At 41.8% G+C, this 110,000-nt stretch overlaps 5 protein-coding genes and 1 long non-coding RNA gene across 6 annotated transcripts; 5 read left to right on the top strand and 1 right to left on the bottom strand.

The window, feature by feature from the left end:
• Positions 1-8,532: 8,532 nt before the first annotated feature.
• On the bottom strand, positions 8,533-11,018 carry LOC306938251. Its single transcript, XR_013791696.1, has 4 exons — positions 10,847-11,018; positions 10,523-10,687; positions 9,864-9,955; positions 8,533-9,111 (listed from the first exon to the last, which is right to left on the bottom strand). It is a non-coding gene; the product is annotated as an uncharacterized lncRNA (long non-coding RNA).
• Positions 11,019-24,041: 13,023 nt separating this feature from the next.
• Positions 24,042-35,193, top strand: ilf2 (interleukin enhancer binding factor 2). Its single transcript, XM_079522664.1, has 15 exons — positions 24,042-24,182; positions 25,236-25,295; positions 26,720-26,762; positions 27,370-27,474; positions 27,810-27,887; positions 28,652-28,754; positions 29,255-29,320; positions 29,564-29,680; positions 31,620-31,698; positions 31,901-31,988; positions 32,635-32,696; positions 33,240-33,354; positions 33,529-33,619; positions 34,434-34,596; positions 34,944-35,193. The coding sequence occupies exons 1-14, from the start codon at positions 24,178-24,180 to the stop codon at positions 34,583-34,585; spliced, it is 1,164 nt and encodes a 387-aa protein (XP_079378790.1). The 5' UTR covers positions 24,042-24,177; the 3' UTR covers positions 34,586-34,596; positions 34,944-35,193.
• Positions 35,194-38,945: 3,752 nt separating this feature from the next.
• Positions 38,946-45,891, top strand: s100v2 (S100 calcium binding protein V2). Its single transcript, XM_079522666.1, has 3 exons — positions 38,946-39,057; positions 41,384-41,515; positions 44,665-45,891. Exons 1-3 carry the CDS (start codon positions 39,049-39,051, stop codon positions 44,833-44,835), a joined length of 312 nt encoding a protein of 103 aa, XP_079378792.1. The 5' UTR covers positions 38,946-39,048; the 3' UTR covers positions 44,836-45,891.
• Positions 45,892-51,476: 5,585 nt separating this feature from the next.
• Positions 51,477-64,547, top strand: thap7 (THAP domain containing 7). Its single transcript, XM_079522668.1, has 8 exons — positions 51,477-51,599; positions 52,960-53,039; positions 53,988-54,125; positions 54,572-54,652; positions 60,191-60,369; positions 60,712-60,875; positions 61,939-62,128; positions 63,009-64,547. The coding sequence occupies exons 2-8, from the start codon at positions 52,960-52,962 to the stop codon at positions 64,007-64,009; spliced, it is 1,833 nt and encodes a 610-aa protein (XP_079378794.1). The 5' UTR covers positions 51,477-51,599; the 3' UTR covers positions 64,010-64,547.
• A 758-nt stretch (positions 64,548-65,305) lies between these two features.
• On the top strand, positions 65,306-79,401 carry cfap58 (cilia and flagella associated protein 58; the record flags this gene model as incomplete). Its single annotated transcript, XM_079522001.1, has 18 exons — positions 65,306-65,311; positions 66,328-66,603; positions 67,434-67,585; positions 68,150-68,306; positions 69,228-69,422; positions 69,513-69,650; positions 70,001-70,160; positions 70,521-70,603; positions 71,900-72,091; positions 72,757-72,918; positions 73,357-73,503; positions 75,031-75,171; positions 75,882-76,105; positions 76,882-76,993; positions 77,522-77,626; positions 77,928-78,047; positions 78,691-78,815; positions 79,273-79,401. The coding sequence occupies 18 exons, from the start codon at positions 65,306-65,308 to the stop codon at positions 79,382-79,384; spliced, it is 2,607 nt and encodes an 868-aa protein (XP_079378127.1). The 3' UTR covers positions 79,385-79,401.
• Positions 79,402-82,900: 3,499 nt separating this feature from the next.
• On the top strand, positions 82,901-89,336 carry pex11b (peroxisomal biogenesis factor 11 beta). The gene is made up of 5 exons (XM_079521898.1): positions 82,901-83,239; positions 84,398-84,513; positions 85,606-85,807; positions 86,974-87,204; positions 88,135-89,336. The coding sequence occupies exons 1-5, from the start codon at positions 83,184-83,186 to the stop codon at positions 88,337-88,339; spliced, it is 810 nt and encodes a 269-aa protein (XP_079378024.1). The 5' UTR covers positions 82,901-83,183; the 3' UTR covers positions 88,340-89,336.
• The last annotated feature ends 20,664 nt before the right edge of the window (positions 89,337-110,000 follow it).

Raw genomic sequence — 110,000 nt, 5'->3', positions numbered from 1 at the left:
TTTACCTTATACTTACTGTGTAAAAATGAAACTAATAAAACTGCTTTTCATTCATGTGATTAAAATGATAAAACAATATATAGATAAGATTTCACCCTGCTATCAGTTCAGAGTGATACAGAGAGAGGTGGGAGGTCAGGAGACTCAGGACACCACATCATGAAACTGAAAGTGTTTGTTAACTTTTATGAAGTAATAACAGGTAGACACAGCAATGCTGCTGAAGACCTTTCTGTCTGCCGTTAGTTGAGTTTTATTGGAATTTATTCTGCACTGTAATTGTATTCCCCCCTTATTTAGTATTTTAATATATGTTTTTTTATTTTCTTATGTTTTAAACATACATACAGCAGATTTGGATTCAGCAGACCTTAATACCCCTAGAAAACATGTATGTAAAAAATTAACACGATTTGCCTTCGGGGTTCATATTTTTGGGAAACGGACCCAGTCTATATAGCCTTCCTCCGACAGCAGAGGAAACCATGCCAGGAACAAACCTGCTCATTGGGAGCAGAAAGCATGAGTGTCCTCCTCAATGGCACTTAAAATCAGCTCCACCTTCACCAGCTGCAACATTAAAGTGATGAATTACAATACAATAATATGATTGTGAAATGCTATTTAGTATTTTGTATTATTTTGATATCCATTGTGGTTTTGACACCTTTACACTGTGGCTATGTGGAGTATTTGATGTTACCAGAGATATAAATAGGGTGCATTTTGCATCCCAAAACGCAGTTTATAGTTAAAGGACGCAATAAAACAACGACCTCTGCATCTACGGGATGCACTACTGTACTGTTTTTTATTCTAGTTTATTTTGCTAGCTTTAGTTATAATAATCATTTCTTCTTCTGTTTTCTACATGAATATAACCACATTATAACCATGGAACCATGGAATGGGAGTTAAATGCTGCAATTTGTAAAAAGGGCAAAATATGACTCCTAACGTGGTTGAAGTGGGACTCATAAAATGTCCCTGGCACTCATTTCTAAAAGACCATCCCTGGATCCTGGGACTCATTTCTAAAAGACCATCCCTGCATCCTGGGACTCATTTCTAAAAGACCATCCCTGCATCCTGGGACTCATTACATTGAAAACCTATTTACAGCACTGTGTTACCATCCATATAAATCACTGATATGATACAAATTCAGTACAATATGATGGGGGTCATGAGATTGTACTTTTCATTGTATGTTTTACATTTATTTCATTAAACAATGTGTATATGGGACTTTTTTATATATATAATCCTCTGGTCTTTACTTTTGTATGGTCAGTGGGAAATGTTTTATTCTGCTTCTGGTCAGACTGACTGACTGACTGACTGACTGATTGACTGACTGGCTGGCTGGCTGGCTGGCTGGCTGGCTGACTGACTGGCTGGCTGGCTGGCTGGCTGGCTGGCTGGCTGGCTGGGGGGCTGACTGACTGACTGACTGACTGACTGACTGACTGAATGAATGTTATTTTAGGGAAATGCAGAATGTTTGCTACCGTTATGATTCATACATGAATGTTTGCTTTTAAGAACCCATCCACCCACATGTACAGATGTACAGGATGTGGATGATGTGCAGTTGATCACGCCTCATTGTCTCCACCAGGCCGAAGGCATGGGGTATGTGTGTGTGCGTGTGCGTGTGCACGTGCGCGTGCGTGCGTGTGTGCGCACGCGTGTGTGATACACTATGTCAAAGTGAAAAAAGTCAATGTTAATATAGATGTTGTGCTGAAAAAGGATACCAAACATTGTTATAAGCAACCTTTTTAATGTCAAAGGCAAAATCTGTAGCATGCAAAAACGGCCAAGACACCTTGATTTTATTAATTTATTGAACAATAACAGCAGTTTAACCACTTAAAACCTACACCATACTTTGACTGGAGTCCCCAGGACTATATAAGCCAGCCTCCCCACCAAATCTTATCACCAAAGATTTCAGATCAAGTTCATAACCCTTGCTCCGGAATATGGGACGCTCATTGTAGCCCAACTGTTGACACTTTGAAAAGAAAAGATAAATAATACAGGGATTATAATTATATGCACACACTCAATATATTTAAACACACACCTACAGTATACGTGTGTGTTTGTCCGTGCATGTGTGCAACTGTGCACACACAACACACGTACGCACGCACAACACACGCACGCACGCACGCACGCACGCACGCACACACACACACACACACACACACACACACATACACACAAACACATACATATCACATACAGTAGCCTAAATTCTCTTTTGTAAATATACAACATTTTCTCTTACTTTCAGTAAATGTCAGATTAAGCTTCAACTGGGTGTCTCTGGGGGCATTGCCGAGGAATATACTTTTGACAATGAAGCTGTTGATGAACATTGTGTCAAACATAACGGTGGCATTCGCTATGACACCAACTGATGCGGACCTGTGGATAATGGCAATATTAGAACAAGGGCAAAGCAAACAACCTGGGTGACTGAACTGTAAAATAGATCATATTTCCAACATGTACCAGTTTTCTTGATTATTCTTAAAAGCATTGCTATGGTGTGTTCAAGTAGTACTATACAGTACCTGAAGGTCATGTACGCAACTCCACCATAGACGTCATGTGTTGGACATACCGGAAAGCCGCCTTCCTCAATCGTCTGACAATCGTACACTTTGTCAAGCTGCAAAATAGAACAAAATGTTATTCACTTTCACATCGCAGAAGTTGGTTGGACATACCATCACATTATGACAACCGTACACATTGTCAAGCTGCAAAATTAACTGTTATTCAGTTTTCCCCTCTGCGAAGGGAGGGACTTTCGCCCTATAGGCAACTTTTAGCAACGGACCGCAACGGAGGGGCACCATCTCAAGCGAACTTGAGCGAGACACCACAGAGCGTGTTGACGTTTCAAACGTTGCGAAGTTCGCTTGAGCCGACTCAGCCCCGTTCGAGTTGCTACCCGATAGGCAGAAAATAGTAAATCCTTGTCCCCCCCTACCCTCGTCTCACCCCGTCTCACCCAATCACAATAAGCCACGGTGCTCCTTCCAGCCCTCCCTTCATGGGGCAGAAAACGGGGTTGTGTTTGGAGAGCAGTGTGTGTTTAGACCTCGGACAGAGCAGGAGCACTAACAGAAAACGAAGCAGTTTACCGGTCTCGTGTAGACATCGTACATAATTAACATAACCGCAATGTAGACGCAGTAAAGTTTTATATCGTTCACAAACTTAGGCAGGGGACAGCCCGCGACGTCCTCGTGTAGCAAGGGCATGAGAGGACTTAGTTTATTTCCCAGAGAGGGACAGAGACTTTTAGTTGCTTTTTTCATTAACTGTTTTTGGTTTAACACTATAGAACACTAAACCCGGGTGATTTTCACCTGGACAATTATGTTTATTTTCATAATGTTGCTGAGGTGGGTGGGACCTTGGGTACCTTCAGGATGCTCAGTGACATCATAGAAGTTTGTTTCCCTGCCCACATCCCTGTTTTTTTCTAGGTTTTTGGGTGAATTGCCATGTATTGTTGTACTTTAATATATTTTGATGAGAAATATTTGTCATGGAATTTATTATATCAGCTAAAATATACCAGAGTTTAGTGATGGTGATTTGATTCTATTAATAATCTTAATAAATGCCCTGGCCACTTTTGAAGATCCTGTGTTTGTGTAGGCCTATGTCATTACACCCGGCTCACTCACACAGCCCGAGCCTGTTACAGTATTTATTTATTTATTAGATAATAATAGATTTTACACTGTTCTTGTTTAACTGAAAAGAGTGAGACAAGCCTCTCGCAAGGCAAAGTTTAGACATCTCGCTCACTCATTCAGTGCATGTGTAGCGCTCTGGACAAATCACACCACCACTATCAAAACTGTCTTTCACAGTAAAATAGCTTTAATTTATACTATACTATACAACAGTATGACTGTATCGTGGCAAAAAAAAGCAAAAAAACTAAAGGGACCTTACCAGTTCATTGACTTCCTGGTACAGCTTCTTATAGTATGCTGAGGAGGGGTTCATCAGGGAGCAGTTGTAGTCCATGTTGGTAATTTGCGTGGGAATGTAGAAATACATGGCTGAGCTGGAATGGGCTGGCAATGCTGGTAAACCGTAACACCCTAAGATAGATAGATAGATAGATAGATAGATAGATAGATAGATAGATAGATAGATAGATAGATAGATAGATAGATAGATAGATAGATAGATAGATAGAAAGTATGGTGAGGCATTACTAAACCTTATCTTCATATATATTCCACATAATGCTCATTGTAGCGAGTAGACATTTATGTCTAGTTCATGAACCTGCCCATGAGTGCCCACCAATGATAACATTGATTGATCAAAGCTCATCGCAACTACAGCCTTTCCTGGAAAATGAATATGCTGAAATGGAAGCCATTGTTCTTGCAATAACAAAAAGCTGTTTGAAATGATCAAACCTGCCTACCGATGATCACTTGTAGGCACTGGCCAGGTTTCTGAACTGTCCACATCCTTTCTCTGAGACACAGAGTAAGTAGACAGAAGTAGTTCCATCTTATAATGCGCATTTAGTGAGGACCAATTATATGAAGATGCGTGAAACATTTTAGACCTAATTATGCTTCATTTTGTGGCCTTTATTTTTATATATTTTATGGAGGAACAGACAGTAGGCTGACAGGAAATGGGGAGAGAGATGGGGGGGAAGACATGCAGTAAAGGCCGTCGGGATCGGGAGTCGAACCCGCGGCACACTGCCAGACTGGATTACCAGCCAAGGTGCCTGGACCACTGAGCCATGGCCCAGGCCTAATTATGCTTCATTTTGACCCAAAACTGAACATGGCGGTTAAAGAAAATTGAGGCAATTAAATACCCTTCAAGCTCTTTTAAAAGAAAATTATATTATTCAAGCCATAGAAATATATCTCTGTATCCATCTATTTACTATTTCACAATGTATTTTCAAGGGTATTAGCTTAATTCATCTTCTCAAGCAAACCATCCATCAAGTTCCTAATGAGTTGCTAGTTTACATGCCAAAAAACAAATGATATGCACAATCGTCTTACCTGAAAAAACAGAAATCACGTGCACGTCTGTGACGGTGCCATGTTGATGAGAGGTGTGCAGAATCACACTGGGCTGACTAGTGATCGCATTACTGTTATCCATGTAGCTGCACCATGGGCAGGTCCTATAAATTAAAATCACACCTCTGTTTTACTAATTTAAGATTAACTGATTAGAACGTTTTTACATTTTTAAGTAAACAATGCAAATGCATTATGACCTAGTCTGTAGAAAAAGTACAGCAAGACAAGCCAACTTTAAAAAGGTAGAAATTTAACCATAATGATAACTTTTTAATCATTATTATTTTGTGTTCTGTGTACTGTATGTATACTATCTGTGGGAAATCCATTCAATCAATCAATCAACCAACCAATCAACCAGTCAGTCAGTCAGTCAGTCAGTCAGTCAGTCATTCATTCATTCATTCATTCATTCACTAACTCCAGCCATTATACTGAAACCCAAGGTTTAATAATAATAATAATAAACTTTATTTGTATAGCACCTTTCATGACATGAAATGCATGCAGCTCAAAGTGCTTTACAGAGCAATGGAGGGAAAAAAAGAAAAGAAAAGCAGGGCATAAAACATTAAAATAATAGCAGTAATGCAATACAGTGAGGACATGAATAACAAGGAATTTAAAAGATCAATTAAAAGCAAGAGTGTAGAAGTAGGTCTTGAGCTGCGCTTTAAAAATGTCTACAGAGGCTGCCTGTCGAAGGTACAGTGGAAGTTTGTTCCATGCTGTCGGCCCGTAAAAGCAGAAATCTGCTTTAGTTTCCATTTCGTTAGGCACAGCGAGCATGCAGTGAAGCTAAAACTGGAGTAATATGTTCTCTCGTCTTAGTTTTAGTTAAAACTCTGGCTGCCGCATTTTGGACAAGTTGTAATCTGTCAGTTGTTTTCTTTGGCAATCCAGAAAAAAAGTGCATTGCAGTAATCAACCCGAGAAAAAACGTAGATCAGCGTTTTTGCATAGTCCAATGACAAATAGGCTCTGATTTGTGCAATATTTCTAAGATGAAAAAAGGCAATCTTGGTAACATGATTAATGTGTGAATTAAAATGCAATTCAGAATCAATAATGACCCCCAAGTTCTTTACTGTACTGTTACTTTCTACAGTCGGGTTGCCAAGTCTGCTTATTATTATGATAGCGATAAGGTAGTCTCGCGTAGCCAGACAACTATTCCACAAATCCGAGTAATCCGTTTGTCATTTCCGTTCACAAAAATATATTTTTCAACATATTGTTGACAATCCACATACCATACCACAGGCTGGGTTGACTTCCCACATTAAACTACTGCCAAAAAAGCCAAATCCTAAAGAACACAATGATTATAAACCAATAGCACTCACATCTGTTATCATGAAAGCTCTGGAAAAAAACATGGTTCATCATCTCAACAATGCCATATTTAACTCACAGGATCCATTTAAATTTGCTTACAAGCAGGGTCGAAGTACAGAGGATGCAGTTGTCACATTGGTTGACCTCATCACCAAAAATCTTGACAAACCAAAATCCTATATGCTAGAGGACTTTTCCTAGATTTTTCTTCTGCATTCAATACAATACAGCCGGACTAAAATGGTTCAGTTACACATGAATCCTTTTGTTATTCGGTTTTATCTTAAGTTCCTCACTGAAATAATTCAGTATGTAACGGTAAATAAGACAATCTCCTCTCCCATCAGGACTAGAGTTGGTGCACCCCAAGGATGCATTAGCTCACCTGTACTGTTTACTCTTTACACGGCAGACTGTAACACCTGCGAGTCAAATCAGTTTCTTCTGAAATATTCAGATGATTCTACGCTAATAGCTCTGATGACTGACAGTGATGCCCCGAAACAGTACCAGTGTAGCGTTGACCGGCTTGTAGAATGGTGTGACAAAAATAATCTGATTATCAACACTAAGAAAACTGAGGAAATTATATTTGGTCCTGCTCCCGGTGATAAAACACCACCGGTGACAAGTGTACTCTCTGCTGCCCCATCTGGCGGAGTCAGGTTAATTGAACAAGTCCCATCTTACAAATAGCTGGGGGTGCATGATAGACGCCACCTTATCATGGTCATCTCATATTGACTAGGATACAGCAGTGTATGTACTCCCTACGCCTTAGATCGTTTGGTGCTAGCAGTCAGATCTTGTCTCTTTTCTATACATCTGTCGTTCAAACTGTGATGTTGTACTGTAGCACGGCCTGGTTTAACAGCCTATCAATGGTATATAAGAACAAACTGTATAGCCAAATTAAGATCTGCGCTAAAATTGTTGGTAGGCCAGTTGAGGTTGTGTTACGTTCCTTTAAAGAGGCCCAGACCAAGAGCATGCGACTTGCGAAGAGTATCTCCTCTGACCCCTTACATGTTTTAAATGATGAATATCAACTGTTGCCCTCCATGAAGCGGTTTAGAGTCCCTACATTTAAGAAAAACAGACTAAATAACTCATTTGTACATCAGTCTGTCTTGCTTCTAAACCAAAATCGCTAAACCAGTGGATATGTTCTCGTTCCTGATTGTTTCTGTGATTTTTGTCCTGTAATGTCTACTATTTTGTAATGGTAACGTCTATGTCTTGTCTGTTTCTTGAACGGTGACGTCATGGACGCAAAAAAAATTTCAGTGCAAGCTGACAATAAAGTTGTATCGTATCGTAGGCCTACATATCTTTAGAGCTTATTTTTTCATTTCCATTTCTGTTAAGCAGCAGATGTTTTTGATTTGTATTAGGATATATTGTAAAGACGAAACGGAAGTGGGGAGGAGGCTTCACTTCTGCATTATATTTTACTCATGATCAGAGCTTCCGTACTCCAGACTGGTCTGCAATCCCCATCCAGGCCAACCTAAAAAGCTCCCCCACACCTCTGATCAAAATGATGCTGTATTCTTGTAATGATATTTGGTTACACCTTGTATTGTGCACTGGCCCTTCAACAGTCCCTGGTGTGTCCATTCCATTCTCTGACACATAATAGCTTTCTGTCTTAGAGGAGCGATTAATAACTTCAGATAACACTCTGGACAATAGTGTTGAGTTATTGAACGCTATTGTATTACGTAGCACAGTAGCACTGGCTCATTCATGATTTATCTTTGTCATTTACATTCTGATAAACCATTGTTTTATATCAAGAACTCAAGCCACAATAAAGCGCTCATTGAAAGACTTACGTGTGCATTGCTGAACAGTGCCGCTTGCTCAGTATTCTCGCACGATAATGGACTTTGGACAATGGTGGCTTGGACTTTGTTAAATGCCACTGTGAATACTATTAAGTAAAGGTGTGACTAATTTTCATTTTCCATTATACTTATGAACAGTTTATTGGCTTCTGGTGACAATATTATAACAAGAAAAGACAAACCTACCTCCATCCTTGCTGGTTTAGCAGAGACATACAGAAACATTAAATCACTAATAAATACATGCGTAAACTTTCAATGTACATGACAAGTAAAATAGCAAAGAACAATATGGGCACTGTAAATGGTACAACTCAACTAATGAAGATACAGATAGCAGCAGCAATACACATCAATATACACATCAGAATGAATGTGAGCCTCTTCACAACTTACTGTAAACTCTACAGTACTTTTATATTATTATATTTCATTGTATGTTTCATTGGATTCACTAGCCTCTTAAATATGTACATTAATTCATTACATATCAACTAGCATACATGGATAATGTATTCATGTTTAAATTTCACCTTAATAGATACATGTACAATAAGACATACTGCATTGAACAATAGCATCAATTTCACCACTTAAACCCTATACTTCACTGACTGGTGTTCCCCAGGGCTCTATACTAGAACCACTAGTATTTCTTGGACGAAAACATCTACAACCCACAGCGTCTTGCAAAATGTTCTCCAGAATAGAGACTCTAGCATTGGTGTGGTTAAACTATACTAATACATGTACTAGTGCAGGTCTTTGACTGTTGATTGGAGCTCGATCTTCTTTACTGTTGTTCAGATGGTCACCTGGAAAAATAAATCCATATTGTTACATGCTGCTTAGCTTACTGTAGAATAGATACAATATAGAAGACTCTCTATCCACCAACGACTTATACCCCATAGCCCATACTTTCTTGAGCGGAGTCCCTCCAAGTCCCTCAAATAGCAGATCGACAAGAATATGCAACAAATATTTTCTACGATTTTTTCCCCTCCAGAATTCGGATCCTGGGGTTAATTAAGTGCACCAAGGCTTATGGAAATAAAAATTCCCTCAAGGCGTTTGTGATATATTGCACTCAGGATGACAGTACAGACGCACAAACAGATGGATGGACAATTGGACTCACGACCAACAGATTAAACACAAAAATATGAAGAACATATTGCCTCCACCCACGGCTGTGTTAATTATGACTCAAAGTTGCTGTGCTGAAATGCCTAAATCAGTGGTTCTCAAACATTATTGGCTCAAGGCACCCTTTGTAAATAACCTTTTCATACACCCTTAAATTACATTGTTACTTTATAACACCATGCATTAATGTCATATTACGGCACGTAAATATGTAAATCTTTCCCCCTAAGACAGGGAGAAAATCCGTGTCCATTGAAAGATCTTGAAAGGTAAAAACCCCAAAAGGGGTTCCCGTCCTAAATGGATTCTGAAGTGACATTGATAAATTCAAAGATATTATCAAAGTAATTCTGTGGCACCCCTGAAGTTGTGTAACGCCATCCACTTTGAGAACCATTGGCCTAAATAATGATCTTACCTGCTGCTGTTGTTGTTGTGGCCCCCGCTGACGGCTCCATCTCAGGGGTTGACTGCATAGAAACCTGATCTGTTCCTCTTGGGAGCGTCACCCTGTTTGCAGAAGAGTCACACCTCAAACTGTGAGATCGTTCATCCTCAGAACTAGTACGCAGTGGTGTGAAGTAACTAAGTACATTTGCTAAGTACAATTATAATTATAAGTACAATTTTGAGGTATTAGTAGTTTACTTGAGTATTTCCAATTTCCACTCGTTTTTACTTCTACTCCACTACATCTCAGACAAATATTGTACTTTTCTCCACTACTACATTTATTCGAAAAATGTATTCAGGCCTACTACTAGTTACTTTTAGATTTTGATTATTATTACGAAACATACAGTAACCCACTTCAGCCCTGCTATATACACAGTACATTTTAGCCATTTGAAAATAGCCGATCTACAAACTCTTCTCCAAAATGACTACTTTTACTTTTAGTAGTTTAAGTACCAAAAGTATTTCTATAAGTATGCATTTCTATAATGCAGCATTTCTATAATGCAGTATTGATACTTTTACTTAAGTGAAATACTCGATTACTTTTTCCACCTCTGCTAGTACGTAGTACAATGGGATTTATATATATATTTATAGGCATAACTTTGCCATTCTTACGATGATGGGCGTCTGTCCTGGCGATGGCGTTTCTCTCTTTGGCGCCGGCGAGCGGGGGTAGTATTCTGGCAGTGAGTCCTGGGGAGGCTCTTTCATCTTGTTATAGTTAGAATCATCAGTGTTATCCATATCATCGCCTGTCCTCACGCAGCACCAGCGAACCACCTGATTATGTAAAGAAGGTAAGGAGATTCTGTGTTGTGAAACTGCGCAAATTAAACGCACCAAGAGCAGGTGCACTGAATTACATCCACTGTCCATGACCAAATGAGATCACAGGATAACGGCCAACACAGCATTATTGCAGCTTCCATGGCCACTTACCAAAGAAACCACCCTACCCTCGACTTCCCTATTTAAGAACTTTGTCTTAACAGTTGGCCTTAGTGCCACTAGAGCGGACGTAGAACACGCACATCAACAGGCTGGGTGCTGGGCTAAAGAAACTTCATTAGGTATTGGATGGAGCCCGCACACCATGGGTATAAGCAAGACGTTCTTTATTGAAAATTCTGACAACGTTTCGATCTATTTGATCTTCATCAGGTCATGTGAACATACACAAAAGTTTGTACTTTTATATTCAGGGAGTGCCCCCCATTAACCAATCAGAACACCACATTTTGGTGCCCCTCCCATCACTACAGGTGTGACACGTCACCCCTGAGTGAGTGGGTGGGGACCCAGACATTGATGTAAAAATAAACTGTTCAGACACTTTAGTGCACCAATTAAAAACAATTTAAAACCATTTTAAAAAACATACATGTATATTTATACTCATTTCACCAATACATCAAATAAAGATCTCACAAATCCTACTAGGTCTGTGGGCTTTTACATTTCCAATGTTTTTCCTTGTGTGTGAAACAAGAAAATGATGAAGAACAATCATGATAAACAACAAAGGAAACTACGGCAAAAAAATGCAACAACATATGTACCAGGTTGGATTTGTTCAACGCAGGAGGCCACCTTTTAAAGCTTAGAAAAATATATTTTTTAGAAAAATATATTTTAGAACCATATTTTTACTTTTTAAATTAAAAGTCAGTTGGAGAATTAGAGCTTCACTCCAAGCAAACCAAAAATAGTTTTCTACAGAAAGTGTCTAATTTCATCTTCCTGGTTTAAGCCCCTCGGCATCATGGTTTGAAGAGTATGAATGTGGTAAGGTTATCAATGTTACCTTAGTGCCACTAAAAATATTCACTAGTCCTCGGCTTGACATTACTCTATGCAGCCTTGTCCTGTAGATGCGGTGGGTGTGTCAGTCTCTAATCTTCCTCATTGCAAAACAGATCTCATTCATTGTTGACTCGCCCCTATGCTGTTGTATATAACACGCCTACATTGTTGTTGATTCCATACCTGACGAAGACCCACAATGGTCGAAACGTTATATTTTCTTCTCTGCAAATAAAGTGCTTGGGAGCTCAAGATCAGTGTGCGGACTGCCTTTCTTTTTCACTTAACCAATAAACTCAAGAGAGGCTGCGATAATAAAACACAACAATGCAAGCACATACACATGATACTTAGTTATGACACAAAACACACAACAACATTAGCACAGATATGCTTGTAATACCAGAGCAATTAAGCTTGCCTAGGCTAGGGCACACAATGTGTTAAGTCTCACATGCACACCCACGCACGCACGCACGCACGCACGCACGCACGCACACACGCACACACACACACACAAACACATACACATACACATACACATACACATACACACACCGTCTTTTGACTACTGAATCTCTACACGCACATTTGTCAAATGGTTTATACAGGTTATTTGTATGCCAGCTGTGCTATAGGCCCTATAGCACAGTGGCATACAAAAAAGCAGTTATTTGGGGCAGTTGAGGTGCCCTTACAAATAACTGCTTTTTTGTCACGTAGTAAAATGTTTAAATTTATTTTGGTATACATTTAAGTCAAATAATCAAAGCCAGTGTGTTTGATAACTTACCATCATGATGAATATGATGATGAGTAGCAACAGTATGGCAGCAGCTAGCACCAGCAGAGCAATGCCCCATCCGGGTACCCAGTCTGAATGCTCACTGCTTCCACCGTGTGGAGTGACGGGGGTTTCAGTTAGTCTGTCGTGGTGAGCATCTGTTGTTGTTGGCTGTCCAATGGGCTGGTCCTTTGTGGGCCTTCCTCCTCCGCTGGTTGTGGGAATGGTGATACTAACATGTCTGTTTGAACTTGGCTTGGTGGTTTCAGTTAGTCTGTCGTGGTGAGCATCTGTTGTTGTTGGCTGTCCAATGGGCTGGTCCTTTGTGGGCCTTCCTCCTCCGCTGGTTGTGGGAATGGTGATACTACCATTTCTGTTTGAACTTGGCTTGGTGGTTGAAACCAATGTCACGTCACCAAACCAGCCGTTTCTTGTGTTGGAGGAAGACATTGGCACTGTAGAGGCAGTGTTTGTGGTGATTGTAGTCGTAGGGTCAGCAGTTGTGGTCAGAGTAGATGTGGTAATGGTGGATGTAGACTCTGGGGTTGTGGTTGTAGTTTTAGTTTCTCGGGTGGTAGTTGTAGTTTCAGGGGTTGGGGTTGGAGTTGTAGGGTCTGTGGTTGTAGCTGTAGTTTCAGGGGTTGGGGTTGGAGTTGTAGGGTCTGTGGTTGTATCTGTAGTTTCAGGGGTTGCGGTTGGGGTTGTAGGGTCTGTGGTTGTAGCTGTAGTTTTAGGGGTTGGGGTTGTAGGGTCTGTGGTTGTAGCTGTAGTTTCAGGGGTTGGGGTTGTAGGGTCTGTGGTTGTATCTGTAGTTTCAGGGGTTGGGGTTGTAGGGTCTGTGGTTGTATCTGTAGTTTCAGGGCTTGCGGTTGGGGTTGTAGGGTCTGTGGTTGTAGCTGTAGTTTCAGGGGTTGGGGTTGTAGGGTCTGTGGTTGTATCTGTAGTTTCAGGGGTTGCGTTTGGGGTTTTAGGGTCTGTGGTTGTAGCTGTAGTTTCAGGGGTTGCGGTTGGGGTTGTAGGGTCTGTGGTTGTAGCTGTAGTTTCAGGGGTTGGGGTTGTAGGGTCTGTGGTTGTATCTGTAGTTTCAGGGGTTGGGGTTGTAGGGTCTGTGGTTGTATCTGTAGTTTCAGGGGTTGCGGTTGGAGTTGTAGGGTCAGTGGTTGTAGCTGTAGTTTCAGGGGTTGCGGTTGGGTTTGTAGGGTCAGTGGTTGTATCTGTAGTTTCAGGGGTTGGGGTTGGAGTTGTAGGGTCAGTGGTTGTAGCCGTAGTTTCAGGGGTTGGGGTTGGAGTTGTAGGGTCAGTGGTTGTAGCCGTAGTTTCAGGGGTTGGGGTTGGAGTTGTAGGGTCAGTGGTTGTAGCCGTAGTTTCAGGGGTTGGGGTTGGAGTTGTAGGGTCAGTGGTTGTAGCTGTAGTTTCAGGGGTTGCGGTTGGGGTTGTAGGGTCTGGGGTTTGAGTTGTAGGGTCTAAGGAGACATGTTTTGGATTGGAGGAAGATACTGAAACTTGAGTTGGAGTTGTTATTGCGGGGGTTGTGGTTGGAGTTGTTGGGTCTGTGGTTGTAGTTGTAGTTTTTGTGGTTATAGTTGTAGGGGTTGTAGTTGTAGTTTTTGTGGTTATAGTTGTAGGGGTTGGAGTTATATCTTCGCTGGTTGTAGTTGAAGGGGTTGTGGTTGTAGTTTCTATGGTTGTAGTTGTAGGTGTAGGGGTGGTAGTTGTAGTTTCTGTGGTTGTGGTTGTAGTTGTAGTTTCTGTGGTTGTGGTTGTAGTTTCCGTGGTTGTAGGGGTTGTGGTTGTAGTAGTTGAGCTTGTAGTTGTAGTCGTTGTAGAAGTTGTGGGTATGACGGTAGTTGTAGGAACTGTATGTTGTAATGATACAGAGATTATAATTATATGTACACACTCAATATATTAAAACACATACATACATACATACATACATACATACATACATACATACATACATACATACATACATACATACACTTGGACTTTATAAGGTATGCCATCTGGTGGCTAATGAACCAAACAAAGTCTCAGAAGTTGAAACAGTTTTTAAGGACCCACTTTTAGGCTAGTGCAACAGAGCATGCTTTTGCCTTTTTTAAACCTTAACCATTTTAACCAAATACATACATACGCACGCACGCACGCACGCACGCACGCACGCACGCACGCACGCACGCACGCACGCGCACACACACACACACACACACACACACACACACACACACACACACACACACACACACACACACACACACACACACACACACACACAACATACATACATACATACATACATACATACATACATACATACATACATACATACATACATACATACATACATACATACATACATACATACATACATACACTTGGACTTTATAAGGTATGCCATCTGGTGGCTAATGAACCAAACAAAGTCTCAGAAGTTGAAACAGTTTTTAAGGACCCACTTTTAGGCTAGTGCAACAGAGCATGCTTTTGCCTTTTTTAAACCTTACCCATTTCTGTGGTTGTGGTTGTAGTTTCCGTGGTTGTAGGGGTTGTGGTTGTAGTAGTTGAGCTTGTAGTTGTAGTCGTTGTATAAGTTGTGGGTATGACGGTAGTTGTAGGAACTGTTTGTTGTGGTGGTGCAGCTTTGAAAATAAAATAAAAATGATACAGAGATTATAATTATGTACACACTCAATATATTAAAACACATACATACATACATACATACATACATACATACATACATACATACATACATACATACATACATACATACATACATACATACATACATACATACATACATACACTTGGACTTTATAAGGTATGCCATCTGGTGGCTAATGAACCAAACAAAGTCTCAGAAGTTGAAACAGTTTTTAAGGACCCATTTTTAGGCTAGTGCAACAGAGCATGCTTTTGCCTTTTTTAAACCTTACCCATTTTAACCAAATACATACATACGCACGCACGCACGCACGCACGCACGCACGCACGCACGCACGCACGCACGCACGCACGCACGCACACACACACACACACACACACACACACACACACACACACACACACACACATACATACATACATACATACATACATACATACATACATACATACATACATACATACATACATACATACATACAATACATACATACGGTATACTATACATAAATACTCTTTTGTAAATGTAGTTAATGTACAACATTTTCTCTTACATTTGTTAGTATATGTCTCATTAATCTTCAGCAGGGGGTATCTGGCGTAATTGCGAAGGAATATATTTTTCACAATGATGCTGTTGATGAACATTGTGTCAAACATAACGGTGGCATTCGCTATGACACCAACTGATGCAGACCTGTGGATAATGGCAATATTAGAACAAGGGCAAAGCAAACAACCTGGTGACTGAACTGTAACATATTTTCATCATGTACTAGTTTTCTTGATTATTCTTAAAAGTATTGGTATGGTGTGTTGAAGAAGAACAGTACCTGAAGGTCGTGCATACAATTCCACCATATGACTTAGAAGTTGGGCATACCGGCAGACCGTCAGTCTGATTCATCTCCGTACAATCGTACACGCTGTCGAGCTGCAAAATATAACACAATGTTTGAAAACATATACAGTATAAGTCTTAATCAGATTCCAACAGATGTGCGTAATCTGCTGGTTGCTGATTTTCTGCCATGCATTTCTAAATGCATGGCAAAGTTGGGCTAGTATAGTGTTCCTCCCCGCCCCTTTTCCCTATGCAGAAGCAGACTTCAACATAACTATTATTGTTAACAAAATCTTAAACTAGCAGCTGTAGACATGAAATGAATCAAGATTGAGCAACTGCATGGCCTATTTTTCACCTAAAATGTATAGATTGTTCACAGACAAGATGGGTCGAGAGTGTGTCTATTTCCCCTCTCCGCCTGTCAGCTCTCCGGACGGGTTATGTTAACTGCCTTTCTCGAAAATACAACTCCACGATGAATGTAGCAAATAAGATATCACTATATTAGATAATAATTTGATTTCTTGTTGAACTCAGTTATGTGTAGCGCAGAATATCCATAGCACAATACACAAAATATTGAAAAACACGTTGTGGACATGATCCCTTACGGGTCTCAAGCCATTTCATTCCAAGGACCCGCAAATTCACATGCATTTAGCCACAGACCCCCATCTGAAAATGTTTTGTTCCAGGGACCCCCTTACAAGATGTGTGTTGTAAAATGTTATTTTCTAAATGCTATTTTCAAATAGCCGATGTATATGGGGTTAAAGCTGCACTATGTATAACTTTCCTATTCAAGCCGGGATTTGAACATGGTTTCGTGCGCAAGTGCTGACATTTTTACCATTGATCTAATAGAGCCTGCCTGCTTGCTCAGGGGATAAGTTGAATATTGACCATGAGGTCAAAATTCATGTCAGATCCTGTGTCTATGTGAGACATGACCTTTGACATGATCTAAACGTCTCAATAGAAGAGCAGGGAGACAAAACCTAAACCTACCAACCTTGGACAATATTACATTTAATTCATAAAACAAAGTAGAGTAGAGTAAAGTAGTGCCGCTTTAAAGTGGTTGCTATTAACTAATTTTGCTGGGGACCCCCTGGAACCCTCTCAAGGACCCCTGGGGGTGCCCGGACCCCACTTTGAGAACCACTGCCTTACACAGTACTTAAGGGTTACAAATGGAGTTAACCAATTAAGCCCTATTTTATATACTTATTTATTTTTCATACAACGGCCAATCTCACATGTCTGCCTTGATCTACTACTTTTGCTATTATGCTATTTTTATTTCTTGTGTTTTTGTGGTGGAAAAATATTGTATACCTTTGACAATAAATGTCCACCCATATCCCTAGTTTGGTTCCCAAATCAGGTTGTAACCGGTAACACTCAGGAGTGTATGGTATCATGGTTACTGTTAGGGACCTCACCAGTTCATTGACTTCTCCCTTCAGTTTCCGAAAGTCTGTTGAAGAGGAATCCAACAGGGAGCTGTTGTAGACCCTGTTTTCAATCTGCATGGGGATGTAGAAATCTACCTTGTATTCCATGTAACCCACTGGCAACCCTGTGGAGGGGGGGATATAGAGAGATTGTGTTGGTTGAGTTGATTGATTAGTGTTTGTTTGTTTGTTTGTTTGTTTGTTTGTTTGTTTGTTTGTTTGTTTGTTTGATTGATTGATTGATTGATTATTAAAATAGGGTTTGTGTACAACACCACTTATGCAAATCAGCCACCGACAGCTAAAAATAAAATACATGTAATAACTGTCAACCTTTATTTGCAAAGCACCCAAATGCTTCGCATCCGCAATGCATTGTGAGCTTGTTCCATTGTTGTATGACACCTCAAACTGAACCTATTGACCTTATGCACACGGCTGCCATCGTGCCAGCAACGTGCTAACTAGGTGCAATTTCCCATAGACATATAAAGCCTCTTCCGGCTCTGGGCCGTCTGTATCTCAACAGAAGGCAACATGGAGGCAACGGTAGGCGATGGCGATGCGTGATTGCATTGGCAAGCTTTCCCGAGGGTCCTTGCAAAGCATATAGCGGAAGCAAAACGGAAGAACGGTAGGCCAATCACGTTCAGGTTCAGGTTTATTTGTCATATAGCCTATATTGTATAAAATACAATGAAATTATTTTTGCTCCGAGCACTCTCAGTCTTACAGACAGAAATACACCAGTGTATACAGGACAAAAAACAAACAACTATAGTGCAAAAGAGAGAACACAAAAACGAAAGCAGTGCAAAGTAAAGTGCATTACAGATCAAGGTCAGCTGTTCAGCAGCCTGACTGCCTGGGGGAAGAAACTGAGACGAGTGGTACGAGATTTGATGCTCTGGTAGCGTTTTTTGGAAGGGAGTAGTTGGAACAGTGTATGGGCGGAGTGGCTGGTGTCTTTAATGATGTTGTGGGCTTTCCTCATCTACACCACAGCGTGTGGTGTAGATGTTGTGGAGACTAGGCAGTGCTGTGTCTATGATTTTAGCTGCTGTTTTAAAGGTCCTCTGCAGCCTGTTGCAATCCTGAGCAGTCATGTTGCCGTACCACACTATGATGCAGCCAGTTAAGACACTTTCAATTATGCAACGATAAAAGTCCCTTTGTACTTAAGCCAATTTTTTAAAGAGGCACGTGACTTCAAGATTCCGCTTGACTTCCTCCTCACAGGTCGCTCCAACGAACTGCAGCGACCAATGAGGCATCTATAGTTTTTTTATATCTATGCAATTTCCCATTGCAGGCCGATTCATCCAAAAAACTCACCAACATTGCAGCTGTCTGAAAAGCTTGAATTATCCTCTTTCTATCTGCAAAGTGTTTGTTTCTTAACAATCCACCGTAGACATATTATGAGCTACTTCCTGTCCTGTCCTGGCCCGGACGGTTAGCTCAACCCAGAGTGTAGAGTAGGAGAGTAGCAACACGCTTTGATCTCACCGCAAAGCGGGTGCCTATATGGGCTATAGTTCCAAACATTGCTCCTATGGCTGGAACTATCCCATTGAGATAGAATGAGGTTCAAGGTTCAAGGTCTTTATTAGTGTCCCAGAAGGGCAATTAGGTTTACAGCAAAGTAGTGGTTTAAAACAAACAAAAACAAAAATACAAACAAAACAAACAGTACAGGACAACAACAGACATGAGACACCATAGCATAAACAGAGGTCTGGGCGCATAGGCTATAGTGCAAGTATAGAATCAAAGATTAAAACAAATTTGAAAAGGCTACATTCATAAAAAGTGCTAGGATATAAAGTGCCGGCATAAAGTGCTTGTTTCAACACCGTCATCATCAGCAACATATCATCATCACTTACATGTTACTGGCAGCGTTGACTGCACGAATCAAGGTAGGGACAAAGGAGTGCTTATATCTGTTATTTTTGACAACGGGGGCACCCAGACGACGGCCCGATGGCAACAGCCTGTACTCTGACTCGAGTGGGTGGGCATTATCCTGCCGAATGGCCCTGGCCTTCATGAGCAGCTGTCTATTGTAGAAAGGATCGAGGCTCTCCAACTGGATGCCAGTAATTTTGGAGGCAGTTTTCACAATACTTCTAAGATAATTTGTATCTTTAATGGCGAGGTTACCATACCAACAGATGATAGAGAAGGAGATAACAGAATGTACATAGGCACTGTAAAACAGTTTCATCAGGTCTCTGTCGACATTAAATCTGGCTAATTTCCTTAGGCAGAAAAGGCGTTGCTGGCCCTTCTTACACAGCATGTCAGTGTTTACATCAAATTTCAATTTGCTGTCAATAATCGTGCCCAGGTATTTATAACTGGGTACGATTTCCACTGGCTGGCCACAGATATCAGTGTTCTGGGTGGGATGGGGACCACGTCTGAAGTCAATACAGAGCTCTTTTGTTTTTGAGATGTTTAATTCAAGGAACGCATCATTGCAGCAGGACAAGAAGTCCTCTGTGTCCTCCTGATCCCGACGGCCTTTACTGCATGTCACCCCCCCATCTCTCTCCCCATTTCCTGTCAGCCTACTCCCTATCCCTGTGGCGAAAGCAAGTATTCCCTCTACACCAAATGTCTTTGGCATCTACAAGCTCACAATGCGTCACGTTGCGACATGTGACTACTATTAATCCAGAGCGAATTACAGTAGCCTAAGCATTGTTTACAGGTTTAGAACAACACAATACATCAAAGTATATAAATATTAAATAGTCATCAAGAATCAAGAATATCTGTAAGTGAAGCACAGCTAGACTTTGTTCACTGAATTTGCTGAATTCAAGTCAAATAATGGTGGCACACACACTAATAGCAGAAATAGCTACAAATACAATTGTGGTGGTGTCTGTTTGCTAGGATTGCGCTTACGAGCACTCCACTTAATTGCCTCCCAATTTGCCCCAGGCTATAGTACTCTGCCTTGGGTCTAGGGCGGCTTATTATCCCGCCCTCATATGTCTTCACATATTGTACATGTAGGCCTACAGTAAATATTAAACTTAATATTTTCTTTTTAATTCCTATTTTAATCTTTAGCTTATATATTTTAAATATTGTTTTAAAGGGTATGCTATTGACACGCTGTATTTCTATTTATTATATTCCACTGCGCTAAGTTTGATTTGATGACTTTGATTTGATGATTCAGGACTCTTGAAAGAGATCCTAATAAAGTCAAAGTCAAAACCGTTACAATTTATCATTGTGAACCTATACTAAGTATGTGCGTCTCCAACTGCTGTCTATGTATTTATTTTCAGGAGTATTAGCTTACTGTATCTGTTCAAACAAACCATCCAATGCCAGAAACCCTGTTACAAAACAAATAAGAATTTGCACCATTGTCTTACCTGAAAGAAACAAAAGCAATAAGCATGTGAGCCTGCACGTCTGTTGCAGTGATGGTGCCATGTTGATGAGAGGTGTGCAGAATCACTGGGCTAAATACAGCTCCTTGACAGATGTAGGTTTATATGTGATGTTATTGGACTAGTTTATCCTTGAGGAAATCGCATAGCATTCCATCTCAAGGGTTTTATGCATGGCACCATGGGCAGGTCCTATAATAAATCACACCTCTGTTTTATTAACTTGTGATTCACTGATTAGAAAGGCATATTTGATTAATGTGCAGCCTGCTGTATTTACTTTGGTTTTAAAAGTTTGTGAGTAAACGTCAATGCATCTGTAATAAAAGTAGTACGTCCGGACAAGCCTACGCAGTCAAATCAGGAGTATTTACTCAACTCATGTGTAAACATTGATAATGATCCATTTTTAGATTTGTACACAAAACAAATGTTTACTGTGTAAACGAGTTTAGGAGACACTACTCAGTTAGATACAGAGATGGAGATCTCTGTATCTGTCTGTCCCTTTTGTGCCCATATATTCAATTCAATTCAATTCAATTTTATTAAAGTGTCAAATCACAACAAGTTGTCTCAAGACACTTTACAACCAACAAAGATCCACCCAGAGCAAGCAATATTGCGACAATGGTAACGAAAAACTCCCCTTTAGGAAGAAACGTCAGGCAGAACCCGACTCTAGGGTGGGAAGCCATCTGCCTCGACCGTGTCGGGGGAGAGGGGTGGGGGGGGGGGGGGGGTAGAGGGGGAATAGGAAGAAAGAATAGAAGAGAGATAGGGTGGGTTCCATGGAGGGGCCTGGTCCACATCTGGTCCAGGTCGTGCACTGTGAGGCCGGGTCCACGGTCACACTTCTGGTGGGCTCCATGAAGTGGCCTGGTCCACGGTCACACTCGGCAGTCAATTGGGGGTTAACATATATGAAGATCACTGATGTCATTGAGTGACGTAGAGTCTGTGGGGGCCGGGGGGCCAGGGCCCCCATGAGGAATTGGACCAGGGATCTCGGCCCCCATAAGGAATTGGACCTGAATATATATATTCACCTCGGTTCGTCCCGTTTTTACCGCACCAGGTCGTGCCGCGCCCGTTCATTGTCTTGCATTGACTTTGTATGTAATCGCGCCGCTCTAACCATCCAAGTCACCTTAACACCTCACTGTCCGTTGCCTGTCCCTTGTACACATACAGATCAGGCATTGAAATGCTAATCTGGGTGCTTGTTTTCACCTGCCAGGTAGGTAAGGGTATGCATGCATATCTCTGGTCCATAGCTCTATGAAACGCATTAGAGCTATGGACCAGAGCTAGCATGCATACAGTAGGCCTACTGTACTCTGCTTAGGCTACTTGTTCACAATATGAAACCACCACCAGCAAGAACACCCTGGCTGGCAACAGCGATGCCAGCCTGCCGTTGAAACCTTCCGCTGTCCCAGCGACAGTTCTACAGAACCTGCCGAGGCGGACAGGACTAGCCTGCAATCATGGCATTTAAACTCTTCTGTTTATAATCTAAACACTGTGACACGTTTAAAAAGTGTTACAAATAAGTGTTTAGAACCTAAACGCTTGGGTTTAGTGTGAAACGAAAAAATGCCCCATGACGATTATAAAAACATTTCATCTCTGATAAATGCCCATTTTGAAGTTTGAAGTCGGCCCTACAGGGCCAGGCCCTACAGGAGCCCTCAGACAAGGTTTATTCGACTATGCATGCACCTCATGGTACCACAGCATATTAAATTGAACACCCTTAAAACAAGACTCCAGACATCCCAAAACAACTGGTCGTGCTACTATACTTGGCCTAACTCCCAGGCCAGAACCCACTCACCCCCGCTCATTTTGATAGGTTGGAATGGTTTAGGTTTAGGTTTAGGTTTACGTCCCACTGGGAGGAGACCCCGGGGCAGACCAAGGCTCAGTTGGAGGAAATACATCGACTCACTGGCCTTGGAACGTCTCGGAATCCCCCAGGAGGAAGTCACTAATGTTGCTCTGGAGAGGGAAGTCTGGAGCACTCTGGTGGAGCTGTTGCCCCCGCGACCCGACTACGGATAAGCGGTTGAAGATGGATGGATGGATGGATGGATGGAATGGTTTAGGGTTGACACTACACTATACAGCAACTTGCAATGGGCCTGGTCTTCAAGATACGGTAACTGGATAACTCACCCCTTTTCCAACTCAGAGTCAGAAGTGCGAACATCTCACCCCGAAAGTCCCGACAACTCAGCGGTCATGTCGCCCAGGGTGAGATGTCTCTACTTTCGGGGTGAGTTATGTTATCCACTATACTAGCTCAAAAATGAGGAGAGGTCCAGGTAATAGGTCCAGGACGGCTGTTAACTGTTTTACTAAAATAATCTTAATTGACCTGGCAAGGAGAAGACTAGACTGAAGTGATTAATGTCTCAAGCTATTATGGGACATATTCATCCCCATTATAGCCCACATTTGGTGTGCTATTAAATGATGGGTCGATTATTTAGTGTGAATTATGTGTGATTTGCCTGATACCCTCTTCCTATGTAGGTCTGGTTGGTAACGTTGGTTATGTTCTTATTTGTTCCCTTAATGCCTAGTTTTACTGTCTTCCATGGTCCTAAACGACAAGTGCACATAGTTCTGTGTTTTGTCAAAAGATATATAAAAACTATAGTATAGCCTACAAAACGTCTTATTGCGCAAAACGGACTTTATTCTGCGGTCCTTTTTTCCCTCCTGTGGACAATTTGAATATTACAAGTGAGGTGCTTGCATGCATTTGATTGATGCCTATTAAAAGGGTTATAGGGTCATGTATTTTATAGGCCTATGTAGGCTACGCATTGCATTGCAATGCCTTTTTGGATACATTGTAATACATTGATTTCCATGTATTTTGGTGATACCTGCAAATTCAAATCTAAGCCTTAATTTAAAATCCACTACCGGAAGTACATTTTGTGCTGAATCTAAACAGATTACAGATCAGAACAAGGAAAATCTAAAATGTAAATAATAATAATAATAATAATAATAATAATAATAATAATAATAATAATAATAATAATAATAATAATAATAATAATAATAATAATAATAATGGGGATGATGAAGTTTAAGAAAAACATTTTCCACTTTATTTTGAAGTCCACTGGCGGAAGTGTTTATGTTGTCGTCGTAGACGCTACTACTCTCTAGCTCACCCACTGCTCAGACCAGAAATCGTTGCAGCCCGGCGTTGAGCGCTGAAGAATTTCTCCGTTGTTTCTGTGTTTCCAGTCACCAAAACGTCGTACGCAATGAGGTGACTATGATACTTTACATGTGTATTTATATAAACGTCAATAACATGGACACGAGGACGGGACGTAGTTTATATGTAGTAATAATAAGCAGCTAGCTGTTGGCTAAACCGCGCGTGCACCGTGAGATGGAAGAGGAGGCCTTGCGAACGCAGCTTAGCCAACGTGCTAACGCTGCTAGCTCAGCCGAATGGATGAATGGGGATGGATTTATTTTGCAAAGAAATGTCTTGATCACTTATTATTCTATTTTTAAAACATTTTCGTAGTAGCAAATAAGCTCACAACGCGTCGTGGGCTTGATGGTCGGGGTATTTTCACAAGCAACCATAAGCACGAGAGAATGAATGGGTTCAAATGGGGGTGGTGTGTGGCAACAAAGCAGCCGAGCTAACGCTAGTGGACAGACGGGCGATGCTATATCGAATCGATATATCGGGGTATTTGGTCAACATTTTATATTTTCCCTAGCCCCAAAAGTCCCGCTCCTACACTTGGTGTCTAATATTTAGGAATTGGGAGTAGGACCCACAATGCTCACAGCACAAAGAATGCTGTGCTTTTAATGCACATACTAGGTTCATGTTTTTTCTTAGTATCGTGGCCATACTTTATATATATTTTTTGTTAACTTAACATGTTATTGCTGCTACAATGTTGAGAAAGAGAACCAAAAAATTGGAAAATGACTTGTATACTCCCAATCTATGTAAGATACATTTTTGATTGAATACTTTATTCATTAACAGTTTGGAGGAAAAAAAACCCCAAAACAAGCCTAGGGCTTATTTCCATTGAGGTCCTGTGTGTTAGATTCATCAAGACATTTAAAAACATACAATATATATACAATAGTTTGATTATTTTCTTAATTCAGTTGAATACCTTTTCGATTAATTGAATAACTGAATCTTTTTTATATAATCAATAAATCGATTAATTTCATTAACCACTGAAGTATTTCATGCAAGGCCTCTATTGTTGTTATACATTACATTCTGATTCAAGTGTTTCCATCTTTCAAGTTGCTAAATCATGTATTTTTGTCTCCACAGAGGCGATCGGGGCCGGGGAAGGGGAGGTCGCTTCGGCTCCCGTGGAGGACTCGTACAGGGGTAAATGACCAATGTTGTTACATTGCATCCCTTCATTGTTAACACTCCGATTGCCCGGGGTTATTTCATCCATTGCGCCCAGCGATTTATAGCAGCGGAGCACTTTTCCCGACAGACCGGGTGTTATCCCGGATGTGGATGTAGCAGCTAAATGTAGCCAAAACACTCTAGAGCCGATCGACAACAACGGAAGGTTTTATTAATTCTATCGCGACTAGTGACTGGACCGCGGTGGGCCGTCTAACACAGGATCTTTTCTTAGAATTGGACGGGATGATTTAGATCGCAAGTTTTTTTTTCTTTTTCAATTTCCTTTTCATTGAATTTTAATCAACATGCATGTAAACAACTATGACAATTGACAATACATACAGAAACAAAACAAGACAATATACATACATACAATACACACAAGGGGAGATATCTGCCTCTCTTCTCTATTGATGATCATAATACATATAAAGTACCTCAAACGGGTGCATCTGCTTCTACAGGTTAAACAGATTTAACTGAATTTAAACAAAGTCAGGTCTTATGGTAGAGACGAGTAATCCATCTAAACCAGTTATCTGTGAAGACTTCAACTTGACCTCTAAAGCTGAATGTAATTCTCTCCGTAGATCGCGAGTTATTATTAATACTTTCAGCGCCATTGCCGTCGATTAAAGTCAATTGAAGCCTAATTTTGATACTGACGCTTAACGCCATTGCCGACGGCCTCCGGCAATTGCGCTTTTATGGCGCGTTCGATTGCTCGAGCCATAATGCTACTCACGTTAGCCGGTTAGCTAGCTGTGTTGTTAGCACAGCACTGGATCGCCCATCTTAGATCGTCGTCGCCATAATAATCCATTCTATCCATTTCTTTCAATCGCCTGTATCTCCTATTCCTTGTCCCAGATGGCATTTTGGTCAAAACAGCGTTTCTTTGACGGCACAGATATGACGATCTGGAGCTCTGCAGAGCTCCGGTCTGGCTTCAGATGGTAAACAAGGCCTGTCCGCTCCGTGTTGCTTCCAAGGTTATGACTACTGCTCATGGACCGGAAATGGCGGCTTTTCAAAATAAGAGCTCAAATTAAAAAAATGCTGGCGTGAATTAGATCCTAATTTTTCAATAAATGATAGCGGCCTAAGTGTTAAGATTGTCGTTCTCGTCGGCTAAACAGGGGGAGAACATTTTCGATGACGTACCACTGTTGCGCAACATCGAGTATTGCGCAACAGGCCCTCCTAGGCTGTGGAGCGATGTGATCGGTTTTCATATCAATAAACGATAAAACTTCATCCTGGGCTCTGTGTGTTACTAATAGAAAGGACGGTGAACTTCGTCCTGTGCGTTTGGGGTGTTAACTAATATATGGCATAATTTGGAATTTATGGAATTCATGCAACTTGTATATCTTTATCCTATTCGTTTTTAGGTACCGTCCCTTTGTGCCACACATCCCGTTTGATTTTTATGTGGTGAGTAAAGGAGTATGCTTTGAGTGAACATCTATGATCATGTTTCTTTCAGAGTCAAAGTTCATCCTTATGAAAAGAGCTGGTGATGTATTATAGGAATGATGATTGAAAACAATCTGAAGTCAGGAATCAAGATCGTTTTCTTTTCTGAAGCCCTTTGCGGCTTGTGGTGTTTTCAGGGATTTTGTGGAATTCAATGACACAATTTTCACTGAATTGCCCCAGAATTTGTACACTAGGGTTCATGTAGTAGAAATTAGATGGATGATGCTGAAATCAACATCATTGAATTACCGTATTTCTTGAGTGGTTTTGTAACTTGCAAAGATCTCATATGATTGACGAATACATTAAAAGCCTATAAATAATATTAATATGCTTTTAATCTATTCACCAATGCTATATTAGGGGCCTACAGCTAGATAACAAGATTATTAGCCATAGTCATGCGTTGCATTTGTTTAATGCATTTTTCTATCCTGTTAAACAGGATTGGCTGACAAATATATATGCCTCTGGTAGAATACATACATGTCTTTCGTACTATAAAAAGTTTGTTAAAATGTAGAACTGCGTTGTGCTAACCCTATGTGCTTGTTGTGTCCAGTGTGAGATGGCCTTTCCCAGAGTGAAGCCTGCGCCTGATGAGACAGCGTTCAGTGAATGTTTGCTGAAGAGAAACCAAGACCTGAGCCCCACGTCAACTGAGCAGGTGACCCTACACACACCCCTATCAAACTAATTGATCAATTAACTTAATGAAACAATTGATTTATAATGGCTGGCATAAGTGAAAGGTTTCAAAATGTGTCAAGATGTTAAATGCCCAATCAACAAGCTCACAACACGTGAGCTTGTAGATGGGCTCAAATATCTTTGCATGCCACCATTGTGTGGCAAAGTATAAAATAACACGGGAGTGGTTAAATAGAATGCAAATGCAAAAAGAGTGGTTGTTTCCGATGTTCTTTTGCCTCAGGAACTTGACCTGCATGTCCAAGCACTGCTGCTTTAACTCTTTGTCTTGCTTGTCTTCTCTTTGTTTAGTCTTCCATTTTGTCCCTGGTCACAAAGATCAACAACGTCATTGACAACCTTATTGTTGCTCCTGGCACCTTTGAAGTGGTGAGTCTTTATTTTTAACCCATTCTGGACGGGAACCCATTTTGGTGTTTTAAACATTATGTTATAATTTAGCTATTGAAAAATAGCAGATCTACAAGCTCCACCGGGTGGCGCGCTACGAGCTTGTAGGTCTGCTATTTTTGAAAAATTGTGAAAATATTTATTTCAGAAAACTGGAGGATTTAGATTTTTTTTAAATTGAGGTCAGGCCTAAATGGGTTAAGATGCCATTTTTAACATGTCAAACATTAATGCAAGCGATGTAGCCTATACTGTAACTACATTGAGTATAGGATGCAGAATACTATAATTACTAGAATCTATGCTGAATGTAATGATTGTTCCTAAAGTTAGACTAAGAAGTGTTTTTTGTCATTTTAAACATGGATCAAAATATCTTCTAAGATGAGGAATATTGAGATCGGATGCATTATTGCATATTCCAAAATGACTTATTCTTAAAATACATAAGACTACTAGCGAGTATTGGTAGTGTTGGTAAATGACCACATTCAATGTCACACTCAGGGTGGTGTAAACTCATATTTTATGCGTGTTATAGGTGGAAACTTTCAAGTTCAACAAATAAAGTATAAATCTTCAAAAACGGCACAAATAGTAGTTCTATTCTACAAGTTGCTATTTGTCATATAGCGAAGTACTATATACGGCATAACCGCATACATATATCACCTTGCCTGGAGAGCAAAATGTATGAATGTTTCTTGTTGCATTGTTCACAATACTCTGCTTCCCCCCCATAGCAAATTGAAGAGGTGCGTCAGGTGGGATCTTATAAGAAAGGCACCATGACACAAGGACACAATGTTGCCGACCTCGTGGTCATCCTCAAGATCCTTCCCACCCGTAAGTCAACACAGAGGGTGATGTTTTCATTTTGAAGATGCAGATAATCTATCATCTGCAGCTACATTTAAAGCATTCTGCCTTCCTTTTTCGTGCAATCTCTAATCCCCTATCCGTATATTAATTTGGAGTATGTTAGCCCATTTAGGACGGGAAGCCCTTTAGGGGTTTTTACCTTTCAAGACTGGAACCCTTTTGGGGTAGTTATGTACAGTGTATAGCATTTTTCTTTTCTTTTTATATATATATATATATATAATTTTTGAATATATATTACGTTTTCAGAACTGGCATTTTTAGAATCTGGTAATAGGTTAATACAATATATAGTACATACATCTGGCATTTATTATTATTAATTATTATTATTATAATATGTGGTCAAGTAGGACACCTACTGGTTGACGAGAGGTATTGAAGTTCCAGATTGCAGCTTTTATCACGCACGCTCTCAGGCGTTTTTGAATGTCACATCTCTGATGTATTTTGTCTCATAACAGTGGAGGCAGTCGCTGCGCTTGGCAATAAGGTAGTGGAGACCCTTCGCACACAGGACCCCGCTGAAGGTGAGTTCTGATTCTGTGTTATTTTAGTCCATGTGTCCAGAACCCAGAATTAACTAAAAACATGAAGTTAAAGGAATTCTCCATATTGCCATGTGTAGTTTAAAGTAATTGATAAATAGACTCTCTTTACTCTGGTTTAGAACAATAACTAAACTTGTGTGTGTGGCGGGGGACACACAAAATATTGTCAGTCAGATTTTTCTTCTTCTTCCCATAATCCCCTTTTCTTCCTGTCATTGTCAGTGCTGTCCATGTTGACCAATGAGACGGGCTTTGAAATAAGCTCGGCTGATGCCACGGTCAAGATTCTCATCACCACTGTACCCCCAAATCTGCGCAAGCTGGACCCTGAGCTGCACTGTATGTATCGACACGCATAAACTCATTCACACACAATAGTACTCGCATAGTGGGGTTGGAAAATATGGATTCTTAGATTAATTAATCAATTCACAAATGTCAAATTGATTATTCAGTTGACAGTGACACATCTTCCATTTGTTCTTATATAAGTAAATTAGAGCTGGGACTCGATTAAAATTTTTAATCTAATTAATCAGAGGCTTTGTAGTTAATTAATCTCGATTAATCGCATTTTAATCGCATATCATTATTTGACCCGAGAACAGTGAGAAAGCTATTTTTTCAAATGGATTTTGGTATACTAGTGAATCAATGAATAGTGACTACAGGATACCACTAATTTTCAACATTTTACTGTCATTAATATACCTTAGAGCTGTTAATAATAATAAATAATAAAAAGGTCACCCCATTCTGTGTTGCCTAGAACTGGAGGTCTGAAAAAAAATCAGTGACAGTAACAAGTACATCTCAGTGACATCACAAAGCTGTACTTCATATTGTTACTGTTTTTTGTCAGACCTCCAGTTCTAGGCAACACAAAATGAGGTGACTTTTTATTATTTCCAGTTTTCCACACAACTCCATAGAAAAATGTTGAAAATGAGTGGTATTCCCCTTTAAGCAATACAACTTTTTTTTCAACAGACAAACAAGTGCAGCAAGTGCCTATATAAAGTGTCTATGAATAAATACTCAAATGTGCTTTGCATGGTGGGGCATTATTAGGGGGGAAACACTTAGACAAAGGAATAAAATAAAAAACGGTGGAATGAACTAGCTGGGGAATGCATTTCACATGGGGTTGGGGCAGAACATTGTCTGACCACGGACTTTCACACTTGCTGCTTCAGTATGTTTCGCATCGAGGACAGCTTGACAGCTTCGTGCTGTGGTGAAATCTCTGCGAGCCTCTGCAAGCCTCTACTCAGTGCGAGACATGCTAAGCTGAAGCAGCTAGCATGGAGCTAACATTGGTCATATGGCTTATGGATCCTTTACATTGCACACAACCATGCTGCTATCCACGCGTCCATCCGATAGCTTTTAAATCTAAATGCCCCATCCACGGAGCAAAAGCGATATAAGCGGCTTCTTCATTCGATTCGTTTCTCGTTTGGGTGGTGTTGTTGTCTGACGGAGCTGTAGTGTAGAGTGAAAATGGACTGCTGCTGCGAGGGGGGGGGGGGCTGCTCCTCCCCCTGCAAGCAGTGCAAGGCATGCAGGGGGGGGGGGCTGCTCCTCCCCCTGCAAGCAATGCAAGGCATGCAGAGCCTATTCAGTACTAGAAATGCGCCCAGTGAGAAACGTTCCCCCGTGAAAAAAAAGGTGCGATTAAATGCGTTAATTTTTTTAACGCGTTAATTTTTCTGTAGTTAATTAATCTCAATTAACGCGTTAAAGTCCCGGCCCTAAAGTAAATTCATGTGTTTTCATTATGGATCATTAGAAAGCACTTTGTTTATTAGTCACACACTGAGGTGGAAATAAATCATGTATTTGCATTGCGATGCATCTGTAATTGGATCGTAATCAGATTGTAGAGTGTAATATTTCACATGGTGATTACAAAATACAAGCCTAAAATTACTGTGAATGCAGATCCGCTAGTTTGAGCCGATGTTATGTAAACAAAATGCAGGTCACACAATCCCAACTTTTCTTTTATATATTTTTCCTTTATCTAATGTAATTCTGTGCACTACACTTCCTCTGCCAACCTGTGGAGAGCAACGGACTGACCTCATGCTTCCTTCTATGCATGAGTAGTCCAAGCCGCTTCTTTTCACCTGGCGGGGAGTTTAGCTTTTCTTTCTTTCATCTTTATTGTCTGCAATAAAATCCCTCTGTGCAGTGCATATTTCTGCATACGACAAAATAACATGTTTAGAGGTGAACTCAATTCAGTACTTTGACTCTGGATGTTTGTCTACAGTGGATATCAAGGTGCTGCAGAGTGCCTTGGCTGCCATCCGTCATGCCCGTTGGTTTGAGGAGAACGCCTCTCAGTCCACGTAAGAAATCCCCTTCAGCTCTTACTTATTCCAACCTGGCATCCCTGTACTGGGACATTAGAGAGACATTTTAATAAAAAGTCAATGTTTTGAAAATGGTGAATAGAGCAGAATGAACTGTGTGGAGGTGGCTGGGGGAAGCACTTTACTAGGAAGAGAATGGCCTGTCAGATTTGTACTGAACCACTTTCTTTTCCTTCAGGGTCAAAGTGCTGATCCGTCTGTTGAAGGACCTCAGACAACGTTTCCCTGGGTTTGAACCCATGACCCCCTGGATCTTGGACCTGCTGGTGAGGCCACAGACACCGTGCTAATGATAAAACATGAGGCTTTTAACCATTTAAAACGTAGTGTCCCCATTCTGTCCAAAAGTAGACCATCTCCATCTGCCATCACAAGCTTGTAGATCAGCTGTTTTTGGCAAATTGATTTAGCGTAGAGCAAAGTGGTTATTTCCTAAGAAGTTGGGGTTTGTATCTATTTGTATGTAATTTGTACAATGGTCATGGGAGAAAGGTTATGTACAGTATTAAATATATGAAATTTGACATGAATAAAATTACTAATTTAGATGATCAGTATGTTACATTGCTCATTGCTACAAAAGTAGCTAGGATACCAGGTAATCCGTCTAAACAACAAGCAAACGGTATGTCTAGAATCTAGGTGAATAAGATAACATGAACAAAATTGACATTGGCATTATTTGCTCTGGTTTGCCAGCTTATGGATATTTGTTTAATATGCAGTAATTGAGCAAACCATGCCTGTATCGTTCTGACTTTTGGAGATGAAACTCGTTGATCCATAGGGATGGAAACATGACTTGCATGCATTGATCTCATTGGGTTGTGTACCTGGCAGTGAGCTATCATCCAGGTACCAGAACTAAAAAGTTGCATTCCAGTAACCATGCTTCCCTTTCTCCTCTCACAGGGTCATTCAGCAGTCATGAACAACCCTTCCAGGCAGCCGCTGTCCCTAAACGTGGCTTATAGGTTCGTAACCGCTAGTATGTGCTTGTACAGTTAACGCTAGGCCTGTCACAATTATTACGTCATCGTCTAATTGCAATTATTTAGCATGATTGTCAATCGTTTCGATCATGTTGAAAAATGTTGCATTTTCAAATTGCAGATCTACAAGCTTGCAGTGTAGATCTGTGTTGTAAGCTTGTAGATCAGCTATTTGTATTTGAAAGTATAAAATTATGAGTGTCATTTATTTGTATATTTCAGTTATTTGTCATATCTGCTCTGTGCAATTTGATTATGAAGCCTAAAAAGGCAAAAGGAAATTTGTAATGTTCAATGCCCAAAACAAAAGTTAATTGCAATTATTTGTATGACAATTCATCATCAACTTTAATTTTGCAATCATGACAGCCGTAATTTACACTTAATTCATTCTTCTGGAAGATTATTTGGAATTTCGAATGATAGATTAACTTTAGGTCAAGCTAGGTTAAAATTACCTTTCCTCTGTGGTCACCGTGACCACAGTCTTCTTAACTTTGGTCTCCTGTTTGGTTGCTTTTCTAGACGTTGCCTCCAGATGCTCGCTGCTGGACTCTTCCTGCCCGGATCAGTGGGCATCACAGACCCCTGTGAGAGTGGAAACCACAGAGTGCACACTGTCATGACTCTGGAACAGCAGGTACATCTGCTTGTCACCATCTGCCCTCCACATTATTTCATGGGATCTCTGTCCTCATGGGGTTCAAGTCGGGTTTACTAGAACAGGGCATGACTGTATTTGACAAATATTGTTCTTGTGTAGTGTTGTTGTTCTTTTATAACTGACTGACTTATCATTATTTATTTTATCCAGGACATGGTGTGTTTCACAGCCCAGACTCTGGTGAGGGTTCTGTCTCATGGAGGCTACAGGAAAATCCTAGGCCTGGAAGGAGACGCCAGCTGTAAGTTGATTTCCTTTACTAAATGCATGCACGCTTTCACTGTCATAACACTTTGAGTGCCACCTTGTGGCCAAAAGTCGTAGCACTTGGGTGCCACCGGATACAGGCAGATCTTATTATGATGCACTTTTTTTTGCTAGCTTAAATGCATGTAGCATTAGTGCTAGCAAGCTAATGCAATGTCCATCTTTCTTTAGAAACGTTAATGTTCTAATCGCGATGCACTGTAAAATCAGAAATGACCTCTGATCTGATAAACACCATGGACAGTGCCGTAGTTTCAGAGAAAACGGCGTCTAAAGAGCGTGGCTAAAACAGAAGCTAATGGATGTGCACATGCATAAACAGTGCGGGCGGGGCCCTGGAAACCGGGCCTGGTGATTCCAAAGACGGAAAACAACGAGGCCTTCTTATATCAATGTAAAACGCCGTAGAACGAGTATACTCGTCCTGAGCACAAATCGTTTTTATTTGATAGGAAGCATCAAATGTATTAAACATATACTATACTTCGTCGACAAATTTATTATGCGAGAAGAGACAATCTACAAGCTCACACTGCATGGTATTGCAACGTGTGTGTGCTTGTAAGTCTGCTATAAATCATCCTGATTGATTTGAAGTTGTATCGCTCAGCACTACTACACATAGAAGATTGTACCACGCCTTCTCTGAGCTTGAAAATTAGCAAAGGGGAAATAAAGAAAAGTATTTTGTAGGCAAATCCTGCCTATTTAATTTGCATTATTCATGATCTGAAAATATACGGTACGGCGTGTTATTAATGGATGATATTTTGGCCTGTGCGTGTCAGACCTGGCATCTGAGATGTCCACATGGGACGGAGTGATCGTCACGCCGTCAGAGAAGGCGTACGAGAAGCCCCCGGAGAGGAAGGAAGAGGATGAGGAGGTGGTGGAGGAAGGAGGTGACGGAGAAGACGAGAGCATGGAGACCCAGGAGTGACAAACTTTAAGGTAGGAACGTCAAGCCTCATTTATACTTGATTTATATAGTCACGGTTGGGCAGAAACCTTGTATCTTTTGTAAATCAATGCCATAATGTTATACATACTTTGGTGGGTGACCGTTTTGTGCTCAAATAGATCTACACACACTGATGTGGTGTGAGCTTGTAGATCCGCTATATTGCATGACATGCTATTGTGAGTGCTTCAATATAGTTTTCGCTCCTGTATAAATTGTATATAGCTTCCCCACGTTTGGTCCTGGTGTAACTTAAAGCATGATTCTTGGGAGTAATTCTGAGGTGTTTGATAAATACAGGCACTGATCAGTTTGTATTTCTCATCTTTCATTCTAGTTCACCACAAGAAGTTTTTCTTTTTTTCTTTTCTTTTCTTTTTTGGAAGTGTCCCTTGTCCCAGGCTGAAGCAACTGTCACAGGCCTCGACCAAACTGCACCAACATGTTCAACTCATCTTTGATTTCTCCCTCAATGTCCTTAGAAACAAATTAGATATTCATGTCATTGTTCAGTGTTGTTTTTTTATGGGTTGTTGTACTTTGTAAAAGCAATGACTAAATTAAAGTTTTGTTTTTTTATTATTTTAGTCGGTCTCTCTAGTTATTTTATTGTATGTATGTATGTGTTTCAAAAGTGCTTCATAGATTATCAAAGATAATCACTTCTCGCAGACAAAGCTGAATTGTGCTTCTCCACAGACCTGTCAAAGATGACCTGAGGGGTCAGGATGGTTCATGTAACATTGCACAAGGTCAGACCTAAACCATTACATTTTTCACAAACCAAAGATCTAAGATGAGATGGAGTGATATGGTCAACCTTCTTGGTATTGGCAAGTACTCGAGCAGCAGCGTAATCAACTGCAGGCGTCTGATCGATTTTTAAGGAGACCATGATTACAGTAGTCATGTGTACAGTACTTATGATGACAAAATGAAAGGACCAAATCAACTATTCTATTTAGGTGATAAAACGACTATAATGTGCAGGACAGACTAACTGACAGCCAAGATATGTAAATATGTTGCATTGACGCAACAAGCAGTTGCATCAACGATTTTAACTAATTTTAGTTAATCTTCCGTTCATTGTAGAGCCGTTGAGCTCCAGTGTGATTGTTTGTGATTGGGTTACTTTGAACATGTGAATCATGGTCTTTGGGGATTGATAAAGTGAGCGGACTTCTGAGCTGCCGTATGAATAATTATCTCTTCATGGCTTTACTTAACAAACACTTACAAAGTCGAGGGATCCTAGTAAATGTGTCATGATGACCTTTAACCATTATCTATGGCAGTAAGAGGTCTGCTTAAGCACTATTTTATACTTTGTAGTGGATACAAGCTGTTGATGCTTGTATCCACTACATCCGCAAGCTCGCATGATGTGCTTGCGCTGTGACTGAGGACCACTTCACCACTTTTCAACCTATTTTCATATAATGGGTCCTCACTAATGATCATGATAAAATGGCACAATTTGTTTTCTACTCGGTCTGTGTCTCATAGGAGGTCTGTGGACAGTTCAGAAACCTGTCCACTAGTGACATCGTTAGGCAGATTTATCTTTTACAAAAATGTTTTATCGTGAGAACGATGGCTTCCATTTTTGTATTTTCTGAACTGCCCACAAGGCTTTTGTGAAATGATGCATGCCATAGAGGCGTTGAGCCAAATGCCGATGAGGCCATATATTCAAATGTGAAAATATTTGACAAAGATTTGGAGATGCTTGTTTTATCTGAGTCATCACTTCACTGCCTGGGAACTCTGATCCTACATACTTACCAGCTTTCTTCCCACCTATAATGTGGTGCTTTAGACACTCATGCACGCACACACACACATTGTGCAGCAGGTTTGAACAAGTATTGTCATTCCTAAGTAAATGATGAAGGGTTGAAATGAGAACTCAGACTGCTGGGATCTTTTCTGTGTTTCAGTTAAACTGTAGTTCTTAGTAAACTCTTCATGCACAAACTAGGCTTTTGTAGAAGTTTTGTACTTGTAAAAAGGTTAGACCTTATGGGTCCATTTGGACAATGGGTTTTAGTACATAGGGGTGAGAGATTTTGATAAATGCACTATAGGTCACATGTATTGAATTAAAATGATTATATTAAAAAATAATTTGTTATTTTGGCTCAAACCGTTTTCAAATGGTTCCACCTAACAACCTGTACACTGGAAGCACTGAAAATGATTGAGAAGACGAGTTGACACATCATTTAAAACTATTGATTATTAAAGTGGAGGAACAAGGAACAGTATAGTGTGTAGATAATAACATTGATTAGAGGCACATTTGAACAATATGAATAATAGTGTAGTGTAGATGGAACCAAGGTCAAGCTGTCTATTGTTTCATCCTATGTATGTAGGTCTATATACAAGGCATTTTGTTTTGTTAGGTTCCTTACAGCAGCAAAAATACCAAAAAACAACCTTGCGACAATGACATGTCGTGTAACTCTCATATCCGATCCCACACAATTGATTTGATCCTGCTGGGTGTGGTCTCTCCCTGTCTGTGTCTGTGTCTGTGGGGGTTCTGGCACACCCTTTTGTTGGACACTATTCATCCTAATGACACATGAAGCCTGCAATCCACTACTTGTTAATATATTAGTATAGATAGTATATATAATATACTATCTACTCTGTATGGTAACTAGCCTACAATACTGTATGCATAACTATTCTGTATGTGTGGTTGTTTATTTTAATACAATACAACTAGTACACATGCAGTGTCTGGTAGGTCGGACACATTGATAGTAGTACTGCCTGAAGCACATAAGCAAGTAGGCCTAATGATTGCCTCTTCTTGAGCCACCAATACCAGAACAAAACAAAAAAAATGCATAACTTGTGTTGCTGGCATCTAGGCTGTGGGTCGTTGGATGAGCAATATAAATGTGGTCTCAAATCTTACCTGGGTGAGGTATTGAAGACACAAATTGCATATTGCACCATTAATACATAATCTCACCTCTGGGTCTCAACTTGTTTTACTCTCAGGGTTGAGTCCGTTTAACCCTCCTAGGTGGTGTTTGTGTGTGTGTGTACGTGTGCGCGCATGTTTTATTTACTTTCTTTTTTATAATAGAACATATTTGTTTGATTTTTATCTGCCAACATTGTTATATAAAACTGTTTAAATATTGCTAGTATATATTTTTATTGACGTAGCCTATTGATTTCATTTATACATTGTATTGACATTGGGGGACACATTTTGACAGGAAAAAAGAAATGTTAGACGACCAAAATAGACGTAGACCCTAACCCTATGCATTATTAGGCTTTATTTGAAATGGTGATGTGAGGTTGATGGGGGCTACCTTATATACTGCTTATAGGCTATCTGGGGATGGGTCACCTTACCTTTCTAACCTGCCCCAGGGAGCGTGTCTGTATGTTGAAAACTCAAAACAAGACTGTATGGAATGTGGTTGTTCCTGTTCAGTGTTCACGTTCACCTTATATCTACACCTCCATCTCATTGAATTAGAATATTGTGTAAAAGTTCATTTTTCCCCCCTAATATAATTCAAAAAGTGAAACTTTCATATATTCTCAGTACATTGTGCATACAGTGAAGTATTAGTTAAGCACAGTAATACCATGGTCAGTACACCAATTAGTAGTTTTGGCACTGTGGGCAGGTGCCAAATCAAGCTGGAAATGAAAATTAACATCTCCATGAAGCTTGTCAACATACTGAAGCACAATGTACTTCACTTTATGCACACGGAAGAAAATGAACTTCTACACAATATTCTAATGTAATTCATTGAGATGGAGCTGTAGGCTACTCTGTCTGTCTGTATGTCTGTCTGTCTGTCTCTCTCTGTCTGCCCTGATAGTAGGCCTAATGTGAAACTAACAAAATAAACTTCCGTGACGTGTGGTCTTGTTTTTCCTTCGTGCACTTTCCCCAATTGTGTAAGCTTCACATTGTTTTATTACAGCCACTCCTGCCTGGTTTTTATATTAATATTCGCCATCATCAGCACAGGAGGTGTTTAACGTCTACTACAGTATAATGAGAGCGTCCTATAAACTTACAGGGAGTTATTGTGTAAAATAAAGGAGTTCCAAGCATTTGTGTTAAAATGTTTCCCAGATGTGGAGGTCGGAGATGCCGAGTGGATTTCTTGCAGCTTTCCCATGGAACGCTCCCAAAAGAGAACAGATCTACAAGCTATCAACGCACCGCGAAATGAGGCGTTGATTGCATGCAGATCTGTTCTTTTTTGCAAACGACACCGTGGTACGGCGGAGCACAAAACTTTAGAGGGAGGATTTTTGGGATCCTTGCCAGACCAGTGTGTGAGTCACAAAACTATGGTAGGGCCGAGGAGAGAAAGAGTTACTGTTTAACAAACGTTGGAGAAAGAAGAATTGATCCATTTGTAACGGCAAAACTCATCAGCAACATGGCACAGGTGAGCGCAACTTTTCACTATAATCTTTTACTTTTAAATATATATAAAATATAGGCCTATTCCCAATTATTTACTGTAAAGATCACTCTTATAGAATGTGTAGACGTGGGCGTTATGAGTGTTACAGAATACACTACAGTCATTTCTAACCTTTCCCTCTTATTTTCTTTATTTCCCCCTCAATCTTTTCATTTTTACGCGTGGTTTTCACCGCGAGAGGAACTTGGAACATTTACTTAACTTTATAGTTATAGATGTCTATTTTTATTTTTGTGCAACGTTATTTATGGCAGATTCTCGATTTCCCTTCAAACTTCTTTTTTCACAACGCGTAGGTACACTGGGTGACACAGTAATCCAGACAAGGACCTATACAGAGTAGGCTACAGACGGGTCATAATTTTATTTTAGACAAATAAGGGACGCTAAGCAGGAGGAGAATGACATTAGCCAACTAGACAGGACACTTTTATGACAAGACGTGAGAGACTGTTGTGTTGAGTAACTTGAGTTGTTGTGTCACTGCTGGGAGTGGGAGTCTGTGGGACAGACTGTCTGGACAGGAGGGAGGGGGGAGGGACACGGGGATCAAGTCCTGTGACGCTCACACAGGTGACATATAACTGTAGACATACAGTAGGCTATCTGTAGGCCAGGGTATTGTCTTGTGACTCAACAGTTTTAGTTTCAACTTTCAAGGTGTCCGGATTTGTCTCAGTGGAACCCAATCTGAACATGTCTATTGTTATACATTTTGGTCTGACTCCTGTCATTTGGACGGTCCACAATTCCTCAACTATCTATGCAGCCTGTAGGCCAAAAATCTCGACATTCTTGTACATTATCTAGGCTACTTGAACATGTGATTATGGTGAAGATTAGCTAGCAATCATTTGGCATGACCCTGGACAAATGCAAGAGAACTGGACACTTTTGCAAAGTGGAACGGAGGAGATGGAACAAAGTGGGCCCTGTGCAAATCTGTTTTAAGCATTACATTGAATAATTGTATGAAGTAGGCCTAGTATAGGCTAACTTTACATCAGAGCTGGTGTTTTGTTTTTGTACAAAGTAGGATTTATGTGAAGCCTATTTGCTAATAATACACTTCAACATAGGTTAGGTTCTTTTAACCATCAGGTGACTTTATTCCCATGTGTTACACTAAATATCTTCACCAATAGGGCGCCGATCTATAAGCTCACAACTCATCGCAATGTGACTCATTGAATGAGTTTTGCACTGAATGTGAATTGAGTTTTGGGTAAAGAACTTTGAATCAACTGTCCTACTGTTGAAAGAACATAAACTGATTTACCTTTCAACCTGCCTATCTGGTATTGTTCCGGAGATTAGAGAAACACCTTGAATTTGTTTTTAAAATGTGGGTGAATCGGTTAGCCAAGCTGTGAGTCAACCATGACTTGAACATCGGAGCCGGTGGTTGCAGATATGTGGAAACATTCAAACTATGTGCTTTAAGCCAAAACGGATGTGACTCGAGAGCAAAGAAATGCTGCTCACTGGGACATAATGAAAACACAATGTGGGGTGACTGGTACAAAGGTCAGTTTAACTGTAAGGGATGGACACTTTCAGGTCATCCTAGTATTATCACTGTCTCTATGGGTCCACTTGACACTCTCAGGGTTTTGTGCTTGAGCAGGACGCACAGGAAAAGGATACCAATTCAATCCTTTTGGATTTGAATGATTCCGGTTCATTAACGATTCTCTCTTAACGTACAATTCCTTAACGGTTCCCTTTAAAGATTCTTATTTCTTTAAATCCTGCACAAAGATGTTTAGACAGATGGATAGATCTATTGATTCCACGAGGGAAATTAATTTGTCATAGCAGCACCGCAGTATGAAACACAGGACAAATACAGAGAGATTATATGTACGATCTAAATTTAAAGAATAACAAAATACGAAATAAGAGGGAGTAAATGGGTACTAACATACAGGGATTAGAAGTAAGGTACCAAAATCCAAAGAGGAGATTCAGGGTCTTACTTGTCCCTCTGTATAGTGTCTACACATAACCAGTTGACCACAACATATTTCTTCTTTTTTCAAATACCAGTCTACAAGCTCACAACACTTAGCCAGATATTAATACTTTTCTTTTTCTTTCTTCTTTTAAATTATTAATTTCGGTATATTATGACGAGCCCAAATTTTAAACACCTGGGATAAAGTGGTTAAAATGAAGAAGCTGCTGAAATGATTGTGTTGTAGTTGGTGGTCACTGTGAATTAGAGTGCTGTCTAAATGACTAAAATGTGAGCATAACCCTTCTCTCCCCTGGTCCAATCCCACAGTGCTCTGACCTGGAGAACGCCATCAAAACATTGGTCACACAGTTCCATTCTGCTGCCGGTGACAACAGTCCCACGCTGAAGACGGATGAGTTCAAAGGGCTTCTGTCCTCTCAGCTGCCCAACCTGACAAAGGTAGTGTACTTAACATGTATATCGTTTCTGTCGGGCAGAAACCTCTTATCTCCATATTTTAAGTTGTTGTGTTTTTTTATTATAAATTAACGCCCTACTTGATCATACTGCAACTACAACGTCACACAAAAGCATCAAAAGTAGAACAGCACAGCTTTGTGTGTCTGTCTGTCCGTTTGTCCGTGACGTCATGTTGTAAACATCATCAGACGTCATCATTGTGATGAAAGGCACCGCTCACTTACATCTTTAAGTTCACAAAAGTGTGTTTTTTTAGAGTCTCTAGCCCCCCTACAGCTTTTGTCAATATTTGCCATTGACAATGAAAGGAGAAATTAGGTCAAATGTCCGCCGAATATGACGTAAATCTTGTCCCCACACGTCTCATATTTGCCATTGACAATGAAAGGAGAAATTAGGTCAAATGTCCGCCAAATATGACGTAAATCTTGTCCCCACCTGTCTCATATTTGCCATTGACAATGGAAGGAGAAATTAGGTCAAATGTCCGCCAAATATGACGTAATTCTTGTCCCCACACGTCTCATATTTTCCTTTGACAATGAAAGGAGAAATTAGGTCAAATGTCCACCAAATATGATGTAAATTTGTGGCAACAGAAACATTAAATGCCATTGACAATTGATGTACGATGACAAGAGCGCCCCTCACTTCTTCACACGGGTGTGTTTTTTTGAGTGGTGTAAACCACTCCTACAACTGGCTTTGTTAGTGCAGAAAAAATGAGCATGGTTGCTATGTTCACCCTGTTCACCCGGGTGTGATTTCATTACGTCAGACATGATTTTTTGAGTGGTGTAAACCACTCCTACAACTGGCTTTGTTAGTCTGTGCAGAAAAAATGAGCATGGTTGCTATGTTCACCCTGTTCACCCGGGTGTGATTTCATTACGTCAGACATGATTTCATTACGTCAGACAGGCTATATTACACCACTCAGTTCACACGGGTGTGATTTTTTATATATATCCTGAAAGTAACAGTTTGGGACATATGAGATGTCCACCCGACAGATACGAGTACATACAGTATGATGCTCAATTATTGTGACAGATAATTGTCTGTGACTAGCTAATGCCAGTCAGGAAAAACAAAAAACAAACAAATTGATGGTGGAATTATGGCCATGAAAAGCAAGATAACAGACTACAGCAATTTTCCTCTTCATGGCAACATTCATATTTCCTGGTAAGTGCTGTCAATGGCGATGTGCGTTCTCAAGCGCATTTCCAGCTCGTGCCACGGTGCGATTCTCTTGTGAGAAACGCACAGAAAATTGCTGATCTACCAGCTCACAACGAGTGCAGCTAAGTATAATAAGGTTTTGAGTCACTTCCACATTCTGAAACCTCCGTCAAAGTTGAATTGCCTTGCCAAATAGGGTACAGCCACATTGGTCACGACTGAATCTGACTATTCTGACTCAGTACACTGCCTCTGAACAATTCCATTGTTGTATGTCAGCCGGGTGCCCCCAGCGGGCTGGACCCATTTCAATTGAAGTGGGTGAAACATAAGGCCATCTCTGCTTCTAGCTGCCACATATTATCAAAACTGCAATTCTTGCAATACATATGGCGCAGATGACAAAGCTCATTTTTAAAAATGTTGCTAGTTAGTATTAGCCTGGGCAAGAACTATTGCTTAAAGGAGTCTATCCAAAAGTACAGGACTACAGGAAGTTCCAGTAAGGCGGGACATCATTTCTGGTTATACATTTTCAGCAGCAGTTTTTTCCAGGCTTCATCTCCTCATGAGATGGAGATGAAACTGGGAACGATGTTACTTTGCATAGACATGAAGTAGTACGGTACATTTTGAATGCAATGGCTGTCACCAGGGCTGCGGGAAGGTATTTACAATAGCAGGTGCTCAACGTTTAGGAAGGGGTGCGCACTGCACACGTGTGCAAAATGCGCGTGCATGTGCCTATTTTCACGTGGAAAAGTGGCTTTTACTTTCCCTCTCCACACGCAAGTTATATGAACAAACTGACACAGGCAATTAACTAGGATAAGTCGCCGATACTGTGATACAGCATATTTATTAGGCCTAGTAATAGAAATCTGTCTTGAACATATAAATAAAATGAATGCAGAATCGCCACGCAGGCTATGGCACAGAAACCCATAGGGAAAGAAATGACACACAGTGTATGTATGGCAAGGCGCCGATTATCAAAATATTAATTATAAAAGCCTATATATTGTTATTATTATTATGTGTATGTCACTGATCACAGAGCCAGGACACGTTCCTTGAATCTTTGTACCTTCCCCATACTAGCGTCGACTCCTCACCCCACCCAAACAAAAAGCATACACCGCCAGAAACATGCACAGACCCACCAGACTGCATGAATGACTCTCTCTCTCTCTCTCTCTCTCTCTCTGCATGCACAAACACAACCACACCCTTGTGTAAAATGGGCCTGTTTGAGCAGTTTTCTACATGTCACTGCTGGTTAACATTCTGACAAACTCACGTTAAAGGTGCAATCTGGGACTTATTTATTTTATAAATTATACCGTATAAAGAAAAGAAAGGGAAATAACAAAGACCAGGGTCTAAATGTTGTATTAGAAGAGTTGGGATACCACCTCTAAGCCCTGCAGACGACGTACTAATTATATTCAACAGTATAAACATGATACTACCATACACATTGGTTAACACAATCCCTGTGTGTGGCTTCAGTGTAGGCAGCGGTGGATCCGTGAATAGAGTTGTTTTCGTCCGCGCGATGTAAGAACAGCGAATAATAACCTTCCAAACCAAAGGAGTAATAAGAGTGCGTGCACGTCGGATCCGTGTGTAGGCTGTCTAACACGTTTGAGTAAAAATAATATATATATATATATATATATATTAATTACTGGATTAAATGACATTAAAGAAAGACAGATTTTTATGTTCTGGAACTTCTGGCACAGATGGAATCCCACGTTCTTGGCATCCATTTGGTTAAAATAACATGCTGTTCTAAGGCTTTTCCATAATCTACAAACTCACAAATCGCCAAATTGCGACTTGTACACTTGTAGATTCGCATTTCATCATAATCATATATGAGAAAGTATAAATCAGGGTTTAAGTTGTTTATGTTTTCTCTCTGATTGTTCCTATAGGGTGCCGGCTCGGAGCAAGGCCTGACAGATATACTTCAGAAGATGGGCGTGTCTGATGGCGAGGGAATCTCCTTCAAGCATTTCTGGGATTTGATCCAGTCTCTAGCCATCGGCCAGCACGGTCTGCTTAGTGCGGAGAAGGTTTCCACATGCACCTGCATAATGATGTGAGGAACACCACACCGTCGAGCACAGAGACGAGGCCAACTCCCCAACTATTACAAAACACACTACGATGCACTTTGAGAGTGCTCTATTCCTTCGGTTTACTGACAAACACATTTAACCACTTGAACCCCAGCTTTAGAGGGCGGCCATAGCTAAATGGGTAGAGAACCTGGGAAGCAGGAGGTCTCCGGTTTGATTCCCTGCCACAGCAATGTGCAGTGGTGTCTCTGAACAAGACTCTTAACTTCTAGCTCCCCCCCCCCCCCCCCCCTGCGCTCAAGTCTGACCACTTGGGCAGCATTCAGCTGGGTGAAGCTGAAAAACAAAATGTCCCAGTGGGATCAAGTACTGTAGGTCTAATTATTAGTTTGCCAAACAAAGCAGATCTACCAGCTTACAATGCTTTGCACGAGAATACCAATACAAGTACAGTTGCGATCCCGGTCCGTTTTATTAAGTATAGATGGTTCAAGTGCTTAAATGAGATCAATTTGCTTAAATATCTGTTTGGATTTAATATGATTTAACAGGTAATGCTGCAATCCTTAACGTTCGAACGCGGGTCCCCCAAGCGAACACGAATGTCCAAATGCCAGTTCAGCTATAAGGGTAAGCCTGTTTGAGCAGAAGATGAATTGCAGGTTGACCTTAATGCAATACCACTTGTCAACCAGTAGGTGTCCTTCCTCACCACAGGATGTTATAGAAGAGCAGCTAAATGTATTAGTTATGAGTTATGGATTGCAGCTCCAATTTGTCTTATTGTATGGTAGCTACATTAACGCTATTATATGCAGTTTACAGTATCTTTTATTTACATTTTGTAAAAAATTCCTGAAAGCGGCTAAAACATGTCACAGACTTGTAAAACGTTTGGGACAGTAACTATTTGATTTAATATGTATGAGAATACCACTATACTAGTATCTGCATTAGATTGCTTTATCATCATTATTTTTGCCAGTGCCCCCCCCCTGCAGTTACTATATTTATATTTTATAATTCTCTGTATTCTGGCCTATGCAAATGCAATAAATAATAGAAATGTGTTTTTCCGAATTCAGTTTGGTGGTCTATGATTTATCCTCTACCCTACGACAGTTATTGTAAAAACTGTATTTCATAAGAAACAGTAGCCTACTTTGTGTACCTTTACCATGCAAATGTTTTGCGGTCTGTTATCAAACTGCGCTTATCAGTGTGAGCGCATTTCCATTCTTCTAGTCATGACTGTCATGTCAGTGATTTGCATAGTGTGCTCCCTGCTTGGGAGTTAAACCAGAGGATAAAAGAACAGACCAATACCAGTTCAATGTAATGTTTTTTTTTTCAACCACTTTCAACCTGTGGTCCCTATTTCAGGCATATCATTCTACTAGCCCACAGTCTGTTGGTGAAAACCATAATTTTATCAGTTGCGAGGATTTAAACCGTAAACATAATGATTAATGACAAAAAGATGAATTATGTTATGTTCATTGTGACTGTGAGGTATATTTTAACCAGGAGAGTGCGTTCTCTCCACCGCATAAAGACTCAAAATACTTAGGCAAAAATAGGGTTCTGAAGCAGCAGACAGATGAAGAGGCGCAGGCAGGCAGAGAGATGTTCTCAGAGGTCGCTTTTATTTGCAGAGTACAGAATACAGCAGAGGACAAGTAGGAGCCTGGCTGACCACCGTGGTGGCCAGCCCAACTGAACACCATCCTTACATTGAGTCAGAATATATAGGTACATGCACAAAGGCTGAGGGACAGGCACAGTTATTTAGGGCACCTCCTTGAAGGGACACCCGCATGATTGACACATTAACCTGCAGCTTTAGTTGGAAATAGCCCCTATGCTATCTTAATGATAGATCAACATTGGCCAGGTTCATCCTGGAAGGCCTGCTGAGACCCTAGCCTAGGTGTCATGACATATGTTTAAGAAGATGGTCAACAACTGAAATCATCTATAGAAAGAACATGAAGCTTGCACTTAACTTAGACTGTCCCATAAATGTGAAATAATAAATATGAAATGTAAAGCTCATAAGATAAATTCCAGCAATTAAGCAGTTAATCAAGACAGTAGTTAAGTAATTAGTCAAGTAATTATCATCATAATAATTCATCTTCTGATTCATTAAAGAATAAATCTGAGAATGAATGGAAACTAAAATTGTGCCCTCATATTAAAGCTCACACATTTGGAGAAATGGACCAAGTGAACTCGGACATCCCAGAGTCCTTCTGGCCCAAAGTATAGTTAAGAGTCAAATTGCAGACAAAATCAAGACCAAAACAATCAACATGTGGTCTTGAGACAGGACTCAAGAAGAGGCCAGTCTGGAGTACGTACTACAGCCCTAACAACATGGTCAGTTGTAAGACTGACCAAGGGAGAAGGTGCACCCTCGTTTAAGCCTCTTCCCCTCAACTGTACCTCGAAAGTACTCAAGATAAGAAGAGAACACGTACTTATTCATGACCTTGACCCTACCGAAGATGTCCAGCTCTGTCTGCAGGTCATGGTCAATGCCACCCATCATTGTCTTGGACTTGGCGTAGAGGGCGTCTTCCTTGGCCACTATTTGATCCAACCAGGCCACTTTGTCTGATTGCACCTCCTCTGCACTGTCCACCGTGCATCCGTAGAATCCTCGCCTGTTGCGTTGGGGCCAGGGGTCCTCCGCCATCATGGGATGGTCGTCTCCCACGAAGGCTGAGCAGATGGAGCTATCCGTGCCTCTGGAGCGGCCCACTTCGCATGCGATGACGCTCATGAGGAAGAGGGAGAAGGTGCGGAAGTTGCGCACGGATGCTGTAAACACCGCCGCCATGAAGTAGTGACCCCAGCGTTCACAGTTATAAGCGCATTGCCGCAGCTGGAACGTCTGCCGGCAGAAGTCGTTGAACTTCGATGCCTTCAGGCCCTGTCTCAGGTCGGCGAGGGAGGTCATGTTCTTCTGGTCTTGGAAGTTGTCGAGGAAATGCTCAACGGCATCATCAGGGCTCATGAACTTCCCGGCCAGAAAGACAGAGAGGGTTTTCTTTTGCACCTTATAAATGCTGTCGTTCAAAACGTAGTACAGGTCAGAATCACTTTCCTCTCTCGCGTTGTACCGGATCTCCACAAGTAGATCTTGAATGCTAGTGAGATGTTTGAACGTTACTTTCTCCTGTGGCTCTAAGAGCCAAATGGGCTGTTTCTGGTGATCTTCTGGAGCATATTCAGGAGCTCGCCTGTGTTCGCTCTGCTCAAAGAACAAGCTCCAGGTGAGCCCCTCCAGACAGTCCATGGATGGATACTTTTTGCGCAGGTCAGCGGGTACAAACATCTGAGGGTGTGTCGGCCATTCCAATGTATTATAGTACAATGTTTTTCCTTGGTATCCCGGAACCGCTTGTCCTCTACGACAGGGTCCCACCATTGTTAACAGGTTGCCCCGTCTACTAAGTTCCGCAGTGACTCGACTGCAGCTGTCATTGTACTTCCAGACGCCGTCATCCTTTGTCAGGATCTCACCGTCGCTCCTGACAGAGATCGTTGAATTGTACAGGTGCAGCCTCGTGTGCACGTCGAATGATCTGAGGGTCTGCAGCAGGTGCATCGCAAAACTGATCTCTTTTCCTAGATCGCAACCGATGAGCCTCACAGAGTCTAGACGCCCATATTCGCTATTTATGGCCAACACGGCCGTGGCGAGGTCCTCCGGTACGTAACCGCCTAGCTTACACGTTCCATCGGCGCCACTGCTTCCGTGACCAACCAATAAGACGTGCCTATGTCTATTTGGATGGGAGATGGCCCCAGTGAGAACATGCAGTGCCCCCTTGTGGTATGTTAGTAAAGTTGATAAACCAGGATGCCTTTCAAAGAGGGATGTGGCCGCCTCGATCACCACACTGTCCTTCTCCATGATCACTATGCAATGATGGTCATGTGTAGGTGGAACCACACACAGCGTCACATTTTGATTGGAGGACGCAATGCTTCCCTTAGAAGATGATCTGTCAAGATGGTTGAATCTATAAAATTGTGAAGGATTTAGAATGAATAAATTGCATGATTAGCACAGAAATGCGCTGACACTGAAATGAGGTAAATAATTGATTTTTTTTCTCCTGTTCACTAGCTGGAGAGACAGGGAGACTCCTGCTACTGAACAAACACTCTAAGCAACTACTTCTATGAGAATATAAAGCTATTTTACACATATTTTAACAAAAATATCACTTTAATACCCTACTACCTTTAAGCCTGACTTAATTATCGTGAGATGTGCTCCAAAAATTGCTGACCTTCAACAAGCTCACAACTCATTGCGAGCTTGTAGATTAGCTATTTTTTAGCTGAATAGGCCTATATGTTGCAATGGCTATAAAAGTCAGTCAACACATAAATGGTATGATTTGCACAGAAAAGTATTGCCACTGAAATGAGTTATGCCAAAAGTATAATTTGTCATATACTGTAGGATGGAGTGTGATTTGGGCATGAATGAGAATTATTTTGGACTCTCACATTTAAATAAATTAACACTGAGCAAGCAGCTACTTTAATTTTCATGTAATTTGGATAGAATTATTAATTGTGTTGGGCAACTAGATTACACAAATACACAACAACAGGACCTGTTGCTTTCCACTGGATCAGGGGTACAAAAAACAGCATCACCAGAATCCCATCGGGTTGGAAGAATGTCACCCTCTGGTGGACTGATTTCAGGATGTGGCCTGTACATGTACAGAAGTAAGTCACAGGGGACAATATCAGACAGAATGGTGATGAATTTGATGATCACTTATAATGATCAGATTGAATATGTCCCTTGAGCTTTGTTAAATGGGATGCTGCTGACATAGGCTACTTTTTGTTTTCAATTATATCATACAAGCAAAACAACAGTGCAACAGCAGATATCTCACCAATGTCCTATGTCCAGATTCTGGGTACCGGTACTCCAACCTAGAATTAGAAACATTGTGAATGTTCAGTACACAATCTACCACACATCTAGTTAATTTTTTTTTTTTTTTTTTTCATTTTTTTTTTTTTTTTTGAACACAGAATACAGAAACCTATCATCAGCCATGTATAACCTGGAACTTAAACACACACCATACACATTGGCACATATGCCACTTTGAATATCAAATGTATACCCATGTACAGTAGCACACCTTTTATGACCTATGGCTTTTTGTGAACTGTTAATATTCAATCGATCAATCAATCAATCAATCAATCAATCAATCAATCAATCATGTTGCTGCTAGTGCTACTATTGTTGCTAAGGAGACCAACCAAACAAGATAGGCCTACATCTCTTATTTTTCACTTATATCCTCTTCTTTTTGGGAACAAACTAAGATTATAATTAGGCCTATAGCGTCCAGCATAGCTATGATGACAATGTCCACACAGTTGCCCTCTGCAGATTCAACTGAAATGATGATGTTTCACATACGTCTGACTCTAAATTTAAAATGGATGAAAGTTATGCCATTAACCACATCCCCCAGGGATAGAAGCTATATGCTCCAACGCAATTTCCCCTCAACACCAAATCTCTTTTCCATAAATATCCAATCTACAAGCTCAGCTCAGACTTTTTTGACACATTATCATCCCTGAATAGTGTTACTATAGGTTTCATGTGATTAAATTATAAATAAAAAGTAAAGTTCTTACCGGCATTAACCATTATTATGGGGTCCAGAGACAGATGAAAGGTTACAAAGAGATAAAAGTGAAAGGTCTGCATGGCAACAGAAGGATGATGTAGCCTATAACTATAAACGATGGGAACAGCAAGTAGAGAGCCTGCACCGTGCTCATGTCTCACTGTGCTTTTATGACAGGCCATATTTAACTAGATAAGAAGGACAATGACACGTTTATTTAACATGAGAGCATAGTAGTTGTTAGACAAGACACTTGATGAATGCTGCCAAAAGTCTGTTCAGTATTTTAGGCATAGGCCTAGGCCTATTATATGCATTAATGTTATTTTGAGCATTCTTATATTAAGCAGACTACATCACATTTGATTTAATGTAGGCTATAAGAAACGAAATTATAGCAACAAATACAAGTAAAAAATGTGTTTGGAATAATAATGATAATTCTTTAGAATTTAGAGGACAGGTTGACATCAGTACAAGAACTAGTAAGAAGTAAAGCAGAGAATAAACAACACACTTTAATAAATAAACTGCTGGCAGATGTGATTACTGTCACTTATAGGATATTGCAAGAGAAAGAATGATACGTGATATAAATGAAAAGTGCATTCATTTGAAAAGAGAAGTTTCAGTTCTCATTGATTGATTGAATACTTTATTAACAGTTTAGCAAAGGTCATGAGGAGATTATCTATGTTTCAGAGTCAGACCAGTTTCGGTTTTTACATCATTTTTTTAACATAAATATACTCATTTATGCCTTTCATAATGTATATTACGGTAGTATATGGAAAGCCTTTATTTACTATTCAGCACTCATATCCGGTCTAAAGCCCGCCTGCTGTATCCGGTCATTTAACATTTATGCATGTATATGATGGAGACAAGTTACGTATCCGTTGTAGACCGGATCTGCAACATGCAAACTGAATAGATCCCAGTCCCTGCATGAACAGAGGTTCCTTCCTGGCTCGTCCTGTTGGGGGCGGTAGTGCACCAAAGAGGCGGAGCCAAAGCCAGGCATTACAGGCATACAGCAGGAAAGGAAAGGAAGGACAGAGCCGCCATTTTCGTGAGGTCGAACGTGCAAAAAAGGTGATATTGAACGCTTTATTTGTGCATCTGTAAAGTAATTGGACGGTATTTTTTGAAGTAGGATTGAGAGTGTTTTCATTTCGTACAGAGAGTGTGTTGAAATAGACAGACATTATCTCTGTAGAATAAATAGGATAACAGACCTCTCTGTTTTTTCTTTTTTTCCCCTTTTTCTTTTCTTTTTCTTTTTTTAAAATATCGATTTGCACTTCGTCGTACCACGGTGTCGCTCGCCGAAAAAGGAACAGATCTACAAGCTATCAACGAGAAACGCGACACGTTGTTAGCTAGTAGATCTGTTCTAGTTTTAATACTTATATTTACTCTTTATGGAGGCTTTGGAACTGTTTGCCTTTTAACTTGCATGGGTTGAGATCAACAACAACCATAATAATTAATAACTTAAATCGTGCAGAAATCGACGTCATTCCCATCCCATTGGGGCTGAAAGGAGGTTTTGTTATATTGTACCTCTTTTACCACCACCTACAGGAAGGAGGTGGTTACTAAACATTTACTAAAGTATTAAAGTCAAATTGTATTATTATTTTGTTTTGTCGATGGGTTCCCAGCTAGATTGTATGAAAAGTAACTAGTAGCTGTCAAATAAATGTAGTGAGTACAAAGTATTTTTCCCACTCAAGTAAAATGCAATTTCCTTGAGTAAATGTTATTTTCCATCACTGGTTAAGGAAGAGAAGATATCCATATCCGTTAATGGGCCTACTGGGGTTTGGCACATGAGGCACATGGTTTGACACATTATTCTACAGAGTTCTCTGAGCACATATAGGGCTCAGGGAACCCCAGGGGTCCTTGGTTGATGTAAAGGTTGAGAATAATCACTCATGTCATTATTCTCGGGCCCTATCTGACCTGTCAGAGTTGTAGTTATTTGTGTGATCCATGCAGAGATTAAAATAGGGTGCATTTTGCATCCCAAAACACAGTTTATAGTTAAGGGACGCAATAAAACAACGACCTCTGCATCCACGTGATGCACTATACTGTACTACTGTACTGCTTTTTATTCTAGTTTATTTTGCTAGCTTTAGTTATAAAAATAATTTCTTCTTCTGTTTTCTACATGAATATAACCACATTATAACCATATACAATGAAATGGGTGTTAAATGCTGCAATTTGTAAAAATGGCAAAATATGACTCCTAACGTCTTTGAAGTGGGACTAATGGGATAATATGTCCCTGGGACTCATCTAAAAGACCATCCCTGCATCCCGGGACTTACATTGAAAACCTATCACTGTCCATGTAAATAATGTCAGTGTATTGCGGTGTTGGCGTGCATTAGCTCCTTTCTACTGGCGCGTCATCGTCACTCTGTGTCACTTTTTGCAGATGCCCAGACACTGCTCGGCAGGAGGCTGTAAGTCACGTGACACCAGGGAGAGTCGCAAGGCTGGCATCACCTTCCACAAGTGAGACCCACCTCCTCACAGTCACAACATTAAAGTTTAACCATTTTTGGTGCACTTTATAAAAATAATATTGTTCTGAAAACACAGAGGCCGGGTGGAAGTGTATGCTTCTAGGATCAGCGGGAATGTAAACTTAAAAAGGAAGTGGTGATCTGAGTGCTCCAAAAATGTGAAGGAGAGGAAGTAAAGTTATTAAAGTTTTTTTATATTGCCAACATGTTTCAACCAGTTAAGGTTGTGGCGGCTGTGGCTCAGGAGGTAGAGCAGGTCGTCCAATGATCCATGGGTCAGCGGTTCGAATCCCGGCTCCTCCTGTCTACATGTCGAAGTGTCCTTGGGCAAGACACTGAACCCCAAATTGCTCCCGATGTGCTGGTTGGTACCTTGCATGGCTTCCGCCGCAATCGGTGTATGAATGGGTGAATGTAATGCACAATCTATGTAAAGCGCCTTGGATAAAGGCGCTATATGAATGCACCATTTACCATTTACCAAGGTCTTTATCAGCTCTCGCCCTGACAAAAAGTGAAGAATAAACTTTGTTTTAACTTTACATAGTTTCCTCCACATATTTTGAGTGCTCCCGGGTCGGGTGTCTAAAACTGTTCATAAACTGAAAAAATAAAGAACCAGACCAGTGCCAATGGATGGATCCAATGCAGTTATTATTATTTAGTCACAAGGTCTTGTCGATAATACTTCATTGGTTCAATATTTATAATACCCACAGCTACACTTAACCACTTTCATTCTGATGTCCCTATTTTGGACAAATTGTTCAAAAATTGCTGATCTACAAGCTCACAACACGACGCATTACGACACGTTGTTTGAACCTGTAATTATATATCCGTTTTAAAAGCGTATTCTGTAGCCGTCATGTCAGCTTTGATGTGTTGAATGACTTTTGGTTCAGTCTTTTGTGCCATGTGTCACTCTTGTGTTCAGGTTACCGAAGGGAACAGCGAGAAGGAACCTATGGATCAATCAGTCCCATCGGGATGGCCTCTGGGAACCACAGACTGACTTTGTCTATTTCTGCTCCAAACACTTCACCCCAGAAAGCTTTGAGCTCATTGGATACAGGTAAAAGATAACTCTAGTAGGCATGTAGACAGTTACTCGAACTAATCAATGTTTTCGATTCTAAAAGATTCTAAACTAATCAATTTAATGAAATGATCAAATACTGGATAAGCAAGTGAATTTAGAAGTGTTGAAATTCTGAATCAGTATCAGCTTTATTGTCACATCACAGGTTTACAGAAGAAACAAAGTGGAAATTGAAATCCATTTTTGTGCATAGTTCCCATCATTATTTTCCATAGAAAGAAAGGGAAGAAGAAGAGTGGTACGAGGGGGGAAAGGAGATCAAACAAGAAAAACAAAATACTCAAAATAATAAATATCTACATATATCTACTAAATATTATCTACTATTAAAACAAAACAAAAAACGCAAAGAGAGTAAGAGACAAAAAATCAAACACTTAATTTTAAGTTATATTTGACCTTTTCATTGGTTTCTATAGTGGGATCCGGAGAATCAGAGAAGATGCATATCCAACTCTGTTTGAAGTTACTCCAGAGATCAAACGTAAAGGAAGACCCAGGTAAGTTAAACTGATCTACAAACAAGCATTCTCTAATGATTACCTGAACTTGAAAGCTTGCAAAAATACAGAAAATAAGCGCTATATAAGCTCATAACGCGCCACACCATGTGGCGATGTAAGGTTACGAAATATATGCTACAAAATATGAAACATGCCCAAGTCTGCATGTTTATTGCAGGGTTAGAGACTGACTGATGTTTTTACAAGTGTGTCCTAATTGAGTAGTCTATTTGAAGGGTCCATGGTAAAACATTTTTGCTTATATAAGTTCAACTCTCCTTTTTATTTTGAGAAACCAATAACCTTCTATTCTGAACTTGTGTCATATGCGATGCAAAGTTCACATTTTTGTGATCGTTTACAGGATTTTTGTCAAACAAAAGTGATCTTCTGTGTCAATTAACGGCAAAAAAGTCACTAACAATGAAGATCATCAATTCAAGAGCAAAAAGTTTAATTTTGGTTGATACAAGCAAGATGCCTTTTCAAAATGAAAAATGGAGTTGTAGTTTGAAATTTGGTTGTACCACTTATGTTTACTAAGTCAAATTAAATTAAAAAAAACATTAAAACTGGTTGCACCACTCTGCTAGTTATTAATATGAACTTAGTTGTTGGTAAATACTTATATACATACCCAATCGCCACAAACCTGGATACCAGGGTCTTGTATTAATTCTAGAAAAACACAAAGTAATGGTGTTTACTGTACTCTCATACAGCAACAATGGTGCTAAAAGTGATCAAAGTGATCAAGTAATCAAGTGATCAAACAAGGAGCTTCAGCTCAGTGGCCTTGTGGTTAGAGTGTCCGCCCTGAAAACTGGGAGGTTGGGGTTCGATCCCCGGCGGAATCATACCAAAGACTGTAAAAATGGGACCCAATGCCTCCCTGCTTGGCACTCGGCATCAAGGGTTAGATTGTATGTGACAATTGTAGAACTTTAACTTGAAGTGATGCACACATTATTAAAAGTCATAATTGCTATTTCACAACTTTATTACTAAGACATTTTTAACAACTACCGCTCTTGACTCAAGGCTTACCAAAAGTTACAGCCAGGTGCGAGAGGCCAGCAATGAAATCCACAAACGATAGAAAAAGGCTTGCACATTGGCAAAATCTCGTTGAGGCTCTCAAAGGCGATATGTAAAGCGCCGTTTATCCAAGACGCTTTACATAGATTGTGCATTACATTCACCCATTCACACACACATTCATACACCAATTGCGGCGGAAGCCATGCAAGGTACCAACCAGCACATCGGGGAGAGACAGCGAGCTCCACTTGCGACCGCGACGGGTCGCTTCGACGGCTGTCTGAGTCGTCGCAACGAGTGCCCATCGTCGCGGGTGCCTGACTCGTCCCGACGGGTCGCCACAGGTGCCCATCGTCTCGACGGGCGCCTGTTTTTGTCGGCGTTTCTGAGTCGTCGCGACGATTGCCCATCGTCTCGACGGGGGCCTGTTTTGTCGCGACGATTGCCCATCGTCTCGACGGGGGCCTGTTTTTGTCGGCGTTTCACCCGTGCGTCGGAGAACGGGCGCTCGTGCTCGCATCTGCCTCTCTCCTTCCCTCCATCCTATGTGTGTGCTTCCCCCCCCCCCCCCCCACCCGACCGCCTCCCCCTGTGGGGTAGGGGGTCGGGTGGGGGTCCCTGCGGACCTTTGGGGGGGGGGGGGGGGGTCCGGGTCCCCTTGGGAACACACAAAATCTGCTCTCCCACCGACGTCATGTGTCCGTTTATCTCCAGCCGTACAGACTCCATTTGACACGTCTTATCTACTTTAATACCCACATAGCCTACAACAACTTCTGTGAACAGACATCACTGTAGTAGCTTTTCATAAATATATTTGTACTTAGGCTGTCTGCTGTCGTGAATGTTTATAGTTAGAGAAATTCAAAGTCCAGCCGTCTGCTGTCCAGCCTCTCCCACCCCTCACTGGGGAAAATTCCGGGAGGAAAACGGAAAAGGGGTGAGTTGTCTTGTTACCATCCTATGTGTGTGCTTCCCCCCCCCCCCCCACCCGACCGCCTCCCCCTGTGGGGTAGGGGGTCGGGTGGGGGTCCCTGCGGACCTTTGGGGGGGGGGGGGGGGGGGTCCGGGTCCCCTTGGGAATCCCTTTACGCATGCCTTCATTTGTCCCCGTGAATTGCTTCCATTATTTTAATCCAATAACCATATGTTGCATCACATTTTATCGATTGATATAACTTCAATAACCTCCGGAAATAAGGATTTTTTTTTATTCGATTTGAACGTTTAATGGCCTATTGAAAAGACAAGTGTTTATTTTTTTTTCCTTTTACGCACGAGAGAGAGAGAGAGCGAGAGAGAGAGAGAGAGAGGGGGGGGGAGAGAGAGAAAGAGAGAGCGCACGCACGCAGACGGAATGTGTTCACGCTCGTCCTTCTGGGGGGTCCCCGGGAGACCCCCCCAACGCAATAGATAACACAGAAATCACACTATACAATGCATTTACATTCAGCCGATCTACGAGCTCATATCTGCTTCTTTGCGAAAGCCGCGCATTGCGACGTATTCTGTCTGTCTGTCTGTCTGTCTGTCTGTCTGTCTGTCTGTCTGTGCACGCTGACAGACAGACATGTTTAAGTTTTCCATTGAACTATTCAGCACCGAAATAAATTACTCATCCATTCATTAATGCATTCATTCATTCATTCATTCTTTCATTCAATTTACTGCAGTGCAGCTGGTACCTTTCTCCCTCCACATTCTATGTAGGCCTATAGTCCCTAAAAGCATTCACTGAAGATTTTTCTAAGGGTTTTCTAAATCTCACCTGCACAACCCAATATTATGCTGTTGTTACAAATTTAATGCAGTAAACATGAACGTGCATCTGTGACATCGGCTGAATGTAAATGCACACGCAAAATGGGGGTCCCCAATATGGTAGCCTACATCTACTTTTGTCAATTGTTTAAAGCTTACAAAAGAAACAAAAAGGATTTGTTTGAATGTATTGACTTTTGAGGACTGCATACGCCTCTGTAACTGTAATAAACAACATTAACAATATAATCAGAATCCAGTCTTTATACTTTATTAATACAATGGTTTTAAAATTGCAGTCATTTTAAAATTGCATTAATTTCATTATGTTGATGGTATTTATTTAAAATGATTTAAGGACGTTTGGTGGTTCATTCGTTTTGTATAAAATAACAGAAACCTTTGAGGACAAAAAATGTATTGTATTACAGCTGCTTCGATATAAAGGACATTGTAAAGCGACTACGTGAGAAATAAACTTTAAAGTCGCTGAGAGGCGATGGGATGGGCTATGTTGTCAGACGCGCTCCGCTCCACAAACAAAAGGAATTCGCTGGGTCCAAAACAATGCGTTTAAGGGGTTTTATTAAAGAAATGTGAATAACTCAAAGAGTGCTCAAACAAAAAGTAAAGCAACAACAGCGATCAACATAAATAAAAGAAAGCAAAAATAAAGCGGTCAACAAAAGGTATGGCGTTCCATACCCCCCCTCTCTCTCACTGTGTGTGCCAAACAGGTGACGTTTATGAATTAATCAGGCCCCGTCAATCAAGCGCATTCATTTCATTGACCAAAGATATAATCAACATAACCACACATTGCAACAATCCCATTCATGGCTCCTATACAGACATAATTTCCTTAAAGCAGTAAATTGAATGAAAGAATGAATGAATGAATGAATGCATTAATGAATGGATGAGTAATTTATTTCGGTGCTGAATAGTTCAATGGAAAACTTAAACATGTCTGTCTGTCAGCGTGCGCTGACAGACAGACAGACAGACAGACAGACAGACAGACAGACAGAATACGTCGCAATGCGCGGCTTTCGCAAAGAAGCAGATATGAGCTCGTAGATCGGCTGAATGTAAATGCATTGTATAGTGTGATTTCTGTGTTATCTATTGCGTTGGGGGGGTCTCCCGGGGACCCCCCAGAAGGACGAGCGTGAACACATTCCGTCTGCGTGCGTGCGCTCTCTCTTTCTCTCTCTCCCCCCCCCTCTCTCTCTCTCTCTCTCTCTCTCTCTCTCTCTCTCTCGTGCGTAAAAGGAAAAAAAATAATAAACACTTGTCTTTTCAATAGGCCATTAAACGTTCAAATCGAATAAAAAAAAATCCTTATTTCCGGAGGTTATTGAAGTTATATCAATCGATAAAATGTGATGCAACATATGGTTATTGGATTAAAATAATGGAAGCAATTCACGGGGACAAATGAAGGCATGCGTAAAGGGATTCCCAAGGGGACCCGGACCCCCCCCCCCCCCCCCCCCCAAAGGTCCGCAGGGACCCCCACCCGACCCCCTACCCCACAGGGGGAGGCGGTCGGGTGGGGGGGGGGGGGAAGCACACACATAGGATGGTAACAAGACAACTCACCCCTTTTCCGTTTTCCTCCCGGAATTTTCCCCAGTGAGGGGTGGGAGAGCTGGACAGCAGACGGCTGGACTTTGAATTTCTCTAACTATAAACATTCACGACAGCAGACAGCCTAAGTACAAATATATTTATGAAAAGCTACTACAGTGAAGTCTGTTCACAGAAGTTGTTGTAGGCTATGTGGGTATTAAAGTAGATAAGACGCGTCAAATGGAGTCTGTACGGCTGGAGATAAACGGACACATGACGTCGGTGGGAGAGCAGATTTTGTGTGTTCCCAAGGGGACCCGGACCCCCCCCCCCCCCCCCAAAGGTCCGCAGGGACCCCCACCCGACCCCCTACCCCACAGGGGGAGGCGGTCGGGTGGGGGGGGGGGGGGGGAAGCACACACATAGGATGGAGGGAAGGAGAGAGGCAGATGCGAGCACGAGCGCCCGTTCTCCGACGCACGGGTGAAACGCCGACAAAAACAGGCCCCCGTCGAGACGATGGGCAATCGTCGTGACAAAACAGGCCCCCGTCGAGACGATGGGCAATCGTCGCGACGACTCAGAAACGCCGACAAAAACAGGCGCCCGTCGAGACGATGGGCACCTGTGGCGACCCGTCGGGACGAGTCAGGCACCCGCGACGATGGGCACTCGTTGCGACGACTCAGACAGCCGTCGAAGCGACCCGTCGCGGTCGCAAGTGGAGTTCGCCCCTCCTGACATCGGGAGCAATTTGGGGTTCAGTGTCTTGCCCAAGGACACTTCGACATGTAGCCAGGAGGAGCCGGGATTCGAACCGCCGACCCATGGATCATTGGATGACCTGCTCTACCTCTTGAGCCACAAGAGCAAACATATATTATTTAATTACAAAAGTGGAAAGAGTGACATAGTGAGAAAAGGTGACACAAGGAGTGACCGTTTCATTGAATGCATGTTGCCCATATTGGCTATAAGTAGGCCGTCAGTCCATTGGAAACATCAGAAACATATTGTTTACACTGAAGTTTGCCTCAGTGTCCATTTAACGCGGTGAATCCCCTCACATCATGACACAGCCCCACAGCCATGTTTACATTACATCACAAAACCATTTGATTTAAATTCTCGGTGTGATGTACCCATACTATTGTCTAGGAAGCAAACCAACTCCACGAAAGCAGAGCCTACCAGCCAGGAGGGCAGTCGAGAAGAAACTGAAGAGGCTCAAACCGACAAAGGAGAAGAAGCTCACAATGTGCCATCAACAAATGGATCAAAACACGACCCAGCTGTGGATGTGGAGACAGATCCAAAAACAACATCCTCTTCTCAAGGTAGGGTTGGGCAAAAAATATATATAAAAACCGACATTTAACCAGTACATCTAATAACCAAGAAACAAGTTGTTTTTGTAATCATTTCCCCCCTTTTATCAATCATTCTCATTTGTCACAAAAACATTCAAATATATTTTCTATAAGGAAATAGATTACTCTGATTTCCATCTTATATTATACTTCATTGTACAATGTTGACATGGAAAGAATTGTGAATATAGCCAAGCTACAAGATCAACTTGTACATTTAAAATTTTTGTTCATTAATAGTAATCGTGGCAAAAGATCAAAAAATATTTGCGAGGTTGACTTGAGGTCATATCGCCCAACCCCATGCAGCTCAAGGTCCAGCAGAAGAAGCTGACGGCTCCTCCCAACAGCAGGGCAGTGTGTCACCCTCCTCTCCTCGCCCCGTGTCTCCATCACGCTACATGAGGCGGCTGCCCCCTCCCCCGGGATTCCACCTGCCCAAGGAGCACAACTACGCTCAGCTCTGCCCCCTGGTGTGTGGATAAGGCCTATCACAATTATTAGTACATACTCCCTCAATGGCAATTATTGTTTTAGATAATCTCAATAGGCTCTATGCACAGCAGCCATATTGGAAAGAAATTGGGCCCCTTTCTTAGTTCCATCACAGGTGTTATCAATTATTCTAATGAAGGCTCTGTTCCATTTAGTGCAGCACACTGGTTCTTAAAGCTTTTAATTTCATGGACGCCCATAACTGAGAGTGTACAAATGGATCGTTTGCACACTCTCATAGTTATACATCCGTAGGCCCTTCAAGTAACCATGATGGTCCCAGACCCCACTTTGAGATCGACTGGTGTAGCTGACAGCCTGGGCACACTTGAACTTCCATGCGCGGCCAAAGGAAGCTGTGTTTTGCGTTATCTCCAGGTTTTTAGACAGCTGGTGGATGGAAATGAAGCTCCACCCACGCGGCAGAATGCCGCGTGGGTGGAGCTTCGGAAATGATGCAAAACACAGCTTCTTCTGTCCGCGCATGGAATCTAAAGTGTGCTCAGACCCAGAGTGTTTCCAGTGACCAGCACAATAGCAGCACCTAGACTCTTTGACCACAATGGAACACAAGTTACACAACCTTAATTAGCATCATTGGTAAGACATGTGAAGGAAGTAAGGAAGAAGCCCAATTTCTTTCCAATATGGCTGCTGTGCTTAGAGCCTATTATATTTGCATAATCAAATTGTTTCCATTCATCTATGAATTCATCTGTTGGAAAATAGTGAAAATATCCTGTCTTTAGCATAAGATTAGTAAATATATGGCCTGTTTTGGTATTATTATTATTATTATTATTATTATTATTATTGGTACCGGTCATAGTCATTTCTTTGTATATTTCAGTTGGAGGCTTTGTATATTTGTTATTTGTCATATGCCTTGTGCAATTTGTGTTTACAAAGCATAAAAGGCAAACGGAAATGTATTTATTTACATAATCAATGTTCAATGCCAAGAACACATCGTCAATCACTTTTTATATGGCAAATGAATCGTCACCTGGCTATAATTTCCTGATTGTGACTAACAACCAGGTGTGGAGAAGGCGGTACGACCGGGCCATCGACTGCTTGGAGAAGGCCCTGCGGCAGCTGAACGCCGCTAGGCGACGGGAGAACCGACTGCGAGGTTCCCTCCTGAGGCTGCGGGAGAAACGTCTCAAACACACCCTGCTTCTGTCCAGAGACAGACCCAGAGGCAGGGGGGGAAGGATGCCTGGCAGAGGTGGGTCTGTCGCAGTTATGACATAATGGGTGCGTTCAGAAATACCGCACCGGAGTGCACTCGCCTATTAGTTTGCATTGCACAGTGCGCTCAATGCGTTATTTCCCAACGCGCCCAATAGGTTATTATGCACAGCAGCCATTTTGGAAAGACCATCTTCTTACTTCCGGGACCCTTCCCTACTTCCTTCCGTTTCCGATGATTCTAATTAAGGCTCTGTTCCATTTAGTGTACAGTGGCTCTCAAACGTTTTAATTTCAAGGACCGCCATAACTCTGAGTGTACAAATGGAACCAAATGGACCCTTACAGGTCAATTTGGTTCCTTTGTACACTCTCAGAGTGTGAGTTACACACCCATAAGGGGCCATCTCAACCCGCTCAAGGACACTTTGAGATCTACTGGTGTAGCAGGGTGTTTCCAGTGAACAGCACCCTGACACTGTTTGACCAGAATGGAACAGAGCCTTAATTAGTATCATCGGTAACACCTGTGTAGTAGGCTAGTAGGGAAGGAGCCCGGAAGTAGGAAGAGTTATTCTGTGTGCATATTGTCCTACCGCAGCTATTTGAGATAATCACAGTTGCTTTGCAGAATCAAGTGAGTTGTGATTGTTTTGTTAAATAAGTATTACATCTCTCTATAATCTGATAGTAATCGGTTTATTCAGTAACATGGTTCTCCTTGTCAGTCCAGCTCTTTATTAAATAAAAAATAAATGTTCAGGTAGGGATACCAATTTTATCCAATCAGGAGCTTTAACATATTTTACCAAAAAACAGTTTGAACAAAAGCAAAATCACTTACACCACCTTTAATTCATCATTGCAATTATGTGTATGATAACTAATGATCAAATAACATTTCATGATCCTGACAGCCCTATTCAGAGGAGAGGCAGAGGAAAGACTTTCTTCACCGACAAACCCAGATGAGAATGACACGGATGCAGAGACTGAGGATAATGGGCTGTTCGTGGGGGAACTCGAGGAAGCTGTAGACTTGGCAGGCTGGATTCCCACAACAGACACGAAACAAGGGTCCGAGGAGGGGGGGTACTGCTTTTACTGTGGGAGAGGTCGAGAGGACAGCGGAGGTCACGTGGTACCGAGAGGTTCTAAGATGAGCAGAGACGGACAAATATCTCGGGTTAATAAGAGAGGCGCAGAGTGTGACAAACGCGTTGCGGTTTCCAAAGGGTTGGAGAGAAAATTCCAAAAGAAGCTAGTGACCGAGAGTGAAGCGGAAGACGACGTCTGCCGTCACCCTTGCTTCGCGGCCAGTAAGCCTGAAGACGTTCAGGTAGTCGTGATCGAAAGTCCTCTCGGAAAAAGCGGCAGCTCACAGCTACCCGCTCCCGCGCTTCTGCAGCAAACCCAAGTTCACGTGGACCTGCAGCAGATGATGTCAGCAGGGGGTGCCCATCACTTACAGCCCGGCCCAAGTTCTCATGGCATGCTCCTCGCAGAGTCGAGCGCAGGCGGCCTTGAACACGTCGGTTGGATAGAGGGCTGGATAGAGGGAAGCACAGAGGCACAGCTGCTTCTGATACCTGTCCCCGATGACAACAGGATAGTCAATTTGGTCCAGACAGAGGACGCAGATGACGACATGCAGACTATCGAAGCTATTGAATTCCCACTTCTGACACCAGAAGTGGGATTTCAAAACGACCGGAGGCTGATGGCAGAGGGCGACGAGGGACAGTGTTCAGAGAATGTTTCAAGAGATGTGAGAGTGGCAATGGCCTCTGATAACGTTCTGGCCAGTCATCAGTGTTTGTCAGGCACTACTGTGGTTATGAGGGAAGATGTTAAGGAGAAGCTTAAGGAACATCTGGAAGGATTTCAGCTTCAGTTGAGCAATGAGTTTATTGACTGAAAAAAAAGAAGAAGATTACGCCATTATTTTATTAAGAACACATTTATGTGTTATAAGACATTAGCCAACTGGAACTGAATACTGAATGTGTGTGTGTGTGTGTGTGTGTGCGTGTGTGCGTGCGTGCGTTGTTTTGTTTGGCTTGACAATAGCAGCTACTAAAAATCTTTGACATCTGCAAAAATGCTTTTGCCTTTTGTTTGTAACAGTGCCTAAGCAGTGCCACCCCCATGGGTCCTATTAAGAAAAAAATATATATATATATATGGGGGGGAGAGAGTAAAATATTTACTGATGGGATCTGGCCAATTACATTAATTTGGGGGGTCCTTGAGAATCTCTGGCCTAAGCGGGAACACCAAACGTAATGCTCTGGCCTGGCCATGATCATTTCCATGGTTAGAAATAATGGCATCCATGTTGAAGTGCAAATTAAACATGAGAAAGAGTATAGTCTCAAACAGTGAATGATTGATGTCATGTGTACCTAACTGTCCAACTTTAGCATATGTGCTTAAAGAATAAACACTGCACACGCTGCCATCCTATAGTCGGTAAGCATTGTCCTTTTTTCTCGATCATTTTAACTGTAGGCGTTCATGTGGTGTTATCTATCCTCTTCATATTATATCTGTTACTCATAGATTGAGACTTGACTTTAAAGGTCCAGTAAGTAAGTGATATATTTTGTTAAAATATGTGTCCAATAACTATATTATAATAGCAACCGTTGGTATAATGTTTGCTCAGTAATACATTTGTATGTCGGGGTCACTCACTATAATGTCCACAGGACCTTAGATGGATGGATCAGGACCACAGCTGCCCCCTCGCTGCTTTGTTGATGGGACAGTTAAGACTAAGAGACGCTAGTGCCACTCAGCCAGTAGGGGGAGCCCTTAGACCAGGATAGGGATGCTTTCGACCCCCTAACTGCATAACAATATCAGAAATCAACAGCTCAATGTACAACTGTTCTATTACATTAATATCATTTAGCCTAGTGGCCCTAGACTACCGGTAGTTTTCAGCTTTGCAAGTCTCCAATAAGTTATGTATTAAAAGCTATGGAGTCCAGTGAATTATAATGCAGTATGTCTGGTGAAACAGGTGCCTTACAAAAAAACGTGGCGAAAGACTACCTTAAGCAGCGACCTCCCCATGATCCATGTGGTTGCTTAGCAACCTCCCAAACATCATTCAGCTAGGAGGGGAAATGAATGTTCTTAGCTGGTTATCAGTGCTTCTATCATATACAGTATAGATATAACTAATTAACTTATTTAAATGAAAACAATGGAGGTAAGTACTTCTGTTTCTCTGTTTCTCACTCAGAGAGGTTACTTCATATACTGTAGGCTATGTATGGGTTGTCAACGCGCACTACAATTACAATTTGCAATTTAGGCATTCAGCAGACACTCTTAATCCAGAGCGATTTACTAACTCCACTGACACTGACTCCAAACCTGTGGGTCGGGGACCCCTGAGGGACCTTGAGGGGGGTTCCAGGGGGTCTGACTGCAGTAAAATCTGTTAAATTAGCATCAAAACCAGTTCATCCACTTAACCCTATTTTATATTTGGGCCACAATGCCTGTTGCGAGCATGTAGATCGGCTACTTTCAAATATTAGCCTACTCTTTATTTTATTTTTTATCATGAAAAATTGTGACACATTTTGAATAGTTTATGAAAATGTTAACAATGCAAAATGTAAATGTGTATACCATGTAGCCTACCATGGGAACAAAATATTTAAATAATATTATAGGTAATATTAGGGAGGGGGGGGAAACAACCACACTCCTTATAAAACTTGCGCGCTCTGCTTGTGCACAAGTAGGCCATGTATGGCCTACTTGTGCACAAGCAGTGCGCGCCATGAAGTGCGCTCACCACTGCTGGTACGACTGCTGCTCTGAGTCCTAGAGCTCTCTGCTATTCTAAATCCTTTCAACCCGTTATTGACCTTATACCAACCTTGAAACGTACTTACGTAGTTACATCATCAAGAACAGTGGTCCCTTATTGGCCGGTGGAGTACACCGACATACATACATACCCAGCCGATCGTCTTATTGGCCGGTGGAGTACACCGACATACATACATACCCAGCCGATCGCAGTACTTGTAACATTACATTTTATTTGCATTGCACTTTTCATTCACAAATATACCAATTTCTAAATTACCACAAGCAATATTATGCATTATGTTCTGTAAAATAAAGAAGAAGAAAAAAAACAGATATCTGTGATAGGCCAATATCGACTGACCAAATAGCATTTTAGAACACTGGTTCGTCTCTCATCAGGTCAAAGAGCATAATGAGGGAGAGGAGACGTTCGAGGGCTTGGAGCAGGAGTTCCAGCTGGTTCTCTCTGAGCTGGTTGGAGGTGACAGCAGGGACAAGCTGCGAGTCACCTACCAGAAGCTGACCGACGCTCTGAAGAAGTCCCACGGCAGCGAGAAGAGGCTGATGTCCAAGTGCAGAGAGCTGAATGCAGAGATGGTGTCCAACTCCACTAAAGTTGCAGCCGCCCTGAAGCTGTCACATGAAGACGAGACCACCATCACATCACTCAAGAAGGTGATGTAGGCCTACCACGAACACTGCAAGAGAGACAGGAGAGATGGAATTGTTGCAAACGAAATGTTTTATTGTAGATTAGCTTTTAATAGGGAGAACCCCCCTCCTCCTAGTCAAGACGCTGGTGGTGGCAGTGCTGATGAATCTCCTTCTCAACTCTCTACGATTGAGACAAGGTGGAGTTGGGGATGGAGGGATGGAGGTGGGTTGCTCGTGTAAAGAGAATGACATGGTCAGAGGCAGGAGGCTGAGTCCGCAATCACCTGATTGGCTGACTGCAGATTGGCAGATTGGCTAGAAGGACTCAAGGTTTCAAACTGTGAAAGAGTGAAGCATCCCCAGCCATAAAGTGTGAGAGAGAGATGTTCCTTATTGAACCTACGCTTAGTTACACTTTTGGTAGATCTTAAAGGGGGCATGAAACCTTAGGCTGATATTGTAGTTTGCTTTCCAATTCAGTTTAAAAACAGCAGATTAAAAACATGCATGGTACACATTGACAAACCTAAATCTAACATACCCATTATTAATTTGATTTGCTTTAAGCAAATCAAATTAATTAACTGACATAGCAGATGTAGATGTACAAGCTCTGAGCTTGTGTATCTGCTATTTTTGAATCGCCAATGCTAAAATCTAAAATGACACAGATGCTTTCCCGGTTTGAATGGCTTAATCTTCTGTAGTTTTTAACCTGGAAGCTGGAAGGCAAACTACAAAATCAGCCCCTTTGTGTAGTGTTTTATCAACATTTGTCCTTTCCTCAGAGTTGAAGGACCCTTTTCATTTTTATTGACTTTGCCGTCAAACTCATCTGCTGTACTTTTTAGGAGTTAGAGAAAGCGTGGAAAATGATTGACGCAGCTCATGATGAAGAAACCAGGGCTAAGGAGACCATCAGCACTTTGAAACAAGACATCGCACATCTGACTCAACTGGTGGAGCAAGGAGCCGGTTTGACCTCATCAGGACAAGACCACAGGTCAGGAATTATATTATCTCTCTATCAATTAGGAGGTGCTTCCTTTAAATATAGGCTCATTGCTTTAACCAAGAGATTTTGTGTATTTTTGAGGGTAAGAAATCTGACCATATGTACAACCCTGAGTCTATATGAATCTAGTTCAAATCTGTTGAGTGTGTCTATGTTCCCTCAAAACTATATTACCTCAACCTCAACCTTCTTCTATTATATTATGAATATAAGTCTTGAACCACACTTTTGTATATTCAATATTAATTATACTGCCTAGCAACACCATTAAGAAACGATTAATAAATGCCTCATACCAACCCATTAACTTAACCACCAGCAATAACCTACTGTAGTAACAACCTAGTAACCACTAATAACCATTTAGCATCCACTAGTAAAATCTCTTCATCCGCAATAGTTCTGCAGTAACATATGTGTACACATATCATGCATGCATGCTTATTGTTCCCATAAGGGAACAATACACTTTAATGAACATTATATTAGAGATAACGTAGGGCTGTGGGAACATAGCAGGTATCACCCATTTCTGTGTCTTATATCTTTCAGTGTCAATGATTTGCTTAAAATGAACGAGGAGTTGAACAAGGAGAAAGAGGAGGTGCTGACAACCTTGGGGAGTTTGAGAGAGGACTTAAACAGGGCAGCCATCACACAACAGGAGATGGAGGCTCTCAAAGACAACAGCATGGAGACTATTGCACAGGTACATTCAAATGCCACACAAAACGGTTGCAAGTATAGGACAAAGACAGTTCTTCCTCATGTCACTTCAACTTCAAAGTACATTATTTTCCTTCCAGACCTTCTTTTGTGCAGTGGTTAAAAAGACAACACACATTCACAATACATAGATACATAGATGATATAAAACTATATAAAAAACTACATTAAACTAACTAATTGTTGTTTTGTTTTTGTCTTTTTCTGCCCACTCTTTCTTCTTTTTCTCCTGAAATGTACACTCTGAAGTGATATTGCCCTGTTGCCCCTGTTAAGTGGTGACTTGATGTCATATGTAGTCCATCTGAAGACAGCGAGGATTATACAGAGACATTGGAGATGGAGCCACTTGGAGGGGGGATGAGGGGGAGGGAGGGAAGAGGGGTGAAAAAAAGAATCCTGGGAATTGCACTTGTCCTATGTATAAATAGAAATGCTGTCTATACTGTACTGTTTTTTCCAAATAAAATAAATATTATTAAAAAAAAACAACTAACTAATTAGTGACACAATGCACCCACAATCCTTACGTTTTGGTGAATAAGTGTCATAAGAGGTAACAATGCCCTTTATACCATGTCTGTTGAACCACATAGGCCTGTGGTCAAACGTGTAAACTTGCCTTGAGGCTCCACTCATGACTGTACAGTGACTACTATATGTTTGTGTCACTTCATAAATGAAGGAGGGTTCAGCAAGTTTGTAGGTGATGTTAATCTTTGTGTGTGTGTGTGTGTGTGTGTGTGTGTGTGTGTGTGTGTGTGTGTGTGTGTGTGTGTGTGTGTGTGTGTGTGTGTGTGTGTGTGTGTGTGTGTGTGTGTGTGTGTGTGTGTGTGTGCGCATGTGTGTGTGCGCGCGCGTGTGTGTGTGTGTGTGTGCAATGTGTGCATGCGTCCATGCACAGCTCCAGCAGGAGCTGCAGGTGCGTCAGAACGACATCTACAGGGAGACCAGGCGGAAGACCAAGCTGGAGAAAGAGCTGAAGGAGCTGAACGCCCAGACGGAGACTCTCCTGGAGGAAAACAAGACGCTGAGTCTGCAGAGTCAGAAACACACCGAGGAGCAGCACCGTCTGGAACACCTGCTGAAAGACACAAAGGTACTCACTGCACGCACGCACGCACGCACGCACGCACGCACGCACACACACACACAATCAAATGCATGTTTTTTGTTTTTGTTTTTTAAGATCCTCAATGAGCGAGTGTCCAAGGATCTGGAACAGACGCAGCAGAGATGCAGCAAACAGCAGCAGGAAGTGGAGCAACAGTCACTGTCCATGGAACAACTGAACCAAGAGAACCAGCAGAGATCCAACGATCTGAAGGTACAATAACACACCTAACACATAACCTACTTACACATACTGTGATGAAATCTTGTCATGACATAAGTCGAGACTTACACTCAAAGTCACTATTTTCGCACATAAGAAAAGCAAACAAAGCAGATTTTGCGCATTTATTTTTTTGTTCTTCTTTTAAGACAAAATGTCCTGTTTTACTGTTGATCTACGGATCCAGTCTTCTTACTAGTACAAATAGCAAAAACATCAAGTTGACATTTTTCATGGCACGGTAACTCTAACTCAAACCTCTACAAAACCTTGAATTATTGTTTTGAAAACGGCACAAGCAAGGTCAAAACTGTTCCTCTGGCTGTGCTCGCTGTGTTCAGGTGAAAGAGGATCAGGTGGGTCACATGCGACAGGAGATGGTGAAGCTCACCAAGATGAGAGAGGCTGTGCAGAAGAAAAGCCACCAGATGGAGGAACACAAGGCCAACGTGGAGATGCAGAGAGACATGCTCAGAAGCCAAATCGCCACCCTGGAGAAAGGCAAGGGAGAGCGCACACATGCATATTCATGCACTCACACATTTTGTATAAATTAATTGCATGGATCATACACACATTAAAAAAGAACAGTTGCTGCACTGATGGCCTGGTGTTTAAGGCACATACCACATATTTGCTCTAATGCAGCCTGACATCGCAGGTTCGATTTCCAAGCCTATTTCCTGTCACTCTCCACTCTCTCAATCAGTGGTACTCAAACCCAAGTTGATTATCTTAAGGTGCAACACTGTTTTCTCACTCAACATTTAACAAACTAACAACTGTACCCATTTTGGGGGATTTTGCTTTGGATGAAAACGAACGTATTAAACCTCAAATCTATACTACCTCCTCCTGCAGAAATAGAGGCTTACCAAAAGCAAGTGGAGACAGACAAGAAAACCATAGAGGAACTGGTGCGAGAGCGAGACAATTTGAATAAGGTGCGTACCTCACTAATAGTAAGGGCATTTTATCAACTAAATCGTTACCAAGACATTTCTTCACCAATGTGTTTCTAAAGGTGTCTAATAACATGTACTAAAAGTTTGAAATTCAACTCCCGTGGGAAATTGAGTTATTAGCATAATATGCATAATATGCCCATAACATCCTATATAAGGCAAAAAAGTCCAAATTTCATCATTCTTTAAGTAACATGTGACATATGAAACTAGGGTGATTGCATGATTCTGAATCCATTCCAAGCATTAGTTTTGCACAAAAAACACTCCTTGGGCTAAATTAGGCCATATCCACTTGACCAAATGTGCTGACCTCATCACGTTTGTGTGGCCGTTTTCCTCCCAATGAGTGTTTTTTGTGCAAAACTAATGCTTGGAATGGATTCAGAATCATGCAAACACCCTAGTTTGTGTTTCTTTAAGTAACATGTCACATGTTACTTAAAGAATGATGAAATTTGGACTTTTTTGCCTTATATAGGATGTTATGGGCATATTATGCATATTATGCTAATAACTCGATTTCCCACGGGAGTTGAATTTCAAACTTTTAGTACATGTTATTAGACACCTTTAGAAACACATTGGTGAAGAAATTTCTTGGTAACGATTTAGTTCCCAGATTTGCATAGATTTCTCTTACTATAATGGTATTTGCATCAAAAGATATTTACTGTACCAAAGTAAAGATAATCAAATTCTTCAAAATGTGTTTTGTTCATTATAATCTAAATATAAAGTAACTTGTGAGTAACCTATCGAATAATTTGAAGTAAAACGTACAATAGTAGAAGTATTGAAAAATGAACATACTCCAGTAAAGTGAGGTATATTTTACTTTTTCGGATTATTTTCAATTTTCAATAGTTTTATTTCTGCTCCACTACAACTCTGAAGAAAATATTGTACTTTAACTACTTAGGCTACTTTTTAGATTTAGATTTTTATTACTAAACATACATTAACCACTTATAGCTCTCTAGTCTATATATTTCGGTTATTTCAAAATAGCCGATCTACAAGCTCACAACACATTGCGTTGTGAGCTTGTACATCTGCTATTTTCTAAATATTTTTATACAAAAAATTTGCACAATGAGTACTTTTACTTTGGGTACTTTAAGTACATTAGTGCTAGCCTAACACGTTGGTATTTTACTAAAAGCTCATTCTGAATTCCAAACTTTTACTTGTAAACAGACATCTCTACATTGTGGTATTGCTACTTTTACTTAATGTAAAAACACGTGAGTACTCCTTCCGCCACTTGTCCAGAACATGACGCGGGCTGCGGACGCCACCCAGAAGCAGCAGGACATCGTGAAGGTGCAGGAGCAGCTGAAGAGGAACCTGGAGCAGGAGATCCGTAGCTACCGCGACGAGGCCCAGAAGCAGCGCAGCATCATCTACCAGCTGGAGAAGGACCGTGACCGTTACATCAACGAGACCAGCAGCCTCACGCAGAAGGCACGTCTTGCATGATATGCTTTCAACCTCGTGTCCCTGCTTTGGGAATGTTGTTTTATGTGAGGCTTACACCCAAAGTCACTATTTATGTGTTTTGTTCCTTAAATATGCTATGATTTCTGAAATACTGAAAATAGCAGATTGCGACACGTAGTGAGCTTCTAATTTAGATATGCTATTTTTATTTTTCACTCTTCGTCATACAACTGCTAAGTATTTAAAGTCTCAGTTTAAATAAGATACTCATGCCCAGGGGCAAGTACAGTGTGACTGTGAAATCTAAGTTGATTTTGATTGTTATACAATATACATGCAGTGAAATGCTTAGACTACAAGCGTTCCTCAACAGCGTATAGTGGGACTTTTTTTATTACATTTTTTATAATACTAAATAAGATTAGTAAATATAGCTGCATGTCAGCAAGGTCGTTCCATTCCATTGATCGACAAGGAATGTAAAAATCATGGAGGTTAAATAAGAACCCTAAAGCCTCGCGCATACTCCAGTTTTTAGGTGATAACTGATAACCTACTCGCCACACTTCAGTACAGTACAGTACAGTACAGTACAGTACAGTACAGTACAGTACAGTACAGTACACATTACTTCTCGTGATCTTGGACGGTGATATCCTCATGCTGAGGTTTCCCGCTCTCTCCCACAGGTGCTGCAGCTCATGGACGATATCAAAGTGCGTGAGACAGAGATCTTTGAGTACAAGAAGAAATCGGCCGAGGCAGAGAGTAAAATCAAGCAGCAGCAGAACCTGTTTGAGTCAGTCAGCTTTGAGAGGAACCTCTACAGCAAAGACCTGACATCTGCTCAGGTAGGAAGGAGGATCCCACTGTAGTGGTTCTCAAACTTCATTTTTTCTCGTAATTTCTGTGTATTAGGCCACATGCAGACCCCCATTTGATGCCATTCTCTTGGCATCAAACAAAATTGACCCAGTCGGTTCCATTTGGTTTCATTTGTACACGCTCAGAGTTACAGACCAATAGCTTTTCAAGGACCCCTGGGGGTACCCATGCCCAACTTTGAGAACCACTACTCTAATGCCAGGAAGTCCACACAGAGTTGGGTTTACTTTGGCTTGCCTCTGCTTTTGATATACCCCTTCTGGTCATACAGATTTTCTTTTATGGCTGGGTGGGGATATGAGTCATCCCTGCTTATGGTCAGAGACCGTCAGACTGAATTAAATACATGATTAAAAAATAAAGTATAGCCTAGATATTTATGTTTCATTCTTTCCTGTCCTCAGGAAGAGATGTTGGAGATGAAGAGGAAGATGAAGATGAGAAACCAGCAGCTGGATCACCTGAAGGAGGAGATCAGTGGGAAGGAGGCAGCGCTGGTCAAGGAGCACCAGGAGTTCCAGAGGTCTGAGAAGGAGAAGGAGGCCCTGAAGGTATTATAAGGCTGTACCCTAGCCCTTTTTTTAGGACTCGAACTTCGGCAGGAATTTTCGAGCGAACATCCGGACCATTTGTTTCTAATTAATTTAAAAAATAACCTTTGAGATGTCTCGATCAGAGCGCAGCGCGTCTCCCCTGCTCTTTATCAATCTCTCGATCTCTCGTCTCTCCCAACACACACACACACACACACACACACACACACACACACACAGTCAAGCGGCTCCGCGAAAACAGCTGATCTGCGACCTTGCTGGCAGACGACAGCGTATAGTTTGCTCGTTAGCTGTCACTCGTTCATTTGTTCCACCTGTGTAGAAGCGCATTGAAGTGGGCACAGGGCAAAAGCAGAACCTCTGTCACCGTGACCGTTTTGCTTAACAATGATCAGAGTTCACTTCTTTTTAGCAATAGGCTATGTGATGCTAGAGAGCATATGCTAATATATTATGGCTGCTAAGAACGGTTCCCTCTATCAGCGATCATGCTGGTGTGTGTGTGTGTGTGTGTGTGTGTGTGTGAGTGAGTGAGTGAGACGCGTCAGACATTCCATTCAATGGAACTCTTTTGTTCTCACAGAACAAGGTGAGAAAGGTCAATCACGTCCTCAGCTGTAGGCCAATCAGCAAATTAATGTGCAGTTGTGCACGGAAGACTTTGGAGAGGGACAGAAGAACAAGGAGACATTTCTTTAAAAAAGCATAACTTCTGACAGGAATGCACTAGAAACCTACTTTTTTTTCGAGTAAATAAAAAAGGAAAAAAATAATATTTTTGTTTTAATAAAAATAATAAAAAATAAAAAAAACGAATGGTTCAAGCACATTAATTAAGATTCGAGTGCCAACCCTAACGAGCGAACATTCGAACCTTGAATGTTTGGGGACAGCCTTAGAAGGTATAGGACTCACACCACTGGCACTGACTCCACACTGCTCCTCGATCCTTTAGTTCAGTGCAGTGTTCATTTTCATTGAGTCTTACGGCCGGGCTCCACCGGGCGCGTCAGCGTCGCGTCTCCGTCACCGTCAGGGAATGTTCCCTTTTTAATCAATGAAGGGTGGCTCCACTGCCCGCGTTGACGGAGACGCGACGCGTGCATTAAAATTGAACCGGTGCGTTTTTTGACGCGACGCAGACGCAACGCAACGCGTCCGGTGGAGCCCTGGCGTTACTCATAGTCCTTTGCTATCCATTTCATTGCTTTCCATTCAGTTTTAGTCATATTCTGAAATGTCTAGTCTAGTTTTATTTGACTAAATAAATATTATACGATTTTAGTCGCATAAATGTACAGCTGAGTTAGATCTACAAGCTCATAACATGCCACAGATGTGAGTTTGATTGGCTATTTGACCTTGTAGATTAGCTATTTGTGACACCCATGTGCAAACAAGCATAAAATTACATGTCTTATAGTTCTACTGGATCTCTTTTCCGCTAGTCACTCCCTACCAGTCTAGTTTTGTCTTTTGAAAACAGCACGTCTACAAGCTCACGGCGCATACGTTTCCTCCCAGGCAGAGCTGCAGTCCATGAAGCAGAGCGTGGAGGAGATGAAGCAACACATTGACAGCCAACAAGCAGAGGAACAGAGACTGCTCCGGGTCATCACGGAGGCTGAGAACCAACACATCCAGCAGAAGAAACAGCTGGACCAGGTAGAGGAGAGAGAGAGAGAGAGAGAGAGAGAGCGAGAGAGAGAGAGAGAGAGAGAGAGAGAGAGAGAGAGAGAGAGAGAGAGAGAGAGAGAGAGAGAGAGAGAGAGGGGGGGGGGGGGGGGAGAGGGAGAGGGGGGGAGAGAGAGAGAGAGAGGTACGGCTGTATGACATAAAATCAATCGTGATTATTTGAAATGTTTGCTTCTACTTCGATTCAAATGAAAATAGACGATCTATAAGCTCACAACACGTTGCATTGTCAGCTTGTGAGATGGGATACAGTACATTATTCATTATTCAGTGCATCATTATACTTAAAAATAGCCAATCTACAAGCTGCGTTGTGAGCTTGTAGATCTGCTATTTCCATTACTAGTATTATTGATTATTTATTTTGGGGGTACATTTTCACATTTTTAAAACGGCATTGCATTGATACTGAACATGCACTTTGCAATTTGTACTTTTGAAAACTATTTTTTAAAACATGTACTCCAGTAGCCTAGTAACATTTGACTAGGAGATGGAGTATCTATACTTTGACTCAAGTACTGATGTTGAATACCTCATAGACCATATTGGCACGGTGGCCATCTTGCCATTACGTTAACAAAATTCCACCCCGTTGCCACCCTGCTTTTTCAATGCAAAATGCCAACATGGCCGCCGTGTGAATATGGTCTATAATATAATATCCCTCATCCTCACAGGTGATCAGTGAGAGGGACATCCTGGGCACCCAGCTGCTGCGGCGTAACGACGAGCTGGCCCTGCTGTACGAGAAGATCCGCATCCAGCAGTCTGTCCTCAACAAGGGAGACTTCCAGTACCAGCAGAGGCTGGAGGACGTCCGCCTGCTCAAGCTGGAGATCAAGAGACTACGACGGGAGAAGGCCATCCAGGACAAGACAGTGTCCAACGCAGAGGACTTGAGGTACAACATGGACGGAGAGAGACAGAGAGACAGAGAGAAGGGGGGGGGGGTTGATTGATTGATTGATTGAATACTTTATTGGTACAAATGTAAACAGCAGTACAGTAACCCTTGGGCTATAAAGGATAACACAAAAAAAGCCTTAACATCAGCATAGAATATTATCACATTAATACATCATCAACAAATACAAATAGCTATATTTACAGAGGAGAAACGGGGAAATCGGCAGCAGTGTATCTTCCCACATTTCAATGGAATTTAATATCTGTATTCACGTGTATTTTTCAGACAGACAGATGCTTTTTAGGCCCCCTTTGAAAGAAGCCAGTGATTCACATCGTTTAATGAATGATGTCAGGGCATTCCACATTATGGTGGCAGAGTATAGTAGAATGAATATTTCCCTGTGTTTGTGCTAAATTTGGGAGGTACAGAGAGAGGTGAGGATAGGTTTGCAGGTGGAGGAGGTGGAGGCTACAGCCAGAACGAAACAGGGATTGAGGGTTTGGATGAAGGCAGGTAGATTAGAACAGGGGTTTGGGCTCCCAATTCTTTCCATATTATGCTGGCTAAAAGAAAACAGAAAAGAAAACGCCGGTTTCTCACGAGTCACGATGCAGTCGGCTGTCATTTATTTAGTTGTCTTCCTAAGCGGGGAGAACCCCACAAAGATCATTCATCAGTTTCGGCTTTATTGTTTGCCAGTTCCAATCGATTGCTTGTTGTCAGTCAGTGCTATATTGGAGTGTACTGAAGTATCATGGTGTCTGCAGGCGGGAGCTGTTCCACATGCAGAGAGAGCTGCTCAGAGAGAGGACCAGGTGCAGAGCTCTGGAGGAGCAGCTGGAGAACCCCATGAATGTTCACCGCTGGAGGAAACTGGAGGTCTGTGCCCGTGCGTGCATGTGTGATCGCGTGCGTGCGTGCGGTGGCCAATAACCACATAAGCTTTATACAGTATACTCGATTGACGAATGCTGTAAAAAGCAAATCAACAAGCTCACCTGTTGTATTGCATTGCAATTTTTGTATCATTATTAAATTATTATGTATAAAATAAAATCACACCCGTGTGAAGTGAGGGGCGCTCTTATCATCGTACATCATCATGGCGTAAAACAGACAAAACTATGCCTATTTGCTCAGACACTATGACTGTCATTGTCGATGGGAATTTAATCATTGTGTAGAACAGCCGATTTGCTCAGACACATACAGTATGACGTACATTCTCCATTCATTGTCAATGGAAATGTAATGTTTGTGTAAGACGGAAATCTCCACTAATAACTGAATATAGTTATTAAAAATCGTAAAGGTTTGGAATTTTAAATCATTTGCAAATATTTGCCTATAATAACACTCGCAAAAATGGTGACGCCATATTGAACCGTGCATGTTCCTCCATGGCAGGCAACCGACCCCAACAAATACGAGTTGATCCAGAAGATTCACGCTTTACAGAAAAGACTGATCTCCAAGACCCAGGAGCTGGTGGACAAAGAGCTTCTGCTGCAGGTCAATCACTCTGCGCGCACACACACACACACACACACACACACACACACACACACACACACACACGCACACGCACACGCACACGCACACGCACACGCACACACACACACTACTCCTGACATGTGTAAACACCATTATCTCCAGTAGGAAACATTTTGTGGTGGCACCAGTTTCAGTGTCTGAAAACACTGTTTCAGGCGGTCATGAAGTTTGCCATCTCCCACCGCAATGCTGCTTGCTTGTAGTATTCAGCTCTTTTCTCGTAAGGATGTCTGACATATTGTTGTGGGTTTTTTTTCAGGAGAAGGAGAAGTTGTACGTGGAGCTGAAACACATTCTGGCCCGACGACCCGGACCAGAAGCAGCAGAACAGCTCCACCAGTACAGACGCACACTCATCGAGAGAACCAAGAAACTCAAGGTCATCTTAAAGCTACACTATGTAACTTTCACTCTTCTACCCCGGATTTGAACACGGTTTACTGAAATTTTTACCATTGAGCTAATAGAGCTTGCCTGCTCAGGGGGATGAACTGAATCTTGACCATCAGGTCAAAATTGGTTCTTAGGTTAGGTTTTACACAAACATTTCCTAGGCATTAAACAAACGGTCCACCCATTTAAACCGGGAAAGCATCCATGTCATTTAGATTTTAGCGTTGGCTATTTAAAAAATCACACCTGTGTGAACTGAGTGGTGTAAGGTTTTATATAGCCTGATCAGCTCTGATCTGACGTAATGAAATCACACCCGGATGTGATTTCACAACTGGCTGTTTTTGCGCAGAGAAAATGACCACGGTTGCTACGGTCATCCAGTTCACCCGGGTGTGATTTAATTACGTCAGAAATTATTTTGAACATAGCAACCATGGTCATTTTTTTATGCACACAAAAGCCAGTTGTAGGAGTGGTTTACACCACTCAAAAAGGAGATCTACAACTCACAGCTAGGGGGGGTGTATTTACTTTTGTACAAATGCCATTCTTAAGGAGTACTGATTTAGAAGTGCATTTGTAGAATCTGCCCTCTTACCAAACATGTATTTTTTTTCTCTCCTCAGGTGTTGACTGCAGAGCTGAACATGTTTGAGTCCTCAACGCAGGAGAGTAAGAAAGAGAACCAGAGGCTGGCCAACGAGCTGCAGGACATCAAGAAGAAGTACCTGAGTCAGAAACAGCAGTGCAGGTCAGATGATACACACCAGTGATGGAAAAATAATAGCACTCACATTAAGTAAAAGTATTGATCAATACTACTGTAATGAAGGCTCTCACTCCCTTTCAAGAGTTACACATGTAGGCTATAAAAATCTTAATCTTAATAATTTGCCTAATAGGTGTGCAGTCAAATCCACATAATGTGTGTGTGGCGTCAATGCACATACAGTATGGAATGGATATGAACATGAACTGATGTCAGACAATATTATCCAAATGCACATACCGGTAAATGGAAATTAGATGCATGCACTGATGTCAGACACAACGGCAACAGTGTTAAATGTGCATATATGGAGGATTTCAACATGCAGCTAGCTCACGACGCGTCGCTACTTGTTGAGAATGTATGTCCCCACCTGAGAATCATTCACAGGAATCTACCTCCATCTCATTCCCTGGATGTATGTGGGTTTCCTTTGCAGGGAGGAGAGGGCCGCAGCCAAGGTGAAACAGCTGGTCATCCTGCCCCAACTGAACGACGGCCCACGATTCATGGGCGGTGGCTTCAGCCTCAACACCCCCGCCGTGAAATGATCGCCACCTCCCTTCCCACCTCCCATCCTCCCACCTCCCACCTCCCTTCCCACCTCCCTTCCCACCTCCCATCCTCCCACCTCCCACCTCCCACCTCCCACCTCCCTTCCCACCTCCCTTCCCACCTCCCACCTCCCACCTCCCATCCTCCCTTCCCACCTCCCTTCCCACCTCCCTTCCCACCTCCCACCTCCCACCTCCCTTCCCACCTCCCACCTCCCATCCTCCCTTCCCACCTCCCTTCCCACCTCCCTTCCCACCTCCCACCTCCCATCCTCCCTTCCCACCTCCCTTCCCCATCACACAAACATACAGTAGCCCAGAGTTATAGTCGGTTGTGTGTGTCACATGCTGAAAATGTCAGATCTACACGTCTGCTCTTTTCACTGCAGGCAACCAACTCTTAATTGGGCGCACGTTTATGCACTACACAGGAATGTATGTAGATTTTTTAATTGCCAACAGTGTTGTTGGAGTTATTTAATAAAGACATCGGTATAAGGATTTTCAGTGTGTTCTCGTGCGTGTCTCAGATGGAGGGTCTGCGAACAAGTGCATATTTATCTGGGGATCCCTGACATGAAATTATTTGAGAAACACTAGTGTTATCCTTTATACCCTAATGGAAAGGGGGTGCAAAGCAATATGCCCGTTTATCTGTCCGCCTTCTCCTACCAAACGACTCCGTTAGCACACATCTCTCCTTGCACGCAAAATCCTGCATTGCTTCCACACAACTGTCATATTTACTGTACAAATATTACTTTTGTCTGACACACTGTTATTGCGCAACATTTCGCTGTGATGCAAATGACATCACAAACTCCATTCACCATTCGCACGCACGCACGTACGTACACACACACCCCACACATACCACACACACACGCACACATACACACACACACACACAGGGCGCAGCAGTACAGCACAGTATGCTACAGCTACAGCAGTGAACAGCACAGTATGCTACAGTACAGTACAGTACTGTACAGTATGGTAAGGTACAGTATAGTACGGTACAGTATGGCACAGGAACCCGCCCAGGGGGGCGGCCCGGTTCCGACAAGCCTTCCTGCGTCCGAAACGGTCGAGAAATGACAGAGTTAAAGGTCATTACACACTGGCGAATTAGCGACGCGAATTATTCGTGCGAATAATTCGCCTTTTTTTAAAACCAATTGAAATCAATGCAAGCTTCCACATCAGTGGCGAATGTGCGAATGTGCGAAAATGCGACCGTTTTCGCTCTTTATTTGTTCGCTCCGGTGTTCGCTCCGGTGTCGAATTTTTAATTCGCGTCGCTAATTCGCCAGTGTGTAATGACCTTACCGTGTTGCAGCTTTCTGTGCTCGGATAGACACATACATGCACACACACACACATACACATTGCTATGTAATGGAGCGGTTAGGCGCCGGCCTAACCGCTTAGTATTCACCGACTTATTAATTTGTATTCGCCAAACTAATTAATTTAGTATTCACCAATTTATTAGTATTCACCAACTCATTCATAGTATCCACCACCAACTTATTAGTATTCACCAACTTATTAATTTTGTAGGCTAGTGTATTTTACACAGCATGATCGTTCTACCAAAACCAGAGGAGAATAACAAGCTGTTAAATGGTACGTGTAACCAAGTTAGATATTGTAAATCAGATATAATATGTAGCTCAGAATAATCAACACATGGCAAAGAAAGTACATACAGAACCAAGGTGTACATAATTTGTCAATAACGCATGGCTGCCTGGGGCTGGAGCTGTTGACTACTGTAAAGTGAGGGTTGTGCACTGGGTGTAGCCTGATTATCAGACTGTAGCTTTCCACTCAGAGAGTGGGCGGGGTCTTTGGGCTGGATCCAGGCTACACTGGGTGAGGGTTTGGGAATTGGGACACACAGACTGTCTGTCATTGGTTAATGTGTCAAGTGGTGATGGCAAGCAACTGTCATTGACAATAAGTAGTGAGCTGTCCATCAGAGGCTGCCAATGAGACAGCATGGTGAGGGTGCCTGCACTAACAATGATGGCCAGATAATCATATTTGAATAACCTAGTTGTGAGGTAGTGGCCTATACCGTACGCTAGTTTTAGTTTTTTATTCCTAGGGTGGCTCAGGTTTAGGAGCGCTCGTTTTACCGCTCCGCCACATCTTTTACTACCGCGGATTTTTTAATAGTTTTTGGATTAAGGTTGGTGAGGGGTACGTTAATAGTTTTTGGATTAAGGTTGGTGAGGGATGCGTTGCTCCCCTGCTTGCGGTTATGTTTAGGTTAGAGTTAGAGATAGGGTTAGTACTAGTCATAGAGTACTAGTAGGCATAAACACTTGTGTGCGGTCCAAAACACAGACCCAGCGCTTCCTACTCCACTGACAACCAATCACAGCGCTCCAAATTCCCTCCCATCATAGGAATAAAAAACTCGCATACCGTACCGGTTCAAGAGTTATAGGGCGAAACGTACTGTGGGCTGTTATAGCGCCACCATGAGGCCGGCTGATGCAATTCTATTGTAATTATTTTTTGTAATTATTATGAACCTCCCCTCCAAGTGTTGTAACTTTAGCCCTTACAGTTTCAGAGAAAAAAAATACTTGAATGTGAGTTTTTGCATTTTCTGATTATAAGTCAATGGGAAAATGTCCCTGCTTAAAATGGAAGTTTGGATTGCTCCGTTTCATTAATGTGCACAAAACAAAGCTGGAAACATTTGTTACAGTACTTAAGGATTGTATCTGTCTACTGTGAAAAAATAACACAGTTCCGAGGTGGGGTCCTATGAAAGTCACGATAACAGCCTATGGCCCACGGCCTGAAGGCTCCAGACTTCCCAAAACAAACTGGTTAGGCTATTACTTGGCCTCACTCCCCGAACCCACCTCACCCCTGCCCACTTTGACAGGCTGGAATGGCTTAGGGTTGACGACAGAGTACAGCATCTTGTAATGGGTCTGGTCCACAAGATTCGATACACCACCAAGATACCCATGTACCTGGGTACATGGGACTAAATTATCCTATGCCACCAAAATGTGGAACGCCCTACCAACAGTCATTAAGAGATGCAAATCCCTTGACTCCTAGAGACTGTAATTCTGCAAACTGTTAATAAATACTTCAATCAATCAATCAATCAATCAATCAATCAATCAGTGGATTGTAGTAATAGACGACGTATAGTAGTAGTAGTATTGCATTAATGTCACATCAATGTTTACAGCTGGTAAAGGTGGGGCTCATTTTAATGATTTATGTGCTGCTGAATATATATAATAATGTATCATGATTTATCACTTAATGGTATATCTTGACCAAAAAATGCAAAGAAACTACTTAAATAATTATAAGTTGCAATATTTGCCTTTGAGATCAGTTTTTAGGAAATAATGAGTAAAGTTTAGATTTAAACATTTGGGACGCCAGGGTGAACAACACTCCAGTAGGTGGCAGAATTTCACAAGTCTACCATTAAACCCAAGGAAGAGTAAAAAAGTAAGAATATTTACTTCCGGGGACTTAACACAAGGGGGCAAAACCAACTCTATGGGCAAAACAAACCGAGTTAAAAAGGACATTCATATATACAAAGTATATATTTTTATACAGATTTTGCAGGTATGCAGAGACGGTTTGATTGGACGGTTTAAGAGGCTCGTCAGCGAGGAACGATCATCACAGGTTGACCCTGTGATCCCTGTCAACTAGTTGGTCAACGTGTTAGCTAATGCTAACAACAACAACCAAGAATATATTTTTTATTTAACAAAATATTTATTTAAATTTTCTAACTATGGATTCCTGGGTTCGATTTAATGCTCAGAGTCAAGCCAAGGAGAGAGTTTTTAGGTAAGGATTCAATAATACAAATGATACTAATAATAATAATATAATTATAATCAGGGTACAAATAATAATAATCATTATTATTATCATTCAACTGGTTTATGTGACTTTGTCATTTTTTGTGTATTATTGTAATTCTGCTAGTCCACTGACTCCACACACACCATGCAACATTATTTGCAACTCCTTGCGAAACCATTTAAAAAGGCCAGTCCACACCAATGCAACTACTTGCCAACTGCCATTTACAGTAGCTATAATGGTCGCAAGTAGTTAGTAGTGTGTCACTGTGAACTGGCCTTAACAAACAGGGCTGACAGGATTCGATGGGCTACTCAAAAAATTAACCTACTGTAGACTTGCAAAGAAAGAAATCCAAGCAAGGCACACTGTCTCTGATCTGAAGATAGGCAACCTTATGGTGATGTATGTAATTTCAACTTCTTTCTCTCTCATTACAAACATATTTTATGTTATTTTATACTTTTAAATGATAGTGGATTTTAGATTTGAGTTTTACACCATTTGGATTTTTAGATAGGGTATTGCATTTTAGATTTGAAGTTTTATATTTGTGATCGGCAAAATAATTCAGTGTTTTTAATGGCACCTGTCTTTTAAAACCTGTGATCATGCTGAAAAAGTTGAATAAAACAAAATATAATATTTACAGTGACCGGACGAAATTGATTATTCTAATAATAACTAATATTGTCTCTAATAAAACTCTGTCTCTATTAACCCCTTTGTCCCACAGCAGTGGTCTTCAACAGGGGGTCTCAGAGGGACTACAGTCCAAATCTTTGTGTGATTGGAACTTTTTATTTTTTTTACACTAACTAAAGTACTAAACCCTTCCATCCCTGTTCTGAGGGGTAATAGCACATCTAGTCTGACGTATTGTGAGCTTGTATACGGTATCTGCTATTTTCGACAAAGAGGTTTCATGTAGGTTTGATTTCATTATCTCAGGAATGCAAAAAAAAGTGTGTGTTGTAAAAGTGATTTAACCCATATAAACCGTTCCCATTGAAAAGCATTGGCAGAATCCGCCCGTGTAACTGCACCTTAATGGGTTAATGTATTTCATTATTTGTTGCGTATTCATGTATTTGTCGTCGTGTTGTAACAGTATTCCTATGTGTTTGTGTGTTGTAACAGGGCCACACAGTATGCGTGTGCTCTGCTGGGCTCCACTCTCCAGAAGGCCGGTGGGAGCGTGGCTCTTTTGAACACCATCAGTCAGCTGGAGGCTCATATGAGTCTCACTAGAAAGCGTGAGTCACAAACCCTTATCCCGTTTTGGTTCTGAATAGAGATGCACCGATGCCATTTATTTCTTCCCGATTCCAATACCCACAACTTACCAGCATATTGGTCAGTACAGTACCGATCCGATGCCATTGTGTAATTAATCCATTGAGACCTGGAACGCATCCATGTCACGTTAGCGTTTGACCACATTAACCATTAACCCATTTTGGGGCGGGAACCCGTTTTGGTGTTTTAAACATTGTTATAATTTAGCTATTGAAAAATAGCAGATCTACAAGCTCATAGCGCGCCACCGAGTGGCGCGCTATGAACTTGTAGGTCTGCTATTTTTGAAAAATCGTTAAAATGTGCCTCAAATCTTTCCGAAAATTGTCATGATTTAGAAAACTTTTTTTTTAAAATTTCGACGTCAGGCCTGAATGGGTTAAGACATTTTCCAAAGGGACTTTTACAGGTCTGTAACTGTGAGAGTTATGGGAACGTTTTGAGAACCACTGATCTAGGCATAAATATGCATAAAGTGCAGCTCCAAGTTAGTAAAATAATAATACATTGTACAGTAAGAAGGTAAAACAGGCCTGGGCCATGGCTCAGTGGTCCAGGCACCTTGGCTGGTAATCCTGGCAGTGTGCCGCGGGTTCGACTCCCGATGGCCTTTACTGCATGTCTTCCCCCCCATCTCTCTCCCCATTTCCTGTCAGCCTACTGTCTGTCCCTCCATAAAATATATAAATTAAAGGCGAAAGCCACAAAAAAAAACATTTAAGAAGGTAAAACAGTGGTGCAACATCAATTCAAAATATTACTATGAATGAAATCTCGTTATGTGCTTACATAACATGGTATCGGAATGGCATAGACTGGCATACTTGCCGATACCCACATTTTGGGCAGTATGGGCAGCTTTTCCGATTCTGTTATTGCTATCGAAATAACTAGTACTGAAGCTGAAATGTTGGGTAAAATCCACCATGACAGTGATAAAAAAACAAAAACAAGAGGCAAACACTTTGAAAATAGCAGAGCGGCCTGAAAAAGGTCGAGATCCACGGCAATACTTCCATGTTGAATTTTGGTTTGTGTCTCCACCCCAGTGATGCGATTGGGGAACTCGGTAGAAGCATTAGAGGCGGCCAAGCGAGCCATCCACCTGTCGGACAGCGTACTGAGGCTGTGCCTCACCGTGTCCCACCTCAACAGAGCCATGTACTTCGCCTGTGACAACGTTCTGTGGGCCGGGAAGACCGGCCTCCTCCAGAACCTAGACCAGCACAAATGGAGCCAGAGGTCTTTCAGGTGAGAGTGATTTATTTATTTTATTTAGTGAACCTTTATTTAGCCAGGAAGACCATGTTGAGGTATAAAATGCCCTTTATGAGAGGGAGATAGCCAATATTGTGTGCCCTCTTTGCCATTTCTGGAGATTTGTAGATAGAAAAAGAACGCACAAAATATAGTGCAAATGCGTTCTACGAAGCATAGAGGGTGACGTGATATTGATAAAATTCTAAATATTATCCAAGTATAATCCATGTGTCACGGGCACGGCACCCACTTTGAGAAATCCTGCCCTAGAGTCCTATTCTGGGGCAAACATTTGCCAAAAGGGACTGGGGAACTGTCAACCTGTAGGGTTTGAAAGTGGTCAAGTTCCCACCACCTGGTAGGTCGTAGTATTCAAAGCAATTTAAAGCTTTCCTTTGGAAAAAAATGGCAAGAAATTGGCTTTAAAATGAATCCATGGAATATTTTAGATCTGGTTTGAGACTCTCACTCTCTTTGTCTCTGTATCTCTGTCTGTCTCTCTGTCTCACTCTCAAAGAGAAGAATCAGACCTCACAGCTTTTATTTAGCAGTTAAGGAGTGATGTTTCGAGCCCAAGCTCTTTGAATGGGCTCAAAACTTTACTCTATAGCGGCAAAAAGTAGTAGTCGAATGTGCGATACTTTAACAGTTCTACTGCGAAATATGATTTACCCGCATTTTAATCAAATATTCTACGCTGCCGATATTGTTTTATTACCTTTAGATCATACGCTGAAGTATCTGGGCTTTTGATCGGCGAAAATCCGCTTAAAATAGGTTCCCTGGTGTCTTGCGATCAATCGCACCACCCGCCATCTTGGTACGCCACAAGCCGGGTGCATAAAACCACATTCCATGAGTGTCTTCCGTTCACTTGCATTGGACTCAATTTCCCAGAAGACCTAGCAGCCCAGCGAATGTGTCGATTTCCGGTTTCGAGATCATAACATCTCCCCCTGCTCCGCGGCAGAGACGGACTTTCTTTTTAATTATTAAAATAGGGCGATTTAGACACATAAAACAAATAGCAGGGATGTCGTATTAAGCAGGGCATATCGTTTGATCAATCAATTTAAAGCAGGGAAACTGTTAATCTTGTACTCTCTCTGGCTGCCTCTTTCTGCCTCACTCTCTGTCTCTCTTTCTGTCTCTCACAGGTATTACCTCTTCGCCCTCATCCTCAACCTCACCCGTGACCTGTATGAAATCCACCTCCTTATGGAGCACGAGGCCCGCTCCCACGGATCCAAGTGCAGCAGGGTTGCCTCGCCCTCGCCTCCAGCGTCCGTCGACCAGCATCTCTCCTTCCCACTGGACGCCGGCGATCCTGGCGCAAGCCTCCTTCCAGCCTCTGCGATGCTCCCTGTCGTGTTCGCACCGCTGCGCAGGTAGGCCCGTCAACATTATGACATTTTGGTTGAGAATTAAAGCTGCACTATGTAACTTTCCTCTTCTACCCTGGATTTCCTGTGCAAGAAGTGCTGCCATTTTTACCTCTGAGGTAATAGAGCCTACCTGCTTGCTCAGGGGATACATTTGTGTCAAACCAGAAACATGATGGTGTCAGAGGTCATGTCTCACCTAGACACAGGATCTAAATGTCTCAATAGAAGAGCAGGGAGGTAAAATACAACCACCCCAATAGTTTCAAGAATCACGAAGCAGCTTTATTGTCACATCGCAGGTTTACAGGTGTAAAGAAGTAAATTAGATTTCGAGGTTAACTATTTAAACCCCAGCAACCTTATTGTGGGGAAGTCTACCGCAGGCAATAGCAGATCGACAAGCTTACAACACGTGAGATGTCGATCGGCTATTTTCAGAAAACTGAAAAAAAAACGTTCTGATCAACCAAATCGGTTAAACCTAAGGTGCCAAAGTGGCAACACATTGGTAGGTCCACAAATAGCAGCAGGTACACGCACATGAGATTAGACATAAGGTGCACAAACAAAAACATTGATTGATTGATTGAACCACACTTTACCACTTAAAGAAGGTGTGATTGACCTTATGCGCAGGCTGGCTTCCTTTAAAACGGGTCTGATTTTACCCGTCACTGTCAGCAGGTCAAAAGGAGAGAAGGTGATTGACCCCCAACCCCCCGTCCAATTTATTTTTATTCCGACCTGTACATAGTTATCATGTTTTTTAGATATCTCAATTGTTGTTGTCATTGTTGTGATTGTGAATGAATGCATGGGACACGAATTGAAACAAGAAGATGCAAGGTCTTTCTTCGGTGCTGTCCTTTTCGACCAATGTGCCTGACTGTACCCTGTTTTTCATCGTCTAATAAAATAATCAATCAATCAAAGGCGCCTGGAGCTGCTGACGGCGGTCCTGCGAGCCAACCCGCCCCTCCTGCTGGACCTGCTGAAGAACAGCTGCGACGTCTTCATCCCACTGCACCGGCTGGGCCTGTACCCCACGGGGCCCGCGTTCGTCGGGGCCTGCGGCCTGGCCTCCTCCGTCCTCTCCATCCTCACCATCCTCCACCCCTGGCTCAAGCTCAAGCCGTGAATGACGCCATGACTCTGGGGGAAAAAGGGAACCTTATGCAGCGTGTGTGTGCGTGTGTGCGTGCCGTGCGGAAATAAGGAACCTTGTGCAGCACAAGGTGTCGCGACGTGGAGTTGGATGCGACATCTGGTGGATGAATGTTGTTTATAGCACCTTTAACTCTTTGACTGCTAATATTGATTCAGTCTGTATATCATTAACTGCCTCCGGATGCAGCGGGACTCTTATTTTGAAAGTCATCAGAAGCATTAATATTGTAACCATGAGGTAGCGACGATTGAATAATGAGCCACTAACATTGACATTCTGTTCAAACTGTACATCTAAGCCTCAATTCCGAGAAAAAAAAGCGTTTTAAGATTGCTCTTACAATGGCGGTGGATGGGGGGAATAATTTAATTGACGGACCACAGCGCAGCAGAGCGTTACCAAGCGACGGGGACACTGCTAGATGGTGGATAGATGGGAGACCATTCTGAATCAATAAAAACCTAAAAACACGGGAAACACATCAACTACAGCAAGCGCCATTGGGAAAAAATGTGAAACACATCATCGGCAGTAAAATAGTTCATTTATACTACAATAGTGAATCGGTGTCACTTGTCTTAGAGCTAACAACATGTATGCACTGTTAGCTTGAAGATCTGTTATTTTCGACAAGCGACGTCGACATGCTACAGAGTATAAATGATGCTTTAGGAGTGGTGAAATCCGAAAGGGTACCATTTTGCAGGCTGTTATAAGCTCAAGCCATGAAGATGTGAATCAAGAAATAAGGAATCGTATGCATTTTGTAACCAGTGGCAGAGGTTCATGGATTTTATGTTTTGGGCATTTCAAAAGAGGTTTTCCAGCTTGCAGTTTGTTTGTTTGTTTATTTGTATTATTTACGTGAACCATGTCAGTTAAATCTCTTAAAGGAAGATGTTAGCTTGCCCTCTCTGGCACCTTTTGAACTAGTAAATTGGCAATAAAAACAAATATTTTCATACTGTCCCGACTCCACAGCGTTATTAAATGCCACATTGCAGGGTAAAACAATGCTACAGATCGCATGCATCAATATCACTTAAAGCTGCTATAAGCAATATGTCAAAGTTTGAATGACCTTTTTATTTATTTTTTGGAATTCAGACAGCCAGCAATGGGTAAAACGCTCCCAAAAAATTTAGTCTCTGTGACACATCTAGGGGCCACAATCTGCATTCAGATGTTCCTAGAAGCTTTGTCATTGGTCGATTTGCCTGTCTACTTCCTGATTGGTTAGTCATTTCGACCAGGGTTTTTTTCGACCAATGACAAAGCTTCTAGGAACATCTTTGAATGCAGATTGTGGCCCCTAGATGTGTCACAGAGACTACTTTTTTTTTGTCGAGCGTTTTACTCATTGCTGGCTGTCTGAATACCAAAAACAAAGTCATTAAAATGTGGACATATTATTGCTTATAAGTATCCCCCCTTCATTTTTAAAGTAACCTATGTACTCAAGTAATTGGCTCAAGTAAAAATGAATTCACTGAACAACTTTCCCTTGTAGTGGAAGGGTTTATCCTTTTAGCATCATCTGTATAAAACTACCTTTATTTTTATTATTTATATATATATATATATATATATATATATATATATATATATATATATATATATATATATATATATATATATATATATATAAATTGCGAACCGTTAAAGTATAAAATCAATCAAGCCATCCATCCTTACTAGTATCAATCAATCCCACCACCACTGCAAGAAACAACCATAACCAACTTGGCCCTGTTGTGTCACTAGATGGCGCAGGTGGATAACATTTCAGCATACATTGTTAGGGACTGCATACATTTTGCTTGGAATCAAAACAGGAACTACGGTATAACAGTACATTAAACGAGTTCTTACATTTTCTTCAGAGTTTGACACTATTGAGACACATTGCAAAATGCAATGCACTGTTATTTTTTTTAGCCTCGCGTGGTTCCCAGGCAAGTTATCTTTTTTTGTATTAGACTGTTAGGGAAAAACATAATGCACAAAAGCCAATTAGAAAGTCTTTAAACGTTAATAACGTAAATGATAAGAACAAAGTGATAACGTAGACTCTAACATCTCCACCTCAGTGTCAAATTATACCAAATCCCTCTCTAGGGTGCATTTGTTATAATTTGTACACTCTTGAGTTAAAAGAACACTGAGGATTTTACAGTGACATGTAGGAGTGTCTAGAGTCACAGGTACGGCACAGGAGATTCCCTTCTCTTCACGAGGAGTGTGTTGTGTTTAGTAAAGTTATAGGCTACTTTTACTGTGGGATTATCGTTTGTGGAACTATTTGAAACGGTGGAAGGATTTCCCCAGGTGTCTTCTCAAAGGAATAATTAAGGTAAGAAAGGGTTCCGTTCGGGTACCGTACCAATATCTTCTTCTCTAGTCTGTCTGTTCTCTCACTCAGTCTGAGTTAGTTGCACGTTACGTTAGGTGAAGATGATGACATGTTAAATTAAGACGCAGCCGCATCTGCTTAACCACGTCCCGATACTTTTTGTATGAAATCCAACTACATGGAGACATGAAACCATAAAGTAAAAGTAGAATTAATAGAAGTATTTACTACCCTGGATTCTAGGCTAAACAACGAACTGGTTGAACTATCTAAAGTCTCAAGAAACTACAGTTTTCTCAAAAAAGCAAAGCAAAGTATTTAGATTTTTTGGTACTTCCACCTGTACATATATGTTTTTGAGATATCTCGATTATTGTCATCATTGTGTAGTGAATGAATGCATTGAATGGAAACAAGACCGTGTGCTTGTACCATGTACTGTTTTGCATTTGTTATTGTCTAATAAATAATCAATCAATCAATCAAACTCCCCCAAAATATAAAATGCATTTCCATGTAGCCTAGTGTACACAGCACAGGCTAGTGTAACAGACTAACAGTGTAGTGCAGTGTCTGTATCAGCTAGTATGCAATATGGGCTACCTAGAGAGCAACATAGCCTATTTTTGTCATATGTTGTTACTGACACTTTACGTATAGAGCTAAATGTTTGCAGGACAGCCAAGACCATTCGATTTCAATTGCCTGTAGGCGTGTGTGTGTGTGTGTGTGTGTGTGTGTGTGTGTGTGTGTGTGTGTGTGTGTGTGTGTGTGTGTGTGTGTCATGTTGAGACAAGACATGTGTCCTGGAGGTGAGCTGCTGGATATGAAATTCTCCCATTGCATTCCTTCTACATGACTGGAATGTAGACAATCACAGTGTAGATAGGAGACAACACACTGAAGTCAGTGATGGCAATAGGCTGTGATTATTATAGGCCATCATCAATGTTATAGCCTATAATATAGACATTGTGATACATATGAGACAAGTCAGACGATCATCTCTGGGGTTTTGGAAATCGTACTATTATACTATTATATTATGTGATATGGTGTGCAATTTTATTTTATCCCTGGTTTTAAAACGGTTTCAACATGGCCAGACAGACATACAGATTGTCAGACAGACTGACAGACCGTAGGACAGCAGATACATACATAGATTAAACTGGTAATCATCATCAGTGAGCTGGATGCAATCTTACCTGTAGGGGAGAGAACAGATGGTGGAGATGAACGGAACACTGTCCACCCCCCCCTCTCAGTGAGCTGTGGCGTTCCACAAGCAAGCATACTAGGGGCTTTACTGTTCCTGATATATGTAAACGACATGACATCAGCTTGTGACTGCAACTTGTTCCTGCTCGCAGATGACTTGGCACTGCTGGTCTCAGACAGGAACAAACTGCAAGTTGAAAAGGCCCTCTGCTCTGAACTCGGTAGAATATGCACCTGGCTCGCTGATAACAAACTATCTTTACACCTGGGAAAAACTGAATCCATTCTCTTTGGATCAAATAGTATATAGTAATAGTTATTTTCTGAAGGCAAATCTTTCAGGTGATAAGATGGCCACCAACGTAATCAAAAAAGTCAACCATAGACCAAGATGTCTGTACAGGATCTCCTCACTGGTCAACAAAAACACCTTGAAGACCCTAACAGGAACCCTTGCATGCACCTCTTGGTACCAAGTACAACACCTCAAATGCCCTTAAAACAAGGCTCCAGACTTGCCAAAACAAACTGGTCAGGCTTCTACTTAGCCTCACTTTCCGAACCCACCTCACCCCTGCCCATTTTGACAGGCTGGAATGGCTTCAGGTTGACAACAGAGTACAGCATCTTGCAATGGGTCTGGTCCACAAGATTCAATACACCACCAAGATACCCATGTACCTGTCTAAATACTTCCTTAATGTCAACAAAGTCCACACCCACAACACCAGAGGGAGTTCAACAAACCATGTGCAACCCAGATTCGGCTCAAACAAGGGACTAAATTAATTTCGCTCCTATGCCACCAAAATGTGGAATGCCCTACCAACCGTCATTAAGACATGTGAATCCCTTGACTCCTTCAAATGCGCTCTCAAAGGGCACTTACGGATGGCTGCAATTCAAAACTGGCCCCGTGAATAAAGTCCCCCCTCACACCCCCTTTCCCCTTACTGTACTGTATATGTTTTTCCCTATTTACTTCCTTTCTATGATGATTTTTGAGTGGTGTAAACCACTCCAACAACTGGCTTTGTTAGTTTACGTGTCCACGTGTCCACGTGTTTGTTCGTACCAAAAAAATTAGCATGGTTGCTATGGTCACTCAGTTCACACGGGTGTGATTTCATTACGTCAGACATTACGTCAGACCACAGCTGATCAGGCTATATAATACCTTACACCACTCAGTTCACACGGGTGTGATTTTTTTATAGAAGTGTATATTTGTACGTCTATAAATATTCAGATGAATTTAAAATGGTGGACCCTGTTGTAAACAAGTGTAATGCTTAATCATGGTGTCATCCACAGTTTTTGTATTGACTTGTGCTTTTGTTTGAAATGTACCCATTCTGCATACTGTGAATACAATTTTCAATCAATCAATCAATTACAGACAGTGGGGGGAGGAGAGATAGAGACAGACAGTAGGACAGCAGAGACAGACAGGGGGACATTCACATATCATTGTACTGTGGAATACAGCAGACTGCTCAGTTTCGTCTGTGTCTACATTGTAATTATTTCACCCTGATATTTATAGTCCGTGCTTTTGAAGACACACAGCGTGTGACAGAAAATGTAAACTGCATCTACATAGGCTGCTGTGTTGAATTCCAACAGTTAAAAAAAAAGTTCCACTAAGCTCGTAACTACCCTGATTATCAGTGATTATGTCTTTAATAAACACCTGGTGTGTTTGAGCACGTGTTTGTTTGTAGCCGTGTTTGTGTTTGTACTAGCACGGAATGTGGTGATTTGATTGGCTGATGTATGAGGATAAGAGCGCCTCGGGGTGGACATTTTTGTCAAAATTCTTTTTTTGGGTCACGGACATACAAAATGAGTGGACAATAATATTACTGGAAACTCAAAGAGCTAGCCCTGAATGACCATAGCAGGTTTGTAACTCTGGGTGTTGAACACTCTCAGAGTTAAGGGGGTCCATGCAAATAAAACATTTGATAACCAATACTAGTAAGTGTCATACTGTATATATTCTTTATTTTATGTTTTTTATCATTTTTATCCAATGATTTCGTAACCCATTTTTTCACCCAGTGTCAATTATCTAATGTAATCCTGGGCTCTACACTCCCTTCGCCAACCTGGGGAGAGCAACGGACTGACCTCATATATGCTTCCTTCAATGCATGAGTGTCCAAGCTGCTTCTTTTCATCTGACAGGGGGGAGTTTCCCCAGTTGGACGTAGCGTGTGGAAGTAACACGTAATTCCAACCAGTTCCTTTCCCCTCCATCAGGTGCCCCGGCTGGCCAGGGGGAGGGAGTTTAGAAACCAGGATTACTTTATGTTTTTGTGAAGGTACCTACTGTACCCTAAGGGACACGGGGAGAACATGCAAACTCCACACAGAAATGTCCTTTTGCCAACCCCACCTAGGGTATGGGCACTGATGATATACTGTTGGCCTAATGCAGGGGTTCCCAAACTGTGGTGCATGCACCCCTTGTGGTGCGCGAACGCCCTCTAGGGGTGCGTGACATGAAAAGGGTAATGGCGGTTTTATGGTGTTATTTAACACAAATGGCAAAATCTTGTAAAACACTGTAAGGAGATGTATAGAGCAGCGGTGGGAGTATACAGCAGCTGCATGTATCTCAGTGCAGTGACATTCTGTGATTATTTGCCATAATCACATTAAAAAATTTATAATTTTCGGCCAAATACAACGAGACTGAGCGTTGGGGGGGGGGGGGGTGCGGGGGGTGCGTCGGCTAGCTCAGGAGGTAACAGGGGTGCACGGCCAAAATATTATGTCATTTGACTATTAATTCAAAGGCACTTTGGGAATTGTGAAAGTCTCGTGAACACCAACACATAATAAACACTTTACCACTTAAAGGAGGTGTAAGTGATGTTTTTGTTAATAAAATAAGTGTCACCCTGTTCACCTACAGTAGGTCAATGGTTCTCAAAGTGGGGTGCGATAACCTAACCCCCAGGGGTCCTTAAGGGGGGTTCCATGGGGTCCCCAGTCCCCTAGTTAATGTAGCATCAAAATCAGTTGAACCACTTAATATACATTGGCTATTCTTTCTCCCTCCTTCTCCCTAATTCCCTGTCTCTCTCTCTCTCTCTCTCTCTCTCTCTCTCTCTCTCTCTCTCTCTCTCTCTCGCTCTCTCTCTGGTTCTAATCATATGGGAGCCTCCCTAACAACCAGTGCCTTCATCGCTCCAAACACACACAAACGTCACCCAATCTCCCTACGGGGGCCAGTGTGTAATCTGACCCCTACATGGACATTCTTCAACACTGTACTTCATAGTTTACAGTACACACACACACACACACACACACACACACACACACACACACACACACACACACACACACACACACACACACACACACACACACACACACACACACACACACACACACACACACACACACACACACAAAGAGCCACAGTGAAAAGCAGCTTCCAGTAAATACAAGGCAAAGACAAGACAAAAGGGATTGACAGAAAGGTGTTTGAGTTTGAGAGAAAGGCGATTGTTTTGAAGGTTTTTAGACTAGGGTGGAGTGATGGATGGGAGACAGTGACTCATGAAACATGACAGGACAAAAAATGGCAATCTCAGTCTGTTGTGACTGCAACTGGAAGGCCAGAGCGGCCGAAGGCGAGGGATTATGTTTTCACTCCTGTAGTCCGTCTGTAGGTCAGTTGGACCGCTGGACCAATCAGTGTGAAACTTTGCATGAACACTCCCGTCCCATGCAGTAGGCTAAGGAAGAACCAGTGTTGTAGTCTAGGGTTTTTCAGGCGGTATACTGTATACCATAATTATTCCACTTCACTACATGCTTGGACACTATACTGAAAAAGGTGATTGGAGTGCACATTCTTCCTTCACCTGTCCCCCTGTGTATCAGGTACGCTAATTCTTGTGGTACTGGTTACAGAGGGTGTACTATTTAATTTATTTATTTGTCACATTTTTGATTGGTAGAAAGAACACACCACACCACTGAAAAATCTTGTCCAGTATGAGATGATGCATGATGATGTACGATGATAAGAGCGCCCCTCACTTCACACGGGTGTGATTTTTGTAATAGGATTGATGTAATAGGATCGATATGATTATCATTAAAATCCTGGTGTTTTGGCAATTAGGCTATTTGAGTGCCCACCTGCAATATCCTCCCGGCCCACAGGTTGGGAATCACTGGAGGTTTTAGACTGTATCACACCATCAGTTGACAAATGTTTCCACCGCACGGAAAAGCCTGGTGACGTGAGGTTAGTTGTCGTTTGGTGCTCGAGGCACAGCAACAGTTTCAACCAGTTGCCTCAGAGGTCGTGACATCCAAACCTGCTCATGAGTCATTCTCATGGACCGGGGGATTTTGTCAGAACAATAAGGTGGAAGGACAGAAGTTACTCAGCGGAACACAAAGTGCTCATTAGCCTGGGGCCAAGGTTGCCGGCGCACTATAAAAAAAGAGATACAAATAAAAATGAAATCATGTGGATCCACATGGGAGCGGTGTGGCTGTGGCTCCATTGTGGATCTCAGACTTCATGGTGACGTGCTTGTGTGACATGACATCAGTCATGTATGACCTCATTCATTAAAAAAGGCATCAAATGGGGGTGTGTGGCCTAATGCATATCAAACTGGGGGTCCTTGAAATGACACATTCTGAGAAACAGTGATATACAGTAGATGGCCGGCCTCCATGCCATAAAAAGTGCGCTCGCCAATTGATGTGGTCCACATGCTGAAAGTTGTGGGAAGCTGATTGGGGACAGCAGTAATTCCTTCTGGGGACATTGGGGACGACAGGTGGGGGGACACGGGACAGTATGCCCTCAACCCCATGTTCAACTGGGGATTCATTCATTCTGGCAATTCAATTAGGAGAGAGAGACACATGGTAGTTTCCTTTTTTTTAGTGGCGCCAGCTCCTCCTATGCCCAGCTTTGTGTGTTTGTGTGTACCAATCCGGCACTTGACCGGATTGGACTTGAGGATAAAAAGTGAGGACAGAAAAGTAAGGACACCAGTTGTGATTGGCCGGAATGTGATGATGTACTGTATGATGATAAGAGCGCCCCTCACATCACACGTGTGTGATTCTTTTTTAATGCAAGAACCATGGCTTCTATAGACGCCTTATCAGACAACGTCACACGTCACACTGATAAGCACCAGCATGCGCGGATGGTGCGAGCAGGCCGGAAGCACAAGAACCCCACCTCTCATAAGATGCAATGGAAAAGTTCTGCACTCACGTGTAAAAAAATGCCCCATCAAACTTTCAGATGCTGTTTTTCTCCCAGTGTGGAGGAAGAATGATTAGGATTTTTATTGTGATCTCTCACTCTTGAAATATATAATCCATTGGTTTCTATTGTGTGTGAACAATAATAGCAATTCAAAGCAGTTGTCCTCAAAACCACACCTACATTCGCTGTCATAAGAACGGGAGGTGCACTCATGATGACGGCAGCAGAGCCTGTTTGTGCATGGCTGCACGTGCACCTGCAGCCCATCAAGTATAATTTATGCTTTGTCCCGCGATGGTGTCGCACATGCAGACCTCGATCACATCGACCAATTATATGAAGATAGCTTGAAAATGGGTGAAGTGGTCCTTTTAGTAAGATTGTGAATGCAGGGCTTTTACTCGTAAGACATTTTTTTAACCCCAGCATCCGTATTGTGGGGAAAACTTTTGCAGAAAATAGCAGATCGGCAAGCTCGCAAACACGTTGCAATCACGCGATCGGCTATTTTCAGTGAAAGCTGTCCCCACAACAAGTGAAAACTAAAATAAATACAATAGTACAGAGCCCTGAGGAATGGTCAACCATAATGGGGCTTTAAGCGGTTACGTAAGATTGTGAATGCAGGGCCTTCACTCGTAACACAGCGTTTGTACACTGGTATCACTACTTAAGTCCAAACCCGTGAGTTCTTCTTCCACCAGTGATCAGAGACTCAGAGGTGAAGGAGGGAAGTGTTGTTCTTGTGGAGGTTTCCTCCTGCTGGATGAGTCACACGACGGTCAGGTCACACCTCTCAGGGCTGGATCATGTCACTGTTTCCTTTATGCGGGCCCAGTTCAGAACCACTGAACAAACACTGCACACAATGGACCAGCGCAGCAGGCCCAGAGGTCAAGTCAAGTGTGTGTGTGTGTGTGTGTGTGTGTGTGTGTGTGTGTGTGTGTGTGTGTGCACGTGCGTGCGTGCAATCCATGCATGCGTGCGTGTGTGCGCAGTGCACGAGCTATTGTGCGAGTGTGCTTGTATTGTGAGGACCTTAAGTACAATTTGAGATATAGACAATTGTAAGGACCATTATCCTGGTCCTCACAAGGGAAAAAAGCGGCTGTTATCTGTCGTTAAATGTTTAATTGTATGTATGATTATATGTATTTATTTATTTATTTGTTACTTAGACAAAGGTAAAACGATTCAGAAGGGGTTAGGGTCAGATATTTAGAAGTTAGGTTTTAGGGGGTTAGAGTTTTCCTTACTTTATACTAAGCTGTGTGGCGATGTCACACAATAGCCTAGAAATTGTGAGCTTGTAGATCTGATATATTTTGGCTATTTTCAGCTATTTAGCCTATTATACACAGTTACACACACCTAAAATGATGATGTCCTCACAAGTATACTAATAGAAATGCATGCATACGTGTCGTGTGTGTGTGTGTATGCGTGGCCAACGTTGCAACTTGTTTGCATGGCTAGCAGTCAGAGAAGCACAAGTCCTGGCTCCCAGTTCAGTGGCCACTGATTTATATTTATTTCCATGTTTGAATTGGGAGTTAGCAGCCTCAAGCAACTTGGATGCTATCTGCATCCAAGTTGCAACACACTCCGACTCCGTTGACAGCCCATTCATGAACAGTCTGATTGTATTAAACGACGATAAGCTCCCCAATGTTTCATCAACGGACAGCTTGGGTTATCCTGCTTGTTTCTGTAAAGAAAAAGTGGTGTAAATAACTAAGTAAATGTAGCCTATACTCAAGTACTGTACTTAAAGGACAACTTTGTTTTTTTTTCAACCAAGGTTCATGTTTTAGATTGTTGAAAGAAAAAGATGAATGTTATTATTGTTATTATTATTCATTTGCTGCTTTCTTTCATTTTAACGATTTTAGCTATTTTTGACAGGGGGGCGGGGGCATTCGAACAAGTGGCTAAATATGTTTCTCTTTTTTTTTACAATTTATTTTACGGCAATTTCTTTATTATTATTTACTATAGTCCTACAACACCCCAGGAAATTACATTTGGCCATAAAAGTGAGTGAAGTGAAGTGGCATAGAGCCAATCTACAAGCTCACAACACATTGCAAATCGTAGTGTTGTGAGCTTGTAGTTCTGCTATTTTCAAAGCATTTTTATATATTTGGAAACTTGTGAAATCATGGGACATTCTGCAAAATGTTGAATTTAATAACAATAATAATAAGTACATTTTTAATAACCAGACTATCAATATCCTACTGTTTGTACCACCTTTTCACCCGTTTTCACCCGTTTCAAAATTGCACATAGGCTTAGGCTTAGCCCCAATATGTTCCCTCAGCACTACGCTCATTGTAGCTCCGAGATGAGGTCACACCCACGGCACCTCCCACCGCGGTTCAGAAACGGCGCATGTTTCCACAAGGAACACTTCTTACCCTTTTCTGCACAATGAATCCAAAAAGTGAAGGGCTACTAGTGTGCTAAACTAATTTAAATTTAGGAATGGCTAAGAAAATCCAAGTTTAAACGGTTAAACAAGCGTTTAAATCGGTTGTTTAGCATGTTTTTCAAGGAAGTTGAAAAGCTTTAGCGCCTCCCCGGCGCCTCCCCTGGTCGAATGTGGAATTAGATTTCCAACTGACTTCAGTTCACTCGACATGCACGCGCACACGCACGACTTCCTTGATAAACATGGAAGCGGGTGACTAAACAACCAATTCAAACGCTGTTTAAACTTGGATTTTCTTGGCCGCTCCTAAGTTTAAATTAGTGTAAAACTTTCGTAGCCCTTCACTTTTTGGATTCATTGTGCAGAAAAGGGTAAGAAGCGTTCCTTGTGGAAACATGTGCCATTTCTGAACCGTGGTGGGAGGTGCCGTGGGTGTGACCTCATGTCGGAGCTACAGAATGAGTGTAGTGCTGAGGGAACATATTGGGGCTAGCTTAGGCTATGCAGGACCTGGAGTGATTTCAAATGAGTTCTTCCAAACTCAAACACATTATAAACAAATATCATGGTTGCATCAAGTTTATTGACATGGATGGATGGATTTTTATGAAACAAAATACTTGACACAAAGAGGATAACCCAAGCTTTCCGTGCAGGTGTGTGCAATGATTTTGAGTCTAAGTATATCGTTTTTCAAGGAAATCAGGTGAGACTTTTCTGTTTCATGAATCGGCTGTGTTGCAATTTAGATGCAGATAGCATCTCTGAGTTGCTTGTGGCTAGATTAAATTATACAGTAATTACAATTTAGGCATTTGGCAGACTCTGCGATTTACATGTGCAATATCAGAATAAACATGAACTAAATCAATAGAGGGTATGCGCATGCTTAAAGTGAATGGCACATCGAGTGGCAAAGCAACATGGAAAGTGAGTTTAACATTGTTTTAATGCAATCAGATAGGACTTTTCTGTTTGGATGTAGGGGCTGTCAAGGCCACTCAGTAGGCGTTCCTGCATAACTTCCTGGTTTGATGATGATGTCACGCGCATACCCTCTATTGGTAAATAGTCACATCGTAAGGAGCACATGCACTATTCTGTCATGATAAGCAGGCTGGTGAACCCAAATGCAGAGACTTTACACAGAAGCAGGCCCGGCACCACGGGTGCCAGAGTGGGCCTGGCGCCCTCAGTTGCAAATTCTGCCCCCTCATGTTGTTTTACTATATAAAACTGATGTGTGCTCCCTCGCCATTTTCAACTGCTTTCAACTGCTTTTCAATAAGTGCAGCGGTAGAGGAGGTAGATGGAGCAAAGAGCAGGGTGTAAATTCTGTGAGTTGATGGCAGACAGGTGCGTCAACTGAGGTGGGGCGAGGTACCCAGTGACAGGTGTTCCAAAGATGGAAGCTGGAATACAAGCCCACACACAGAGTTTTTGAGAACTACGATCGGAGTGGAGGGATTTTTAATTGAGCGCAACACTTGTTGGAGCAGGTATAATAGTAGGGTCGCTGCCTATGGTCGCTGTGCAGAAACAGACAGAGACGTGCTGCACACATAATTATAAGCGGCTGCGTAGCATGCACTCCATGCATGTGTGTGTTTGCTCCGTGTTTTGGACACGCTGCACACGAGCTAATGCGGAGCGGGACAAAAGCCGCCTGGAGCGAAGACCGGGTCCAATCGTATGCTCTGCACATTTTCCCCAATTCTGAACTGATTGATATGTGACACATTTTATAGATTTCTTCGTTTTCTTGTCTGCAACCAGTTATAGGGCCCGAGATGGGAAGCGGGGCTCTCGAGAGTTACATTTAGATTTTTTTTTTTTACTTTGTAAACTTTTGAAAATGCCCATATAAGGGGAAACTGATTTATGCGGTACTCTGTGTTTGTGTGTGTGTGTTTACAGTAGGTGGTTGTAGAAGGCTGCTTGCCTGCCAGTGTTGCCAGATTTTGTGAGAGAAACAAGCAACCAGGTCTGTGAAAACAAGCCCCAAAATAAGCGACTAGGACAGGCCAGTCAAACTTTATTGCCTTATTTTTAGAGCAGTGGTTCTCAAACATTTTCATGTCAAAGAAAGTATTGAAAATGTATATGTATTTGGCCACAAACCCCCCTGTCATAAAATATTTTGTGCCAGGGACCCCCAACAAGATTTGTATTGTAATCTGTCTGCTATTTTTAGAGAATAGCAGATCTACAAGCTTACAACACGTTGTGAGCTTGCATATCAGCTATTTTCAAACAACGGATCTATAGCCGATTAAATATCTGCTACCCGCAACTTTCAATATTTACAAGCGACTTTACACGAAAACGTGCCCATCGTCGCTTATTAGCGGACTTGGCAACGCTGATGCCTGCATGGGAGAAAGGATGGATGCTTTGGAATGTTTGACTCCCCAACGGGGCGTGAGTTAGTTGTACCATTCTGCACTTTATCTGTGCAACTCTGTCTTATCTACCAACTGTTTACATACAGTGGCACCAGGGCTGGGAGAAGTACTCATGATACCACTGTATAAAAAGTCAAAGTTCTACATGCCAAACGTTACTTGAGTACAGAAAAAGTACAAAAGTATTGGCATCAACAACATACTAAAGAAAATAGCTGATCTACATGCTGTGACACGTTGTGAGCTTGTAGATCAGCTATTTGCAAGTAGCCAAAGTATAAATTATAAATTTGTTCTCCGCATTTGACCCATCTCTTGGAGCGGTGAGCTGCAGCTGTGCCGTGCTCGGGAATCATTTGATTAGTAGATTTGACCCCCCAATCCAACCCTTGATGCTGAGTGCCAAGCAGGGAGGCATTGGGTCCCATTTTTACAGTCTTTGGTATGACCCGGCCGGGGATCGAACCCCGACCTCCCAGTTTCAGGGCGGACACTCTAACCACAAGGCCACTGTAACCTGTTGTAACTAAACTTTTCAAATGATTGTAGTGGAGTAAAAAGTACAATATTTACCTCTGAGATGTAGTGGAGTTGCAGGTGAAAGTATAACACAGCAGTGTTTAGTTTGTTTTTTAGTCTTTTGAATAAAGTTCAACGCTAGTTTTACATCACATTTTAGTCATCTTTTAGTTGACTTAAAATATCATAAGATTTTAGTCAACTAAATCTACAGTTGATTTAGTCGACTAAAATGTATGTAGCCAGGCCTTGATGGTGTAGTGATGCGCAGGAGCGGGGACTGAACCCCAGTCTTCCACTCGCCAGACCAACACACAACCTGTCGGGCCAATAGGGCTGAGCCCGATTGGCAGGGCTGTTGTGGGCTGGGCCTTGCCCCCCCCCCCCAGTCTTTGGAGCGCGTCTTCGGGCTTCACACTTCACGCCGCGGACCACCGCACACAACGTCCCTCATGTCCTTCACGCAAGGATCCCCACCCTCCAAGTCCTGCCGACTACGCCAGATTGTAGTGATGCGCAGGAGCGGGGATTGAACCCCATTCTCCCACTCGCCAGACCGACGCACATTCGCACAACCTATTGTGGTCCGGATCTTGGCTGGGTGCTACAATGACATCGTAATGATTGATTTATACTAGCCGTTCTACAAGCTTGTAGATCTGATATTTTCAGATTGTGACATCCGTGTGCAACCAGTTATAAAATAGGAGTCTTCTACTGAGTCTCCTATTGACTGATGACCAATTATTGGCTCAGGAATGCGACAAAAGCAAAAAAGAAATCTACCAACACAAAGTGTAATTGATAGACAATAAAAGTCATTTTTTGGGGGAACTTCTCCTTTAACACTGAAATACAGTACTTGAGTACGGGACGGGTACTCAGTTACTTTCCAGCACTCTTATCTAGGCAGTGTTTACATACGTTGGGGCAGCAAACCTACACTTATCCAGAGACATGTGGATTAGATCAGGCCTGTCAACACACGCACACACGCAAGCATGCATGCATGTAATTGTGAAATACTACAAAATCTTGCATGTACACATGGAACCAATGGTCCTCATCACTGATGATTTGACTGTGCATTCATAGGCTAAACTGTACTGTATAGTTGTGGTATCCGGCACATGTGATCAGAAATGTCTAGAATTGAAAATGATGTCATAATGCACTGTCTTTCCCTAGTGGGTCTGATCGAGGGTAGCTACTGGGACGTAAGTCGGGACTTGATCACCCCGGCTGGGTCACCCGAGTGAGTGGTATGATGTTCGCGAGACCCTAGCTCTGGTCCATAGCTCTAATGCGTTTCATTTAGAGCTATGTTACTCTCCACTTCTGCCGCTCGCATGAATGCAGACCAGCCTCTCGTCTTTGGCGTAAATAAAAAGAACGTTTTTGCTACTCACCAAAACAAAGACGGGTTGTGTCATTAGAAAGCCTACTTTCCTTAGTGGGAGCACTCTGAGCCCCCACCACACTTATAAAAGTGTGTTTTTACAGATTTGACATGTGCTCTTTGAGCAGGATACTGCGATGACACTGTGACTTTGTGTTTGTTGTTCTGCATACTCATAGTGCAGAGTTATTGTACAGGTGTATACTGCTGCTTGTTGCAGGGTATTGTACAGGTTTGATTGATTGATTGATTGATTGATTGATTGAATACTGTAATAGTGAGAAATGTATACAGCATGTGGTACAATCAGACATTTAAGGCTAAAAAAGAGTCCTGAGGACCTGTTTCCATTGTGCTCATATAGGACCCATTGTGGTCCTATATGTAATTCAATTAATCAACCAAAAATAACACAATAACACGTCAATACAAAACAAAAATGTACAAAGGTCAGCAGACACTTCTGCACGTCCCTGTATACTACTGCTTAGTGCAGGGTATTGTACAGGTGTATATTATAGGTGTATATATTATAGGTGTATATACTACTGCTTAGTGCAGGGTATTGTACAGGTGTATATTACTAATGTATATTGTTGCTTCATTATGGGTGGTGCCTTTTGTGATGTCATTCCTGTATCTGCTGTGTCCTACACTTCAGTCTTACTTACTCTGTATCTGTAACTTAACTGCTGTCCGGCCTGTGGCATCAATACATCTTTACATCTTTGACAGCTAATAGGCCTACACCAGATGTTGTGGTTGATGTCTTCACCTTTGACCCTAGCCTAGAGGAATACTTTATGACCAAGGACCTCAGAACGGTCGGCGCAAGGTGTTCCTAAACGTAACCTCAGTAAAACTATGCCTACACCGGCCTGGGCAGTGGCTCAGCGGTCCAGGCACCTTGTGTCTGGCAGTGTGCCGCGGGTTCGACTCCCGATCCCGACGGCCTTTACTGCATGTCAACCCCCCAACACTCTCCCCCATTTCCTGTCAGCCTACTGTCTGTCCCTCTATAAAAAATATAAAATAAAGGCGAACGCCACAAAAAAACATTAAAAAAAAAAACTATGCCTAAACCTAACCTTATTCCTAAACGTAACCTCAGTAAAACTATGCCTAAACCTAACCTTATTCCTAAACGTAACCTCAGTAAAACTATGCCTAAACCTAACCTTATTCCTAAACGTAACCTCAGTAAAACTATGCCTAAACCTAACCTTATTCCTAATCTTAACCCCAATAAATGCATTCTCATTATATCATTATTATATTATGGAGACATGGCATGATTTTGTGAATGTAACCTGAAACTGTACCTTTATTATGTGTGTCCTTATGTTCTCCTTCATGTGGACATGTATACATTGACAGACAGACATACAGACAGAGAGAGAGGAAATCTGGTCTAATCTCAGCTCTGCCATACTTACCTAGATGTTTCGTTCAGATTTCAGTCCAGGTGACAAAAAACAAACATTGAAACTTCAATGAAAAAACGATCACAACAATACCAATTTAATGTCTCAACCAGAACCGCTGTCTCTCACATCATGTCACATCTAGTCGACTTGCGATGCGACGCGTTATGAGCTTGTAGATCGGATACTTTCATTAAATGGCATGCCCTGTAGGGACGCCAGCGTTAACTTGGCTAAAGCAGAGGGACCGTCATTCATGATAGTGTGACATACTTTGGACTTTATAAAACTGGGGATTTAAAGAGCTACAATTTTCAACCCCAGCTCCAATGAATTGCTCAACTGCCCATAAATTGTGATAGAGCTGACAGGGACTCACGTCAGCTTAATAACCACTGGTCCAAAAGTACTGTACTTAAAGGTAGGCTACAGTATGTAACTTTTCCCCTGTATAACAAAACAATAAAGCTTATATATATATATATATATATATATATATATATATATATATATACAAAAACAGTAAACAAAACGCCTGTGGTCTCCGAGGCTACAAAAACAGTGAAAACACCAAAAATGCTGAAAGAGGGCAATGTGTTTTTGCAGGTAAACACTAAACACACTACTCTGTCTGATGACTGCTGGAGCATGGCATAACGGTACATTATGGGAAAAACATGTATTTATCGTTTGTTATGTAAACACACATGGCACAGTTACATACAATGACTTTAAGTACAATTTTGAGGTACTTTTACTTCCTCTGCTCTCCGCTATCTCACAGGTCACTGGGAGGGAGGTTGGGGCCCCAATCCAGTCAGTGTTTGCAATAAAGCAATAACAAAAGCTCATAAAGGATATGAATGGCCTTGTTAACCATTTACAAGACAGCTATGTCTCAAACACAGTGGTGGACAGTAATGAATTACAATTACTTGAGTACTGTACTTTATTAGTATTAAGTTCTTGGAAGCTTATGGCTTTCACTCCGAAACATTTCAAAAGCAAACACTGACTACATTTCTAGGAAGTGACCCGTGGCCGTGTTTTGCTTGTAGATCAACAATTTGCACTATTGTGACTACAGCAATGCATCTTACAATAAATACACCGAATCTCTGTACGTATGTATGTCTGTAATCCACGTAACTCGAGAACCATTCGCCCCACTGACTTCAAATTCGTCACACTCAGGAGTGCAGTGTCTGGCATCGAGTCGACTGGACAGGCGGTTGTCCAGAACCACCAGAAAAGGCTCTGGCCGTAGCCCAAATGAGCCAATTGATTGCCATGGCAACTAACTCTTATTAATGAGCTTGTAGATTGGCTATTTCTGGCAAACGTTCCCCCTAGCATCGGCATGCTGCTGGGGTTCAAGTATTTATACTATTTTAAGAATGTACTCATGTACCCATTTGACAGCAATTTGAAACTGTTCAGAAGTATCTACAGTATACTTTGACTCAAGTACTGGAATTGAGTAGGCTACTTGTCCACAACTGCCAGGAACATGACTAAACATTCTGGGAAGAGCGTCATCGTTGTTTATGATTCCCCCACAAAGATAAATGGCTTGTAATCCCTCTGTGTTCTTCCCTAAATGAGGGACAACACAGAAAAAAGGACATTCTTCTAGTTGTTAACTGATATACATCAGTGGTTCTCAAGTGTTTTCAAGGAACGCCAAATGAATTACATAATTTGGCCGCAGACCTCCATCTGAAAATAGTAGTGTCAGGGAAGACTCATACAAGTGTTGTTAAAATCTTTAAAATATATTCAAAACTAGAAAAAGTGCCCCTCGGGGCACAGGTCTCCACCAGGGCAGGTCGGGTTGTGGCCTCCTGGTGGCGCTATAATAGGCCAATGTGAAAAGGGTGCCATTTCTTCATACGCCTTTGATGACAATTGGATGATTTGAGGCATTTTGTTCCAAAAATGTGTTTTGCAAAAATCAACCTGTTGGTGGCGCTATAACAGGCCAATGTGAAAAGGGTGGGATATATTCCTCAGCCTAGTAAGAAAATGTGTGAAAGATTTCACGTAAATTGCATGCTGCGTTCATGATTTGAGGCTTTTGTTCAAAACGGGGCAATCTTGCAAACTGTGAAAGCCAATTATAGCCAATTAGGATGGAATATGAAATATCGGACAGATCCGATTTGCGCACATGACCATAGAGATACTGTGTAACGATTTGTGAGATTTTTGGACAGAATCTGGAGGAGTAATATAAAAAAATGTGTTTTACAAAAGTCGGTGCTATAAAAGGCAGATGCGGAAAATGCAGGTCAAAGGTTTGTCCTTGGCCTCTAGGGAGTGTGCATGCAACGTTTCACGCAGATCGGTGCAGTTTTAGGTAAAAAATGTGAAAAGCTGCCTCATGGTGGTGCTATAACAGGCCGTTCTGGAAAATGTGGGGCAGAGGTTCATCGTTGGCATCCAGGGAGTGTGTGTGCAAAGTTTGGCATCGACCGGGTTAACGGTGCCGGAGATTAGCTGGTAACAGACGGACGGAAGGACACACACACACACACGGACGGAGTGCAAAACATACTCTCTCCCCATGCCTTTGGCCTGGTGGAGACAATAATGAATTAAAAAATACAAATATTTTAAAATAGCAGATCTACAAGCTCACAACGCGTTCCATTGCTATGCGTTGTGAGCTTGTATAGATCAGCTAGTTTACGTGTCTGTTCGTACCAAAAAATTAGCATGGTTGTTTACGTGTCTGTTCGTACCAAAAAATGAGCATGGTTGCTATGGTCACCCAGTTCACACGGGTGTGATTTCATTACGTCAGACATTACGTCAGACCACAGCTGATCAGTCTATATAAGACCTTAAATATACAATAGGGTTAAAGTGGTTAAACTGATTTTGATGCTATATATTATTATTAGATTTTTCTGGGGACCCCCCTGGAACCCCCCGCAAGGACCCCTGGGGGTCCCCGGACCCCAGTTTGAGAGGCAGTGATATAAATGTATCTTCCATGCTGAAACATTCCTGCTCATATTTATTGTTGTTTATGGGCAAGTGTGCAATGTCGACTGTCGTGCTCCGGTTCAATGCTGCCCCCTACTGGTATTAAATCTATTGTCATGCTGCTGACAATTTCTACATTCTCTAATAGTGTAGACTTCTTGTAAATTAAGTAATGCAGATGTTTAACAAGAGTTAAAGATTTATAACGGTCCATTTGTTTACCAACTCTCCATCTTTTAGCTGGGGACCACCTGGAGCCCCCTCAAGGACCACTGGTGGTCCCCAGACCACTGGTTGAAAACCACTGGTCTCGAGTTTAAGTGGTTGTACAGTAGCCTATAAATAAATATACTTTTGTAACGTTCCACCACTGCTCAGCTATAATAGTAAGTAACTTCATGTTTATGTATTAAGGTGAAACACCACACCGCCGTTCACAATGGAAACAGGAGTCTTATTTACAGACACATCTACAGAGAGGAAGAAAGTGGATGAAAAGACTTCATTGATAACTAAGGGCGTATCAAAGTCAAAGCTCACAGAGAGATGACGGGCGGTTTCAACCGTACCGACTACCGGGTGGTTCCTCCTCAGGGCTAGAGACGATAGAAAGAGGATGTAATGCTAGCCTATATAATAAACAAACAAAAATGAATTCTGTACGATGAACTTCCTTGGCGGAAGTCTTTAAAGGTCCCCATAATTAATGGGCCACAAACATAACAGTTCATTTTCTTTTTTCCAACAACTAAAAAAAATAGTAGAATTGCTATTTTTGAATATTTAAAGGCAGAATGTTCTATCGTTTCAGTTAATTTGGTCTTAGTACATGATACAATTTCGTTTAGTTAATACTTTTTTGTAAAACCCTGCACATTTTTCATTTTTCGTTGCGCTGAACTAAACTTTGTCCCCTTAAGATGCAGACGGTTTCCCCAGCCTCGTCGACCCCTGGTTCCGTCCCCGACCTGGCGGTCCCACCCCCGGTGCCACCCAGCTCCCCGGTGCCAACCAGTTCCCCTGTGCCATCCCCTCCGCTCTCCCCAGGAGGCCTCTCGCCACCGCCGGCCCCCGTGATACGGCGGCGCTCTGCGGCCACACGTCACCTCAGACACTTGGACCCCTGGAGGAGACACAGCTGGGAGCCCGGGGCCGTGCCGGGGCCGCAGCACCTCGAGGTGCCATGCGACGCCGACAACCACAGGTAGGCTTGAGGTTTGGTCTGCTGAGCTCGAGTGTTTCGATTGGATGAGCGGCAATAGAGTGCCGAAGTCCTGATGTCACTCGTTCATCCCCTTGGTCACGCAAGAGACTAATAACATTGGATCATCTTAGAATCGTCTCATATAAGAATTGTGGTCCAGAAATAAACAAATTGTCCCTGCGCTATTGCCAGGGAGGTGGCTCTGTATCATTTACAATAGTCAGTCATTCATTATTAATTCGGCGGCGGTAACGTTATCGTTTTGAAAACATTATTTTTTTGCTTCCATCATTTTCAGTTATAGTACCGGGATTTGCTTGTGAAAATAGTAATATCAATAATAATATCAATGTAGTAATAAAATAGTAATATCAATAGTCAATGAAGCATATTCAAAGATTTGCAAGATTTTTCAAAA

Source organism: Electrona antarctica (assembly GCF_951216825.1).
Source record: "Electrona antarctica genome assembly, chromosome: 15".
NCBI lineage: Eukaryota > Metazoa > Chordata > Actinopteri > Myctophiformes > Myctophidae > Electrona > Electrona antarctica.
The sequence above is the reverse complement of the archived record's forward strand: the minus strand, read 5'-3'. Positions and strand labels throughout refer to the sequence as shown.

Coding starts and splice junctions, on each gene's coding strand:
- ilf2 (XM_079522664.1), top strand. Junction 31,989..32,634: donor CCTGGATCTTGGACCTGCTG/GTGAGGCCACAG, acceptor CTCCTCTCACAG/GGTCATTCAGCAGTCATGAA. Junction 33,355..33,528: donor TCATGACTCTGGAACAGCAG/GTACATCTGCTT, acceptor TATTTTATCCAG/GACATGGTGTGTTTCACAGC.
- s100v2 (XM_079522666.1), top strand. Junction 41,516..44,664: donor AGCTGCCCAACCTGACAAAG/GTAGTGTACTTA, acceptor TTGTTCCTATAG/GGTGCCGGCTCGGAGCAAGG.
- thap7 (XM_079522668.1), top strand. CDS start 52,960: ATGCCCAGACACTGCTCGGCAGGAGGCTGTAAGTCACGTGACACCAGG. Junction 60,370..60,711: donor AACAACATCCTCTTCTCAAG/GTAGGGTTGGGC, acceptor AACCCCATGCAG/CTCAAGGTCCAGCAGAAGAA. Junction 60,876..61,938: donor ACGCTCAGCTCTGCCCCCTG/GTGTGTGGATAA, acceptor ACTAACAACCAG/GTGTGGAGAAGGCGGTACGA.
- pex11b (XM_079521898.1), top strand. CDS start 83,184: ATGGATTCCTGGGTTCGATTTAATGCTCAGAGTCAAGCCAAGGAGAGA. Junction 85,808..86,973: donor TGGAGCCAGAGGTCTTTCAG/GTGAGAGTGATT, acceptor TGTCTCTCACAG/GTATTACCTCTTCGCCCTCA. Junction 87,205..88,134: donor GTGTTCGCACCGCTGCGCAG/GTAGGCCCGTCA, acceptor AATCAATCAAAG/GCGCCTGGAGCTGCTGACGG.